Source organism: Erithacus rubecula (genome assembly GCF_903797595.1).
Source record: "Erithacus rubecula genome assembly, chromosome: 6".
NCBI classification, from domain to species: Eukaryota; Metazoa; Chordata; class Aves; order Passeriformes; family Muscicapidae; genus Erithacus; species Erithacus rubecula.
This window is the reverse complement of record NC_136688.1, coordinates 15,135,005-15,279,183: the sequence shown is the minus strand read 5'-3', so window position 1 is coordinate 15,279,183 and position 144,179 is coordinate 15,135,005. Positions and strand designations below refer to the sequence as shown.

General features: G+C 43.0%; 1 protein-coding gene across 4 annotated transcripts; it reads left to right on the top strand.

Moving 5' to 3' along the window:
* The first annotated feature begins 95,331 nt into the window (after positions 1-95,331).
* On the top strand, positions 95,332-134,215 carry BDNF (brain derived neurotrophic factor). Of its 4 annotated transcripts, none has more exons than XM_079310105.1 (2): positions 95,332-95,406; positions 131,080-134,215. In XM_079310105.1, exon 2 carries the CDS (start codon positions 131,101-131,103, stop codon positions 131,839-131,841), a length of 741 nt encoding a protein of 246 aa, XP_079166231.1. In that variant the 5' UTR covers positions 95,332-95,406; positions 131,080-131,100; the 3' UTR covers positions 131,842-134,215. The 4 variants fall into 4 exon arrangements, with proteins under 4 accessions (XP_079166231.1, XP_079166229.1, XP_079166230.1 ...); XM_079310103.1 differs by lacking the exon at positions 95,332-95,406 and adding an exon at positions 112,483-112,813; XM_079310104.1 differs by lacking the exon at positions 95,332-95,406 and adding an exon at positions 114,173-114,618.
* Positions 134,216-144,179: the final 9,964 nt, after the last annotated feature.

Below are 144,179 nucleotides of genomic sequence, written 5' to 3'. Positions count from 1 at the left end.
TGGGGAAAGGCATCCGTGCTACAGGAATGCACGCACATTCACATGGCACAGGCAGCCTTAAAATGTGATTTTGATTTGACAGTCAAACATTCTCTTAGCATAAAATTTAGCAAGTGCTGTTAATATGTGTTCAAGTATCTGAAACATATTTGTTTAACCATCCACTGAGAGAATCCTGTTAATGTGGTTTAAAAGCAGCCCTACACTTTTGGAAGCTCACACATCATATTTCAAGTACCTGTCAAAGAGCTTTACACAGCACACAGTGACTGCCAGGAATGAAGATTTCTAGAAACAACTTGGGAAGTGCATTGTAATTGCTGTCATGAACCTGAGGATCCCATTACATCAGATAATCTGGGGATTTGCAGATCAACAACCAAACTTCTGTGTTGCATTGAGTAAAAATAAACAAGCCACTCAGAATTGTTCAAACTATTCAGAGCTGTAAACGTTTAAGCAGAAATGAAAGATGAAATCAGAAGGCTGATAGAAATCTAGAAGTGGATGGAACTAAGCTACAAGGTTTCCATAACTTCATTCAGCATCTCCTTTAAATGTGTATATTCAAAGAGTGAAGAATGGAAGAGAACATTACAATGAGTGGAAGCTGGTAGGTGTTACTAATCCATGTGGTCAGCACATTGCTCAGCTAAAGGAGCTGATACTCAATCCAAACAAAAGCAGCCAAACAAGTAACATAAACAAATAAGCCAAAAAACCCCACCCAAAACAAAACAAAAAAATCTTTTGGCAATTATATATAGACGCTAAAACAGCCTTTCATATAGAAATTTGGGTTCATTTATTGAACTATTGGATTAGGCAATCTAGCCAATTAGATGCTCAAAACTGACTTGAGAATTTATGAAATAACTATTTGCTGAGCAAATTCTGGGAGGTTCAAGTTCTGCTGTGTGTTTGTGAGCCCTGCCAGCAGTCAGGAGGAAGATGCTCTGTTGTGGCAGAGCAAGTGGATTTTAATCTGTAATGCAGACACTAAGGATTGTGAAGAATGGTATTTGCACCCACCAATTTCACTAATAGAGATGACAAAAAATATGGGGGGAAGGAAAAGGAAAAATTTGAAATCAAGGGGGTTTTGTTGCAATATTTATTTCTCAATGATTCAGGTTTTGGGGTTTTTTTTGTGAATCTAAAATACTTGTTCCTTTGAATTGTACTCTCAACAAGAATAATAGCTTTATAATGCATTTGTGTCAAAAGATATCCCCAAATCCAGGACTTAAAGAGTCAAATTGAGAGTCCAAGTCTCCTAATTTAATTTTCTCTTTGGGGACTTCAGTTTTTATTTAAGTTTTACTAAATTATGTTATAAAAAGATTAGCCCACAAAAACCTTGAATTTCTCAGTTCCTAAGGGGAACCTGAAGCAGAAAAGGGAGCACACTTTCTAGACTCTGATCACTTTTAGGAAGAGAATTAGATCATTAGATACTACCCCTACAGATTCATCCACAATTAGTATTTTTGCTCTCAGTATCATCATTATTTTCTGAAAGTGTTTTAGTGTTTGTTTTTGCACACTAGACAATCTCAGTTACCCACAAAATATTTTTAGAAGTCCTTTACTTGGATTATGCAAAGTGTGTCACTCATTAATAAGTAAGTACCAAAATATAACACCAAATAAATAATTTTTTAGAGTTACTTAAACTGGTAGTAGAAGTTAACAAAGGGAGTATTAATTTCTATTCTTTATTGTGTGCAATAAATTAGTGGGCATTTGTGGTTAGGCATTTCTGTAAGTGTTTAGATATAATTTTAAGAGTAGCCTTGGAGCAATGACAATTTGCTTCTAAAATTTGTAGGTGAAAAAAGTGAATTTATCATTACTTGATTTCAATTATATCCACAAGGTAATGAAGCAAGAGATTAAAAAAAGGCTGCCAAAGTATCACAGAATTTTTTTTTCAATACACAGTGTTTAAGAAGCCCGTGTGATAAAACAAAGAACAAACACAAGCTGTTGGGCTGAACTTCTGGGGAGAATGAAGGTGACAAAATGCACAACTGCTCCTACAGCTGCACTTTACACTGCCCTGACAATGTTACTGCTGCTGACAGATAATACACTGAAAAGGTGTTGGTGCTTGCAGACATATGCTAAGCTATTAACCTGTGTTTCTTCTTCATCCTCTAGAAATCCATAGGAACCTGACATATTATGGCAACAAAACCTGCTTTCTTCTTTAATTAGACTGCAATTTTTTCTTCCTTGGAAGCATACAAATATGGATATACATATGTACATATAAATTGTTATAGGAGGAAAACATTAAATTCCTGCTCTCGCCGGGTACAAGAGGGTGCAAGGACACAACATCCAGTCTTCATTTTGGTTTTTGGGAGGCAGCTCCCTCCCAGAAGCCACAGGGAGTGCTGTCCTTGGTCTGTCTGCAGGCAGGAGCTGGCAGGGGTGAGCTCAGGCCACAGCTCAGCTTTTGCTGGTGGCCCTGGACCCCGAGCGGTGCTGTACTCCGATCTCTGCTGCGTCTAGACAGATATTCATAATGAAATAGATGTCTGGATAATGAAGCACACTCTCACAGCCCTAATGGGATTGATGCCTGCAGAGGCTGGAAAAAGAGCAACTTGCATTGCAGCCTCCTGGGCTGCTGGGTTTCACAGGTAAGATGAGCATGGGCAGTCAGGGTGGCTTTGCTTTTAACCTCGCCTGCTCCCCATGTGCTCAGCCTCACTTGACCTGGTTTGGGCTCTCAAGGCTCTGTGGATGTCGACTGAAACAATCAGGAGAACTCCATACAATACTTAATTTCATCCAAAATTCTTCAGAATATAGTTGGGGTTTTTTTCAGAATGGAATTTCAGCTTTAAATACTGTGTGCAGCATGATCTTCTAATGAATGGTGGAGCATGAGTTTACTTGCATATTTTTATGCTTGGCATGTGGAAATCCTCCCCAACTAAAGAGACTGTTGCTCCCTAAGGCCACCCTTCCATGCTTCAAGAGCTCCTTGAAACACTAGGTCAGGCTGGAGAATGTTTGTATGAGTGCTGGCAGTGGCAAGAAGCAGGAGGGAGAATGCAGGCACTCACTTTTTGTTCTTAACAGGATGGGACAGCAAAAGAGTGTCAGGAGCAAGCCAGAAGGATTCTCACAATCAGGGTGGCACAGAATTACAGCCAGACAGCAGAAGCCATGGTCATTTCATCCTCATTCTCACCCATATGCACTATGGTTCTTTGTATATTAAGAAAACCTGAAAAAATTAGGAGGAGGGAAATTTCTGAGATAATTATGGAAACCTTTGGGCATTTCTCTAGTGGTCTTTTTAGCACTGGAGTACTCTGGGCTCATTTTCACTGGCTGTTCTTGAGAGGAGCCCAGATGCCCAGTGGACCCAGCCCTGCCTGTGCTGGATGGGACTCCAGAGCCCTCCCAGGAACTCCCTGCAGCCCAACACTGTTTGTGCATCACTCGTGTCCTGAGTTTCCCTGCTGGCTGCTGCCAAAGAGGCACAGAGGCAGAGCTTGCAAATGTATTCAGTAGGCATACATTATGCAGTTTCCCTTGTAACTGATGACCTTTCATAACATACCTGTGTGTTGGGCATTCATCAGCTGTAATGTGATATAGAACTCATGTAAGTGTATCTCTACAAAACCCATTAAATAATATATGGGCCTATTGAAAAAAAGTATAATAAAAGGATGGACTATAGATTAATAGTCTCTGTTTCCATTTTTTTTATGAAGGTAAAATTATATAGAATTATTATATAATTTGTCCATATTTCAAATATTAATTTCTGAAATTATTTTTAAATTAAAATAAGTTTTAAATTCATTTGCCACGCCTGTTTATAAAAATATTTTGTAATATTCATAAACACACTCATTGATTTAAAAGATGCAAAATTAAGGCAACAGCAGAAGATAATACAAAAATTCCAGGTCTTTTGTATTTAAATAGTTTTTCAGAAACTAATTTAGGAGGGTTTTTTGATCAGCCCTTAGTGCACATGTGTAAAAGAAAATGCACTGTGCATTTCCCACAGCATTTACCATAATCACGTGCTTAAAGACAGGAACCTTTTTGAAATCTGCAACTGTACTAATAGCATTTCAGTCAATAGAGCTGTTCACACTGGATGAAATATCCCCTGTGATTAACAGGGCATCCATTGACATGCATTGCTGATAAGATACATCACTAAAAAACATAGGAAACAATATTTACATTTTGGAATGCTTTTAGAAGAAGGAAAATGTTTCATTTTGGGCAGGCAGGCTGAATAACATGATTTCAGTTTTGGGAAAGAATGCTGCAGCAATAGAAAAACCAGGATAAGCTAAGCTGGAGCATAAGCTATGGAAGAAGAGCAAATGTGAACTGCTGCACTGGGGACACCAAACTGAGCTGGACTAAGATCAGCTCCATCTGGATTGATGTCCCAGTGCCATAAAGGCAGAACTGCCTCTCTCTATGCTCACAACACCTCTGCACTGGTGTAAAGGGTTATATTCCTGAAAATTACCTGTTTGATAATATTTATTTGTGAGTCAATGGCTCATCTACTCCACAGAAACTTCTATGGCCTTTTTGTCTCATTTTAACTAGAGAAAACAGTATCCAGTCTCAGCTGGGGCAGTTATTTTGGTTGTGTGGAATAACTGCAGTGAGCAGAATTAGAGCAAACACTGAGAAGATTTCAGGAGTGCAACATGTGTATGGTCCCCTCTTGGGTTTGTTCACCTGGTTCTCTTTTAAAGAAAGTATTTTTCATTGTCATTAACAAAGCCATCACAAAACAGGTCTCTTATGTCTGTCATTTTTATGATGAAAATAAATGTTTCTTTCAAAATCTTCTTAAATGTCAAAATTAATATTTAATTAGTACTGCAATATCTTTATTTGGAAATTATAATTTCATTACAATGAAAAAATACTTTAAAAAACACCTAAATTGTTTTTAAATTTTTATGCAGCTGAATCTTTTCAATAAGGACTGCTTAACTTCTGTCATGTCCACTTACCTCATACTGGGAGTAATTTCAGAGGATGCTCCAATTTTCTAATCTTCATTCTCTGTATAAGCACAGTTTGTCTGGAATTTTACCATCTAATTATACCATATTTTTTTGGTTTCCTCTTAGAAAAGAAGAAGGGGCTGATTTCTCATCTTGGCTGCTAGTCTGGGACCTTGGCATACCTGTAAGTGGCCAAAACTCCTCAAGTATCATGTGCATTCTTTGTCTCCTTTAATCAGAATATTTGGTAATCATCAATAAACTCTTGATAATGTGTCAATAAGTCTAACACCTCCCTTTATCTGTGGTGTAATAAATACTCTTACAGATAAACACTAACTTTTAACAGTGGAATGGGTCAGCCCTTGTTATTTTAACATGGGTGTGGGATTCCAGAGTGAATTTAAGAATAAAAAGGGATATCTAGCTGGGATTGGGCAGTTGATGGCATTGATTTGACCCTTTGTTCCTGCAGAAGGATAGAGTTCCTTTTTTTTTTTTTTTACTCTTTCCTGAGTAATTCCCCTTGGTTGGAATAGGCACATCACAGACTGCTGGAATTTGTGAACTACTGGGATTATGCAAATAGTCCTATTTTGGAACTTGCTAAAAAAGCCAGTTTTCAAGTGTCAAAGTTTCTAATGGTTCAGTCTCTTTGGTCAACACCAGCTGTGATGTCACTTGATAGGTTTTCTCTTTCTGTCTCTTATTTGCCTGTGACTTTGGGACAAATATCACCACTTGCTTTTGCTGTACATTCCCTAGTGGCTCTCTGCATTTGTGTTTGGCTTTTTTATTTGGAGGAAGAGGAGGAGAGCATTGACTGCCTGTTTCTGAGGCTGATATATTCTACACCCCAAAATATATTCTATTCCATAAACTTCTTACTGAAATGAAGTGAGTTTTTGCTTTTCATGTGTGGAGACCTTATTAATGTAAGTGAAATTGTATATATGTATGTTATTTCTATCTATGTATGCTATGTATCTATGTATGTTATTTCTATTATATGTATGTTATTTCTATCTCTTGCTTGGCTAAGCTAGCAAGAGTCTGTAGAAGACCAGAAGTTTAATAGTGCCAAATATATAGAGAGTTTTATATTATCTTTTAGAAGGCCAAGGTAGGAATATGGGATGCATTAAGAGAAAACAGATACTTGATAGAAAGTGAAATGCATCAAGAATTCCTGTATTTCAAGAGATGTCATGATATCCTGGTAGGAGGATAAGGCTCTCCAGACAATGCTTTTACTGTGCCTTTTATCACAGTATTCACTTTACTGGCACTCAAATTTAATATGTATTCCAGAATACCAAATGAAAAAATTTGGATTTTAAACTATCTATTATCTGTAAATAGTGCCAACTGTAGTAGGCAGATACCTGAACAATTATATTTGCCATCTTTGCAATTTGGTGTTCATCAGAACTCAATTTTGCCTGTCCTATTTTTCATTTTTTTCCCCCCCTTATATTCTACACATACCTGTAATTCTTTTCAGAATAAAAGTTAAAATTACTGCTCTTTAAAACTGACAATTAAAAGGCAAGGATAAGAAACATCTGAGCTGAGGGAAATCTGTAGTTTTCTTTTTAGGATGCCTCTCTAATGCTGGGAAAGGTATATTTAGCTTTGATTTTGGCCATGAGAGATAAATTCAGTCTTTCTGACCTGTGTGAGACATTTAAAACAGGCCTGCTTACCCTCAAATTTGTCATGCATCACAGAGATGTGTAAACCCAAATCTTTGTCTCAAGCAATATGTGTGGGAACATAATACAGATGAGCCTTAATTTCCAGCATCCCCATTAATAATTAAGAAATTTGCTGAAGTACTAATGCAGTATATTACATGTTTACTGTTAACTTCAATTCAAGAGCCAAATAAAACTGTTGAAGGTGTCCTGGCTCTGTCATTTGGAGATTGGAATGCCAGGACATTCAATTTATCTGCTGCAACTAAATGGCCAAAGGAAGAACAATTGCAGCACTTGAAGGTGTTGGCTCACCAGCAGAATGACCAACAGAAATTCAAAATACTAACTGGCATGTGCCAGTTGAAATCATGCACAAGTAATTAACAGCCTGTGAAACAGAGAAAAACAGATGTGTAGCAATTAGTGAAACAGAGCTTTTGTGAGTTTCAATTACTGGATACACTCCTCCTGAACTTTAACCAATGCAAAGTGACCTGTTCAGCATTCCTAATCACAAGTGCTGTCTTTTGTTAAGCCATTTCCTTTCTTGGATTCTTTGTGTGAGATGATGTTATTCTGTAATGAACAGGCATTACTAAAGACTATTTTTTATTGTTGTTATTTTGCATTTTTAATGCTTAGACTGACCACGTGCTGTTGCCGAAATAACTGGTATTTATTTTCAAGAGTTGGTTTTTCCTAAGGCCACACCTTTCTGGTTGCTTCAGGAGGAGTGCAGATGATCACCACTCCTCTGGCTGATATCTAACACATTTGGTTACTTAAACTTAGTCAGAAGCTCAGATTTATGATGTTGCATGTATCAGGTCACTATGTACACCTGAATATCTGGCCATAATTATTTGTGTAGACATTAATCATTGCTTTTTCATACAATTAAGTCTAAGAAGTCTGATCCTTCCACAGGACACAGCCTGATATTGTTAGAGGGCATAATATTATGACTAAATTATGGCAATCTGTAAAAATACATAAAAAGATAAAACCATTATACTTATAGCAGTTGTTGATGTCTAAATGGTGTTTAGAGTGTTGAAATATTGCTTTTAGTTAATTTGTATTAAAAAATAATTGATCAGATTTAGTATCACTGAGTGAGGGCAGAGCCAAAGCAGAGGGCAGGGTATTTCTCAGCATTAGATTATTGTTTGCATGAGATACTCAGATCATTAAATACTTTCAGGTGGCCTGTAACCTGTCCATCTGCCACTGCCTCTCCTCCTCTCCCTGGCTCAGAGGGTCTGTGCCTGGAGCTTGGGGGTGTTTCCAGGCTGTGCTGCCCTTGGCAGTGGGTGCATGTCTGGCTGTACAATGGCTTTGCTCCCAGCTCTCAGATGTCCCTCCTGTCCAGAGAGGACAGGGAGCCAGGATCCCCATGGCTGGAAGGTTATCCTGCAATGGCAGGCATGCCTGCTTCCTGGGGTCCCATTTCAAACCAGAAAATGCTTTCTGCTGCTCTCAGCCTGCTGACAGCAGGGCTCCAAATGCTCCTGTGATGCCTTTTCTTTCCACCACACCATGACACAATCAATCCAAGAGACAGGAGTGTGTTTGTACTACACCTGTGCTCTGCTTGCTGGGCTGATGCTGAGGCTGCATTCCATTCTGCATTAACCTTCCCTGTGCAGTGAGAAAAGCCTACATTGTGCTGGGCTGCAGTCCTGCTGTCATTGGACCTTTTGCCATGCTTTACTTCAATGCAAAACAGGAACAATGAAATATTATCTTCCAGCATCTCTCTGTCTGCCTCCTAGAGAACTTTGTGGATGAGTGTGATGGGACAGAAGGATGAGACAGCCTAAGATTAGGTGCTGAACTCTTTCAGGTTCAGGCCCTGAATTCCTCAAATTTTATGTAGGGCTTTTTTTCCCCTGTAGGTTGAGCCTTTGTAAATAATGAAAGTGAGAGAAACCTGATCTGGTGAACTAATAATTGAATACTTTAGGTAATATAACAGGAAAGCAGCAGTACAGGACAAGATTCCTTGTGCAGCTCAATAATTAGGTGACTGTCTAGGGCAAATTATGCTGACAAACATCTGTTTCAAATTTGGAGTTTGCTGTCAAAAGTGTCATAACAGACTGCTTCAGTCTGGGCTGTGATGATGGGCCTGTGCTCAGTGGCACTGACTAAATTGCAAAATACTTTATCCTCTGACAAATGCTTAATGCCATCATATAGGAAATGAGAGAATATGACTTCACTAACACTTAGTCTAGTGAAGCAGAGTGTCTCTGCAATTCTCTTGTGCATGGAAGGAAAGGTTTCTGTGCAGTTAGAAGTGAGGCTGTTGAAGGGAAAGAGAATATGACAGGAGTAAGGTGTGGTCAAACACCTTCAGCAATGCCAGCACAATCTCTCTGGAAACAGAGATAAAAGACATGATTTGATCATTTGATCATTGATCAAGAGTAATGCCTTGCTCTTACTCCTGCCATTTACAGTGCAAAGCTGTAGACTAGATGGAACTGCACATAGATGCAGAGGTTGAGTATCTGCATATGTGCACTTATCTCTGCATACAGGGAAAGAGAGGATCAGAAGAGACATGAGGCACTCAAATGCCTTTATTTCTATTTCTGATAAATTGCTGAAAGCTGTGTTACATAGAGTATTCATTTCCAGAAATCCTTGCAGTTTTAGGGGAATGTAGCTCAATATTGTCTGCCTTCCTCAAAATATGAATGACTCTTGTTTTCCAGAGCTGTGGTCTTCCTCTGGCTTTCTGCCTCACATGCCTGAAGCCACCTAGGGCAGAATTGTGCTTTGTCTGATAGCAGGCAGGCCTGGCACACACTGTGACTTGTTTGCAGGGTATCCTCACTCTTGTGAAGTCAGCACCCTCTCCATCTCAAGCATTCAGCATTCCCACAAGCCCACACACTTCATTCTTCTGTCACCTTGCCTGCAAGCACAGCCTCCAACACCCCAATCTCACATCCACTAAGATTTTCCAAAATACCCTGTGCCACAGGCACTAATGAGTAGGAGAAGTGATTGGATGCAGACAGGCATGCACAGTGGCAATCCTGCTCCCTGCAGTGACAGGTGCTGTGGGCTCCTCACCTTACCCCAGCAGAGCATGCTCAATATCCTGCTTTCCAGCAAGGACAGTGCTGATTTTTTGCAGTGGACAATGGGGTTTGTCTGGACCCTAGTGTTATTTGGTGACACCCCACACCATTGCTGGGGACAAGGGACTCTTGGTGGTGTGAAGGGCAGGGATTCCAGCTGACCAAGGGTGGCAGCCAAAGCCATCTGCCACTTGTTCATTGTCACCTGGACTTCACAGTGACCATTTCTTCATCTGAGTCACCCTCTCTTTTGTATACTTCTGTTATTAATATTGCTGCTGTTACTGTTCTTTTTCTTATCTCATTGCTGTTTCCAGTAAATTGCTCTTGGCTCCTGATCCCTGCCTTCTGTGCCTCCTGTTGGGGAGTGGTGGAGAGGAGACATTTTTACTGATCTTTTTGCCAGGAGTACAAAATTGAGGAATGCCATTCCTAAACCATTCCTGTTTTACCTGATCCTGGGGAGGATACAGTGGCCAGTCCATGCATGCTCTGCACATCCATTCAAAGATCATACCACACATTTTTAACAGGTGCTTCATTTTCTGCTCAGTACCTTGAGCAAATCAATTGGCACAGCATCCCACACCTCTCTCTTTTCAGATTTAATTTACCCTAACTAGATTAAGTAAAGCTCCATCACAATACCATCATCACAGCATTGCTCAAGTTCCAATTTGACACAGCACAAGAAAGAAGCTCAACAAGAAGTTCCATCCTAGGAAAAATTAAACTCTGTGGTGAATGTGTTTCCAGAGGAAATAATTTTCAGCCTTAGACCCTGAATCTTAACTAACTCTGTAACCCCAGAGTTCAATCTCATAAATATGGTGAATGTTTAAAACATAAATGTAAGTTAAGAAACCAAAGATGAGCCTGAGTACTCAGTCTCAAGAACTTTGTAACTTCAGCTTCTGCTCTTTGTATCTTTGTTGTATGGTTTGCTTTTTTTTTTTTTTCCTTTTTTTAATGCACACTTAAAGTACTGGAGTCAATTTTATGAACTTCAGAGTATCAACAAAGGGTAAGGTGTTAGAGCAATTTAAAGTTATTTTCATCTCCTGGAAAGATAAGTACATTTAAGAACAAAGAATTTTGCTGCAATTAAAGCATTCAGTGCTTTGGTGACCACCAGCTTTGGTCTTGTCACAAAAATATGTGTTTCTTTATCAATGTACAAGATTTTTGGTTTTTTTTTTTCCCCCTATTAATGTTCATGAAAAGTCCTCTGAGGAAAAAGTATTGGATGAAACAGACAGACTTCAAGCTTTAGAGGATAAGCACTCAATATGCATTTAGATAATAATTTAATATCAAAATCTCATTATGGATTTGTAGCCACTATAATGATTTTTTAAGTACTATATTTGTGCATTTTGGAAAATAAGGATTTGCTGAACAGAAACAACAGCTGTGCAGAGTTTGGCTCTGTTTCAGGTACATGCCTTTCCCAGGGAGACAGCACACTCTGCAATCTGAATGGGTGGGTATTTCTGGCAGAAAACAAAAGCCATAAAACTAACTTCTTACTGCTACCTGTTCTTAAAAACACCAAGAATTTTGTGCTCTTACAGAATCCCCTGCAAGGATTTGAGAAGGTTTGCAGGCATTGCTGCATAAAATGTTTATGTTCTCCACTCTGGGTTGGAATTCTGGTGCAGTGCATTCTGCACTGGTGTCCAGCAAAGGATGGAACATTGCCTGCACCACTGCTATTCTGAAAGGCCTCAGTTAATGGGCAACTTTTGTTGTGTTATTACATCTTTTTCTGTGCTTAGGAGTTTTAACCTGGAGTCTAGGTTTGGTGCACTGGAGGCAAGAGGAGTGTCTGGCATAAACAACACCAAGGGGAAGCAACATGGGCAGATGAGTCAGAAAAACTCTCTTGGTGGAACATGCAGGGGGGAGATCTGTGCAGCAAGGCTGCATTTGTCAAGGTAGGAGGTTGCAATATTTGAGATAAAGAAAAGAGTTTGGATAAAAGCTTGGTGTGTTTGAATAAACTCCAGTTTCAGGGCTCTTGTACAGAATGAAATGAGAGTATGACATGAACTGGACATCAAAGTCAGAATGAGTCTTCCTTTCCTTTGTCAGGATGGATGATTAACCTCTAATTTGATTTTTTTTTCATATTTCTGGGTTAGTTTGTTTCATTTTCTAGTCTCAGGCTGGAATAGCACTATTCCACTGGGTTTGTGTTAAATATGTTGGTTTGACAAGAGTCAGTTTTATGGCAGAACTCAGAATACTGCTGTCTAAACTTTGCAATGAGGTGCCAGAAACAAGAAACTTCATACAAATATCAGCTATAATTTTCTTTAGAAGTTCTGGCAGGATTTCACTAAAAGCTGAAAAACACTGCTAAATTGTGCAGCAAATTAGAAGTGAATTAAGAATGGGCACTTATTTCTTGATGAAACTCTTGGATGTTTAAGTGACTTTTGTGACTTCTTTTGCCATCTCTTTAGAGATTTCTGAATACTTGAAACCAGCATTGCTTCTCAGTGTACATATTTGTTTTTATGGCCCTGTTATTTGCTAACATGCATTGTTGTAATGCCAGTTTTGGTTTTACACAGGTCAGCCTATGAATATCACTGCTTTCCAGCCAAGCTTTCCAATGTGACTCTATACTATTTTTTTGTAGATACAAACTCCTAAAAGAAGGTTTGGCAGTTTCATATTGTGCTTTACAGCTACAGATGGCATCACAGAATTTCAGAATATGCTGAGTTGGAAGGGACCCATCAGGATCATCAATAACTCCTGACCCTTCACAGGACACCCCAGGAATCCCATCATGTGTCCAAGAGCATTGTCCAAACACTCCTTGAGCTCTGGGACCACTTCCCTGGGGAGCTGTTCCAGTGCCCAGCCACCCTCTGGGTGAAGAATATTTTCCTAAAATCCACCCTAAACCTCTCCTGACTCACCTCCATGTCTTTCCTCGGGTCCTGTCACTGTCTCCCCTGAGCAGAGCTCAGTGCCTGCCCCTCTTCCCTCTCAAGAGAAAGCAGGGGACTGGCATTTAGTAGATCAGAGGCACATTCATCTCTAATGAACCTCAAGCTGTAAATTACTTGATCATCTCATTAATCTATTTATTAATTGCACACTGAACTAACAGCAAAGACAAAAGTAAAGCCTATGGTTTTATTCCAAAGCTAGGCTTATACAAAACTTACATATTTGTGTGGGCATTCACATCTGGCTAAGAATTTATGGTTTAATCTAGAGATTTTAGAAGTGAGACCGATTAATACTTATCTAGATCACTGCAAAAGTTGCCTGTTTGTCCTCCCCACAGAGCTCTATCTTCACTTTGAGAGAAGTTATGGGTTTTAACCTCAGCTAGACAACATATGGGCAATGAAGTATGATGTAATTTTTGTGTGATTTACCAGGTTGAGTCAAAAGCTTCACATCATGAGAAGCTTCACTTCTGCTCAGTGATTCACAGGGAAATTTTAGACTGCCTTGTCTTTGCCAGGATATTTACTCAGCTGACTCCAGTTAAGAGTTCACCTTTGTTGGGCAGTGTAGACATGGCCTGAGTTGTGCAAACTAACTTATTGACCTCTTGTGATTGCATGCATCAAAGGATATGCTTTTGCTTTATTAAACATTATTTTTTAATACACTTCACATCTCTTGCTCTAACCGCTGTCTAAAGAAACCCAATATAATCTGGATCCAGTGCCATTTCCATCTTCAATACTGTGTCTAACCCCTCATGACAGGGGCTGGAATTGCACTCCATTGGAATATCTTTTGAACTGCATTCTTGAACTCTCTTAACTGTGCTATCTGCCAAAATGTTTTTGAACACAACCTTCTTCTCTCCACCTTGAGAAAGACCCTTTAGAAACTATTTTACTCACCTCATTTAGAAAGGTAGTGGTAGCAGGGGTGCAAGAATTTTCTCACTTTCCAAGGGAACTGAATAGAAGCAATGTAGGTTTGCTCTCTTTTATATTCGACTTGCTTCAGTTTTCATCAGCCATGCTCATATTTAATTATTTGTGCTCCTATAATTCAAGATAAAGAAAGAATCCTAGAATCATAGAAAGATCATCCATTTCCAACCTCCTGCCTTGGGCAGATAAACCTTCCACTAGACCAGTGTGTGATTAAGCTAAAGCTTATGGAGGAGAGCTAGATTTAGTTCTTCACATGTAAATAATGGTGATTGATGTCTTGAAATAATGGAAACTAATTTAGCATTTCAACCTACCATCAACAGAGACCACCTGTGAGCTGAGCCTCATTTGGTATGTCAGAAATAAAGATGTTGTTCCTGTCCAGCACTGCTTGGCAGTAGAGACACCAACTTTTACAACCACTATAATGAGAGATTAATCAGTTTCTTATTTATAAAGCAGAAATGAACAGGACTCCCTCACCCTAGTAACAAGCTACAGTGGGAGGGAGCAAAAGGCAATGCAGAAAGGACAAAAGGATCTGAAAGGCAGAGGAAAACAGTCATTTAATATTTTATCTTTATGTTTTAAATTGTTGCTTTTGAATTTCCTGAATCTTAATTTAAGAAATCTCTTTGGCATTATTTTGGCTGTAAATTATTTATGTTTTCCCATCTTTCATGGTACTCTGTTTCTGGGCTTCCTGCAAGATCTCATCACCTTCTAGCAACATGCTGAGGCACTGCTGTAATCTGTCAAAAGGAAGGGAGATAGGGCTAACAAAGTGATGCTCTGGGATTTGTATTAGCATGAATTGTCTAAGATGAATAACTAATGATGTGTTTTCTCACTTCTGAAAAGCTGAGGAAAATCCCTGGTAATTTGGTTAGAATAATTAATTAACCAGCATCTTTGTCCTTTGTTGTTAAATCTTACATACCTCTCTTTTTTTCATCAAACTTAGTGAAGAACTCTTACATTTGTCCACCTTCCTGCTTGAAGAAATCTGCTTCCCAGAGCACTTTTGTTGGTATTTTTTTGCATTCAATTTAAAATATCTCCAGAGAGATACTATATCCTTCAGATCTGACTTAATTCTTCTCCCTCCGTTGCATTCCGCTTTCAGACACTCAGAGGTGTTATTTGGCACCTGTAATTTTGTGCAAACAGGATTTCTTCATTTCCCTGGCCACATTTCATTGTAAATTCCCATTCCACTAGCCCTCCATATTTCTCTTAGGTTTGGTTCAGTATTACTGCTTTCAAATTTCCCCCCAATCTTCTGAGAAAAATGTCAGTACTTTACTGTTTTGGATTTATTCATAGTAATAAAACCTGTGCTTCAGTTTCTGGATACATTCATTTTCAAATTAGGAGAACTAAGGCAGAAGAGCACTTTGTGTTTTATGACCAAGAGAATATAAAATGTCACTGATGGAGCTGGAAAGCCTCCTGCAGTTCACAGGAGAGTTGGATTTAGCTCCTCCAGTGCAAGGTATATATATCCAGAGCCACATGGATGTGAGTAACCCTATGGAAGTGCTTGGGAGTGTGTATTGAATGTAAATTGTTCTTCTCATGGACTTCTTTAGTCCCACAGCTGCATTCTGCACTGCTGTGGGAGATCCCAACCTGAGCATCAAATTTTCTTGATTGATTTTTAATCAGATTTATCAGCTATGGTAGGCTGAGTTTCAGAAAGGGGAATGGACAAAACAGGAACTGTGAGAATAAAAGGAATATTTTTTTCATTACTGGCAGCTTCCTTGCTTTGACACTTTGACCTCTTCCCAAGGTCAGTTACATGCCTCAGAGGAGCTGGAGTGTCTAAAATCAACTTTGCCATTGTCCATTGGGTGGATGGAGCACATTTCATAAAAATGAAAACAGGTTTCCAGGGAGACCTTCTCAGTACATGACTTGTCCATGAATGGAGGATCAGATCTTTTCACAGGGCAGTTCACTGCTTTGCTCAAGTGTTCTCACTCAGACTTGTGTCCCCAGATGTTTCTTTTGTGGCACAATGTCAAATCCACCATCAGCACACCCAGCTGGAGTCCTTCCCCTTCTGTGTCTCCCATCCTCTGGTCCAGCACAAAATCTGCTTAAGTACCTTGTTCACTCTGCACTGGAGAAACAAGTCATTACCAGGGAATAATTCCCTTTGCCTGTGGCTGATAGGAAAGGGAAAAAGCCACAGAAATGAGCACTAAATGAAGATCATCCTGTTGACTGCAAGAACTATCTTTGAAGAGTTCTAAACAATCAGAAACTTCAGTTTGTTTTCAGCATATGCTCCCAGGGGAAGGTCATCTGATTCATATCCGTCAAATGTTGAAAGGATGAGTCACAGTCAAACAAATCACACTTTTCTCACTGTCTTTACACATACGGGAAGGAATCATCTCTCTTCATTTAAAAGGACTTCTTCTTTTTCTTAGTAGACAACACTCAATAACTTAGCCCCATGTTATCTGTTTTCCTTGAATTATGAATATTTATTTCTCTCTATATCCATAAATAATACATAATCTACGGTTGCCTCATTTTTCTCTTATGACCTTTATACACATCCTGTACTTTAAATCAAATTCTCTCTTAGTTACAAAAAGCTCTAATTCCCACTTGAAACTTAATTCAACATCCACAAAAAAAAAAATTAAAAAAAAAGTCTTGTCTTCAAATAATAGCTAATACCAGGTCTTACATTCTTTGCTGCCAGTCAACCAACACTGGGCATGGGAAGAAATACATTACTGCAGAAGTGATCTGGAGTGTGGAATGGAACCCAGCAAAGCATCTCTCTTCAGACAAACCCCCTGGCTGGAGCTCAGCCACCTGCATGCTGCACTCCTCTGTGGGTACCTGAGAGAGGAGGAGTTCAGGGCATGCCTGGAACAGGTGAAAAGCTGTTAAAAAAAAAACCTTTCACTATGACCTGAATGTAAAATATATGTGTTTGCAAGGCATGCTCAGGAAATTAACATTTCTGTTTGTAGGGAACTGGAAACTTTTTGTCTCCTGATGTATATTAAAGAGTAAATCTGAACAAGACAATTATTTTATCAGCAATCATTTCACACTATTTAAAAGTGCATTATTGTAGATTTATCACTGTGCATCACAATCAACGCTCAGGGAATGTGCAAAGGTATTCCCTCAGCTTCTGCTCACTAACAGTTTGAGCTGCTGTCCAAAACCTGAACTATTCAGAGTTAGGTAACTATTCCCATTTTAGAGAAAAAGAACCTTGATACACAGAGAATGCATTCAGAGCAATTAATCACAGGATGTATCTGGCGCCAGAGCCAGATCTTCTGACTCACAGTGCTTCCTTTTCTGTTAAGAAAAAACACATACTTATTTTTCATAATTATGCCCTAGAATAAGTGTTAAAAAAAGAGTTTTAGAAAATGATATGGACTTTAGGGTATTCTAATTCCATTATGACAAGCAAGATTTGAAAAAGTATTCATATCACCTATTTATTTATTGAAAAATGCACTTCTTCAATTTTTGGTTTGGACATCCATATGAAATATTTCTAAATTATGTTTGAAAGTTCCTTGAAACTTTTCCTATGGGAGACACTGTCATTTCATATTTTATTCTTCATTCTAAGTGTTTGTATTTCCAGAAGATTGGACCTGCCTGTGAAGGGATGCCAATCTCTTTCCAGGTTCTCTCATTCCAAGTGGCCATTTACCAATACCAAAAGCAGTTGAAAGAGTTCCACTGAAGTGTAATTTGTAGTAATATAAAATATAAAGGGGAAAAAGGAGCCCCCTCAAAGCTGAATTTAACAATGAGGCTAATTTATCAGATACGCAAGATTTTTGGCCCTTTAATGCAAATAGGCAGGCTGTATCTTTCTAAGGTATTTACAGAGCAGTTTTCATGACTTCTTTCACTTAGACCCTTTGTTTAATTCATATGAAACAAATTAAGTGATTTAGGCACATCACTGACTTGGAAAGTGATTTTATCTAGGGGAAAAAAATGGATGTTTCACATCTGAACTCATTCTGTCCTATGTCCTGCCCCATTTCCCCACCTTCAACTTCAGTCTTAGAATTTGTATTATTTCCTATTTAAAAATGAATAGCTAAACATAACTGTTACTGCCCCAAGTTCATCTTTATCACAATTGTCTGATCCAAATGTATTTGTTACTGGGTATTATTCTCTTAAGTATTCAATATGCCAAATACACACCAAAAAAACACAGTACCATGGACCAGGGTTTTAAAACCTGTCTGAAAAAGGAGGGAGAGTAAAGAAGATAAACTCTGCACCCAAAGGGACAATAGAGCCCTTTTGAGAATTTAACCCCAGCTGTACATGCTGTGCTTTTGACAACATAGCTATTTGTTACATGATATAAAATATCACAATGCCATAAAAATCTTATTATTTGGTTGCAATATGCCATATGAATGTAAATTTCTCTGAAGTAGTTCTGTTTAAATTCTAGAAATACTTAAGCAAGTGATACTTCACCCAAAAAGGTAATGAAATCTATCCCAGTGTCACTGTAAAACAGACCAGAATGTAATGTGAGAACATGCAGAGAACTTTGGGGGTGTAATTCCTCCAGGCCAAGCTGGAATGATGTCCATTCAGAGAATAAGATCTTGTCTCCAGCTTGCTGTCTGACTGTATAAGTGATCTTGATTTAGCTTGAATTAGTGTCTTGTTATGTGAAAAATATCTCTATGATAAATTCTGAAAAACAGAGAAATTAGTAGCAAAAAAAAAAAAAATCTTTATTTTTGTTCTTTTAAGGTTCTGTTAAGTTCCATGTTGGAACAACATGAGGTGATGCAATAAGCAGAGTGAATGGGATGTCACACTGCTTTAAAACAATGGATGACTTGCCCTAATGTCTTAATACTGCTGCATCTGTAACAAACACTTCTGGAGCCCCACTTGACAGTTGCTTTAATTTCAAGTTAATTCACATTGATGTCTATTGCCTGTTAGTCACCACTTCCAACAGGAATGATAGTGACTGCATATTTAAAAAGAAACGCCACTGTTGATGATTTGCATAATGAAAAATGCCAGTGTCAGATCTATTTTGACATCCTTAAAAATGTGAGCTTTGAGGAAAGGACACACAGAGTTCAGCCCTGTGGTCAGCACTTGGGTTTTGGAAAGAGAGCCAGGAACTGCTCCCTGTATGGGGCTGGAGTTATGGGGTTTGCTCCTGCCCCTTTTGTCTCCCAGTATTCATTATTTGAGAGAAAAACTCAGCAAAGGGACTGGAGGGTGGGTGTGTGTTTCAGAACTGCAAGCTCATGCATGGTGCCTAAAGGGTGGAATTCATAGACTGAGTCTAGCAAATGTCTCACCCCATGCAATGATTGCTCTGCCAGTGCTGCTCATGGCCAGAGAAAAGGGCCAGAAAAGGGTCAGAAATGAGTTGGAAGGACAAAATCCTAATAGGGTAAGGACTGACAGAATAAAAAGGAACTTTTGAGAATTGTCATCAAGTGCAAAAATACTTAAGTAGAACTAAGATGCACAAGTCAACAATTTTTCCTTTTTATTTTTATTATCACCTCTTGGCATTATTACTGAACTTACTTTAGTGCAATGAATTATCATGGTAACTTTTTTTCCTTGGATCCCAAAAGTCACTGAAGAGTACAGATTACCATTTCTTCTAATGTATATGCAAATCCTAGATGTATATACATACTAATATATACACTAATGTATATACAAATATCTAAAATATTTCAAAATAGCAAACACCTATCAATGCCTTATTATAATATCAAAATATTAATTTCTTTTACCATCTGGTCTTCAGCAAAGGTTTCTCCTGGAATTTATTGAAACCTTTTCATAGGGCTAATAAGAAGCAGTGTACTGAATTAATCTATTTAAGGACTCTTACGTAGTAGTTGACCATATTTTCTAGTGAAATGAGGTGGGAAGATGATTTACTGCCCATCCATGTGAGTGCCATTTGGTTAGGAGGTAACACTTCACAAGGGAAATGGAATGATGTCAAGCAATGCAGGGGTTAATTTGAGAAGGTCTCGTGAAACTGGCTGGAAGAAAGGAGTTCACAGTAGGAGTTTAAGGTACCTGTTTAGACTCAACAGTTTCCTAAATTTAAAATAGAGTTTAAACTCACATTAATTCTATGACTCCACCAAAACCTGAGAAGATCAATAGGGCAGGAAAGTGTCTTTCAGGCAGCCAGGAGCCTTTCATGGAATTTGAGATATTAAATGGAACTGTAGTTTTCAAACATTTTAAAATATGTTACAGAAGTCATTCTGTCTCAGGGGATTGGCTGCTGATATGGGAGGGTTAATGAAGGAAGAAGTTTTGCAGAGGAAGATGTTTGCAATAATTTTGGGATGTAGTAAACAAAAATCTATTCCATTCTTCCATCATCTTGTCTTGGTTCTCTCTCACCAAACCCCTTTAAGCTCACATGACAGCTGCAAACATGTGCCTTCAATATTCAAAATTAATTTTGAATAGACAAATGAAAATATTACAGAGTCAAATTTTGGTATTAGTGCTGAAATATGCAAAGAGAGTCACACTGTTGTAAGCATGGCACTTCAGAAAAAAAATCTTGAGTCAAACCTTGCAGGATGCCGAGTGCTGCTGAGGAGGGAGTGAGCAAAGTGTCCCTCCTTCCCTTCAGAGCCACACACATTGTGCATTGATAAGAGAATCCATAAGCCACAGTGACATAAACAGCAATGAGAACAGACTCTAATTAATTCTCTTCTGGTTTTCACACTGATAACAAGATGTAGTAACTACTTTGTCACTGTTGTGCTTTCTGTAACACTTTCTTAGAGAACTCCCTTAGAGAATTTCCCCCCAGAAAAAAAAAAAAAAAGAAGTGTATTGTTCCTGCCCTTTGTGCATCAATTGTCAAATTCAAGGATGCCTGCCAATGCTGCTTAGCCTTTTGTAGTCTGAAATTCATTTTCAAACAATGCCTTCCAATTTCTAGCTAATCTGTTGTATGTTACTCAAACCTCTAATGTGTGTAATTTCTCAAGGATCAACATTGTCAAGCACACAGAAGCCTTGAGCTGGCGTGTCAAATAAAATGTTCTGTCTTGGAAATGAACACAATTGCACAGTGATTGAATAATTGGTGTTTGGAGTGTTTGCTTCTGAGGTTTTGCAATGCATTCCAAAGTCTAATTTTGTAAATGCATCCTAACACTTCCTGATCATGACTATGGAGCAGCTGTTTTGTGTAAATTAACAGCATGTGCTAAAGCCTAGCCCTGCCTTAAGTCAGCTGCACAAATCTCTTGTGCTGCTTCAGTTTGAGAATTTCTTGCCTGTCTTTCAGGGTACAGCAAGACTTCCATCAGTTCTAATAACAAAGCAGGTTTTAAACTTGCTGTCAGGCCAGTGGCTATGTAGGGACTCTTGGCATTTCCTTCCCTGCTAAATCTGGACCAATTTTTTGCAATTTTAGTGAAATCCAGCAGTCTTTCAAGAAAATATCCAACAAAAAATCTCATGACAGAGCTGGCTGTGGAGCCAGTAGCCTTCTTGTCTTACAGTAGCTGGTGAGTCAAAACAAGATCAGACAAATCAGTGTTATTCATTATTTGGTCTTGGAGCTGAAATTTCCAATTCCTTGTCAGCTGGACAATTTTTTTTTCAGGAAGCTTAGCAGCTCTAGGCACAAGCCTGATGTGACTATACTTGTGTGTATGTACTATATGTATATGTACTATGTGCTAGATGGCCCAAAGTATCAACAAAAATTATAAAAGTGGAGGCTGCATCTCTCTGTTTCTGTTTTGGGGAATGGCAGGCCTGAGAGAAGCAGGGAGGCACAAGACCCCTAAAATTAGCTTTAACATCATCACTGTATCCTCTCAACATTTCAGCCACTGACCTGCAAAAGCATAATTCCCTCATCAATCTCAGCTGGTATGTGTAGAGCCCAAGTTTGTCTCATTTTGGACAGTGAGGCTTCTCCAATGATGGAGGAAAGCAGGATTTGGTGTTGAGTCTGTGATCAGTTCAATTGGATTGTCCACCTTGGGAGAGTCTGATGAAAATTCATGAACTGGATATAGAAGCTCCTAACAAGGAATTTTTTTTCCTTTACCTCTTTAAAGTGATAGCTATTATGTTAATATATATACTGAAAAATATGGTGGTGTAAAAAGTAAAGCTTTCCCCATCAGTAAAAAGACAAAATTCCAGGGAGACAAGTGAAATGTCCTGTGCAGTGATAACACTGGTCCAGCAGCCAATTTGGGACATCCTGTAGCTGTACTGCATGTAACACAGTCTCTTGAACATGAAAACCATTTCTTAATTAAAGCAGTTTGAATACTGCATTACTTGAGGATCATTTAGCATCTTCAAATCCTCATTTGATTTAGCTTTATTTCAGTAATGTGCTTTTTGTTTCTTCTTGGTATCTTTCTTTGGATCTGCTTAGAAATCCATTTAGCCAGGGTAATTGCTCCTTCACAAGGCACTTCTCTGCAATGTTCAGCACAATGCTCTCATGTCAGAAGATGATGTTAAAATAAAGTGACTACCATGATAAAGCCTTGTTTAAAACAAATATATATATATATACATGTATAATAAAATGTCCTGCTGTTCCTGTTTCTGGTTTTCCTCCATTACAGGTAATGAAATAATGTGAATGAAAGTTGTAAGTATCATACCAAAGGGAGCTCAGACATATCCATAATTTCAAAAATTACAAGCCTCATCTTGTTTAGTTGCTGTAGTTGGAATTCAGTTGTCTGATTACAAAAAGTAAAAAAAAAAAAAAAAAAAAAAGGAAACATCAATATTGCAGTTAAAGTCTTAAAGCAATTTTATTTCCAAATTAACAACATTGATGATGTACCTGAATCTAAAATAATCCCTCTGCAGTGAACAGAAGGAATTTGAAGGTTCTGCTTCAGATTTTTTGTATTTACCTGTTTACATTGTCAAAAAACAAAAATAATACTAATTAGATGGATGGTTTCACACCTTCTCATTTGCAGAAAGTGGAGCCCTGCTTTACAGCCTCCCATGACAGTGATCCTGGAAAAAGATGTCTGGAAAAAAAGGGACACGGTCTGGTCAATATTATTTGTTTTGAGTGGCATTTGATTCATCCCAGGTTTCTGCACAGATATGTAGAAGTTTACATGGGGAGGAAAAAAATTAAAGCCATTATTCATGTGCCTTGCAAGATTTTGTTGACCAGTAGTTTAAACAAATTGCATTTCAACAAAACTTCTTCATCCCCACTTAGGAAAAAAAGTCTTATTTAAGCTCATCCATGGAACCAGGACTCTGTGACTGAGACAGGAAGGTCTTGCTCTGAACACAAGAATTATTTTGAAGGACTCTGGTTGCACTGAGATTAGCATAGCAATTTATTCTATCATTTGCTGCATGGCTGCACTTTGGAGATGTTTGTGATTCCTTTGCAGAAATGAGACAATGCAATATGTCACAGGAACCTCCAGGAGAGGCAGGGAGGGTGGGTAACACAGGTGTCTGTTTGCAATCCTCATGTCTCACCAGCTCCAACCCTCTCTAGCTGCAACTGCATGTCACATCTCTTCTTTTTGAGTCCTGTCACTGTGCAGCAGGGAAGGGTTGCAGTGTTTGGGTTGGACTCAAATCTCAATTGGCAGGGAGAGCTCAGGAGTGAAACAACAAGTTTATCCCTCAGCTGGCCACCGAGAAAACTCCTTGTTGCTGCTCTCAAGGCACCTCCCTCAACTCTGAGAAGGAAGGGAAAACAAAACCAATATTAACAGTCCCCACAAATATTATATTAAGTGGCACTGGCACAAACTTTTGGTCTACACTTGTGACAGTGCAACAGGGGGTGAGGAAGATTGTTTTTTCTCCAATTCCCCTTTTTAAATTTGTTGTTCTGGTTTGATTTGGGGTTTTTTGCTGTGGTATTACTAATGCTTCATTCTGGGGCAGCCTTAAATGAGAGAGATTTGCTGATGCAGCCATTACCTGATGCTAACAAGCCTGACAGGAATGTGTTCCCAGCTCCAGAGTCTGTCTGGATTTCCTGGGCTGTTGCCAGCTTTGTTTCAGGCCATTTTACAGTGAGAGCAAGGCAGATTTCAGTGCCTGTGGTCCAGGAGCTGCTTGTGAGACACAAAGTGCTACATGAGAGTTTCATGGGAAGATTGATGCTGCCTTTCCTGAGATGCTGCTGACTCACCCATGGCTTCTAATGGATGCACTTCCCTGAATTAATTCCTGCTTCCAGTTCCATAAATATGGCCAAAGTAAATGATACCTCTTAGGAAACATCCTGCCTTCATCCTAATGTACTTATTCCAATGGTTAATTACTCTTACTGTTAAGCATTTGCATCTTATTTCTGGCTGAAAATCGTCCACTGTCAGATTCCAGTTATAGTTTATTGCCTTTGTGTTGTTTTTTCAGCAGGCTGTATTTACTTTGGAGGTTTTGTAATTAAACATGCTTTATTTTTATTTTATCCTTCAGTCAGATTTTAGTGATAACATCACCAATCTTTTCTTTTTTTTCCCATTCAGTATGTTTCTTTTTACAATAAAGAAGCATTTTGGAATTGTTAAGCCATTTGAAAATATTGTAATTTTTAAAAGAGTAGTAATGATTTGGCTTTGCTAATCCAAAGATAAGAGACATAAGGATCATAGGGTATATTCATATGTATTATTAGACCAACTGATACAGGCTGAGGAGAAAGTGGAGCTATGGAATAAAAAATGTGAACCCATAAGTCTTCTCCAAGTTGCCAAGATGTTTTTGTGACAAGCTGTTAGGTAGTCAGTTTAATAAGAAATTACTTCTTACCTGCCTTCCTTTTTTTTTTTTTTTGTTTTTGCAATATTTCACAAAACAAGGGCAGAAAATTCTAAATAAATAATATTTAACTATCTTCTAGCAAAAAGAAAGCTTGTTTGATGAAAATAATCTATGAAAGAAGGTATTAACAGTTTTGTTCAGCTCAGAAATCAATAAAATTAAAAAAATAAAAAGAATATAAAATATGTTATATTATAAGGCTAAAAGTGTTGAGCTAGGGAAAATTCTGTTATGGTTTTCTCTCTTGTCTTTCATTGCCTCAAGGCCTATTAAGGGGAAATAAAAACACTAAATGTATTCAGTAATAAAGTCGTATAAAAAGGCATCTAAAAATTCAGTGATGGGAGAAGAAAATTAGTAGCCAGTCATTACAGTGCTCTTTACCCATTTTGAAAAGTGCTTTGCCCCCTCCCCTTTTGCCACCTCTGGCAATGTCAGAGGCAGAAAATTGGGCTGGGTGATTAAAAAAAAAAAAAAATTAAAAACCCTCACAAAACCAAAAAGCCCAAATGGTTTTGTTTAAAATAAGGCAAGAAGGTGTTGAGATTTTCTCATTCACAACATTTACTACATATCTGACATTTGAGCTGCTATAACTGGGAAGGGATGACTCCATCCTGAGGGGAAGGATGTTATTTCTTCAGCTAATTGGCTGGTTGATACTTTAATTCATAAATCCCCTGCGTGTTCTCATTTGCTGTGACTAAAGATCCCAACCATTTATAGCTGCAGTGAGGACAGAAGTACTCATATTTCCTGCTTTCTTTGAAGTTCATTCTTAAAAATCACTGAGATGTAAAATTCCTCTTTTTCCCAAACACAAGAACCATTTAAAATGTGTATAATATCAACCCTTCCCTAAGAAATCCATCACAGTGACTGATTCTATTCAATCCTCTTATTAAGTGAAGAAGTAATTTAAGTTCAAATTTCACCAGATGAGGTTAATGTAATCATACCAGGGATGTTCCAAAATCTGCAGCTCCCCATGGCCTTGGAATGACTTGCAAATTAGAGAAGGCAGCAAAGTTAATTCCCATTTCTCCTATGGATGTTTCACACAGAAATATATATGGGGGATGTTTCCAGAGGAGGTTACACCTCCTGAATGTTTTTTTCTCCTTCTTTGATGATAATAGCCATCCTCATTTTTATTTTTTCAAGTGCAATTTCCCTGCTCAGTTTGACCCTATTGTTAATGTTGAATGTTATGGCTTGAAAGGGTTTATACATTAAAAAAACCCCTAAATTATGATTACTAAACTGTAGATTAAAAATAAACAGAAAATTACAAAACAATCGATTATTACATTGCTTATGCACTGTAAGTTTTATCTCAGAGCACATTCCTTCTAGATAAAAAACTATAATTTAATAGAATGGTTCCACCCACATCTCATACAGCAACTACATTTCAAATTTATACAAACATTTTCTTAATCCTACATTTAAGAAGCCAAATGAAACTTGTACAAAAGTATTGCCTTTGATTAATGAAAAAGCCTCTGTCTAGCAGAAAAATAAGTTAGATATGAGTTATTCACAGTTTTGATGTCTAAGTGAAAAAACTGTTGTACCCTTTAGTGGTTAGAGCAAATCTACTGTGTCCAAGACTGCCTTGAAGATTAAACTGTATGGAAAATTTAAGCTTGGTCAATTGAAAAAATTCTCTTTAAAATTCTCCTCAATGCATCTGTAAAAAGTTTTGGGGCATATGTGCACTGGCAGTGTTCACAGAATTGTGTGTAAGATAGGTAGGAGAGTGTATAACTGGCCAAATGCTCTTTTCAGCCCATCTTCTGACAATGGCCCATTGGAATATTTAATATTATATATTGCATTTGTGAAAGTAGAAGAGAGAGAAAAAAAACATTAAAAAGTGTTTTGAATTTTTCAAGTGAATGGTGATGTAAGTATTGTTTTTATATTTACATGTTGTATTCAGAATAATTTTCTTCTAATCCATGGGTTATTGGCTGTATATTTTCTTCATAAGGAAGAATCTAGGTTGGATTTTAGAGGTCTATGAGCTGATTTTCTCCCTGATTTCCCTGATGCACCACAGAAGGAATTTTCTTAGTGATATTTTATTCATCTTTCCCCTTATAATTGTCTTTGATTTTTCTTTCTCTATCCCTCTTTCCATGCTCTGCCACAGAAAATGACTTTGTGGTGAGCAGAGGGGAATTCCTTCCACACATTTCAGGGAGCATGCAATTCAACCTGGGATTTTGCTGCCAAAGCTGGAGATGAAAAGTGCTAACTAACAAAATCTGCTTGGAGGGAAAACGTTTTCTCACTTTGATAATGAAATATTCATATGATAAGGCTTTCCCCCTCCCATGGCAATGGCATGTGAATTTCAGATGGAACTCCTGTGATCTCTCTGAATGGGACCCTGGCAATTTTCCTCCTCTCAGGATTACTCATCATATTCATGGATGTAGGGAGTGGTCAGCCTGTGGCTATAAACCCCTAAATGTGCTTTTTTTGGATTTTGTGACTGGGAGTGATGCACAAACATCCTTCTGCCACCAGCCTGATTTTCCAGGAGGCCTGGAACAGATTCCAACCCATGTGCATTAATCACTTTAACAATTCTATATAATGATCATGTAGAGCTTATGGGTGTCCTACACAGCACATCTTCCAGGTGCTGAACAGCACCTGGAATTGTCCAGCAGAACAGCAGGCAAGCCTGGAATTCACAACACTGGAATTCCTACCTTAGTCTCCTTTTCTTCAAATGTGAGATACTGAAACATAGGCACAGGGGTGGAATGCAGGTTTAGTAGCAAAAGGACACAAATTGTCTTCTCAATGTTTAAAAAATAGCAGAGCACATGAAATATGTATTTTTATATAATAATATATTTAATTGTATTCTAAGTATGAACATAGAAAATTATTAATAAGTCTTGCATAGTGTCCTGGTTTGAAAGGACAGGTGTCTGCCAGCAAGGGCAGAAGTCTCCCTTTGGAATAGAGACTTTGGTTCCACTCTCCCCCCCAAGTACTATAATTGTTTGAATCAAGGACTCTGAGGCAGAGATAAGGCGGTGGGAACAACAGTTCCTTTACCAATATATCTAACTGTACAAGCAGAAAACAACAACAGTTAAAATTGCTAACAGAACGGAATAGATAACACGGTGTCAGTCCCCCTAAATGCAAGCATGCTGTCTCTGTGCCTAGTCCACAGCCCGGATCTGCCGAGGGCAGACGGGAACGAAGGCAGGAAGGTGGCGGGGGGCGGGGGGGGGGGGGGGGGGGGCGGGCGGTGGGGCGGCAGCGGCCACGCCGGTCCCGGGCGGGAACGGGCTGCAGCGGCGGCTCCTCGCTCACCGTGTGTGTCCGGGGGATCAGCTGTGTCCGCAGAGGCAGGAGGCTGGAACGGGGCAGATGCAGGGCAGGTGATCGCAGAGGGTCTGGCTCTGCTGTGCTCGGCCGCGTGGCTGAAGATCCCGGGCATCCTCCTCCCAGCTCGCCGGAAACACGAGTGCCCTCCCGGAAGCCTCAGAGGCCCCTCCGGGAGCCGTTCCCACCCACCCCTTTGTCTGGACTCATCAGATATCCTGGGTGTAGCCCGGCCAGCTCCATTGGCATGATAATGGGAAAAATTCTTTCAATTGACACAGTAATAGAAAAAACACTCAACCCCCAACATTATCCACCCCGAATTTTTTCCATGCCAACATGCTGCACCATATTGAAACCTTTAAATTATATACATACATGTAGTTACAGGCACAGTATCATAGATAGTTCACCCTAGAACAAGGTCCCCTTGGGGTATGCATCGGGTCTCTCCATCCTTTTGCATCACCCACCAAGTGCAACCTGGTCTTTGAGCGAAAACCACACCACGAACAGGATTGTCTTTGCTGGAAGCAGAGTTCACCCAGACAGTTTTCCCTAACATGCCTCTCAGGTGTACCACTGGAACCTTATCTCCATCTGCTGCTCCCAAGGGCTCTGACTGGGCAGGGCCTGCTCGGTTAGTGGAACCTCGGGTATTCACTAACCATGTGGCCTTTGGTAGATTGATCTCCCAGTTCTTCAAAGTCCCCCCACCAAGTGCCTTTAAGGTGGTTTTAAGCAGACCATTGCACCGTTCGACTTTCCCAGCCACTGGTGCATGGTAGGGAATATGGTACACCCACTCGATGCCATGTTCTTTAGCCCAGGTGTTTATAAGGCTATTTTTGAAATGAGTCCCATTGTCTGACTCAATTCTTTCAGGGGTACCATGCCTCCAGAGGACTTGCTTTTCCAGGCCCAGGATGGTGTTCCGAGCAGTAGTGTGGGGCACAGCGTAGGTCTCCAACCATCCGGTGGTGGCTTCTACCATGGTCAGCACATAGCGCTTGCCCTGGCGGGTTTGAGGCAGTGTGATATAGTCAATCTGCCAGGCCTCTCCATACTTATATTTGGACCATCGCCCCCCATACCAGAGGGGCTTCACCCGCTTGGCCTGTTTGATGGCAGCGCACGTGTCACAGTCATGAATAACCTGAGAGATGCTGTCCATGGTTAGATCCACCCCTCGGTCTCGTGCCCACTTATAGGTGGCGTCTCTGCCCTGATGGCCTGAGGCATCGTGGGCCCATCGAGCCAGGAACAGTTCCCCCTTGTGTTCCCAATCTAAGTCTAGCTTTGAGACCTCTATCTGTGCAGCCTGATCTACCTGCTTGTTGTGCCTGTGTTCTTCATTAGCCCGACTCTTGGGAACATGGGCATCCACATGACGGACTTTCACGGGGAGCTTCTCTACCCGAGTGGCAATATCTTTCCACTCATCAGCAGCCCAGATTGGTTTTCCTCTACGTTGCCAGTCAGCCTTTTTCCACCTTTCCAGCCAACCCCACAGAGCATTGGCTACCATCCACGAATCAGTGTAAAGGTAGAGCTTTGGCCATTTCTCTCTCTCAGCAATGTCCAAGGCCAGCTGAACAGCTTTGAGTTCAGCAAGATAACTCGATCCACCTTCCCCTTCGGTAGCTTGTGCAACCTGTCGTGTGGGGCTCCATACGGCTGCTTTCCACTTCCGGTTCATCCCCACAATGCGGCAGGAACCGTCGGTGAAAAGGGCGTAGCGTGTTTCATTTGCTGGCAGCTGGTTGTACGGTGGAGCTTCTTCAGCCCGGGTCACTTGCTTCTGTTCCTCTTCATCAGCAAGACCAAAATCTTCACCTTCTGGCCAGTTCGTAATTATCTCCAAAATCCCAGGGCGATTTGGGTTGCCAATACGGGCACGCTGCGTGATGAGGGCAATCCACTTGCTCCATGTGGCGTCGGTGGCGTGGTGGGTAGAGGGAACCTTTCCTTTGAACATCCACCCCAGCACTGGCAGTCAGGGTGCCAGGAGAAGTTGTGCTTCTGTGCCAATCACCTCTGAGGCAGCTTGAACTCCCTCATAGGCAGCCAAGATTTCCTTCTCTGTGGGAGTGTAGTTGGCTTCAGATCTTTGTAGCTTCTGCTCCAGAATCCCAGGGGTCGGCCTCGGGTCTCACCAGGCACCTTCTGCCAAAGGCTCCAGGACAGACCAGCTCCTAGCTGCAGAGTAGAGCACATTCTTTACCTCTGGTCCTGTCCTGACTGGGCCAAGGGCCACTGCATGAGCGATTTCCTGTTTGATCTGGGCGAAGGCATGCTGTTGTCCAGGGCCCCAATGGAAATTGTTCTTCTTGCGCGTGACCTGGTAGAGAGGGCTCACAATCTGGCTGTACTCAGGGACGTGCATTCTCCAAAAGCCGATAGCACCTAGAAAAGCTTGTGTCTCCTTCTTGCTTGTTGGTGGGGACATTGCAGTGATCTTATTGATGGTCTCAGTGGGGATCTGGTGCCGTCCATCCTGCCACTTCACTCCCAGGAACTGGATCTCTCGGGCAGGTCCTTTGACTTTGCTCTTTTTAATGGCGAAACCGGCTCCCAGCAAAATCTGGATGATCTTCTCTCCTTTCTCAAACACCTCCATTGCTGTGTTCCCCCACACAATGATGTCATCGATGTACTGCAAATGTTCTGGAGCCTCACCCTTCTCCAGTGCAGCCTGGATCAGTCCGTGGCAGATGGTGGGGCTGTGCTTCCACCCCTGGGGTAGTCGGTTCCAGGTGTACTGCACGCCCCTCCAGGTGAAAGCAAACTGAGGCCTGCACTCTGCTGCCAAAGGAATGGAGAAGAATGCATTTGCAATGTCAATGGTGGCATACCACCTTGCTGCCTTGGACTCCAGCTCGTACTGGAGTTCCAGCATGTCTGGCACGGCAGCGCTCAGCGGTGGAGTCACTTCATTCAATGCCCGATAGTCCACAGTCAGTCTCCATTCTCCATCAGATTTCTGCACAGGCCAGATAGGACTGTTGAAGGGTGAGTGGCTCTTGCTGACCACCCCTTGGCTCTCGAGATCACGGATCATTTTGTGGATGGGGATCACAGCATCTCGATTTGTCCGGTACTGCCGGCGGTGCACTGTCATGGTGGCAATTGGCACCTGTTGCTCAGTCACTTTCAGGAGTCCTACTGCAGAGGAGTTTTCTGACAGTCCAGGCAAGGTGTTCAACTGCTTAATGCTCTCTGTCTCTACAGTAGCTATTCCAAAAGCCCACTTTAACCCCTTTGGGTCTTTGTAGTAGCCGTTCCTGAGGAAGTCTATGCCTAGAATGCACGGTGCCCCTGGGCCAGTTACAATTGGATGTTTCTGCCACCCCTTCCCTGTCAGGCTAATCTCAGCTTCCAGCAAAGTGAATTCCTGTGATCCCCCTGTCACCCCAACAATGGAAACAGGTACCTTCCCCACATGTTCTGATGGTATCAGGGTGCATTGTGAACCAGTATCCACTAACACTTTATGTTTCTGTGGCTTTGACGTGCCAGGCCATCGCACTCACACTATCCAATAGATCCTGTCATCCCATGTCTCTCCCTGGCTAGAGGCAGGGCCCCTCTAGCCCTGGTTATTATTTCTTTCCTGGGCATACATAGTGGAGGTTCCTTCCAGGGGATCTGACAGAACATCCTCCTTGCTGTAATACCCTGCACCTTGCTTGTGGGAGGTTGAGGCTACCTTCATTTTAGTGCGGCTCCCTCGGTTAGCATTTCCCTCCCTGAGCTGACGCACCCGTGCTGCCAGGACAGAAGTGGGTTTCCCATCCCATTTTCCCATGTCTTCCCCATGGTCTCGCAGGAAAAACCACAGGTCAGCTCGTGAGATGTACCCTCTCTCCCTAGCTGGAGGATGTGAAGCTCTGACTTGGGGACCTGTGACTCGTACTGCTGCTACGCTGATCTTCCTCACCTCCTCAATTCTCTCCATCATCTCCTCCCTCATATTCCTCATCCTATCTTCGACCTGTTGGAGGTCCCTGGCCACGGCAGAGACATTAGCCTGCATTGGGCCATTCATCATGCTCTCGAAATTTCTGAGTTTGTTGGCAACAGAACACACTGTCTCTGGATGGTTATCAGCATTAATCATTGCTATGTAGGTGGTATATTGAGATGGACCCAAGGTTGCCAGATTCCATAACATCTGCCCTATGCACTTGACCTTGTCAGGGTCATTGTCATGCTGTCCATCCCTCCCAAAGAGTACCTCTAATACTGCTGTCTCTCTCAGCTGCTGGATCCCTTCCTCAAAGGTCTTCCAGCGCCTTCTATGGTGGTGCTCCTGCATTCTCTCTCTGTGTACAAACTTCTCTCTCACACTCATTAAAAGCCGGTCCCAGAGGGAAAGGAGGCCTTGCTCCCTTACAAATATCTGGTCTACACCTGAATCCTGGGCCAAGGATCCCAAATTCCTGGCCTCAGTTCCATGCAGTTGTACACCTGTTCCTGTAAGGTCCCAGACCCGGAGTAACCAAGTTGTAAAAGGCTCACGGCCCCGCCGAGCAATGTCTTTACGCAGGTTATGGAGACTATCGTCTGAGAGGGACTCGGTGACAATCTCAACCTCTGGCTCCCTTGCTGGTTGTGAGGACCCTCCTTGCTGATCCCCATTATCTAAGTGCCTTGTTTTAATCTTAGATTTCCTAGTTTCCACAGGAGCAACTGCTGCTGGCTGTGGCTGCTCCTGTGATCCAGCTGGAACCTGGACAGATACAACATCTACGGGTTCCACTGCAGCACCATCTGACCCTCCCTCTTTAGGGCAGGGGGAGGGTTTCTCACCAGCTGGAGAAAAATACTCCTTCATCATCTGGCTATGCTCCTTCAACATCTGACTCTGCTCTTTCAGCATTTGGCCTATATCCTTCACTAGAGCCCCCACCCACTCTGAGTGGCTCATTTCTGCGGTGGGCTGTGGGGCAGGGTTAGGCTCTGGGGCATCATCCCTAGTCCCTGGGGCAGAGGCAGGTTCTGGGGCAACATCCCTAGTCCCTGGGGTAGGTATCAGAGTTGTTGTCCAAGCCAATATTCCCTTGTTTCTGAATGCTAAGTAAAACAGGTCTATCAGCAACACCAGCCACTGTATAATAACAGTGGCAATTAAAACAGATCTGAAATCCTTGAGAACCGATGGGGTAGCCTCAAAAAACTGGGTGATGGGTTGGGAGAAAATTTCCCTTGCACTCGTTATCTCACAGTAAGTACCATTACTGAAATAGCCCCAGAAACACGCAGTTAGAGTACGATAGCTCCGGATCCATGCAACCGCTTCCCAGAAAAAATTAAAAACCCATGAATTCCTGACATAATCAATCCACCAAACTAATCGGATAATAGCTACAGTAACTTTGGTGAGGGGGCCCAAATTCAAATAAGGGGTTGCAAATGGGAGGGAGATGGCTGTGACCACATGGAACACAAACCAGATTAAACCAGACAAGATATTGCCAGTTAAGAGAGCTGTTATTCCTGTCTTAACTCTCAACTCAGTGCCCTCTGTCCCACGTCTGGGCGCCAAAATCTGTCCTGGTTTGAAAGGACAGGTGTCTGCCAGCAAGGGCAGAAGTCTCCCTTTGGAATAGAGACTTTGGTTCCACTCCCCCCTCCAAGTACTATAATTGTTTGAATCAAGGACTCTGAGGCAGAGATAAGGCGGTGGGAACAACAGTTCCTTTACCAATATATCTAACTGTACAAGCAGAAAACAACAACAGTTAAAATTGCTAACAGAACGGAATAGATAACACGGTGTCAGTCCCTTTAGATGCAAGCACGCTGTCTCTGTGCTTAGTCCAGAGCCCGGATCTGCTGAAGGGCAGACGGGAACGGAGGCAGGAGGGGGTGGGGCGGCAGCGGCCACGCCGGTCTCGGTGGGAACGGGCTGCAGCGGTGGCTCCTCGCTCACCGTGTGTGTCCGGGGAATCAGCTGTGTCCGCAGAGGCAGGAGGCTGGAACGGGGCAGATGCAGGGCAGGTGATCGCAGAGGGTCTGGCTCTGCTGTGCTCGGCCGCGTGGCTGAAGATCCCGGGCGTCCTCCTCCCAGCTCGCCGGAAACCCGAGTGCACTTCCGAAATCCTCAGAGGCCCCTCCGGGAGCCGTTCCCACCCACCCCTTTTGTCTGGACTCATCAGACACCCTGGGTGTAGCCCGGCCAGCTCCATTGGCATGATAATGGGAAAAATTCTTTCAATTGACACAGTAATAGAAAAAACACTCAACCCCCAACACATAGAGTAAGAGGTTTTTTGGATTGTTACACAGAATACAATGTGTGACACTTGTTACATGCAAGCCACAAATGGTCAGAATGTTTAATCTGTCTCAAAGGGACAACATGAATATATTTATTAGCAAGCATCAAGCACCAAATAAATATATTAATCATAAAAATTATTTTTTTCAATTTACTAAATATATGTTTGTATATTTTTGTTTATGTGTGTGGGATGAAGGTGAACACACAAAATGTTTTCAGTTACTAGGAGGTGTAATGCAGTTCTGTGTTTCTGAGTGGAAAATTATACTACATGGAGAATCCCAGGCTTTGGCCAATAAATGGGAATATATAAAGCCAAAAATAATATATAAAGCTAAAAATCTGACCCATGCTTCATTGAATTCCACTTAAGCAATGAAAACAAAATGCACTTTGAGACTCCTCCTACCTCGCCTCGTGGAAATAAATCTGCTAATTTTTTGTGGCTGAATTGATGTGAGTGAAATTCCAGCTCTGTTGGAATCAATGGCACAGCCCCTGTGCTTTCAGCTGGATGTAATTCCACTTCCACTGTGACTGATGGTCTCTGCCCCACAAAGCTCCAGGAAATGTCATTTATATATATTTGGGCAGTGCCCTGCACAGTAAAAGTTTGGTTTGAAGTAGCTGAAGAGCTGGCAACACAATATAAATAATAAATTATACCTGCTAAAAATTTTGTATAGATGGTTGTGATTTTGTGGAAAGAAGATTTATGCAGCATGAAAAAAATGGTATTTAATGACTTCCCTTTAGTTATTCTTTAGCTTACTTGCAGATTAAACTGGCAGTTCAACATATAACATGACTAATTTTCTTGATTGTTCAAGGACCTTACAAGAGCTAGGCATAAATCATTTTGGTTTGGATGTTATTAATTTAACTGACAAAAAAAAATTGGCCTAAATATTTAAAATTATTTTATCCTGAAGGCTATGGCCTTGGGCTGGGTTGGCTTCTTGCTCCTGTGTGTGTCACTATTCATCTTTCCTGGAAGTGGCAGGTGGAATAAACTGCCTTTAGACAACATAATGACCTCGTAGTAGGAAGGGGTGAAATGTCTTGGTTTTATCTCAACCTCCTGATCCACCAATGGAGAAGAACCCCCAGCATGGTGCTGATAACTAAAGAAACATTTTCCTTTATATTGCACCAGAACAGAAAGAAAGAGACCAATCTCAGCTTTGCTCCTTGAATCAAACTGTCAAACTCCAAAGCAAACTGTGGAAATCACACCCAAAAAAAGTAATTATAAAACCCAAACACCAAACCAAAAAGCCTAAAGCTATTGCTTTGTCCAACACAATGGGACTATATACAAGGGGGGTAGTCCAGTTCAATTCTAGATCATTTTACATTGTTTCCCTTAAATTTAAATACTTACCAGGAAAGAGCCCCCAGTTGCAATGTAGGTAAAATCACCATTTGGAATTTGAGCAGGCAAAATGGAAGGAGGCATTCCAGGAAATGGCTTTGTGTTCATCAGTGATAAAGTGAGGTAACATCTGGGTGTACTTTATTTGATTTATTGGGAAACTAATTTACCTGAAGGAATTTACCCCTAAAATGTTTATTTTTATTATATAGCTGGGACACTGTTGTGTAAGCTTGCAGAAACAGAGGCTGGCTCAGAGATTCTCTATGCCTTGTAAAGAAATTAAATGATTATTAATGTTTATTGCTTTCAACTAATATAGGAAAAATTATCCTCTGAGCAGACTTGGCTCCTTAATGTTGTGATTAAATAGAGGTGAAGATACATTTTGTTATTGCCTTGCTGCTGTAACTATCTATGAGCCATGAGTGTCTTCATCACACACAAGATAGAAACTTCTCTTGGCACAATGATTTCAGCTTGATAAGGAGACAATGATCTTGGAATTTTTTTATTTTTTTTTTTTTTGCGACACAAGAGGCTGCATATGAAAAACCCACATAACAATGGGGAATCTGGTGAATGCCATTTTAAAATCCTGGTTTGAGAGCTCTTGCCCTCATACTTTCTTTTGCCTTGGGATTTACACAAATTTTTCTGAAAAGTTGTAAAACTTCTCCTAGGTATTATAAGCCTCGTGTATACTTGGATATTTGGTGCTAGAAGTATCATAAATTAACATTATTGGTTATATAAATTAGCATTATGTTTTTATTTTCTAGGAGAGGTTAAATCCATGCTTGTGTTACTCTCCAAGCACATTGCATTACCCTCAGATTTAGTGCCTTTCTCCTCTGCAGACAGAAAACCTGACATTGACATTTGCAAAAGGATGCTCAGGCCTCAGAAGCATGACTTGGAAATTAGATGAGTGCATCAGGAGCTGGGAGAGAGCTGTAGACACCTGGAAAAAAGCATTGCTAGCAGTATATTAATGTCCTTCCTCCAGGTATGCTATTGCTCCATCAAGCACACCTATTAGCTATTTGCAGCCTCCTGTTGTCACCTGTGGCAGCTTTAACCTCATTCTATAAAATGATACTGCTTTCAAATCAAACTGCCTGCTAATGTGGCTAGAAACCTTCCCTGCCTGGTTTCTAGCCAATTTTCTTGCATTTAAAGATTTGTCAGTTGAAACAACATCTCAAAATGATAGCATTTTGTTCCTGAAATTTAATATTGTCAGCATGTGGAGAGCCATTACTGTCTGACTAGTGGCACCCTCCATCTCTTATTCCCCTCAGAACTCTGTTTTCCATCTGCACTTTCCCTCAGTGAATATTTCTATTACTAGAGCAGCAGATTGCAGATTGTTTCCCCCCAGTCAAGAGCAACTTCCAGAGTCTAACCAGACAATAAGGAAGAAATAAATGTCCAATGCCCCAACCTGGAAAATCAGATTAAACAACTGAGCATATCCAGAGAAATTAAATGTAGCCCAATAACTCCTAATGGCTTGGAAAATTACAGATGGGGGGAAGCTTTAGGACCTGGAGTAAGTCATTGACATACTCATTCAGAAATGAGTTCTACATTAACTTGCTGACCTTAAGAGAGAAATTTGAGCAGTAAGAATGTCAGAATCAGGCTGACAGAATATAATCTCCCCCTCTATTTTAGTTTGTTTTCTGTGCTGCCACTGGTCACTTACAAATGTTCACCCCAACCCTCCCTGTTAGTGTTCATAGCTAAACTCAGAGGAAAAAAGCAAACCTGGCTGCAGGACACCACCAATTTTGGGCTCAGCTTTGTACTCAAGCCTCATAAATGAAGAATGAATCCCAGAACACTGCTCTGAGCTTGGATGTGGTGGGAATCAGAAGGGCTGGCCTCTGGCTGGGTGTTCATGCAGGGTCACTGTGCCCTGCCCCAGGACCATCAAACTCCCTGTGCCTGGGCTCACAAAGAGATTTTTGGAGCTGGCAAATCATCTTCTAATCTTCTTTCTATTCTTACTGGAGGCTCTTGGGTGGTGTATGCACACCTCTCATCCCCTCAGCACCTAAGGGGTTATTGACTCCTAACTGTGGGACATTTATTTGGCTTCAGATCTTTGAATGAGGATGAAGCCATGCATGGAAAGGTCTTCTGGCATTATTTCACCCCAGACATGATGATGTTATGAATTACCTACCTATTTCCTTTTTTTCTTTGTGAGTAACAGAGCAGCAGGAGTTAGAAAAACAGCCCTGGGGAGAAAATTATCTTTATATTAATTATTTTTTAATTGAAACAGGACAAAAATATTAAAAAAAAAAAAAAAACAAACAAAACACAAAAACCATCATCAGAGAATCCCATCTTTAGAAGCAGAGTGAAATATGTTTTTCCTTTACCATTTGTCATGTTTCCTACGTTAACTCTTAAGCAATTAAGTAGGAAATAGAAACAGTCCCCCATTAGAAATGGAAGCAGATAGAAAAACCAGGGGTTTCTTCAACTTATTTATTTATGAAAATAAATACTATAAATTCTGCAACATTCCATTTTTTTTCCTTTACTTCCTCTTGGATTGCTAGGTACATCACATTTATCCATTTGCAGCTAATCCATAAAACTTATGAGAATTCACTCCTTTGATGCCATTCCTTGACCTGCTGTGCTGTGGTGAAGGCAGAGGGGTTTGAGCTGTGTCAATAGTGAATTTCTGTGCACATTACAAATGTTTGACTTGAATCTGAGCTCTCCTGGGGAGCATCTATTTAGCCCAGTATCCTTAAAGTAGAAGTTCCCCAAATGAGCTCTAAGTGCCCAGTCTGGTCCATATCCTGGGCTCAGAGTGCACTGAGTGTCAGTGCAGGGCAGTTCTCACTCCAGCCATGGCTGATGGATCTGCATTTGGATTTCCAACAGCTGACGCAGACACACAGGCAATTTCTGCTCAGAAATGCAAAGTACTGGAAATTTCAGAGCAGACATTTTTTTCTTCAGGAAGAAAAAAGTGTAGTCTACATTTGTGGGTATAAATATTTTCATTTACTTTTATAGTTGATGGTAATGTTCCTGATTATTTGAATGTTAAATCCTATTAGCCCAATCTCTTTTTTTGTCCATTTAACTGTGATGGGAACAGATAGAGGATGTGAAAAGAACGTTAGCAAATGCGTTTTAGTGCTAAAAATGTTGCATTTAGCAATTTTACCTGAAACTAGATATGCTGGACCTGTCTCATCAGTGCATCTGTCTCTGTTTCTTTTGTGCAAATCTAATAGCTACCACTAATGAAATGAAGACCATGGTGATTGTAATTACTTTTTTTGGAAACAAATAAACCATAAATACTGATGGACCTAAGTTTCATTTTCTACAGATCCCTCCTTTTTAAAAAATTTTCTTGATCTCTTGATTGATGTAAGAAGGCAGAGAACTTCAGAACCACTGTACAATGGTGAATAAAGCAGCTCTTCTGGAAAGATGTAATAGCTGATTATATAACCAGTGTCTCAAACATCATATCAGGCTGCCATGACTTCACTTTGCTGATGTTTCTATGAATTATTTTACACATAATTTTAAAATTTTTAATTTTAAAATTCTCTAAGTTTTCTTTCTTCAGAAGCATTAGGAATCTATTTCTTTGGGAATTCAGGTGAGCATCCTATACTGGAGCAATCCTCTTCAGTTAATAAGTCACAGGTTGCAGGATCTGTGCACCTCTGGAAGCAGGGAAGGATTTGTTTGGGACCACATGGCAGAAGAACAGTGTTCTCAGAGCCCAGAGTGAGCTAAACCCCCAATAGCTGAGAGGCAATTTTGGTTTGTTATATAAACAGTGACAAGCATTAAATAATTTGCACCGTGGGTTTTCACACGCTCTAGGGAAATTGCTGGGATTATTTAAAAATATGGGAAAGCCTAGCAAGTAATCTCTCACCTTCCCAAATATTTTTCTCTTTGCACCTAATTCCATGCAGATGTGGGACAGGCTTAGAAAAAGCACTTACATTTGAATTTCTACTTAAAGGTGAGTTTATTTTTTTATTTATTTTTTAATATTCTGCCACCTATTGGTAATTGTAGGTGCTTCTGCATGGCACAGAGATATATAAATATATATACAACAGCCAACATAATCCATGTCCCCCTCCCTCTAATTAACACAATAATTTACTCTTCTTCCCATGCAATTTACTCTGCAAAACTTCTTATGGATCAAATTATGTCAGGACAAATTACTAAAGCATTAAAACAATTCCACTGGTTTCTGGTTGGCCTGAAAACAAATTAAATTTTCAGATTCTGGGCTGTCTTTCAACCTAGAATATATCTTAAATACCAGGGCCTCTTTTACCCAGTCTAATATGAACACTTCCTATAAATCTTATGTGGCAAAAACATTTAGGAGACCAACAGTGCTTCTGCCTTTATGTAACTGGAGACATTAATTTATTTTGTTTATGATGAACATTGAATAGAATTGGATACCATTATGTCTGGAACATATTTTGAGAACTCCCTAATTCTTTGGAAATCATATAGATTCATATCAGTCTTGATTATCTCTTTATTTTTAGAAGCAGAGAAAATTTTACTTCACCTTGAGCCAATCCTGGATGAGTGTTGGCTTCCAGTTTTTGAAGATAAATGAGAAAACTTTGGTGATTTTGATCTTTTTTTTGCAATATATCCCTTAACTTTATTCAGAAATCCACTCAATCAATCCATGCACTACATTATCCTTGTCTCATTCATGACTCCAAATGTGTAAGGTTAGCATAATTTTAAAGATTTCATTGCTATGGAGGGAGGAGACATCCCAGGCTGGGACTGGGTCCATTCCTCAGGGTTTGTTATAAGGTGTTAATCTCCCTTTCAAGATTCTTATCTGTGGATGTGAAACTTGAATGTCTAAGCAGCAGGTGTGGAAGTGTTTGAGCTACACAGTACACGTTGGATTTTGAGTATCTGCAGGAAACAGGAGGGGAGTAATCTGTGTGAAAAGAAAGAGAGTGTTGGGGCAGGCGCAAATAGGTGAATATTTCTATTTTTGAGTGTGAACCAGGAATTCCAGTCCAAAAATAACTGCAAACATCAGAAAGAAAGTCACAAAGAATGGGAAAGATGGAGAAAAATGAGAGAAGATGGGAGACTAAAGCAGAGTTATCAACACAAATGTTTAGCTTCTGATTGGCCCCCCCCCCAAAAAAAAAAAAAAAAAAAAAAAAAAAAAAAAAAAAAAAAAAAAAAAGACAAAACAACCATACTTAGCCTAACCAAAACTTCCTCATGGTTGAATAACAAAAGTACTTTGGGCCTGTCAAGCCACTAAAGAGTTCAAATTCTCACTGATAAGGACAGATTTGGGAAACAGGAGGTCAAAGTGTGAAAACAGACTAGGAACTCTTTGGAAGAGGAAAATAAATATTATATTGTGTCAAGTAGGTAACCAGAAAAAATAAAGGTGAGAGGCAATTAAAGAATATTGCTGAAGACCTCACAGATCCACATGTAGTAGATACATTTATAGGGAAATGAAAGGAGGGTTTTTCAGTGTCCTGTAAAAGGAGCCATGACCCCAATGAAGTAAAAGTTGTTGTTTGTTCCATCTAGGAATACCTGTAAAATCAATCATGTGCATGTTCAAAACATTTAGCAGGGAACATGAACTGAAAGGAAAACCAGCCTCTTCCTGAAGGCAAGATTTTTCTCTTGATTATATTGATTTTTTATATTCACAAATGATGGTTAAGGAAATAGAGAAAGCATGAAATGAGAGGTAAAGTGCTGTTAAGTTGAAGGAGGTTAGTGACTAAAAATTAGATGCTGCTCTAAATCTAAATCTAAATCTGAATCTGAATCTGAATCTAGATCTAAATCTAAATCTAAATCTGAATCTGAATCTGAATCTGAATCTAAATCTAAATCAAAATCTAAATCTAAATCTAAATCTAAACCTGGCAAGCTGTGACCAAAAGGGATGAGAAAAGCAAGCAGTATAAATCATGTTGGGGAAAAGTATAAATATATTATTTTATTTTAAAAATCAGTCAGTTCCTTTCATATTTTTTTGAAAGTGTCATTTTTATTTCTTGTCACCACACCAAATGTGAAAAAAGAGACAGCTGAAGTAGAAGTGATTTAGATATGAAAGAAGAAAATGATGGATTTACAGGCAAAACCAAATTAATCTAGAAGTGACAAAGCAACATCTTTCAGTACTTTACAGAGCACTTAGAATGGCAACCGGGCTCTCCTGGTGGTATGCAATTCTGAAGTTGGAAAAGGAGATAGCCAACAAAAACAAATAAACAAACAAGTGTAACAACATTCTTACCAACTTTCCATTAATTAGAATCTGAAAATTTAGCGAAAAAAAATGAAAGGAAGTGTGCCCTTCCAAATGACAGACATTGACCGATAAAAGGACCACAGACAAATAGAGCTGACTCCATCTGCAGCACCTGTGAAAAACCATTGTGTGGCTTTTAAGGTATTAATCCCAGTGAGCCCATACAGGTTTATACATTTATAATAGAGTGGAGAATGGTTTTATCAGCTGGCACCTTTTTATCAGCTGCCATTGTGCTTTTATATCCCTCAAGCAGCTACTAGACAAATTCCAGTGACACATGCAGTCCTGTGAACAAGTTATGCATGACAAAATCACTGTAGAACTGCCCTTGGTTTGGTACATGCATGACAATTTCAGGATCTGTAAAACTCCCAGTTCCCTGGGTTTTGGCAACTGAAAATACAACTGCAATTGTGATTCTGGCACTGGTATTTAGACTGCTGGGACAGAAGTTTGCTTAATGCATCATGATGCTCCAGTTGCCTGACATGGCCCAATAAGAACCATCTCTAGCTGCTTTTTAACTCTAGTAGAGTTTTGTTACTGAAAATGGTACTTTCCCTGCTGAAGATCATGTCTGTAAGAGAGAAATCAGAATAACCTTTGGAATAAAGACAGAGAGAAATATTTTGGCATAGTACTCAATTTTTGTTTTAGGAAAACTTGTTTCATTTATGGTGTCTTCCTGCTTGAAAACAGGGATTCAAAAATTGGCTAAGTGTCATTTGGTAAGTAAGTAGGTCTGTCAGCCTCATGTTGAAAATGTTCTTTTAGCCAGCCTCACGAAAATCTGCTGAAATTTGGCCAGCTTGTAAATCCCAGTGGGAAAATTCCATTTGCTGTGCTCAGTAGCATGTATGAGCAGTGGGGAAATTCTCTGCAGCAGCTGTAGCAGTGGGCAGGCAGGGCTGAGGTGGACTGTCCTCCAGTTTCCCCCATCAAGTTGCCCTTCTACTGAACCTTCAGAAGTAGCAGTAGTAGTAGCAGTAGTAGCAGTAGTAGTAGTAGTAGTAGTAGTAGAAGTGGTAGTAGTAGCTAGATTTTGACAGTATGGCAGTTAAAATATGGTCAAGAGACCATAATGCCAACATAAACTATGGGTGAATGTGTGACACAAACCTTTGTCTGAACCAGTATGACTTGCTAGCCAACAAGAGTTTTGGATTTTAAGCTCTCATCCTTTAATTGTTCACAAGAAAATGTCTTAAGATTTTGTTTTTTCTGTGCAGATGATTTTCATAAGGTAGCTAATATTTATTATTTGTTTTTCACAAAGAGCAGTTTAAGATTTATTGTCTTTACCATAAATTTTCAGAGGGATTAGTTTTTTAATAAAACTGAGGATTTAAAATCATGTCATCACCAATAAAAAATATTGCACTAATACCTTATATATACAAACTGTCAATGTGAAAAGACAACACTGTGGTCAGTTCAAATGCATAAGATGGCAAAGCCACTATAAAAAGAAAAGGAATTCTGAAACCCACTGAATAGAAGATATCTCATTCTTTTGTTTTCCATCACAAATAGCCAATGTGATTTGCAGGAGTTTCTGGTTGTGGGAGCTGGCAGGTGTGTGCAGTTTGCAATGAATTGATTATTGATTCTAATTGATTTGAAAAGTTTCACCACAAAAGTTCTCTCATCCACATTTTAAGTATGAAGAGTGTAGATCAACTCATCACTTCAGGAAAGGAAAATTGGAGAGTAGGGAGCAGAAACCCATTGGAATAATAGCACTCACCCTATAATACAATGCAATAATCCAGATAGTATTTGATACAAATATAACCATATATAAAATACAGAAAAATTCTGATTAGGTTTTTCACCTGCATGGTAAGAGATGGGCAGCCAAGGCCAAACCCTGGGTCATGGATCCAACCTCCCAAGTAAACTTGAGCTCCCAGCACTTACCTCAGAGCTACCAGTTAGCTTTTTGGTCAAGAAAATTAAGAGCTTTGAAGAGGCTCAGGGAGTCTAATTATGAATAAAAGGAGCAGGTTGCTTTTTAAGGAGAACCTACTGATTTTTAGAGTTATATCTGTGACACAGTTTAGACACAAGGGTGGCAGTTCCAGTTTTCTACCATGTCCCTTGCACTGGCAGCAGCTGCTCCTGGTGCCCAGCTGGGTGTGCTTGCCGCACAGCACAGTTTCCTTCAGTGCAGTGGGGATGAGAACAACCCCTGTCTGCTGCCACCTCATGTCTCAGCCTGTACTGGCCCTCACTGCAGGATCCCAGACCTGCCTGAGCCTCTAAGCAATTTGGTAGCACAAATAGAGATAGATTCAGCCATTATTTACTAAAGATAACAGGGACACAGCCACCTCACAGACATTTTAAATCCTCTTAATATTTGCATTTATTTGTTGTTAATCCTCAGTGCCATAGAATTCATGTAATACATGTGGGGCATAAAAGATGGGAAGTTTGGATCCTTTCAACTAAATGGGAGAAATCCAGAAAACCAAGATTTCTGCTCAGATTCCTACCACTTCCCTGCTGCTGTGCAATTTCCAAGGACACATGTTGTCCCCTAAGGTAAGGCTGTAGTTTGTTTGCTGAGCAGTGTTCAATAATATGTCAATATGGAGAAATCTAGGAGGGGGCCTGCTGCAGCTCACATCTTCTTTCCACCTTTTGAATTTGAGAAATTGGAGTAAGAGAGCTGATGGTTGAATCACAGGGATAAAATGGAATTTTGCAGTCTGGTCCTTATTGAATGGCCACTGCTGTCAGCATTGGGAGTTTTCTGCTCATTTCAGCTAATCCTGGAAGCTTCCAGGTCTTTTTTGAGTAACTCACTTTCAGGCATCTCTGCTGAAAAGCAACAGTTTCTTATTTTCAGCTTCTCAATTCTTTACAGGGAGCCTTTGTTGAAAGGAGAGCTTACTTATTTTATTTTCTTTTTTTTTCTTTCTTTTTTTGAGTAAAAATAAGAATGTGAAACAAAACCGATCTGCTACCTTGAATGAATGGGTAACTGTGCAGCATCTCAAAGTGTGAAGATTCTCAAGCCCCGAGGAATTATTGCTGTTGTGCTATTTCTTATATAAGACTACATCCTGCCTTCCTCATTAATTGGACACAACTGCTAAAACATCCTTTACAATAAGCACTTCTTCATACCAGACATATTTCCTGGATCTATAAAACAGCTTTTAGAAAGGGAGAACTGTATTTAAGACATTAATATAGTTCCACAAAATGATGCTTGCTGATATATGGAGCACTTTTTGAATAATTCACTTTGAAATTAACACTATAGTACCATTTACCTTTAAAGTCCTATTTACTGGAGCTGGAAAGAATTGTCCTCTGGAGATGAGGATATCGGCAAGCACCAGACTTTCAGAGCTCCTTTGGCTTGAGAAAAACAGGCAGATGATTTCATGCAGAGGAAATCAGCAGCAGTGAAGGAGGTAAAAACTGGAGGAGATGGATGCCAGCCTCTGCTTCACCATCAGGCTGTGCATGTTGGGTCTGGGAGCAGAGGAGGTTTTTGCAGGGATGCTGCCCAGATTATCCACACTCCTGTGCAAGAGCTGCTCCCCCTTGGCTGACCAGACTTGGCAGGGGACCATAAACCCCTCACTGGGGAGATCTGGGTTAACTATAATCCTTAGGAAAACAGGGATTATTTCAAGGGCAGGTCAGCTTCACTCTGTGATTTGCAGGGCCACCCTGCAGACAGGCAGACCAGCCCTGCTGCAGCTTGAGGTGGGCACAAGGCTGCCTGCAGCTGGCACCCACCATTCCTTCCACCAAAAACCACACCTAACCTCCTCCACCAGCAGTACTTGCGCAAAATTCATCTTTCTTCTCTTCTGCTTCTCCATTGCTGCCACACCTGGAGCTGATTATATCATTTAGGCAGAAGGAGCAAAGGGACTAATGCAACTTCTGCCCCTCAAAAGGAGCTGCAAGTCAAATATTCACAGCCATGTGTGGTCATAGCATCATAACTGCAACTTGATTTTTATGCAATTCGCTATTTACTTGCTCTTTAGCCAATTTTAGATATAAATAATGAGGGGAGAAGAGGGGATCTTGGTGGAGTTCTTTTCTATTGACTTCAAAATTACCTTTAATATGTTTCACTGATTGACAACAAGTCCTACAAATGTTGACTTTTGAGGTACAGTGCTATATGTTTTATTTATTGAACACCTGTTTAACACTACTGACAAAAATGATTTTGGTAATGTCATATGATGTTATTTGACTGAGCTGACTCTGTCAATAAGAACAGTCCAAGTTGCAACTGGCTATTTTTTTCTGATATAAGAGTACAGAGCACAAATTTATACACATTTCCCATTGCAGTTCATGTGGACATATTTTTATTTCCCATTTTGATTAGTTTCACTATTGCCAACCCCAAATATTCAAAAAATTGTGAGTCAGTTTATAAGAATAGTGGGATTAATTTAACTTTATATTCTTATGGGTTTCATTTTTTAAGTAAGCTCTAAGATATAAAAGTATTAGGCGTAAAAGTAATTTTTGCTTAGTCAGAATATTGCAGGAAGTGAGGCTTTACCACTCCCTGCCACAGTCAGCTGAGGCTGCTGATAAGCTGGGAAAACTGGTACTGCTGTACACTCAGCCTGGAATAACCTATACAGAGTGTCTTGTAATTTCATTTCACTGAAATGTAAGCCCATTTATCTGTGCTCCCTTTCAGGTATACCAGTCACAGAGTACCTTGGCCAGAGTAAGAAATTGTCTGTTTCAGATCACTAATGGGATTTTTTTTAAAAAAACACCCTCTGTCTTCAGTGGGAATCACAATTTCCGCATCCCAGTGTGAGTGGATAAATGAATAATAACATCTAGATTTGTCTGAATTCCATACATCCCAGAGGGATCCAGGTTGATTCCCTCCCTTATTTACAATGGTACAAGGAAAGCATTTCAATTCTCCAAATGCTCCCTCATGTGGCTTCTTAGTACTAATACTGAAACATTTATGTGTTCTCGGAGATTACAGCTCTGTGCCAGGAAATAGGCTGAGACAACATAAGAGGTATTTCATGTGAACTTTAACATCAGAAAATTATGGTTCCAGATCCTGTATGTAAAATGTTTGGGTGTTGTTGGGGTTTTTTTTGTTTGTTTTTAATGAGATGGAAGCAGTTATATTTGCTTCTGCCCTTGTGTTGGGGGAAGGGAAAAAACTGAGCTTTGATCAGGTTTGCCCACTGGATTATTTAATCAGATGTCACAGCAATAAGTAAGGGATACAAATCTGAAATTCACAGTCACAGAATCAACTAGGCTGGAAAAGACCCTTAAGATCATCAAGTCCATCCTGTAACCTAACACCACCTTGTCAGAGCTGGACACAGCACACAAGGTGCCAGGTGGGGAACAATGACCTCCCTCTGCTGCTAACCAAGAAAAACTGGCCACTTTGGTGCAATATCTGAAAAAGTGGAATTCTCTCTACACAACCAAGGGGATTTGCATAATGCACAATCTTGCTTCCACAACATTTGTGAATAAATACAGAAGTTGGGTACAGTTGAAATACAGAAGGTGAAATACAGGAAAGGAGATGGAGGAAGGTGAATATGCTGTTGCTTTGAAACTGCAGCACTGCTCTCTCCTTTACCACAATTTAGGGGATGTTTCTTTGAGCTCCGACACTTCCAGTTTGGTTACAGCATGGGAAGCCACTGCTGAACCTTGGTGAGCAGATTCTGTGAGCAATAACCTCATTTCCATTCCTCTGAATTATCTAATAACTTGGGCCACCATGCTTCTTTTTTATTTTTTAATGACAGCTCTGTGTCCTTGTCTCTGCTTTTTCCTGTGCTTCTGCTGGTTCTGTGTGATGAGCAGGGACTCCCACCTGTGGGCAGCTTGATCCTGTGAGGCAGGAGCAGATGCCACATGTACAGGGGACTTCTCATTTCCATGTGTTAGAAATTAATCAGGGCCAAAGCCTTTATTTAGAAACAGCTCTTTTATTAAATGGGAGTTTGGAGGGAAGGCCGCCGCCTGCCGCTGTAAGGGGTCAGGATCCGAGGTCGGGTTTCGGGGTGGAGAGTCCCAGCCTCACTGCAAGCACAAATCCTCCCGTTGGCTCACTCAGTCTAGGGGTGTCTATGCTGTCCGTCACCTCTCAGGTGGTGGTTACTGCAGGGAGGCTTTCCTTCAGTCGCTTAGGATGTTCCTCGTACTTGGAGGTCAGCTGTTCACCAGTTCACGACTTAGTTTTCTTGGTTATTCGATGTTTATCCTTGGCCGGGACTCCTATCCTCACAATGTCCTCCTGGGAGTGTCACTGTTTTGCATAGGGGGCATGGCTTTCCCAGCAGCAGCAGGCGGGCGGAAATGACAAGGGAGAGGGGCGGAAGTAGGAACCAGGAAGTACAAAACCATAAGGGAACTGAGGGGTACAAATATTGGGTACAGAACATGGGTTTCAATACAACAAGGTAAGTTAACAATCCTCAGAACATTAACTTAGCGGCTATAACCAACAGCTTCCTTCTCTATGAACTTTAGCTAAATATTCCCAACAATATCCCCCCTCTTAATCTTTGATCGGGACATAGTCCCGCATCAAGATGCTGTCTCAGGCTCTTCTGGGTAGAGCCTTCGAAGCTTTCGGAATTGTTGGTATAGGCTTCTTGCAGTTCGTACTTCTCCAGGGCTCACTACGGTTGTTTCGCTAGGCTCTTCTTCTGGAGTCTCTAACTTTAACATAGTTGCTTGTTTGGGGCTTCTGGCAGGGTCTATCTGGAGGGTAGACTGGACAGTTGATGTAATTAGCTTAACTAGGCAGGGGAGTAGGCACGGGAGGACCAGGAAACCGGCGAGGGATGTTAAGATTATAAACACTATCTTCTTCCACCAGGCTCCTTTGAATGACCAAAAATTATCACACCAATCAGTGTTTACAAGTGGGTTCCATTTTTGTTCTCCTACATAAGCAATTTTCCTGATTTCTTTCGAGATATTTCGGATTACCTGGCTTTTGTCATCGATCTCAAGACAGCATTCCGAAGTGTTAAATTTACCACAAATACCACCTTCATTTGCTAGGAGGTAGTCTACCGCTAGCCGAATTTGGTAGACTGCCGTTCTGGTCTGAGCCAATTGTTCACTGATACAATCCAGTGCCAAAGCCGTTTTGTTAGATATCACTTCTAGTACCGCCTGGAGCCGAATTATTCTATTCAACATGTATATGGGGGTGCGGTAACCCCAGGATCCATCTTGGGCCCAGGTGGCTGGCCCATAGGTTTTTATGATCCTTTCTGGCGTCCAAAGGTTACCTTTCCACTTCTGAGTGCCTCCAAGATCGATGACATGCTTCCGCTTACGGATGTTCTTTTTCATGTGGTCATACAAGGGAACCCCTAAATGATGTCCCGACTCCTTTTCTAGGAGGAAAAAGGCCGGTTTGATGATCCCCACCGTGCATATTCCTGTCCAGTCATCTGGGAGGAGGGTGTAGGCTTGGTCGCCGCATATCCAGAATAGATATGACGGGGCTTTCCAGTAACCTACCTGGGTTTCTAAGGGGTTTGCCCAGTATTAGGATATGGTTGGTATTCCTTGAAATGGATTCCACCCTCTATTGGGACACTCGTATAGATCGTATTCATCATGATACAAACAACTGCTTTCCTTCTTTTCACTTGCCCAATATGTTTCTGCTTCTTTGGGTATCCACCCTCTCTTTCCCCCTTTTATAAACATAGTTTGTTTGCATGGCATGGCCCCTACAAAGGTTTTGTATTTTCTTCCTTTCCTCTGTATGCATACCTCTCCAATAGCTTTTATTTTTAATTTCCATTTTTCGGCCCTACGCCTACCTTCCTGCGGAAGGTCTGGGTTCATTTGTAACCATCTTAAGATCTCTAAGGGGGTTAGGCTCATGCCTTCCCAGGGCCATACGTCTGCCATTTGGGTAGTGCCACAGACGAAGCAATTTGTTATATTTAATTCACGACTTATCTTCTCCATTAATTCTATAAACAGGTTTTCACTATGAGCCTCGTTCAATTCAATATCTCTTGGAGGTATGAACTTTTCTTTAATTAGATCTTCAGCCCCTGGGATATTATCTAGATTTTCAATGCAGAACCACTCCCTGATAGGACATTCTCCTGTCAGGCGCCGCCCAAAAGGGCCGATGTTCTTGGCTAGCCAATATTTTTGTCCACTCTCTTCACATACAGCCAATTGTGCCTTATTGAAACAAGAAGGGTGTATTTGAGTGTGGACTTGAAAGAGAGCTCGCAAGTCTTCCCCTTCATAGACTGGACTATAGCACCGTGGGCATCCTCCTTCTGCCAGGCTCGCGGCAATTAGGACTACCAGTAACCTGACCAAGAGTCCGGTGTGGATCCCTTTTCTTGATACCACCCAGGCTTGCCTCTTGGTAACTGGTCCTGTTTTTGGAGGGTTTGCACTCTCCTCTCTTCCTACTTCCCCTTCCTTTTTATCTAATAATTTAGTTGGCGCCTTACTGGGAAAATGTTCCATGAGGGGACAAATTAATTTTGGGTTCCGTATGAATGGTACTATGGGAGGAGTATTGCTTTTCGGCACCATTTCTTTCACGGGTTACTTCAACACAACAGGTTACGTATAACAACTTCCTTGTCCTATAGAGCCATACAACTGTAACTTTATAACCTAATAATATAACTGTAACCTTTTAACTTACTTATACTATAAAACACTACAACGGCAACTAGTAACCATGTTTAGCAACTGAACTTGCAACTTTGACCAGCTTCTCAGGCTTTTTAGTCTTCAGTTTCTTTTTGGTTCTTTTCTCAATGTCACTTTCAGGGTCTTAGGGTCACGTCTAGAAGTCCACTGGTGGGGAGTAGTTGCAGAGTCAGAAGGGGTGCACGGTGGGGGTAGGGGTCCTTTTATTCGAGATATGTGCGTCCACCCTTTTTCTTGAGTTTTGATGGCCGTGTGGGAGGTTAGGAGAACTTGATACGGTCCTTCAAATCTGGGAGACAGAGAGGTGTTGGCCCAGGTTTTTACTAGCACCCAATCCCCAGGTTTTATGTCATGAATGTTAGCATCTAAGGGAGAGGCTTGAGGGAGATACCCTTTCTTTCTCAACTCCTCTAAAGTATTGCCAATTGTCTCCAGATATTTTTGAGCAGCTGCTTCTCCTTCCAAATATCCTCCGGAACTAAAGGGGGATAAGAGGAAGGGGAGTCCAAACAACATTTCGTAGGGTGACGCTCCAATGTCTGATCTAGGTTTTGTTCTAATCCTTAACAATGCCAATGGGAGACATTTTAGCCAATTTAATCCTGTTTCCTGAATTAATTTTGTCAGTATATTCTTAAGGGATTTATTCGCCCTCTCAACTCTCCCTGAGCTCTGGGGGTGCTAGGGGGTATGTAATCTCCACTTGATGCCTAAGGCCTTTATTATATCTTGCAAGACTTTAGCGGTGAAGTGGGAGTCTCGATCTGAATCGATCGTGTTTATAATTCTGTATCGAGGGATTATTTGCTCGAGTAAGACTTTAGTCACCACATCTGCTGTTTCACGCTTAGTGGGGAAGGCCTCTACCCAACGTGTTAGATGGTCTATTATTACCAAAAGATATTTATACCCTTGGACTGAGGGCATTTCCGTGAAATCAATTTGTATGTTCTGAAAGGGCCGGAGAGCCAATTCCCTTCCCCCTAATATGGGCTTTTTCATTTGTTTTTGATTTGTCTTTTGGCATATAAGGCATCCATCTGTTACTGCCTTAGCCATTGCATGTATCTCTATGCAGAAATATTCCCTCAGAAAGTGATTAGCGATCGCGGGTGCCCCCCAATGAGTTAGCTCATGGATCTCTTTCAGCATTTTCTGCGCTAAAGCCCTGTTCAGGTATTTTCTTCCATCAGGTGTTAACCATTCGCCCTTATCCCCTTGATGTAATCCTATCTTTTTCATCTCTTCCCATTCCTGTTTACTATGAGCCTGCTCAAGTCCTTCTTCTGGGATGGGCGTAATGTTCCCTATTTTTAAGATCTTGGTAGGTTCTCCTGCTGTTCTTGCTGCTAATTTTGCTGCCTGGTCTGCCGCCTGGTTTCCCCTCTGTTCTACTGTACCACCTTTTTGGTGCCCCTTAATATGCACAATAGCTATTTCTTTTGGTTTCATCAGGGACTTTAATACCATTTTAATTAGATCTTTATGTATTAGTTCTTTTCCCTTTGAGTTAAGAAAACCTCTCTCTTCCCAAATTTTACCAAAGGTGTGGGCTATTCCATATGCATATCTCGAATTGGTATAGATTGTCCCTTCTTTTTCTAATAAATCCAATCCCCGTTTCAAAGCATAAACCTCACAGCATTGTGCAGACCAATGCTTAGGTAATTTTCCCTGTTCAATCACTTCTAGCTGATGTTCTCCTTTTTGTTCCACCACCGCATACCCTGACATTCGCGTCCCCTCAACTACCCTTGAGGAGCCATCGGTGTACAGTATTCGACCGTATGACAGAGGCCAGTCCTCGAGATCGTCTCTTACTTTGGTCTGTAGGCTAATGGTTTCTAAACACTCATGCTCCAATTCCCCTGGGGCTTCCCCCATTAGAAATTGGGCTGGATTGATGTTGGCTGTCTTTTCCCACTCTAGGTCATTATTCACTATCAATGTAGCCTCATACTTTAACATTTGAGAGTCCGACAACCATTGCTGAGCTTTTTGACTGAGGATGGTTCTGAGGTCGTGCGGTGTATGTATTTTGATTTTTCCATGGAAAGTTAATTTTTGGGTCTCTTCTAACAAGGTTGCCGCAGCAGCTACCGACTGGAGGCAGGTAGGCCACCCCCGGGCAACTGGATCAAGCCACTTGGAAAGGAACGCAATGGGTTTTCGATGTCCTCCCCATTTTTGAGTGATGACACCATAGGCCATTCCTTCATTTGCGTTGACAAATAGATCGAACTCCTTTCTTAGGTCGGGTAAGCCTAAAACTGGCGCAGATTTCAATTTGGATTTCAAATTGTCTAGGTGTTGGTCATCTTCATCTGTCCATTCAATTGGTTCAGGCCGGATTATTTTTTCATACAGGAACTTTATATTTTTTGTATATTCATCTATCCAGAATTTACAGTAGCCAAATAGTCCCAACAGTTTCCGAATATCTCTTTTTGTTTTAGGGGCTGGCAGAGCCAATATGCCAGACACCCTTTCTGGGCTTAACTTTTTGCATCCTTTTTCTAATATATGTCCTAAATATGTAACTTTTGGTTCAACAAATTGTAATTTATGTTTTGAAACTTTTAGACCTTTCCTTCCTAAGAAATTCAGAAGTTCGATACTGGTCTTTTTGACTTGCTCTTGATCCTCCCCTGACACTAATAAATCGTCAACATACTGCAAGATTTGTGTATTGGTCTCCAGTTGAAATGTTTGTAGTAATTTTTCTAACTCTTGCCCAAATAGGTTTGGTGATTCTGTAAAACCTTGAGGGAGCCGGGTCCATCTTAGCTGTTGTCTCCTCCTATTCTCTGGGTCTTCCCACTCAAATGCGAACCAGTCCCGGCTCTCCTCGGCTAGTGGGCAGGCCCAAAAGGCGTCTTTTAAGTCAATCACCGAGAATCATGCATGCTCCCTAGGCACCTTGCTCAGCAATGTATACGGATCGGTTACCACCGGGTGCCTGGCTCGAGTTCTTTTGTTGACCTCTCGGAGGTCTTGCACTGATCGGTATTTGTCCTCCGTCTTCCTTATTGCCAAGATTGGCGTATTGTGGGGAGACATGCATGGTTCTAATATCCCTGCGGTCAAGAGTTGGTTTATTATTTGGGCTAATCCTGTCCTGCTTTCTGCTGATATTGGATATTGTCGTACTCTTACTGGGGGGCCTTCTCCTTGCATATCTATTCGGATTGGAGGTATTTCTAGGTGTCCGTATTTCCCTTCCTCCGCCCATACCTCCGGTCTTATTTCCTCCAGATCTCGGGAGGATAAGACCATCATTCGGGCTACCATTCTGCCTTCTTTGGGGATTACTGCAATTCCCAATTCTACCTGCAGGTCCCTTCCTAGAAGATTTCCCCCCAGCCAGGGTAAGTAAATAAAATCGGCTGTTCGTTGCCTGAAATTGCCCCTGACGTTCACTTTTTCTACAATACTGGCTCTAAATGGTTTCCCACCAGCTCCTACTACTTCACAGGTTTTATTGTTTAAAGACGTTCCTTGTGGGAGTTTATAAAAACTGGATCGGTCTGCTCCAGTATGAACAACGAAGGTTACTTCAATATTATGGCGACCCACTGTTAAGTTTACTATGGGCTCCTCTAGGTGTTTCATGGGGTCCCCCATTGTGAAGAGCCCATGACACCCCTAGTCGTCAGGATCTTCTCCCCTCAAGATCTTCTCCAGTGTATCCTGCTCTCTCAACATTGCTTCATCAAAGGCAATTTGTCAACAGTCCCGTTTGAGATGCCCCTCCTTCTTACAATAATAGCACTTCGATGGTTCCCTGTTTCCCCAAGGACGGCCCCCAGCTGGCATACCTCCCTGTCTTTCCTCACTCACATTTACCCCCAATTGCTCCCTTCTCGGTGGTCTCAGTGCATCCGGTTTTATCATCCCTCTCACGCCTTCCCTTGCTACTGCTACCATCACTTTCGCTCTTGACCTATTCTTTTCCTCTTCTCTCCTTAGATAGACTCTCAAGGCTTCCCTTAATAACTCATTGACATCTTTATTCTGCCAGTCCTCAATTTTCTCCAGCTTCCTTCTGATATCTGGCCAAGACTTTGTCACAAATTGCATTTTCAGAAACGACTGCCCGTCAGGGGTGTCGGGGTCAATGCTAGAGTATTGTTGTAGATTTCTTCGTAACCGATTTAACCAAGTTGCTGGAGCCTCGTCCTTTTCTTGGGAATTGTCAAATGCTAGTTTTGCATTACTACACCTCGGCACTGATTCTCTTATGCCTTTCACCATTAAACTTCGATAATCCTCCATACACCTCCGGTCTCTCTCACAATTAGGTTGCCACCCAGGGTCAATTATCGGTAATTTATAGTCACCGGGTGGTCCTGTCCTATTCTCCCGTTCCCAAATCTTTATTCTGGCCGTCCTGATTAATCGTACCTCCTCTGGGGTGAATATTATGTTTAGAATAGAATTTAGCTCCCTCCACTATATATGCTGGCCCCTAAGAACTGATCAACCTGGTTTGCTACCCCGATCGGATCTTCCACAAGGTGTCCTAATTCTTTCTTGAAACTTCTCACCTCAGAGGCTGTGAGGGGAGCTTCTACAAAACCGATTCCTCCGCTTATCCCACCCATAGGGACCTCCCGTAATGGAAAAAGTTTTGTTTTGGACCTGGTGTAATAAGGATGGTTCGGGGGAGGTGAGTCTATTTTAGTATTTCCTAGCTCTGATTCCCAATGGGTAGGAGGTGGGGGAACTTCTGATGGTGCGGGAGAATAAGCTCCTGATGGTGTTGGGGGAGGTACTACCAAAGTAACAGGTGAATGCAGTAGCGGAGCCTGTGGTGTAGTAGAGTGTAAGCCCTGCGTGCCTGTAGGGGGGAGCAGAGGGGGTCCGGGCTCGTGTCCCAAGGCAGTATAGCCAGATAAGCCAGCGGAGACCTGGGAGTAAGGTTGCGAGAGACCTGCTACTGAAGAATCAGGCGAGGTCACTTGCGAAAGGGGAGGTCGGGCTGCATCAGCGACTTGGGATTTGAGGGATTTGAGGGGGAAGAGCAGAGGGCTGGGGCACCGAAAGAGGACTATAAGCCTGGGGTGCCAAGAGAGAGGTGGGGGCCTGAGGTGTTGGGAGAGGAGTAGAGGTCTGAGGTATCGAGAGAGGAGCAGGGGCCTGGGGTACCGGGAGAGGAGTAGAGGTCTGGGGTACAGGGAGAGGAGTAGGGGCCTGGGGTACCGGGAGAGGAGTAGAGGTCTGGGATACTGGGAGAGGAGTAGAGGGAGAAAATGGTGAAGAGGGAGTAGTGGCCACTACTGGATACTTCAGTGGGAGAGGAGGGGGTAAATGTTCTAAGGGGTCCCATCTATGCGCGCTACGTTCCTCATTTCTTCCTTCAATTTTCTCCTCCTTCTTTTCCAATTTACACACTTTAACCCTCTCAGTTCTTAACCCCTGTCTCTCCCAATAAGTGGCATATCGGAGCTGTTCCGAGTCTGAGCTCCCACGGGCCCGTAGATGTTGCACTAATTGTGTGCACAGCCATGGGTCACTGGTCCCCCATTTCGTCCACTTTTCAGAGAAATTTAAGGTGGGCCACACTTTCACACAATAGTGGATCATCATGATCTTATCTAACCCCTTCAGATCTTCTTCTACATCCCATCTTTGTAACAGTTGCCCTAACGGGCTGTCTAGGGGAATTGGGTCATTTTCCCCTTGGGTCTTCTTAACTCTTCCCATGCACTGTCCCATGCTTACACCTGGAGCGTTTTAAGGCTTACGCCTAAGGCTAACCCCACACCTGGAGCGTTTTAAGGCTTAGGCCTAAGAAGGCTTACGCCTAAGGCTAACCCTACACCTGGAACGTTTTAAGGCTTAGGCCTAAAAAGGCTTACGCCTAAGGCTAACCCCACACCTCGTGGATTTACAGGCTACCACGACACCTAGGAGGTTTGTGGGCCACTCCCACACCCCGTAGATTTAGGGCCACTACGACACCCAGGAGGTTTGTGGGCCACTCCCACACCCCGTAGATTTAGGGCCACTACGACACCCAGAAGGTTTGTGAGCCACTCCCACACTCACGGAGGTTTCTTACCACACTCTCTAGGTCCCAGTGGGGCCCTCCGCTACCCGGCCTAGCCTAGGGTGTGGGGAGTGTGCTGTGCTGCGTGAGAGGGGAGGGGCTTGGTTTACCCTGGGGGTGCCTCAATCACACAGGCTTCTTTTGCTTCCCCCTGTTCCCGGCCAGCCCCCTCGCGGGGGTGTGGAACCGCGGTACTAAGGGGCCCTCACTCGCTTCAGTTAGGCCGGCTACCGGCCCCCGTCTCACTCGCTCACCCCCGTGCCTGCCACCAGCTTGCTTACCTTCCTCCAAGCGTTGTCCTGGTCCCATGCTGTTCTGGGTCCGGGGTGGCTAGCTGACCCAGAGGGCTTCTTCGGGGTGGCGCCTTCCCCTCCGACGTCCTCTTCTGGGCATGGCCTTATCCCGGACAAGCCCCCAAAATTGTTAGAAATTAATCAGGGCCAAAGCCTTTATTTAGAAACAGCTCTTTTATTAAATGGGAGTTTGGAGGGAAGGCCGCCGCCTGCCGCTGTAAGGGGTCAGGATCCGAGGTCGGGTTTCGGGGTGGAGAGTCCCAGCCTCACTGCAAGCACAAATCCTCCCGTTGGCTCACTCAGTCTAGGGGTGTCTATGCTGTCCGTCACCTCTCAGGTGGTGGTTACTGCAGGGAGGCTTTCCTTCAGTCGCTTAGGATGTTCCTCGTACTTGGAGGTCAGCTGTTCACCAGTTCACGACTTAGTTTTCTTGGTTATTCGATGTTTATCCTTGGCCGGGACTCCTATCCTCACAATGTCCTCCTGGGAGTGTCACTGTTTTGCATAGGGGGCATGGCTTTCCCAGCAGCAGCAGGCGGGCGGAAATGACAAGGGAGAGGGGCGGAAGTAGGAACCAGGAGGTACAAAACCATAAGGGAACTGAGGGGTACAAATATTGGGTACAGAACATGGGTTTCAATACAACAAGGTAAGTTAACAATCCTCAGAACATTAACTTAGTGGCTATAACCAACAGCTTCCTTCTCTATGAACTTTAGCTAAATATTCCCAACACATGGTGAACTTCATGCTAAAGAGCAAGCAGTGACTAAGCCCAGACAGTCTTCTATTGTATAAAAATCTCTGTACTAACAAGCTAACTTCTACTCTTGAATAGAAGTTCCCCTATTCTTGAATATTCAAGGAGCATGGAAATTTATCTCATAAATTTATTTAGAGTTTATTTATCAGATTGCTCAAGAGGACTCCAGGTCCAGCAGCACCTCTCCCAATCACCTCCCCTCTCTGAGGGAAGCAGGAAGATAAATTGCATCAAAGATGAGGGCTTGGGGAAAATACTTTGTGTCCCTCTGGAGAGCCCTCACCTGACCCCAGAGTGTTTGCATGGCATGCAAAGGCACATATGCAGGTGTTTTGGTGTGTATTTTTGCATGAGGTAAAGGAAAATAATACTGCTGCTGGTCCCTTCAGCAGTCTGGGAACACTTGATTTGCTTCTCTGCCTCTCAAGTCCTTTTGGAAAGGGCAAGTTTTACCTTAAGGAGGTTGATTCTAGAGCTGCTGGCTCACTGACAAGAAAAAAAATCAAAAATCAAAGGACTGCAAAGTTAATAATTAATATGTCTCATACTGGACAAAATATTTCTCTCAACAAGAAAATTTTCATTTTTATTTTGAGCTTTCTAAAGCCTGTACAAATAAAATTCTCTGACCCTGGAATAGTTTCTTTTGAACTTGGATGACAAATCTGGCTGAAGTAAGAGTCATTTGCCAGCCTTGTGGGAGCACTGCTCTGCAATTTTTACCAATAGAGGTTCTAACCAGAAGTGTCACCCAGCTTCTTCCAGCACTGTGAGGAATATGGGGCTGTAGTCTGTACCCAGATGCTTGGAATTGCCAGTGACAAAAGAAATGCAACTGTTTGGGGGGCAGAAAAAAACTTGCATATTGGTGATTTTATTAACATATTTCCACCCCCCATGTTATTTAATATAGTATCCCTCAAAATACTTTTGATTTGATAACAAGAAAATATCACAGGATTTTTTTTTTTTTTCAGGAAATCTCAATGTCTTTGCTTTCATCCAGTATCCTGAATTGTTTTTTTGGTAACTGAAATGTTGTACTCATTGTTGAGGCATATATACAGCATATTTGGGGGAATCCATGAACCAGGGGAGGTTTATATATATTAGGTATATATTAGATTTCTGGAGTTATTGTTGAACATAAAGAATGGAGCTTTTCTCAAAGAAAAATATATGATGCCACATCTTTGTAGGTATGTCCTGCTCATTGTGACAAAACATTTGTACTGTCCTGAAGCAAATAAAAAGCAATGAGCCTGCCCCACCTTATTGGGAACTGCAGGCAAAGACCTAGAAGAGCATCTTCTCCTAAAGCTACAAGGCAAAACATTTTAGTGCTCACCTCACTTCTCATGACACCTCTCAGTTTTGCAAGGTAAAATACAAACAGGTCAATGCTTAATAACTAGGAGTGACCTTTTCCAGAGGTAGTACCAGATTGATTTACTATGGCAACTACACGTCTTTTGCTGGAGAAAACACAATAATGAGTGGTGCAGGGCGAAAGACAAGTTAGTCTGATAGACATTTCAGATATCTGCCAAGCAAAATGTGACAGGTATGGGATTTAAACACAAAATAGCAGTAAAACACTCCACTTGGGTTAGTTAACAGTGATATTTAATTTGAACCCAGTATTACATACAGCTGGATGTACCATTGCTGTATGTACCAAGTTCTTGCTCTTCCTCCTTTCTTGCCCATCCAAAAATCCTACTTTCAGTAACACTATGAGATTTTTGATTTATGTCAGGTTGAAACATTTAAATTATATTAAATATGGTATGCAGTGTAGTTCCCACCAAGCCAGGAGCATCAAGACTCTTCCCCAGGGCATTGTTCAATCACAGGAGGAGCCAAGCCAGAGTGCAGTGTTGTTCTTGGATTGCATGGACAGTTTAGCAAGGTGAGATGGTGTAAGAACCATGGTACATTATTCAGATTTTCATTTGCTAATGCCCTTACCCAGCCCTCAGAGGCTGCAGGAGGAGGGCACAGGGTCAGCCCACTGCCATCTCTTCAAAACACTGAATTTTGCCTTTTTTACATGAGTGGCCTCTTCCCTCTTCTTGTCCCTGCCACAGCAGCGTGGCAGTGCTGAAATGCAAATGGGTGGCCTGGCTCATGAGGACACACATCTGCCTGAAACTCACTTGGAGCTCCTGGTAAACAAAATGTAAATGAAATATTCAAAGCTCTCTCTGCAAACCAGCTAAAGCAAGCTACTCTACCTTTTTCTTTAATTGGTCTTACAAGCCAGTGTAGCATCCCCATAAATTCACTGTGCTCCACGACCTGAATTCAGACTACTTGCATGTGGAAATTATATGATTCACTGCTTTCTGTTTATTTGCGTATTATTCACATAAGGCCCTTAAAGCAACGTGAAAACGTATTTGCATTGCAAGAATATTGAAACAGGCAACAGGGGCTCTAACAATGGGAATTAAAAGGGATCAGGGACTCCTACTAAGGGCACCTAATACAATAGAAATTTTAATTACTGAAATGGTAGATCTAAGTCTCAATTTCTGTAATCTCACATCCAGTAATGTCAGCATGTGTATACATGATTTAGACTACTTGGGCACCCATCCAAAAAAGCAAATTCCACCAAATCTTCCATTATTCAGTGACCTATTCATGTTTTGCATGGCCCCTACACAAAAGAAAAAAATATATAATGTGGTTTTAAAATACTCACTTTATTTAAATTATATCTCTTGTCATGAATCCCAAAGACCATGCCTTTTGAAAAGCCTTCACCTGAATGTTTATTTACAGTAAACCTCATTTCACCTCCTTAGCAAAGGAAAGGGGCTTTACCATAGCTACAATTGCTATTTATACTTACCCAAAGACCTCTGGACCTGTGCAAAAGTGTGTTAAGTGACAACTGAGACCTCAAGGGCTGTGGCTGATAAACACAGATGACTCAATCCATGATGAATAATGATTTCTCAGGCACAGGTCCATGCTGCCCTTCTTCCCACACTTGCTATGGTGTTGTCTCATCTCTCCATGTGGCAGCTACTCACAGCCTGTAATTTGTGTTGAGGTGAAGTTGTACCACATCTAGATTTCTTTCATTGCAAATTGGTGACTGAGGCATCTCTGCAGAGATGCTCAAAGGACAACTGGAGACAGCAGCCACAAAAAGGATCATAAAATAAATCATCCCCTTTGGTCATCCAGACCCCTAAGCAAACTTCAGCAAGTGTTTGTTGTGTGGACAAACAATTCCACAAATACATCACAGTGCTGTAAGTACTATACCAAACATGTGAAAAGGGCTTTAGTTACATAAGGCCATTAAAATGGGTAGAAGTTATGTGGCTGGCATTCTGTGTATAGAAAAACTTTAAAAAGCAGCAATCACAGTCTCTTGACTTCTGGTGTTTCCTTTTTTGTTGTTACTGTTTTACTTGCTGGTTGGTCATCACCAAAAAGCCAGTGTAAAGTTGCATGATTTACTCTAATATCATCAGAACACAGCAAAAGCACCTATGAAAAAAGCCAGACTAATGAAAATAGCATTCAAATATTGTAAAGGCTGTTAGGATTGATCTGAAGCTATCATGAGTCAGATAAAGAGGGTTTATATAAAATCCAGCTTTTGGAAAGTGTTGGGAGTGTGAAACTAGTAGCAGTACACCAGTCAGTGTTCAATTCAATTTAGTCCATTATTAATGGTTAGTTTTGAGTACCTGTGTAAAGGCACTCAAAATTCACTCAAAAGAATTCTGTCACCATGCTCAAGCTCCATGACTAAAAGGAAGCTCCTGCAGGATGTATCATCCTGTTCTTCATCCTGATAAACACTGCAGGCATGAGCTGGAGGCACAGACTGACCCCTCTGTCTCACAGGAGCTCGTGGTCTCACTCCTCCACAAGAGTGGCCAGCTTGTACTTTTTCTCCAGCTGGCAAGTTCAAGCAAAGAAGTGTAGCAATTATGTCAAGGCAGACATGACTGGCATCATCACCAGCCCTTTATTAAAAGCTTCTCATGCCTTCTCTCAGGGAGCTCCACACAGCACTGGCTCCTTCCCTCTGCAAGTTTCCTCCTGCATGTCTGGTTAAACCCAAACCTGTCCCTTACCCAGCCCCCTAACCCTGTCTGTCCCTCACACATTTTACACTCGCTTGAGGTGTATCAATCTGAGTATTTGTTGCTCTGCTTGGTTTAATTTCAAAGCAAACAAGGAAAAATCTGCATGGCAGTCTGGCACTCCTGGTTGGGCTGCAGTGCAGTTGGTGTGTTCTTTCACTTGGCCACTGATCTCCTACAAAAGTGGAACAAACAGAAACTGCTCAGCCTAAAGCTGCTGCCATTCAGCTTGCCTTTATGTTAGCCATGCCCTTTTTTTCTCCTTATGTGCGTTTTATGTGCCTGGGGAAGGAAAAGCTGACTCTGAGGTCACTGTGTAAGTCAGAAATGTGTTTTTTATCAGGGACACTACAGTACATGCAAATAACAATGACATCTGTGGCACAGACATTTCTCTGGGGCTTTGAGTCTAGATTTTTCTCTGTTAGTGTGATGTAAATCTGGGATAACTGGGAGCTACTTGGTACCTTTGAATATTTGTTCTTATACTGAACTTTAGGACAAAAGATAATTAAACACAAGAGAAATCGTATCCCTAGAACAGGCAGAGTTAAAAGGTTCTGAAATAGTAGTTAAAAGAAAAAACTTTAAGTGGGAACACAAAACTCATATTCTTTATCTAACTTGGACAGAAATGCTGAGTGGGTTTGAGAATAAATGGTTACTTTTAATATTGGAGTTAGTCTCCTGATTGGATGGAAGGGAGGCAGGGGTGGAGAATGGAAAAGAAGAAAGGGGATATTTTAAGGTGAAGCATTGCTGCAGCCAGGGCTGGGCTTTTCAAAAGAACATGCTATGGGAGACAAAAAGTGCTGATACATGAGTGGTGCAGGGAGAAAAGGGCTGGAATCCCACCACTGACCACGAGACCAGAGGGTGGCTGACTCTGCTCTAAGGGAAGATTTGAAACAAGAAAATTAATATGCTCTTAAGGAAAAAGAAATACCAGCAGAAACAAATAAGTGATGGAAGAATGGGGAAAAGTGGCATGTTTGTAAGAACATCATCTTTTAACAAAGGTGAACTTGTGATGCAGGAAGTCTTGGATCCTCAAGAATGGTTGGCTGAAGTCTGCCAATTGCTGCTGATCTGAAACTGGTTGAAAAGTAGCACAGACATGAAAGGCTGTGCATTTTATGGCCAGTTCTCTGAATTGCCTGCAATGTGCATTTGTTGGATTTAACCAAAAACAGCCAATCTGTAAGAGATTTTTTTTCTTTCAGCCTGCTCTGAAGTTCCTTCCTGAAACCCATTCATCTCCAAGACAGAAAGAAAGCAGGAGGGAAAGACTGGCTAAGACAAGTCTAAGGAAGGAGAAATCATGACTAAGAAGAAAAAAAGGAGGATAATATTTTCAAGATGGAAAAGTAAAGTTACAGCTTTCAGTAAGACTTTTTTTTTCCTTTTAAAAGACTTTTTTTTTACTTAAAATTACCAAAATTCCCCCCAACAAAGTTAGTATAAGTGAGTGTATGCAGATGTGGGTGTGTGCAGTGATGATAACAACGTCCTCTGAAAAATCCTGGGTTATTTGGGGTTTCCACTTGGATCTGTATTCCTACAGGGTCCTGCCCCCTCTCTTGAATCAGGGGCTCATTTTTCAAATAGAAGATAGACATGCATAACTTCACAAGATTTATAGTTACATGCCTTTCTTAGTAACTTCATAGGGAAGCATGTTTTGCTTGGGTTTGCCCTGTAAGTGCCATATCTAACAGGGCTTTTAGGCATATCAGCAAACAGCTTTTACCCTGCTTAGCTCTCAGTGGTTCCCAATACCAGGTACAGAGATAAAACAATTTTTCATTATCCTTCTCTTGTGAAGTAATTTATAAGGCATGTTCTAATATGACAGAGCATTTTGGAAAGCATCTGCATTGATTGGGTCTTTAATGTGTCTGTTAATCTCTTTTGTCTGGAAATATTTGGTTTTAAACAGGATAAATAAAAACATATTAAAAGTTGAACATGGCTCTGTACATGAATGTCTGCATGGCTCAATGGGGAACTTTTTACCTAGAAGAGGTCCCAGTGAATAAAATTGCTGGTATTTCTTACAGAACATAATTTTGAATAAGGGCATATACATACATGAGTATATAAACATATATCTAAATAAATCTGTCCCATTATGCAAAACACAAGCCACACAAAATAGCTAAGAAAGAAATATCATCAAAATATAAGAAGGGGATTTTTGTCTTTTAGCACATTGTAGCTACATATAATTTTTTTCTATAATGCCACAAGGTTAGAGAGAGGATGTCTTGGTTTGACATTGGCCAAATGCCAGGCACCCAAAAAAGCCATTTGCTCACTCTCTCTTGTTCTCAGCTGGGCAGAGGAGAGGTCAAAAAATGAACAAAGGGCCCATGAGTTGAGATAAGGACTGGGAGAAAACACTCTAAGGGCAAAGCAGGTCCAAATTTAAAGGTGTAAAGTAAATTTATTATTAAGAGAGTCAGAGGAGGATGATGAGAAGTAAAATGAGCCTTTAGAACAGCTTTTTCAGAGCCACCAGAGCCTGGCTTCTCACAGAAGAAACCAGGCCATGCCAAATCAACACAAGCAAAAACCCAAAATGTGGTTACTACACCTGGGGGAAGATGTGGGGGTTGTGTTGTTTGATGGATTTTTAAAGATGTCATTTTATTTGTTGTTCTAGGCCAAAAACAGACAAGCCACGATGTTTTGTAACAGAGGAAGTTTAATGGGGCCAAATTTTGAGATGCATACAGGTGATTTAAGGTACAATATCAGCAAAAGTCTGGAGTTACTCACCAGTATTGTGATTTTAGTTCAAATCCTTCCATGCACAGAGGGAACATCCACTTTTTGAGTTATGCTTAAAATTCTGTTAGATTTTATCCCTCTAAAATATGATAATTATTCCAATATTAAAAGCTGACTTATTTTGCTGAATGGGTTATAAATTAGTATGTTGGCTCACATGACAGCATCCAGATCTACATATATAGCAGAATTCTAGTCCAGATGTATGAAAAACACAATACCTTCTCCTTTTTCTGTACTAGAAATATAAACTAAAAAGTTACTTGATTAGTAGCTTTTATTTCAAAGAACTACTGTATTTTGTTCATATCATATTGTATAAATATAATTTTATATCCATGTTTTACATCTCTTACCCAGAGTTTTATCAAGTTTTCCTTTTCAAATTTCAATTTTTACATTGTTTTTACCATTAAAGCTAATATAGTGTACCTTTGCTCTGTGTTTTACTATCAGCATATAAAAATCATTACTTTTGCCTTCAAAGAAGCAATAAGGATTAGGATTTTGTGATATTTTTAGTACATTCCATGACATTTTTAGTGTCCAGCAGCAAGTCATGTGAAGATTTATTCCCTTTCCTATACATACCAAAACCACCAGGTAGAGGAATATGTTGCTCTCCAAACTGTGGCAGAGATCCTAGAAAACCATCAAGCCAAAAATCTGCCCCTTTTTTTCATATAAAACCAGACCAGGATCTTAAGGGCTGATGGAACTGGGAATGTTGCTTGATTACAAGTGCCAGACCAGCCCATGAAAGGATTATTGAGCAAAAGCTTTCAAATAAAAGCCAATTGCATCTACTTCACCTCTGGCAAGACTTGTGTGTGTTAGTAGCAACTGTAGTATGACTCCTATCATCCATCATCACCATGTTTAATCAGAAAACCCCTGGAAAAAAAACACCAGGCAAAGAGCAAAAATACTGTACCAAGCATGTTTCCCCAGCAGAGAAATGTGCTGCTGAACACCACAATCTGTTTTTCAATTTTGACAGTAAGATGTTTCTTGAGAGTTTGCATCTGTAGAAAAAAAAAATAATAATAAAATAAAGGTTTACTGCTACTTTTATAACAGCCTTTTTCATGGACTTCCTTTGCAGTTTAATATTATATTTGTGGGTCTCATATATTCCAACTTCTCTGCAAAGGTTTCCATTGATATGCAAGGTGGGGGTTTGTGGGAAGGGATAATTCCTGGTTGGATATTTGGTTTCTCTTGGCTCTTAACAAAGAAGGGATGCTTGAAAACTTGTCATAAATAATATTTTAAAGGTGTATTCAACATTTGACATTCAGGTCTAGCCTTCCTTTTTTTTTTTTTTTTTTTTTTTTTTAAACCTGGTAGACTCTATAGATCACTGAAGAGCTATTAAGCTTATGACATCAAAGGTGCCATGGAAACAAAACCTGATTAAAAGTGATTTTGGTTAGTCTGTTTTAAGCTTTTTTTTTTTTTTTTTTTTTTTTTTTTTTTTTTTTTTTTTTTTTAATGTTAGCTGAAATGTTTGAATGAGCATCTGGAAGGAAAAAAACCTACAAGTGTTTCCTCCTCTTGTTGTGGATTCTGCTCTGTCTTCCTCATCAAGGGCTGCCAGCTCCATTCTTCTACACCTATAGAGGATTGCATCCAGAAACCAAAGAATGTTGTGTCCCCAGTGTTTCTCAAACAAGGGAGAACAGGCACACAAAATAGCACCATGGCACTTTTTCCAATTCAACTGTAAAAGAGCCAGTTTATCTTTTTGACTCCCTAGAAGTGATGGGGTGAATTGGCTTTAGGAAGAGTTTCCCCATTCATCACTGACATGAAAACCACATCCTCCTGTTTATGTGCAGTCTCAGTCTAGAACAAACAGCCTCAATGCCTGCTCCACTGAAACCACTGGATGCTATACAGCTACCTTCAGAGAAATACATTTATTTTGTGATAAAGCCTTCATGTGGCTTCTTGTTGCCTAAACATTTTCCTAATATTTTTATGCTTTGTGCAAACTCAATTGGAAGATCTGTAGCCTTTATTTTTGGTCTGAAAACCAGCTGTGTCTTCCTTCCTCGTGCCTTGGTTTCAGCCACTCCCTTGTTTTGCCCAAGCCCTGCTGGTTCTGGCCAGGATGGGGTTAATCTTTCTGCCAGCCAGAGGGTCACAGTCAGTGCCTGTAAGATGCCACCTCCCACCCTGCCAGCAGTGGGATCAGTGTTCTTTCAGGTTTTGCAGGGTGCTGGGTGCTGTGAGGTGAGTCCTCCACCTCCCTTGTAACTCTGCTATTACTGCTTTCTTACTGAGCATTTTCCTGCTTTGTTGCTGTTTCTGGCCAATTGCTCTTTTCTCCAACTGTGATCTTTACCTTTCTGTGCCTGTGATTCTCCCTTCCACCCCAATCTGTGTGGAGCAGCATGGTCTGGAGTGTTTCAGAGGGAAACATTAAATTGGGGAATACTCTTCCTAAACCATGGCACCTTCTTACAGTCATTGCATTTATTTTCAGGCCAGACATAGTACCCACATATCCACAACTGACTTTCCTCTTAGCTTCAGGGGAATTCATGACTCCCTCTTTCCTTTGTGACTACCCTTGCATATTTTATCTTCTTTTCTTTGTAATTTTCTGTATCACCCCATTGTCAGCTTCAGCTATCACTAAGATACTTCCTTTCAAATAAAATGCTTGAGTTGGCTGAATTCCAGTTTGTTGTTCAAATATTTACTTTAAGGTTGCACTCACAAAATCCACTGCCCTTATCCTGATGCTTCTCTCTTACCCTACACCTCCTCAGGAATCCTCCTTCAGGTTGTTTCAATGGTGGTTGGGAATTTGCATTTTTGTATGCATTTCTGAATTGCATGGTGTGAGACAGACAAACCCACTAACAAAGGTCCAGCCCAGTTCACTGTCACTGGGGTATAAGACAGAAGGAGCCACGCTGAGGTAAGAGGAGTTATACCCCCGCAAATTCTTTATTTGCCATTATTTCACTCTGTTTTCCTTCTGTCTGTAGCAGGAAGATCAGAAGGATAAAGAGCAGCTGTGGGAACACTCCATCCAAGAAAGAACCACCAAAAATCTGGTCTGAGAGATGTGAAATACAAAGACTGGAGATTTGTACAATTTTGTTACCTGTGCAAATGCCTTAAAGTGTAGTCCCATCCTGTTGCAGCAGCTACATTTTATTCCCTTCTAAATGTGTGAGAGCAGTTTGCTTCATCAGTTCTGCTGATTTGTTGAAGTTCACCCCAGTGCTTTGCTCACCTGATAAAGTCTGCAAAGATCTCACCACATCCTTCCAGTACTCACAGGAGGCCTGAGAGAAAGAGGAGGACAAACATTTTAGCATAGCCTGCTATGATAGGACAAGAGATAATGGTTTTAAATTAGGAGAGTTGAACTAGATCAGATAGGAGGAAGAAGTTTTACAGTGAGTGTGGTAAAAGCTGAAAAAGCAAAAGATTGCCCAGAGGAAGGGGGTAGATGCCCCATCCCTAGAAACATTCAAGCCCAGGTTGGATGGGGCTTTGAGCAGCCTGGTGTAGTTGATGTCCCTTTGTCAGTACCAGACTTTCTTAAGCACTGGTTTAATCAATGAGCCAAAACTTTCCAGCAGCCTTTCTTTCACTGCTGGAAGCCTTTTGCCTTGACTCTGCCCTATTTCCCCCACTCTGTTCTATATCCCTGGGCTTGATTTCTCTTTCCTTTTAAAAACATTTTCATTTCCTCTGCATTTTTGGGTTCACCTGCTGCATACGTGTGTGGAAAACCAGCCCTGGCTCTTCTAAAAGTTATCACTGCTGAAATGGCAGCAGCAGCATGAGCTGAGTGGTTGTGCTTCTCTCTGTGGAGGAGGATGAGAAGATATTCCTCTCTCTAAATTTCATTCAAGCTAATCCTTCCTCTGTCCATACTGATTATTCTAAGAAAGTCTGATTGTCTTATCACTTTGTTTTGATTTTTTGATAGGAAGGGAAAAATAAGAATTCCATCTTTTTTCTGTGTGTAGGGCCTTTTCCCTAACATGATGAGGAATTACCTGTCTTCTGCCCTGTAGTAATTATGTTGAGACAGACTGGACTGGCAAAAGAAAGGAGGAAGAAAGCCTTTGACAGCTATTGCTTAGGTCCCTAAAGAAGAAAAATAATGTGGAGAAGGGTGCTAAGAGACTGAGGCAGTACATGCTAAATCAGTGGCCAGACTCTGAAAAGTTTAGAGTCATGACACCAATGACAACTTCTGCATGTATGATTGCTATTCTGAAATCCCTCAACCTTTTGCCTCTGCACTTTTGTGATGATCTTTACAAGTCATGAGAAACAATGGAGCCATGCTGTTAATGCTCTAAAAAGTCTCCATGTGACTGAGCCATCAAGAGGGGAGCAGAGGAACAGAAGGAAAAGCAGCAGTTTCAGACTTAAGCTCACCCCCCAGCCACAGGTAGCCAGTGGAACTGCTTGAATTTCAAGGATATAGGGGCTGGCTTTGACTCCTCTTGCTCAGCTTTGCTCAAAAAGGCTTTCTGTGGTGATGGAGATGTTTTGCCAGACTCTCTGTTTTATAAACTGCTTGTGTAATCCACATTCAAAGTTTGTGAGGCTTTTTTGGGTGAAGCAGGAGTTGCTTTAAATGGCACTTAAACCCATCTGTTTCACTGGAAAAGGCCTTTCTTTTGTAGGTTACAAGATGCATAGGTTCATCTGTTTCTATTACCTTCAGCTAACTTGTTTCCCCTGAGAAGCAGGTGAGAGCCCTGCTGCCCTGCCTGCTCCCTGAGCAGGGCTGTCCCTGTCCAAGCTCTCCATCCCTGCAGGGTTTGGCTGCCTGCAGGTGGTTTGGTGTGCTCTGGCTGTCCTTGTGGAGCCAGAAAAGCTCAAAGTGGCAGAAGAGCCCTGCCCACATGTGCATCCTGAACACATGGACCCCTTAAGTTTGGCCCCAGACAGGCAAGGGATTGGGCAAGCTGTGTGCCAGCAGAGCCCTTCCCACACTACCAGCCCTGGGGAAGGGACTGCTGCAGACGTGCAGTGCAACTGAGATATTTGGCTTCGTGATTTGTGGTGGGAGAAAGAGCCTCAGCACAGTCACCTACTCATTTGGAGGCTCTAAAAACTGCCAGTCCTTATGCCCAAAAAGCATCTGCCCCCACACCCTCTGCTGCTGGTGTGACTGTTTTCTGCTGGGGGGACAAACAGCCTGCTTTTGGGGAGCCACATCTTGGGAGCTGAGGAGGGGAGAAAGGCACTTTGGTGACTGTAAAATGCAACAGGAACAGTAAAAATGAGGGGCTGGGTGATGATTCAGACAAAGGATAAGGGCACAACTCCTCTTCTGGATGCCAGCTTCCAGCTTGAGCTTGAGCCAGTTCCTCAAGCCTGGATCAACCCCTCTCCAGCACATCCCAGCCAGGAGGGTCATTGTATGTGGTTTGTCCATCTTGGTTTGGGGCACTGCTGGAGCTGCCTTGCCCTACTGACAGCAGAAGCTGGAGGCATTTAAATAAACTTAACCAAGGTTTTAACCTCCTGCACAGAGGAGTGCTCCTCCCAGTGCTGTGGCACATTTCTCTAGACACCTCCAGCAAAAATCCTCTGACATCAAAATTGACAAATACAGCACTGCCTTTTGGCTTATGGAAATGTGTAACAAACAAATAGGAAACAGGAATAAGGAAAATGTGTTATAGATTATGCCCACCAGGGTTCCCAGTGTGAGGTGGGTGCTACAGAAGCAGAGAGGCTGCTGAGGCTCAGGGTTTGCTCCATCCCTCCATGCACACCTCCCTGGGGTCTGTCTCACCACAGCCTTGCAAGATGCCCCTGGTTCCACCTGCTTTGTTGTGTGTGTGCCCCAAACAGGATAGGAAAAAACACTTTTTGTTTGTTGTTTGCTTGTTTTGTGTTTTGGTGGGGTGTGGTTTTTTGTTTGTTTGCTAAAGTACAATAATCTTGTGGGAAGTAAGCAACTCTTCTGCCTTCACTGGGGACTTTTTTTTCCCAACCAGGCTTCTGTTTTGAAATCCTTCCTAGCAAGAAGAACTCTCATATGTCCCTGGGGCACAGCAGCTCCTCAGTTTTGTGGGTTCAGGGGCCAGGGCACCAGGCTGGGAAGGCACCAGACCTGTCCTGGATCTATGTGCTAGCTCTGCACCCCTTTCTTGTTACTCACAGAAGATGTGGCAAGTTTTTAGCTGTGTCCTACCCTCTGAAAGCTGGAGACAATTGATTTTGCATGACTCCTCAAAGCTTCTCCTGTTTCCCAAATCCCTGGAGAAAAATGCAGGGCTAAGAGGAATTAGAAGGGAGATATATTCCTTTGGATTTCCTTGACATCAGTCATATATTTTCTGAATGAAAACTGCTGTTTGCACTCATGGCATTGGCATTGTGTCTGACATCCTGCAGGGTAGCAATTCCCCTAGAAAAGGCTTGTGTGTCTGGAAAGCATTCCCTGCCCTCAAGGTGTTTAACAGGCAGCAGTTGCTTGACACTGGGGTCAACACACTGAGTCCTTTATGTTGCCATCCACAAGGAAGCTCTCAGAGGCACCAAACAGGTGCCCCAAATTCACCAGGCATCACTTGGAGCTCCTGGCACCCCAGATCCTGTGTGCATTCCCACTCAATGATTATCAAAGTTCAAGCAGGGCTGTCTTTTCCCTAAAAGAATGGTGTTTTTGTTACTAGACAAACCAAATCTTTCTGAATCCGTGGATTTTGGTGTGTTGAAGGGGAAGCTGTGAGTCTGAGCTGTCTCTCTTTCCAGCAGAAGCTCTCCCTGGCTCAGCACGCCTCCTTCCATTGCATAATGATGGTAGACTAGTCTGGAGATGACTCCTCTGGCAAGCCTTGTCTCCACTCCTGTATGGGCAAAGGGAGACCTGGAGACTCAGCTCTAATTAGAAAAGCCTTAGCTTCACTCCTAAAGAGATTTGAGGAGGAATCTGGCAATTTCAGGGCAGGCAAAAAAAAAAAAATCTGAATTTTCAGGTGGTTGTCAAGCATAATGAGAGCTTGGCTTGTATTTTCAGGTGCCAAGGGGATGTGATTTGTGAGCAGGGGCAGCACTGGGAGGAGCAGATCAGCAGGAAGCTGCTCAGAGGAGGAGGGGTTTGCCAGGTCTTTGAAGTCCTGTCTGTGTCTAAATGTGATATGCAAACACTGAAAATGTTAATGGTGGAGTTTCTTAGTGAAAATCACCAGTCTAGAAAAAAATCCAAGTACCTGACAAATTCATAGGAATTTGCTGTCTGTGTCAGTTCATGAGCTTGCAAACTACAGAAAGAGTAAAAGCTCTAAATGTTTCATTCTGACAAAAAAATATGTCACGTTCATTTCAAAATAAATGTATCATTATTCTTGAATACTTTTTTTTTTTTTTTTAATTACAGTCACGTCTTAGCCAGCTGGAGCTTTTCTTGAGTTGAAGTATATGCTATAGGTCCATTTGAAACTATGTGGGTTAACCTGATCTGCAACCCATAATTTGGGCTACTCCTTGATTAAAAAAAAGAAAAAATAAAAAGCAAAACAAAACAAAAAAACACATTGTGTTGTGCACCACTTCAACTGGTTGTATATTTCTATTGGCTTCTGATAAGCAAATGTGTGAAATTCAAAACCAGAGTGTTGACAGCTATTGTAGCAGTCAAGGAATAGTGAAACACAGGCTCTGAAAATAACAATATCCCTCTTCCCTTGCTTAGGTGGAGGCTACCATGGACAGCCTGTGATCCAGATACAACCTTATGCTATTATATTGCTATATAAGATTATTTTTGTGCATAAAAGTATCAGGACATCCTGGCTGGCTTGGTTAGGAGTAAATCCAAACTACTGTACACTGCTGGGTATTGAAGTGGTTTTTGTAAGTATTGGAATATGTCAACACTTGCTGGCAAATGATGTATCCAACTGGAAGCTATTTTTGCAGTTGTGATTATAAAAAAACAAACCCTATTAATGCAGATGAAAACATAAAGCAAGAAAATATTGCTACTTTAAAAAAAAAAAAATCAGTCACTGCTTGATGAGGTGATGAGCTGTCCTGTGTTTCTCCCTGGCATTGCCCTGGCACAGCTATTTGGCAGAAAAGTGGTAGAGTGACTTTTTTGCTGGCTGGAATCTTTCCTGGGCAGCTCCCAGATATTCCAGAGCAGATTCTGCCCAGTGTTGTGCAAAGGGTAAAGGCCCAAAGAGAAAACTGTATTTCCTGGTTAAGGAAGGATGATCAAACAAGGGTTTTTTTCCCTTAGTTTAAAATATGCCTATGTCTAGAGTATCAGGCAGAAGTTCTGTTATGAAGAGCTTTTCCTGGTGCTTCAGGCAGGTTTGTGGCACAAGGTACTGGGATGCAAGCAAGCCTAGGATGTGGCTATCAGCTCTTTTGTGATCTTTGCTTGCAAAGTTCCTTCTCAGCCAGCAGAGAGAAAGAGACCAAGAAAGCTCCACAGAGTTTCTGCAGACTATTTATTTCTTCTGCAAAGGGGTCCAGGCAGCAGTCTGAATACTTGAGGTATTAAAGGGGCTTTTATAGGGTCAGGTGCCTTAGAAAATGAACCAATAATATCAAGGATTGAAAAGCTAAACAGCTACTTAAAGATTTTAGGTAAAAAGTGACCAATCACCCAAGGAATCAAAAAAAGACCAATTAACTCACAAAGAGGTAAAGCAGGGTGTGCAAGAGGGGCTAAGACATTCCTAGCATTAGTCATTCTGAGGAAGCAATTCCTTATCTAATGGATTATTTTCCAGGGCCTGCCAGGGTTTCTGCTCCTTCCACAGCCCTGCTCAAGCCCCTGCTGTGCCACTGTCTGCTCCAGGAGGACATGGCTTCAAATCCCCACTGCAGCCTGCAGCTCAGAACTTCTGGGAAACCTGGTTTCACTGAACTAAAACAATGCATCAGCAGTAACAAGGAGGAGACTCTGAAAATCCCAGATTTCCTGAGGAATAAAAGCTCTTTTAAGGGGTCTCGTGCATTAAAACTTGTATGGAACTGGGAGGAATTAAGTTATTCAGCTTCTTGGCTGGAAGAGGACTGACATGGCAGGAGATAAACTGATTTCCTCCAGCTAAGGGCTGGGAAATTCTGTGCAGAGGTGCAGTGGCCTTATCAAAGCCCTGTGCCCAAGGGCAGCCTCAGCAGCCAGCAGCCCTTCCCTCCCAAAATTCCTCACACCCTTAATTACCAGCAATTGGATCTCACACTACCAAGTGGTTAGAAGCAAACTTTGTAAATGTGCATTGTCATGGAGACAGTGCAGATCAGCTGAAGGACCATATGGTTCTTTACTCCTTCGAGCTATCACTGGAAGGAGTAGACTGAGGAATATATTTAGTGTTTTCTTTTCAACAAATGGCTAAAGATAAGGAAATAAAATTAGTTGGAGAAAACCCTCCTCCTTTCCTATGGGAAGTTGGCTGCTCTTTACTCTGCATTAGAAAAAATGTTACTGAGATCTCTTGTTTTAGTGCTGATCATTGGCAGGTGTTTTGGAAAGGTCATATCTGAGAGCCTCCCCTCCCAAGGAAAAATGTGATTACCTGTCTTTCTTTAAAATTGTACAAACCTGCCCCTCTTAAAAGCAGGGCTGTGTGATTTTTCACAGATAGATAATTCTTCCTTAGAAGAAGACTCCTTTGATCTTAAATATATGCTCACATCCACTTTAAGGCCACTTCTCCATCTCAGGGTGAGGGACAGCCTGGCTTCTGAGCCCTTCAGCAGCCACAGACTGTCTCATGCTGGCACTTCTGGGATGAGTAGTTCTCTGCAGTCCTGCTGGACATGCCTCTTCCCTGGCCTGGAAGAGCCCTTGGCTGCCCTCCTGGTCCTGTATCAAGAATGCCAATTGCTTTCACAGTGGGGTTTAATAGGGATGTGGTGGAAATAAGGAGACCCTTTGTCCCACAGGGCTGGAGAGAGGAGCACTGGGCTAAAAAAAGACAGTGAGACTGTTGATGAAACTACCATTTCTCAAGAAAAGCTTTGTTTTAGGGGGAGAAAAAATACATTTTAGTCCAAGAAACAAACAAAAGTGTCATGCAAAAATATTTGAGCAGCTTTATGAACCCTATTCACTGGCAAGTAGACCACTGCAATTCATGAGCTGGGCAGCAGATTTTACACTTGAGCAGCCAATCTTTAGCATAGCAGAGCATTAGTATAACTCACTCTCCAAACAACAGTTTAAGCAAGCAGTAGATTGTTCTATGCCTGTATGATGGAAAGGGCAGCCTGGCTGCAGTGCCTCAGCTGGAATTACTTCAGGGAAAATGTTCCCCTTGCCAGTCTGAGCTCCATGCCTCCTCCTGGAGTGCAGGGGGAAGCAGAATATCCTTTCCCTCTGCTTGTGGTCTGCTTGGGAATAGTTACAGTCTTCCCCATCATGTAATGGTTAGCATGATATCTCAGGAATTTCAGGGCTGAGGGTATTATGTGATCTCTCTGAAAGCAAGAGCTCAGGCAAATAAGAAAGGAGCATCAGCTGCATGAGCAGCTGATGGAAACACAGAAGGGATGGTGTTGTTGTGTCCCTTGATCCCTGGTGCCAAGGACAGGCTGGTTAAAAAGGATCTTGGTTCTGGGCTGACAGTTTCACCTTTTACCTTTTCCCATGCTTTTTACATTCCTCAAGACAGCAAGTCTCCTGTAAGGAGCAGCCTCAGTCAGGTGAGGGTAGGAGATTACATGAATATTTAAGAATAATTGGCAGCTGTGCCAGGCAGCATGAACAGGAAGATGTGTGAATAGGAAGATATTTCAGATATTGGGAGGTTTTGCTTCTGATGTTTCTGCTGTTTTACTGGCAGCTGTATGGCTAGGTGTCCAGAGGAAAGGGACCAGGACAAAGCTGCTCAGACCTCCTTTCCTCTTCCCTCCTCTAGGTACATGGTCCTGAGTGAGCTACTTTCTGGACAAGATCCTGATTCCCTGAGTCTGTCAGACTGGAGGGGGAAGAAAAGAAGACACTCATTTAGTCATGATTAAACAAATACAAATTTGACTTTACTTGTAACAAAAAAGTTGTGACAATCTTCTACCTTCTGCCTCAAATCATTTTGCACTTAGAGGTTTGGGGTTTTTAACACTAAACTATCTATTTTGGTTTAAATTGTGCCATGGAGTGCTAAACCAGAAGACTAAATAGGACATCCATAAGTCTGCCAAGTTGAACCAAAAGAGAGGAGATTCTTGAATTAACACAGCCAAAGGGTTGAAGTTTAGCAAAATTTCTAGCTCCTAAAATTCAGTGTTTTTAATGTTATAAAGAAGTTTAAATTGCTTTATAACAGGGTGATGCTGTATTCACAAAAAAAAAAAAATGCACATCTTATTTGACATATAACACAAGTTGACAGTTTTAACCATGTGTATAATTAGTGATATTGTCTCAGTAACAGTGAGAATGACTTTTTGTTGGCACTTCATCCCATTAAATTGAATCTTTCCCAAGGAGGAAAATCTAGGAGGCACTAGTCAGTCACTGACTCACTATCAGCTGCCTCCTTGCTAAAGCCTGAATGCATTCCATAGTAAGTTATTTGTCACAGTGACTCAGCATTGTAGGCTCCTTTTAAATTTCTCTCTCACCACAGAGCCAAGAAAATCTCCCACCTCCCCATGCCGTATGCTGGGAGATGGCAGTTTTTCTCATCCCCAAAGGATAACACATTCAAATGTATGCACAGAGCCTTATAGGGGCATTGCCACTTGCTGCAGGTGGGACGTCAGTGAGGGGAGCAGGCTAGAGCACCAATAATAGGATGATTGGACCAATAATAGGATGATTGGCACCAATAACAGGATGATTAGCACCAATAATAGGATGATTGGCACCAATAATAGCTGCTGTGCCTGCACATGCACAGGGCTGTTTGTGCTGGGGGCGAGGCGCACGCCAGACGGACAGGAGGCTCATTGGGCTGGGCCAGCCTGCAGCAGACTGCTCCTGAAAGGGCAGCCAGCACAGCCTGCCAGCCTGGGGGCTGCCTGTGGGAGGGGGACTGGGAAACAGCCCTCTCCCTCCAGCAGGTAGATATCCTTCAGCCCAGGAAAGTCAATATTGGATGATAGAGACTCCCAGCTGAGGATTGTGTCTGCTTCAGGTTGAACATCTCCACCTGTCCTGGTTTGGAGGACCAGTGTCTGCCAATAAAGGCAGGAGCTTCTCTTTGAAATGGAGAATGTAAACCCACTCCCTCTAAATTGTTATAATTTTGCAATCAAGGGGCTCTCAGATAAAAATATAGGAATTAGGAGTAACAGTTCTTTACTAGGAAAATTAAAATAGCAATGCAGTATTACACAGAACAATCCCAAACCCTGCCAGAGTCAGAATCCAAGCTGACACCCGTCAGTCAGTCAGGGTGTTGGCAGCAGTCCCATTCAATGGTGCTGCATCCTCCTGCAGTGGCAGATGTGGCTCAGCTGGAGCAGTGCTGCTGGAGAAGGTGCAGCTTCCTCTGAAGCTCCAGGGATGATGTGGAAGGGTCTGGCTTTCCTCTGGAATCCAGTGGAAAGAAGGTGCCTTGGTGTCCAAAATCTCAGTTTTTATCTGGGTGGGAAAGGCTTGGCTCCTGCCCTGGCTGGAGCATCTCCCAATGGGATTATGGAATTTTATCAGCCATGCACTGGGACTCACTGGCCATGAACAGGAGATATCTCCTGGAGGGAGGATGGGTTGTGGGAAGATAAAGATGATTACCCAGCTGGTTTAAAGATGGCCCATTAGCAGATAATATGTGCCACATAGATAAAGATCACTGCCACACCCAGTTTTTAACAATGGCCCATTAACAGGAGATATCTCCCACAGAGATAAGAATTCCTGCCACACCCAGTTTTTAACAATGGCCCATTAACAGGTGATAGCTCCTGGATGAAGGGTGGGTCATGGGAAAGATAGAGATGATTGCCCAGCTGGTTTAAAGATGGCCCATTAGCAGATAATGTGTGCCAGGAGATCAGGGGTTTAACAGATGGGGACAGAATCCACATTGCTGGCCATATCCTGTATTGCAACCCAAGCCACCACCTTGGTTGCCCCCATGCAAATTGAGGATGATGAGATGTACCACCTTCTGTCAACTGCCCTGTGTTATCTATTCTGAAATACTGGCCCTATTAATCACAGGTGTTCCCCAGCTGGTGCCTCAAACCAATGGGAGAAAATAGCTGTTGGGATCAGATTCCAGCTTGGATTGTATCACTCCTGAAAGCAGAGCTTCAGTCGTGGGGGATGAGGGAAGGCAGCTGTGTGGTGTGAAAAATGGGCAGTGGTGCCCAGCCTGATGAAGAAGTGCAGAGAAGCAGAGTGATGCTGCTGGTTCTCTCTGCCACCTGCTGAGCCAAATACTTGCTCATGGCATCATCTCCTGTTTACCCAAGTAATGACCTGCTCTCACATTGCTTTATCCCTCAGGCCATATTGGCCACAGGTGTAACCTGTGGAGAATTGACAATTCAGGAAAAGAAGTCACATGCTTTTGTACCGACTGAGAAACAGAAATTAGTCTGCATTAAGCCAGAATGAGCAGTATGGGAGCCAGACCAAGTAACCAAGAGCTGCAGGGGGAAAAGCTGGGAAAATCTGCAAAACTCCCCAAACATTTCAAAGAGGGAATGCATTACATAGACCATTTTTTTTTTCTTTTTTAGTCTAAATTAATATAAATTTCTCGAAGCTCAGTCAAAGGACTGAAGTTCAAATCCATTTCATCTGTTTTTTGGTGCAAGAACATGGCTTTCAATTGAAAATTAAGGCTGCTGAGATGCAAATGAAGGCAGATAAAAATAATTTCTACTCTGCACACAATGTGATGAGTGAAAATCAAAAGGAAAAAAAAGTATTAATTGGGTTACAATAGGATTTTAATGCCTACAAATGGAAGTTTGAACGACAGCAATCTCATTTCCAAGGTGTTTTATTAAATAAGTTCTCATGTGTAAGAGTGTGCTGCATTGCTATGGCTGAGTGACCCCAGCACAAGCAGCAGAATCTTCCCCCTGCCCAGTTTGCTGCCAGGGGGGAGAAGCTCTGCACACAGGGAGTTTTGGAGCCCCTGTGTATTTGTCAGCACAAACAGGAGTGTGCACACAGTAACCAAGGCATTGCTTGTGAACCCATGGCCAATGAGTTCTGCACAAACAAAATTACTGTGACTTGTGCTTGCCACTTGGGCTCCTGTGCTGGCCAGGGGGAGCTGGATGTCTGTGCTGTCTCCTGATGGATTGCAGGGCTGTAGCTGCTGGAATTTTAAGGACCTCTTTCTGTGCTGACAGCTACAGACAGAGCTCTTGCCAATGGCATGCCATCCATCACAGAATCTCCCTAACCACCCTCCTGTAAGGAGGCAGTGACCAACAGCTCAATTGAGCTCTGCATATGCCATTTTCCTCCTCAATTCTTCCTCATTTTCTCCTCCCTTGTTACTCAAGAACTTATTTAGGAGGGTATTTGCAGTGGTTACAGAAGGTCAAGTTCAATTCCCTAGGGATTAAAAGCAGTGTTTACTTTACATCACCTGGGATGGGAGATGAGGTGGGAGCCTTGCAGGAAACCCACAGAAGGTCCATTCTCCAGGTGCAGGCTTGACAGAAGAGAGCAGGTTATGAGCTCTGGGAAAAAACCTTCCACAGTTGAGAGAAGAGTAAACAATGTCAGCCTGGATAATTCAGGCTGCCTGAGCTTACCTGGGTGGTGACAAGTGTGCTTGTAGCCATAGGTGTGTCACTGCTGCTTTTTCCTCTACATGCAGCACTCTTCATGCCTGCCTGTGATAATATGTGTTGCAAGTATCTGGCTAAGCTGTACCATGTTGGAGGTCAAGGAGTGAAGGAAAACATATGAGGCATATTACTGAAATACTAACCAAACACCCCCGTTAAAAAAAAAGTAAAAGAAAAAAAAAAAGTTGGCTCACAAAAAAGTGTTGTCTTTAAAAAATTAGAAATACTCTAATGGCAGGTCTGGAATCTGTTGTTTTCTAAGCCTGCTTATTCATCCTTTGGACAGCAGGAAAACAGTCATAATTCAAATTTTCTCCAGAGCAGAAGTGCTAAGCAGATAGATGGTTTGCAACACCACAGATCACAATATCAGTATTTGTTGTATCTTTGCAAAACTCTGCTCAAGTCACCAGGAATACGTTGACAATATCACCTTTTTCTCTCTTTCAGACACTCCATCATCTTATCCCATGAACCACTGTTGTTACTAAGAATCTCCTGTGACTGTCACTGAGGTGACATTCTCAAACTTGCCCATCTTTTCTGATCTTTCAGCTGGAAATGTGTAGTTTAGGAACTAGACATATAAACACTTGCCTTGCATATATAGAGGCAACTTCACAGAAAATCCTTTTCAAAATAAATGGTAGAATCATGTTTCACATTATTATAGGAATTTCAAATGTGCTGCTGAGCTGTTATTTTTACTTTCTCTTAATTTTGAAGAAGTTGTTTAATACTGTTCAATTCTATATGTGTCAAAATATTTTTAATGTTTTTTGTTGATAACTGAGTATAGACACAGTAATGACTTGAAAATAGTTCTCATGTCTCCCATCAATGGTGGAAAAAGTCACATCCTCAGAAATAACAGTTGATCTTACATGTGTGGTGGGTAGAGTGACCTATTGCAGAAGAGAAAGGAGAAGTAGGAAAATGCTATGCCAACATTTTGGTATAACATTTTGAAAGTTTCAGGTGAGGAGACTTCTGTACAGAGACTTGAATGGTGATTTGGCTACCTCTCTAATGGATCGGAAAAAAATAAGATTAGTTTTATGTCTCCTCCCAACTGAGACTAAAATCCACTTTGGGAAAAACCCCTCCAGAAAGGCAGCTTTTCCATCAGAGATGGAGAAACCAAATAACAAAGACAACAAAATTATTCAAGTGCACATGTGAGTGTTGTAAGGAACAGTAGAGCCCAGGTCTCTTAATTTCTAGCTGCAAGTTTTGAGGTAAGCTTTCCTTTTTCCATGACCTGTAGGGATTGCTGCTTGCAGACAGGACACAGTTGATTGTGGTAGAGGGGAGTTGGTAGGTGCAGCTGTGAGGTCTTTTGCAAACCATGATACAGACACTGAACATCATCTAGAACAGCAGACAGGGTAGAAAGGTCTCTTTTTTTTTTGAAAGTGGAGCAGTTAAGGGCAGTGGCCATGGAGGGATGCTCCATGATCAATTGCTGCTTACAAGGTCCTAGCACTAAACTTAATCCTTCTTTGGTCGGTGACAAAACAGGCAAACCAACACTAGGAAAGGCAAGATTACCTTAGCTAGGAGGAATCCTACAGGTGGATCCTTCAGCCTTTGGAAGGCTTTAATTTCAGATTGATTTTTCTGTGGGTCAGGCAGGGTTGCTCTTTCACATGGCAGTTTTGTCCTGGAGGATGTTTGGTTGCTCAACCCATCACTGTCGCTTTCTAATAAAAGCCTTGATTTGTAGTTTTGGGTTGAAATTTCTAGGACAGCTGTCACTCTGCCCCAAAGTCATAAATCCTCATGGCTTTCTTCATCTGGCAGCCCTCTGTGATTAAAGCAAGAGCTCCTTGGAAGGATGAATCACCAAGGCTCATAGGTATTCACTCACTGTCTCAGCTCTGCAGCCCACTCTGTGCTGTCCAGCCTCTGTTTGCCTGGCATAAACAATAGATTAGATGTCAAACATGCAGAATTGCTCTGAAAAGAAACAGCAATGATTTCTAGAGCTCCAGATTTCTTGTTTCCTTTTAAGTTTGGAAATTAAATGTGGGGGGTTCTCTAAAACTAACGAAAACACTGGAGCAGGTAGCAGTTTCATTTATTTGTGCATATAAACATTATTTTGGAGCAGTAGGGAGAGAGATGCCATTGATACCTAATAACAAGCACACAAATTACTAGTTCTTTTGTGTAAGTAATTTAGGTACTCTTGGGGTTTTTTCCCACAGCATTCTCTTCTATTTATCAATTTCTTCCCTGTTTCTCCCAGTTTGCCTGCATCTTCATTCATCATTCATTTACAAAGCCATTCCAAGCATCAGAAACCAATTTCCTCCCTAACTCCTGTAACAAAGCAATACTACCCTGCATGCAAGAAATATTATGAAGATGTGGGGTGTTCTGAACAGAGGAATGTGTAGCAGACAGTGAATTAAGATTACAAAGCCAAACTGTGTTTTGTGAATTGTCTCATCTTCAGCTCAGCATCCCTCCACAACACAAAAATAGATGTTTTCCACTTTGTTCTTATGCATAGACCTGTAAGCTGCCATAAAATTACACATCAAGCTAATGGACACTGCACTTTGACCTGCATTTTTGCTCTCTCCTCAGTCCTGAGTCTTTTATTCCTTCCTCCAGCCCAAGCCCACCCAACAAGTGCCTGTCTAGCAGCTCCTCAGCTGCAGGTGCTGCTCTGGCTGTGAGTCACTGCCTTGACAGGGCTCCAAGGGCTCTGCTCTGTTCCCCCCCCCCGGGGGTGTGCACGTAGGGACATGCACCCACACTGCAGAGAGCAGATGGAATCACCTGGGCTCTTACACAACTGCGGCTCACAGCTGTGCACATCTGCTGCTCATTGGGGTGCTGAGAGCAGATCCCCATGCTGCTGGGACCCCTGTGCCCTGCTGACAGCAGATTGCATCCTCCCACATCTCCAGCAGGTAAGGAGCTCACACAGCCCTTGGTACCAAGGTGTCACAGCCCTTGATACCTTCTCAGAGGTATGCTGCTCCAGGAAGGTGTGGGGGAGCATTGTAGTAGGTAGGGTTTAGAGCTCTCAGCCTCATTTCTATCTCACCAATACCTCTAGAGACCATGCATGAGCTGGAGGGAAGGTAGAGGAGCCTGAGACTGCACAGCTACAATGGTTTCTACAATGGTTTTTACACCCTGAACTGCTCTGTCACTTCTTAGCACTGAGCCCTTGAGCTGTGCATTATATGGGAGGGTGGTTAAGTAAGAATGTTTTTACCAATCTAGCCATAATTTATGTGCGGGAAATAAAGATAATGGGTTAAAATCAAATTTTCAACATCAGTTTTTGAGGGTGGTTTGGATGCTGGCAGTGGTCCTTCAGTGTTCCTCCAAGGAAAAGGCTTCAGACAGCTCATTTCAACCTACAGGGATCAGGAGCTGAGAAGGAACACTTCTTGTGTCATTGCTCTCAGTCATTCTCCAAACTCTAATTTTTATTCTCTAAATTGCCATATTTCTATTCTGTTTTATAGTCAGTCCTGGTCTGTATGTAAAAACATACAAGTGCAAATTTTACATTACTTATCTATGCATCTGTGTCCAAGTAGACTAGGAAGCAGTGTGATGCCCACCCTTTCCCTCTGGGGTCTGGCACTCCTTCACAGAGCCACATTCCTCAGCCTTTTCCCTGCTCAGAGCCTCCTGCCCCTCTGACTGATGTTATCCATGCCCTCCTCTGCCTGGCATCCTGACAGGGATGCACAGAGGGGTGTCCTGCCTGCCTGCATCCCCTCCTGTTGGAGTCAGTGGGTTAGGGGTCTCTCTGAATCCTTCAAGGGGGAATCAAGGTGCAGGGATTGAACTGAAGCCTTTGGATGGATTGAATTCTATTAAGCCACTCACACATAAAGGAAATGTTTAAGTAGAAGGAAGTTAGTAAGTTTTAGTAGGAACTCTAATGCTTTTAGTAAGTAAAAGGTCTGGATTCCACAGTAGTAGCTTGAGTTCTAGTGAAGATATCTTCAGCAAGAGGCTCCAGGCCCACAGTAGACAGAACTGAGACATAATAGAGCTATAGTGAGAATATTGCTGACATTTCTTAGATAGAACAAGACAGGTTGTATGTGCAGTTCTGTATGTAACCTGATGAGTTAAGAAACTGGAATTCTAACAGGTTAAGGAGTGGTGGGCTGAGTTTGTGTCTTGGCTTGTTGGAAATCCTATATAAGAGTTTGTATTGGGAGAGTTGGTGCTTTAGCCATTGGCTTTTGCCATTCACTTATTGCCACTGCATTTGCCATTGCCTGCTGAGACTGATGTGCTTTGTAATAAATAACCTTATTAACTATCAGCTGCTTTGCTGATTTAAGATAACCTAAGGAAGTAGGAGGCAAGAGCTCAGAGTTGGTGCCTTAGAGCAGTGGAAGTCTAAAGACCTGGCAAAGGGACCACCTGCCAGGGCTTGGAGTGCACTCTGACACCAGCACAGCAGGTGCTTTTCCTGCTCTTGATGGTGCTAATGGAGCTTCAATGGAAAGAATAACTCAAGGCACCAAATTTTTGAGATGGCACCTATAAAAATGGGTAATGTTGGTTTTTTTTTACCTCACCTGGCTGTGAGCACTGGCCTCTCCATACTGATGAGTTTCAGAGCCTGTGACTTATTTATCAGCACTGTTTGCCTATCTATATTAGTAAATACAAGTGACAGAGAATAAGTTCTACTAGTCAGTTTTCAAAATAAAAGGTCTTTATCATAATAAAGAATTAGGTGGGGAAAAAGGTTTTTAATTTTCATTTCATAATCAATATAGTCAAGCTATCACTGGACTGATTTGAAGAGTTTTTGTTTGATTTTCTTCTTGACTTGTTTCTTTAAGAGGTTCTAGGTACATCAGAGAGATGCAAGGCTGCAAGATGGTTTGTGTAAGGGGGATGAGCTTCACAAAGCTGTGGTGCTACATCAGTTTAAGCAGCTGAGAATGCAGGCTGCACTTTTCAAATTACATTATTACAAATTACAGGCTCTTTATGTTGTAATTTAACTATATAATTTTTATATATATTTAATCTTGCTATTGTTTTAGCTTGTGTTGCTCTGCTGTCTAAGACTGTTCTTTAGACCAATAACCAAAATACATTTTTTTAGAGAGACTCAGTAGCACAGAAAGGAATCATGTTTAGATACAGTGATTTATATGCTCCTAATTACTATTCCATTACACTCTTCTTATCAACTTGCAGTTAATCATTTGTTTTCCACCTTATGGTTTATCTCCTAGATTTTAGTCACAGATTGTTTCCTTCGAAGTATTGCCACATAACTTGCCACAGGTTTATTGGGGATTACTCCTGAGCAAGGAATGTCAAAATGCTTGTGAGAAACACAAGAAAAAAGATAAATATGAGATTATGAGAGACAGCAACTTCACAGGAACTGTATATTTAAGCAAATAATGCAAGCAAACTCAGGCCAAGTTTCATTTTGGTCTCACATAACTGTGCAGAGCTGAGATTGTTAATAACGATAGACATCTTGAGTAAACCCAACAAATATTCTGGAATTATATTTATTGTAGTTATCTGAACCTGCCCATCTTCCTTCCCTGGTAGTATCTGGGTTGCCTTCTCCTCCTCATGGAAGGCAGGCTGCCCAAAAAAATGATTCACTCATGAAAGATCAGAAGATGCTGGCGTGCATTACCTGCTCTGTGCTCTGACCCAAGAGCAGATTGATAAAAAGCCTGATTAAAGAGAGAAGCTGGTGGCACAACATGGGCTGGCTGCTGTGACACAGAGGGCCCCCAGCACTGCAGGGCTCCCCAGGTGAGGTGAGCTGCCAGTACCTGAGCAGGCATGTGTGCTTCCAGCCACCCAGCACAGCCTGCCTGCTCCAGGCTCTGGGCTGTGCCCTGTGCCCATCCTGCTCCACAGGCTCTGAGTTCAGCCCTGTGCCCATCCTGCTCTGGCTCTGGGCTCAGCCCTGTGCCCATCCTGCTCTGGCTCTGGGCTTCAGCCCTGTGTCTATCCTGCTCCACAGGCTCTGGGCTGTGCCCTGTGCCCATCATGCTCCACAGGCTCTGAGTTCAGCCCTGTGCCCATCCTGCTCAGGCTCTGGGCTCAGCCCTGTGCCCATCCTGCTCTGGGCTCAGCCCTGTGCCCATCCTGCTCTGGCTCTGGGCTAAATCCTGTGCCCATCCTGCTCTGTGCTCAGCTCTGTGCCCATCCTGCTCTGGCTCTGGGCTGTGCCCTGTGCCCATCCTGCTCCACAGGCTCTGGGCTGTGCCCTGTGCCCATCCTGCTCCAGGCTCTGTGCTGTGCCCTGTGCCCATCCTGCTCTGGCTCTGGGCTGTACCCATCCTACTCTGGCTCTGGGCTGTGCCCTGTGCTCATCCTGCTCTGGCTCTGTGCTCAGCCCTGTGCCCATCCTGCTCTGGCTCTGGGCTGTGCCCTGTGCCCATCCTGCTCTGTGCTGTGCCCTGTGCCCATCCTGCTCTGGCTCTGCGCTCAGCCCTGTGCCCATCCTGCTCTGTGCTCAGCCCTGTGCCCATCCTGCTCTGGCTCTGGGCTGTGCCCTGTGCCCATCCTGCTCTGTGCTCAGCCTTGTGCCCATCCTGCTCTGGCTCTGTGCTCAGCCCTGTGCCCATCCTGCAAGGCTAGCAGCCTTGGAGGTGTTTAAAAGACAGGTCAATGGGGCATTGCAGATGTGCTTTAGTGCTGGGCTTAGTAGTGCTGGGTTAAGAGCTGGACCCAGTGACCCTAAAAGTCCTTCCCAACCCAAACAACTCTAGGATTCTATTCTATGGTTTCAAAGCTCTTCCATAAAACTTTCAAATTCACAAGTTTTCTACTTTTTCTTCTAATTTATGTACACTTCAAAAGACCAAAGTAATTTTGCCTCATAATAATAATTACTCTTCGCCAGTGTTTTGCTGTTAGGCCATATGAATGATATGGCATATCCTTGAATATTATGCTAGAAATATTTTTGCATGGATCTTTTCCCAGTGTCCAAGTAATATACTCAGCAGGCACAGGAGAAGAGTCATTACATATTTCTTAGAAAAAAGTGTTGGGACTGCCAAATCTTGACGGGCATTATTGTTGTGGGTAAACTGCTTAGGGACCAAGCTGCACTATCAGAGTCATTTACTGGCAGTTCCAATGCTCTCTGCCTCAGTTTGTCTTTTTGTAAAATGGACACAAAAATGTCCCTCAAAGCCCTAAAGAATTATTCAGGTTTCAGAGAGATTTGCAGACTGTGCCTGAAACAAAATAATCAAATGTGATGTAGCCACTGATGAGGGATATGTGCTGTAGGGGTTCAGGAATAAGTTATATGCATATTTCTGTAGAATTATGTTCAGGGGTGTTATTACCCACCAGTTATCAGACTGATAACCTTTAATAGGATGTCATCTAATTCATACCAAGAGTGACAGGCTCACAAAATCAAGCAGACTTGGTTTCTGTTTCTCCCATAACTCTGTAGTAATACCACTTTAATTGAAAAAAAAATTTTTAAATTGTTGTTGTGCCTCAAAATATTTATTCTTAACTGTAGGAGGACTTCTACTCTTCTGTGTTTTATCTTTGTTTCTTTGAGAAAGCTGGTATATGGTACTTTGTGACATTTTCATTGTGAAAGATGCTTAACATTAACCAGTTATTTAGAACCAAAAGCCTTTGCCCTAAGATACATATGGTTGCACTTAAGCTGAAATCACCACTTTATGTTAGAAAATACAGGTTTCATCATAAAAGGTAAGTGTTCCCAGAAGTGTATTTAAATGCACACAGATACAAAAGAGAAATATTGGCATTCAGTCTTGGGTACCAATGTAAAAATATTTAAATATGCTATAAATTGCACAGATCCAGTATGGTTCACTGAAGAATCTTTCATGTTATTAAAATATTTTAGTTCAGTAAGAGACACTAAAAGTAATCATGCAACAATTTGTGTGCTGTTCAGTGTTAGGAACACTCCTATATATACTCAACAAGGTTCCCAAAGTCACAAACAAAAGTTACTTTGGCTGCTATGAAAAGCAGTTAGAGACCACATCAGAAAAGAAAATGGAAGGGAAAATGTATAGGTTATATCTGGCTCAATTCCAATGGAGGTGTGAAAGGTAAAAACATTTTGGCTGAAGTGGATTAATTGATAGTGACTTGTGTGCATCCAAAGTCTCCATATGTGCATTGCACTTCAGGAAGGTTGTGACTCACAGAGCCCATGAACAGCATGGACACCATTAGAAGGGGCACTAAATGACAATAGTGGCCCCTGTTTGCCATTCTAGCTTCAGTCCTTGGGGAAAAAAAAAAAGTCATTTTTTTCATCTGTGCTGGAACAGAAGATTTGTTAATTGCTGCACAGTGAGGTCTTGCTAATGGCCCACCTTTTTGAGAGGTTATCAGGAGAGCAAAGGAAAGGATGCTGCAGCAGCATATGGGCTGCAAATGGAAAATACACCTCTGCAAACCATGATGCAAATATGAAGTAGGAGTAGCAACAATATTTTTACCAACAACCCCTAACACTGCTGCATTTGATGAGTTTACCATGAAATCCTAAACAAACCTCCACAAAATTTTCATCTAGACTTGCCCCTATCTTTGCAAAGCTCAGTTCTGGAAACAGATCTTAACTCTACAGCTTCAGATTGAATAAGGACAACAGATCCAGCTCATCCCAATCAGCAATGGATCTAAAGAGATCTGTTTGTGTAAGTGGGTAATTGCTCTCTTCAGCAGTAATGAATGACCCTATCAAAAAGTTCAGATGCAGTAATCACAGCACATGAGACAGAAAGCATCATGCAAATTGTCATAAGACACAGCTGAAGTTTCATGTGCACCTTAGCTCAAAAACATACATACAACTCCACAAAATAATATTTTTTTTTATTTTAAATTCTTTTTGTGCCCTAACTGGAAGGTGTACCTTGTGTTTTGGCATCAGAAATCTTACCCTAGGCACCCCTGTTTTCTTCAGCAATGCATTTATAAAGCTCTCAAGCTTGTTTGCCAAGCTGGGATAGTGAGACCATAGTGTCTAGCAGGCTCTCTGTCCCCCAGGGTTTCATATGCATTTTGCAGCAAATGTTTTTAAGTATCCTGTTTTAAAGGATCCTTGCAGGAATTCTTACATAGGAGCAGCTTTATTTATTTAGGTCAACATTAGCACTATTTCCTGGTTGTTGTGAATACTATCTCAGGGGAGAATTTGTCATTTTAGTCTGAAAATGACAGGATAAAAATAGACAGGACAATTTCATACATAGCTGGTATGGATGGAGGAGTTTTTAGCTAACTTGTTCCAAGAGCCTGGATGGAGGTTATTATTTTACTAAGTGCCCCCAGTTCAGTGGTAGCCCTGTAAGAGTTTCTCTGCATTTCTACTTTCCTTCATAACTATTTCCCTGCTCCTCTCTTCTGTTGTCATCTCATCCTCTTTTACAGAGGGACCTTGCAGAAAATACAATTATATTTGAGAGAGTTCATCATATAAATGCAGAGACAAAGTCAAGGATCACTCTCACTCAGAGCTTGCCAGCATCTCTTCATAATCTTTTATGATAGGTTCCTCTTGCCCTCTGCTAACCCAGTGTATAATTTTCCCAACAGACATTTTGTTCTCAACAATAACACGTTTCTATCATGCTCCATGAGGTTCAAACATCCAGCTATTACTGTGAGCTCCCATGGAAGCTGAGAGGGTGTTTGACTGTTGAGAAGTAGATTAATATGGTTTGGAAGGTGGTTTCCTTATAAACATTAACTTTAGAAAGGAATTAAGGTTTGTGTTTACTTTTCACCTGTAAGTACAATTGAGGCTAATCCCACTGGAAGTGCTGGTTTTCTTTACTATCGGTCTGCACATAACAGCATTTAAAAACATGATGAGGTGGTGGTGTAATTTATTTTGTTCATGGTCATGCTGCATGTTTTCTCTTTAAAGAGGAGTGAAGAAAGAATGTCTTTTAAAGGCTGACATGCCTGGAGATACTTTCTTGTGGTTACATGAAGCAAGGTGTAGACTTTAATGCCAAAAGAAAGGGTCCCCCACCTTGTCAATGAATCCTATAATCAGGTTGCAATAGTAACAGATTACAGCTGTCATGTTTCTTTTTCTCCAGGTTCTGATTTCTCTCCCTATCTCTGGTTTTCTCCTAGTAAGAGATACCCAGTGTCTCATTTTGCTCAGGTCAGGCAGGAGAACTTACATGGGCCAATAGTTTCCATTACATTTATCTAATCTCCTGTCTTTTTCAGCTAACCTAAATGAGTGCCATACAAGCACTGAGCTACATTTGCATGTGTGGTAGAGGAAAAACAAATCCTTAATTCTAGAAGTTCTCCTGGAACATGCCTTTCTCATAAATGACAGAAACAGTTTAAGCAAAACTCTTTTACAATACTGCTTTTATACTATAAATTAATGGCAAATAATTAATGCAAAGCTCTCAGACCCTGAAGTTCTTGAAGTCTTGCTACAGTTCCACTCCACTGTGAGAGGGATGTGGAGGTGCCTACAGAGAGCTGGGAGTGCAGAACAGAGGATTTCCCCTGGACCAGCAAGTTGGTGGCTGGCTCAATGCTGACAGAGCCTCTGTTAGCCCAGATGCATGTCATCCCTCTGTGACCTTGCTATTGCCTCTGCAGAGTAGGAATGCTGGCCAAGCATCTGTCCGAAGGTGTTTGCTTCAGACAATATGGGTGATGGAAACCCTGATTTATCCTGACTTGCAGCAGGGCTGGGTTTCCTTAAGCAGACTGAGCTCTCCTGGTTTTACCAAATGTGAATATGAGCTTGGCACCATTTGTGATCTTAAAAGTGATCAGTGTGCCAATGGCTCCCATTGATGGTGGCACTGTAGCCCTTCTGCTGTAACAGGGATGGGCTGGAGGCTAAGCTCTGTGCTGGCTGTGGACCCACCACTCTCCATGGGAGTCTCACCCTCTCCTCCCTGCAAACGTGCAAGTGAGTCCCTGCCAAGCTGAGGTGCAGACACAACAAGGCCATGTGCTGCTGCTTGTCTGCTCCAGAGGATTTCCTGCTGCTTTCAGGAGACTGAAAGCGAGCTGAGATGTTCCAGCACTTCAAAGAAGGACAAGGCATTGGTGGGAGGCTTGTTTGGTGTCTGAGTGGGATCATGACTACGATGTTCATCTGCATGTCACCAGCATGGAATGCAGGCAGGCTCAGGAAGAAAGGAAAACTTCCAGGGAGGGAGGAGGCAGGGTGAAAGACTGCTAACACTTGCAGCGTGAAGATCAGGGGAAAGATGGAGATACCGGAGCAAGATAATTGCGGGAGGAGGAAAGCAGGCACAGAAAATCAACACTCGATGGGAGGCGACCCTAAATACCTACTGGGAGGCTGGTATTTACCTCCAGGCAGCAGCAGGGCAGGTGCCAAACCCTCCTGTTGGAGAGGCAGGAGGTTACCAAAACCAGCCCAGCATGACCCCGGGGGACCTTTCCTGCCAACACTGGCACGGAGAGAAGCTGCCAGCCCGCTCCAAGCTGCAGTGATGTCACACAGCTCCTGTTTCAGAACATTTCTGTGAAGTTTACAGCTCCTGCTATCGCCTGATTCTGCTCAGATTGCTAAGTCTGGTGTCTGGGTTCCAGTGGTCTCTGCAGGAGCAGCTGTGCATAATTAATGGGAGGCGCCTGCTGCACGTGCTCAGCCACATATTTTGGTAGTTTTTCAACTACGTGAAAAAGGCAACCAGCGACAGCTCGTAGTTTGCTAAGGAATTTTAAGGCAGGGAAAGAACATTTGCAGCTTGCTTGGGGTTTGGGGGTGTTTCAAAGGTTGATTTAAGGCACTGTGACTTTCTAGCAATGCTCCTGCAGTATTCTTCACATTGTTTTGTCTAAGAGAGGGAAAATGTATGGCTGATTCCCGCTTAATTAGGCCTCATCTGCTAAACAGTTATGTCACTATTTACATATGAGTAGTCCCCACTGAAGTCAAGTCCTGCAGCTGTATACTTCATCTGGTAACAATGTGATTCCAAGATAAACAGACTTGGAACAAGAGCCGTACATTGCCTTATATGTATGAACTACCTGCCTACAGCAAATGCTGTGCCGTGTCATTCTGGCAAATGCTAGCAGCTATTCTGTTTCAACGCCCTGTAAATGGACCGCCTGATTATCAGTCTTAAATCATGGCCTAAACTCTACTCTCTAGTCCCAGCTTTTACTGAAGTGTATGACTTGTCAGGTGAGTAACTTTGAGTCACTTGTGCCCCTCTACGGTAGTAAGGAAAAAAACCCTCCACACCAACTCACATCAAGTGATTTTTTTCATGGCTGGGTCTCCCATGGCCTGGGGATAAGCTTTTCTAGAGACGGAAAAAAAATAGATGTAAACAAGACATATGGAAAGGAAATGTCTAGAAACTAAACAGGCATTCAGGTTGAATTCTAGCCCATCCCCCTTCTGCCCTTCTTGCAGGAATCCCTGGCAGAGGAGTGACTCTCCTCTGCCATTTTTTGTGCATTGGCTGGTGTCTCATCTTCAGCTCTGGTCCATCAGAATGGCTTGGGCTGCTCTCTCACCTGTGAATGTCACTACAAGGAAAGAATTCTGCTTGTTTTATACTACCTCCTCCTACTCATCTTCTGCCAGATAATTCCCATTCTCCATAGCACCCCCTATTACTCTACCAATGGCCTTTAGCATTTCCATACACTCTTGTACCATTCCCTTCATTACAGTGCCTACTTATTCCATTAATTACATAAAAACAATCCAAAGCAATCTCTTCAGCAAACATGTGCTTAATTTGGTCTATTGAGAATGAGATCTGTTATCAATATCCCCAGTGAGGTGGGTGGAGTCCTGTTCTTAGGCAGAAATACTGACCAGGAGCTCTTCAAGTCAGCTCTCTAAAGAAGTATCTTTGCATGTGTTTCAGTCAGCATGACCCTGCCTTATTACTGCTGGGAAACCCCATAGTTTCCTGTAGAAAATGCATCTGGACAGGGCTGAAATGACACCACGCTGCTTCCTGCTGCGAATCGCCTGGGAAGTTTTGTGGAAGGATTTTTTTGTTGTAAAATTCAACATTATTACATCAATATAGTACTGTGACCCACCAAAGGTTTCTCCTGGGCATCTCTAACAATTGAGACCTTCACCAGAAAATGAAGATACCTAGAAGTTAATGATATGAGAAGTAGGGGAGGAACAGTGCTGCAAAGTACTTTCTTACAAGTGCTACAGAGGGAATTGCTTTCTCAGTGAAAGACTATGTTTCTTGAGCTATACAATAAGTATGTAGAAATATGTCTTAAATTATATTGCACCTTTGTACAGTTCCCTCTACAAAACACTGAGGAAGAGGCAGGAGCAGATTGCTTAGAAGAATGGGAGAAAGCAGAACTCATTGCAAGTCCACTTGTTGAACTGCTTAGTCTTTTTTAAAATTATTATTGTTATTTTTAATTTTAGTGTCACTTAAACCCGGTCCTCCTGACCAATATTAGCACTAAGCATGAGTACTTCCAGCTGTTGGAGGAAAACTTCGGCTCGCTGAGTGAAGCTGAGTGCTTGGGACGTGTCTCGGGTGACACCCTGTCAGTGATAGGGTGATGTGTCGGGTGCAGTGTTACATCAGCGATAGGCTCTGCCTGCACATGGCACGCAGGCAGGATGTGATGCAGGTGAAGGGCTTCAGTGGCTCTCCTCGGGGCAGCTCTGCTGGGTACCACTTGACTTTTCTTCTAACACCTTGTCCCCAGGACAGCCAAGGCAGGAAAGTACCAGCTGTACCAGTCTTAGGGCAGCATCTGCTGGTTATTGCATGGATCAACATAGATGGTTGTCATGGAAGAGGCTGCTTGCCTTGGCTCTCAGGCAGAGGTACCTGGGACTCGGGGGGCGGGAGAAAAGGGCACTTCGGCGAGAAATGACCCGTAAATACAATTCCGACAGTTAGTCAGGAGAGAACGGGAGTGGACAAGGAGCGTCTCGGTCTTGGTCTCATTCATTCCTTACGAGAGGCAGCACCCACAAACTTTGGCAAGTCCAGGTTCAGTTGACTGCAGTTCGCCTCCAAAGGCAGAGAAAGCCGCCCCAGCAGCTCCCGCAGCCCTTCCCGCACCCGCTCCCGCTCCCGCGGGGCTCTCGGGCCGGGCAGGCGGCGCGGGCACTGGGGACAAACCCGAAACACGAACCAGGATGGGGACGGGGACTCGGTGAGCCTCGCAGGAGCCCCAGTGCTGGGGCTGGGGAAAGAGGCTGCAGCTGCGCCCAGGTGTGCGGCTGCTCTCACAGCGCAAGCAGACCCGAATGGACCGAGCCACAGGAACCACGGGCGGAATCGGGGGCTGCTGGGGCCCCGAGGGGAGGGAGGGAAGGGGAAAGAAGGGAGATGGGAAAGCAAAGGCAGGTCCCGGGGATAGGCTCCTTGTCGGGGGCAGGGGCTGGAGCGGCCCCCGGGATGCGCCTCCCGGGAGGGCGGAGGGAGGAGCGGGCGGAGAAGTGCGCGGGGAAGTGGCAGCTCGGGAAAGGCAGGGGGAGGCAGGGGTCTCGGACAGGAACGCGCCTTGGCAACTGTGCCACGCTCCTCTTGTGGCAGCACCTAGTATGCAACAAGTGCCTGGAGCGCTCCCCGCGAGAGCGCGGTGAACGTGGCATTAGCACAAGAAGCCGACAAGCCCCGAATGTTCACTCACCTGTCCCGAGCGCCAGGTCCGGAGCCAGATCCCGTCCTGCACGGCCCCAGGCGCCGGCCGGGCCGTGGAAGGAGGGCGGTGGGAGTCAGGGCACGCTGCGAAGCGCGCCCGGCCGGCCAGGACTTTCCTCGGGAACTTATTGTCCCGCTCCGGTTTCCTGGGAGGCGGCTGCCATCACGTTTTATACTGTATTGGTTGGTAACCCCTCTCATTCATTAAGATCACGTAAGAACTCAGAGGGAAACGTGACTCTGAGCTAAGGCGTTTGCGTAAATCTATAGGTTTTTAAAACTCCCTGCCAGTTGCTTTCTGTCTTCTGTAGGCACCAAGGTGGTGGAGAGTTTAAGCTTGCGGATATTGCAAAGGGTTATTAGATTCATAAGTCACACCAAGTGGTGGGCGATCCACTGAGCAAAGCAGAAGTTCTCACATGATGACTTCAAACAAGACACATTACCTTCCAGCATCTGTTGGAGAGACTGGATTTTAAACCACTTCTGTCTCCAGGACAGCAAAGAAACAATGGTGAGTACCTACAAAAAAGAAAAAAAAAAAGCTTATTTTTAATACCTGGAGAGAAGAACAAAACAACTACATCAAAAAGCTTGAGATGTTGCTTAACGACAGTATCTAATATCACGGGCTCGGCTTTCTAGTACTTAATACGCCGAAGAGCGTAACCCGCGGGGGGCGGCAGAATTGTGCTTTAGACGGTGTAACTTTAATTGCGACGCTCTTTGATTTAGGGCTGCGATGGAAACGGCGCGTCTGAGGCGCAAACTTGGAGCAGTGGCGGGCTGGCTGCCGCCGGGCTGCTCGCCCATCCGCCGGCTCGCTCTGCCCTCTCTCCCCGGCGGGCACGGGAGGCGCTGGCGCCGCCCGGGGGGGCACGGAGGGTCGGGGTGCCCCGGAGGAGGGGGGACAGCCACACGTGATGGCGAGGGGAGCGGGAGGCGGCGGCAGCACCCTGGACAGCGGCGGGGCCCGGCGGAGGCGGCCGCGCATCGCCCCGCATCGCCGTGCATCGCCCCGGACCCTGCGGGCTCGGGAGCCGCCGGCACCGGTACCGGCTTCCCTCCCTCCTCCCTCCCTCCCCGCCAACCCCCCGGTCCTTCCCCTCCCCTCCCCTCCCCGCCCGCCGCCCTCTCGCCCCGCTGGAGCTGGGCGAAGTTGAATTCCTAGCGGTGCGGACTGGAATAGGAGCAAGAGAGGAGGGATAAAAAAAAAAAAAAAAAAAAAAAAAAAAAAAAAAAAGTCTTGCAAGCTCCGGGGGTTGGTTTGACGGTGTCAACTTTGGGAAATGCCAGTATTTATCTCCGCGATCTAGCCACTGCTGGTGGTGTTAGCTGTAACCAAGGTAAGCGGAGGGGGGACACCCCCGGCGCCCCTCCGGCTCTGCCTCTCCCTCTCTGTGCTGCGGGGATGGGTGCCTGCTCTTTGCCTAGTTTTGTTACCTTGCTGGCTGCTTCATGTGTGCGAGGGCTGGAGAAGGAAGGAAAAGCTGGATGAGGTTTAACTACGAGTTAAGTTGTGCCTGATTTAACCTGGGAATCTCGTCTATGTGTGTGTGCATGCTTTGGGCAGAGATGCAACTGATCTTCACCTAGAGAAGCAGATGCGACGGATTTTTTTTTTTTTTTTTTTCCTGGCTAAGGATGCAAGTGGATTTTGCATAGCTAAAGAGATGCAGCTGAGCTCTAGCTGGCACTGTGCAGGACTGATCTTTCACGGATAAAGGGACGCAGCTGATCTTTACCTACACGGAGATTAGCCGACCCCTCTGTATACGCAACCTAGGGCTCAAAGGGAGAGCCGTGCATGTATTGCTGATGATCCAATATCCGCATCTACTTTGCTATAATTAATGGTGTGTGTGCGTGTGTGTATGTGTGTTTGGCAAGCCTGAAACCCAAACGCAGCCCCCCCAACTGGAGATCATTCGGATAAGCTTTCTGCTCATCTCCCTCCCTATCTCTAGTGCCTCCCCCCACCCCTCCCCGCGCTTCCGATTCTTCCTACGTAGAAATGTAGCTAATAATATTTAGTCTCCGGGCTAAAAATAAGCTCTGGAAAGTCAGCAGTTTGACGGAGCAGCGGCGGTAGCAGGTAGAGAGGCTCTGGGGGTCTCCGGCTCCGCACGCAGGCTGTGCATCACCCCCTCCCCCGCTCCCTTCTGCCGAGGACAGCCCGCACCGGGGGAGCCACGCTGGTCCCGCCGCCCCGTTCCACCTGGGAATCCCGGCCGCCCCCAGCACCCCTCCGGCGGATGCCGGGGGCGGCAGAGCCCCCCAGCGCATCCCCGGCGGGTCCCGGGGGCGGCCGAGCCACCCATCGCATCCCCGATGGATCTGAGGGGCGGCCGAGCCCCACAGCGCATCCTCGGTGGATCCGGGGTGGGGCTGAGACCCCCAGCGCATCCCCGGCGGGTCCCGGGGGCGGCCGAGCCCCCCATCGCATCCCCGGTGGATCCCGGGGGGCGGCCGGCCGAGTCCCCCAGCTCATCCCCGGCGGGTCCCGGGGGCGGCCGAGCCCCCCAGCGCATCCCCGGTGGATCCGGGGGGCGGCCGAGTCCCCCAAGTCCCCCATCCCATCCCCGGTGGATCCGGGGGGCGGCCGAGCCCCCCATCCCATCCCCGGTGGATCCGGGGGGCGGCCGGCCGAGCCCCCTATCGCATCCCCGGCGCTGCGGCAGAGCGGGCGGCCCCGCCGGCAGGCAGAGCGGGAGGGAGGGCGGGTCCCGCCGTCGCCTCCTCCCGCCGGGCTCCCGCTCCGGCTCTCACGTAGCTCCGCCGAGCAGGGAACCCCCCGGCAGGCGGGGGAGGGGGCGGCGTCCCCACCGCGCAGCAGGGCGGAGACGCCGAGCAGGGCAGCGAGCCGGGCCGGGCTACCCCCGCCGGCGTCCCCCCGGGGTTCTCTCCCCCTACTCCCCATCGTGGTTGCTACGGCGACCGCCTCCATCCATCCCTCCATCCCTGCATCCCTGCATCCATCCCTCCATCCCTGCATCCCTGCATCCTTCCATCCCTCCATCCCTCCATCCCTCCATCCCTCCATCCCTCCATCCTTCCATCCCTCCATCCCTCCATCCCTCCATCCCTCCATCCCTGCATCCCTCCATCTCCCCGGGAGGCACGAGTGCCGCGGGGATGGGGGCCGGGGCTGCCGCCCCTCTCTCTCCCCGCGCTGCGCTGCCCGGAGCGGCTCCTCGGCACAGCCCCTGGACGGCACCGCCCGCAGCGGGACCGGACCGGACCGGAGCCCGCAGCGGGACCGGAGCCCGCAGGCGGGCAGTGCAGCCATAGTGGAGGAGGTGCAGGACAGCACCGGAGGGATCTGTCCCCTCTGCCGCGGCTGGCTTTGGGGTTTTTATCACTAAGGCGAGGTGCTTTATCATCTCCTCTCCGCCAGATGCGCTACCGGCGGCCGTCCTCCTTCACCCCCTAAAGCCGGCCGGGCAGGATCCCGCCGGGGATTTTTCCGTTTCCGCTCGGAGAACTTGCGTGTGCTGGGGATACCTGTCAGGGTGCCATGCAGGACAGTTCTTAGCAGCTAGAAGGCGAGGAGGAGCCCAGAGGAGCAGGAGCCGTGGGCAGCAGGCTGGGTGACATTCAGACACTCACGATTTGCAGTATCAGTTTCATTAAATTCATAATGAAACGTCCTCTGACCTTTTTTCACTTAGAAAAAAGTAATGTGGTAGAGCTAATATTTCAATACATCCACTGTGAACTAGGGGTTCATGCGCCCTACTAAAAATCTATCCACTTCCCAAAATATTTTTTTCTGTTATTTAGGAGGTTGTCAAGGAGCTTCTAGTTATATGAATTTTCCACTCCATGCATAATTCTGTGTATCTTCCTGTATTTTAAGTTTGCACTCATTACCTTCTTGCCAGCTCTCAAAAAACTCCAACATTTCCCTTTCTGCTTCTGTAGCAATGTTTCTCTTGAATTCTAATCATTCTCTGCAGAGATGCATGGGATGGACGGCTGCTAACAAATGACATGGGCCATATTTGGTCCCATTGTGGTGACTCACACCTTAATCTGCAAGTAGCTTTATTGATTTTAGTATCTTCTGTTTCTCCACGAGCTGTCACTGCTTTGGTGGTGGTTCATCACCACCTTTCATCTCTTACAGTTATGATACTGTAAAATGGCCAATCTTCCCAGAATGTGTCTTCATCCTCCAAAGTTTTGATGTGTCAGTCTTTTTTGCCTTTATTTTCAGGTTTTATTTTACCTGGTACCACGAGTGCTGTCTTCAGTGGTTTGGTGTCTGTCAGGAGTCTGTGTCCAGCATGAGATGGTTTTTATATGGTATTTGACACAGGCATTATCTCTATGCAAGTTTGCCATTCTCAGCAGCTCACCTTTTGGATAACCTTTTGATTTTCAGGATTGCAATCTCCTATCTCAAATGGTATGATATTTCTCACTATTTATTTTTAGTGGCCAGCATTCACAGGCATGTATGCCAGTGGATTAATGTCTAGCATTTCATTAATCTGAGGTGGCTGGATGCATACATTTGGCTTTGTACAGCAAGACCTTTTTTTTTTTTCCCCTCTATCACATCAATGCTGTTGAGCTCTAAGAAATGCACTAAGAAAATACAGACTGGCTGCCATTCAGTAACTATAAGTTGCTCCCTAAATACAGTGGCATATGGTTGCCCTGCCATGAGAAATTCTGGAAAGGTGGATAAATCCTGAGGGACAGATTTTCCTCGGAGCTGTAAGTCTTACCATGAATCATTGTAGTAAATCACCACTAAGCACTTGAAGATGTAGCTGCCAGAGTTTTTTTAATCAGACACGCAAACAAAGAGAGCATCCATAAGATTTCAGGAGAACTAGTTCATTCCTCTGGCAAAAAATAGTAACGTCAAGTGCAGTAAACAACATCTGCAAGAAACAGTACCTATCAAAGTTGTTGAAAATCAGTGGATTCTCTAGACCTCGGGGATGAGACAGGTAGTGCAAGGTAAAATATGCACTGAAAGACACTTTCACAGCTCCCTCCCCTTTGAGCTAACATTAGACTGGGGCTAAGAAACTGGGGCTAGCAAAAACAGGCTTGTGAAAATGGTCCTTTAAATGGATTCGATGGCTTTTGGGGCATGAAAAGCTAGAAAGAAAGAATGGATCTTTTGTAGGACTGGTTTCGTAATGGACATTTCCACTTGTGGTCAGCAAATCCAGCTAATAATAAGGACTACAGAATGTGGGCAGATGAAATGTAAAAGAAAAGGTAATGCTTGTATGCCTGGAAGTAACATTTTGAAACAAGTGTGAATATTCCATGTTTCCTTCATGTCCGGTTTTCCAAATACTTTTACACTTCCTTTCTGCATCTCTCCCACCACGTTGTTAGGAATAGTAAAGTGCCCTGGCAGGGAAATGTCAGGGGACATCCTGCAGCCTGCAGGCCACGTGCTGAGCAGGTTCACTCGCAGGCTGCTCACCACCTTTGGTGAATTCCTACACCCACGTGCCAGCAAGGTGTAGGGCAGGGCACCGACTTCTCCATGAACTGAAAATATCTCTGAGACACACTTTTGCAAGATTATAGCCAGGAAAACATACCAACTGACATGGAGTTCATGTAACAACTGCCCACCCATTTCATTATTTCACAAATGTGTGATTCTTGCTTGTGAGCTGTCACCATTAACATTTCCATCTGTCTCAATATTGCTTCTATTCTTAGCTGCTTTGTGATAGATGTAGGTGTATGAAAAAGATTTTTCCCCCCTCCTCGTGTCGTGAAACAGAAAAAATGAAAGACACATATATGAATCCACACATGCAGGCAGCAAGGAATCCAGGCACTTCCATGCCACTCCCATTACTAGATGTAGAGGTGAAGTAAGCAGCACATGCCTGTGGCCTCTTGGTGCTTCTGGAACAAGTACAGAATGGGGAAAAGCATAAATAAGTCAAAATTTAACTGCAAATGAACAATATAGCTTTGATCTCCTTTTGAATATGCAGTTGGAGAGACCTATTTTCCCAACCATGTAAGTATGGGAATAATTTTACTTATCATGTAACCCTAATTGGTCTTGTCCTGAGGCAATCTCAAAGGGAAAATAGGTGTGACACACTTTGGTGTTCAAAGGATCAGGTCCTCAGCTGTGTAGGTATTTCTAAACTTAGACCTTTCAAGCTACTCATTGCTTGGACAAACAGAAAACTCTCTGCATTATAGGCAAAACCTGCTTTTCCCAGTAAGTCTATGCCAAAGTGGAATCAGTGGGATACCTGTGGAAATGATCAGACATTTCACAGGAGTCTCCAGCAAAATCACATCTGGTTCCAGTCATGTTATTCCTGTTTCCATTAGAACTTCTTGGCAGAGTGAAAATTCATAGTCCCCTGGTGGAAAAGGTCTTTTGGAATTGCTAATGGATGTGATGCACTTGCACCCCTGGTACAGGGAGGCAGGGATTAGCCATGTCTGGTCTGGGGAATAAACTGGGGCTTGGCCCCTGCCCCTCCTTGGCTGTGGAGAGCCCTGGGGCTGTCCCACTGTCACAGCTGTTGTACTGTCTCTCATGGGGACCAATACTGGTCCATAATGGACCAAGGTCTTGCCATAAGTGGCCAAGTGTATCCTTCCTCTTCTGCCTTTGCTGGTCTTTTTTTTTTTTTCCATCCTTCCCAAAATAGCACACAACCCCCCAATTTAACAAGCATAAACCATACACTCTGGCCTCCAATTTATTTTGACATTTGGCAAGAATGATTTTGCAACATGTTCATTAAGTCATAACATTTTCACTGCTTTCCCATTCCAGATCCTTATTGACTATAGCACATGTGAAAATAATGAAGTTATTTATTCTCCAAATGGACAGTAGACCCCAAAGCTCCCAAGAAAATGCATTGTTTATGGATGCAATGTATGCAGAAACTTTTAAGGCTCTAGGTCTTCCCTGACTTTTAAAAAATAGTTTATTTCTGAAAGGGGTGAAGAGGGGTTTATCATGCACTAAAATGTTAATAGGGTTGTTCAGTTAAGGAAGTCTCATCAGACCAGTTTTCTCTTTTTTCTGAAACAGAGCCTTTGTGGGATTTGGGAATAATGCAGTAAAAAGTTATGGTAGTAGATAATTAGATGGACCAGCTAAAAGCAATATGAAAGGGGGCTGGTAGCACAAGGATTACAGAAGGTGTGTGGGCATTTTGACATCCAGAAAACATTATAGATCTGGTCTCAGCTACCTCAGTCTCATGATGATAATTAAGAAATGTGGGCGTAGAAAAGCTCTTTCCATGGTTTGGTTGGATTATTGCTGCAGTTCAAAACACAATTGACAGAGACACCCACATTGGACATGATTGCCCTTTGATGAGGCAGATACTGACTTTTTAAAGCTGACACAGTTAAAATTATGTCCAAAATTTATGGGGCCACAAGCTTCTCACCAGACTCCATTATTATAACAAATGTTAAAATACAAATTGAAGCAGTTTAAAAAAAAGGGTGAGGTATGCTGAGGTGAAAGAGACCCTGGCAGTGGGAAGGCTTGAGGATTAACTTTTCTCTCACTGTTTGGCAAGAAGCACACAGGCAGTGTCTGGGGGTTCACTGTGTGTGTGTGTGCTCTTTGAAGGCAAAGGGGAGGACCAGCAATGGTTTTGTTGATAACTCACAGTAAAGCCAAGTTCCCATGCAGCTTGTGTGTTGTGTGGCAGATCTTTGCAGCTCTTTTACCTCCTTTTGCTCATCGACAGCACAGAGGTGTTACCAAGCCATTTGGGAATGGAAAGAGAATGATGGAGGCTGTTCAGATGCTTATGCTCAAATCTATGACAGGACATACCAGTGTAGCTCAACATACTAACTCTTGCAGGGTATTATTCTGATATTACAGACACTAAACCTGCACAGCTATGGAAATGTCAAAAGATTTACTTCAGCTCTGATCCTGCATTCAGGTTTCTTTATCCTTCTATGTGTTTTACCCCTTGAAACAACAGCAATAGAAGGAGGTTGTGTGGTGGCCCACAAGTAATTCTGTATCTGTCTCTTAGCTCCCATTCAGATTTTCCCTCAGGAATCAGAAAAAGCCACACATTGTCAAGGCATACAGAGGTGGGAAAATATCTGACATTTCAAAATTAATTTTTTCCCAGTATTTTCAGCACAAACTAAGTTCTATATTATTTAACAGTATTCGAAGAGGCTTTCAGTATTTCTATCTAAAGCTATCATCAATAATCTGACAATGGCATTTGATAAAATACTCAGAATCAAACCCAAACAATATAATGAAAAGACAACGGATTTAATGGATTTCAGATAAATAGGTGGCTATGAAAGGAAAAAAAAATGCAGCTGAATTCTGACAGTGAATACCTTGTGAAACCCAACCAACTCTACTGAGAATGGGATGAAGCAAGAGACATGAGCAGAGGTCAAGAGACTGGAGTTGCTCATGTGTTGGTTTGCTCTGTAAAATACATGTTTACTCACACCTGCCAAAAGTCTATAAAACCATCTGAGAGAATTTTTGGTTGAATTTTGTCAACAGATAGCTGATAATATATTATTAACCAGGAAAATAAAACTACTTAGCAGTTTTTAAATTAGGCTAAATTCTATGTTTTTAATTTTCTACAGGATGATGATACATCTCAAATGTCTTTTGCTACTGTACAAATCTCTCGCTGTAGCCTGAAGTGTGATACCCTTTATTATATTGCTGAAAATTTATTGCATCAGAGAGAAAAAAACCAAACCTACTGCATCTATTGGTCATAGAGTCATCCACAGGAGGAGTGAATTGTACAGTATTTTCTACCTGAATCTCAAATTTGCTTTACTTACTAGGATATTTTCAAGTCCTTGCACCACACTCATCATTCATCACTGTTTTTGAACACCTAAGTGATATGAATAACCTCTGCACATGCTTTGTTCTCATCCTCTTCTGAGGTAACAGGTACTTCAGTCTAGGATTTTCCCCTAGTTTTGGTTTTTGAAGGGTTTAGTTGGTGTGCCTAAGTCTTTCAGAAAGGTCTTGGTGGTAGCAAGAGGTAAAAGTTTAATCCTGGATCCCCTCCTTTTTCTCTGTGTGGCATTTGCTCCTACATCAGCCATCAGTCACTCTATCCTCTGCTATTCCCCAGGCAGATCTGATTCTCGTGCTTTTTCTGCCCACCACCTGTTGTTTTCCTCTTCCCAAATCCTTCACCTGGACTCAGTCACTAGACCATGGTCACAGCCCTGCATCCCCACTGCTTTGCTCACCTCTTTTCCTGAGCCCTTCTAAAGACACAAATGCCTCTGACTTAAGAAGAGCTTTTAATTCCCAGTCTACTGCCTGTGGCACCTAATAGTTATTTTTATCATCTCCTTTCCCATCAAAGTATTTCTGCAGCAGTCCCTAAAGAAATTTCTGCTGGCTCCTAGATTTTAAGGAAGCCAAAACATCTGACAAGAAAGTAATTTTGGCAGTCCCTCAGCCATCTGTAGGAGTGTCCTGCCTGGCTTTATCTGAAGCCCTGATGGGGGAAGCTGCCCACTGCCTTCCGAGGCTTTTCTGTGGGGTGCTAGTAAAGATTAATGGTTAGTTAAAAATCAATCAGCTAAATTTAGATGGAGGTCTGGTACCAGTTTGTCAGACAATGAGAATGTGTATTTCATCTGCTTGTCTTTCATTTGTGTTATCACTCAGGCTAAGCCTTTTTTCCTGAGCCTCTAAGCCCAGCAGTTCATGGAATTAACACAATGTTCCTTTACTGTGAGGGTGAGGGTCTGACAAAAGCACAGCAAACCCAAACTGCAAAATAAACTGTGTGGACAGTTACATTTCCCCAGCTCTGGTAGTTGGTGCCATTTTCTGGCAGTTAATAGGGTCCGAATCATGAAACTAATCAGAAACAGGCCTGAAAATAGTACCAGCTCTTATTTACTTTCTTTTATCTTGATACAACTTCTTAAAAGAATATTTTAACAGATCTTTAAACATTTGTAGTAAGAGGCAACAGATAAAATGTCATAATTTCCATATGAAGGAGTGCAATTCCTATACAAAAAAGCCATTTTATCCTAATATGGTCTCAGAGTCTAAGTAACGTATTCTGTCACAAGAACTTTTGCATCAAAACAATTTTTCTGTTTCATATCCAAGAAGAAATGTTGAATATTTAAATCCCACATTCTTTTTGATCTTAATTCCCTTCACAGAAGAGCTCTTTAGGTCTCATCAATGTGCTCTAGGTGCAATATCTGAGTATATTTTTTATATTATGGGATCTAACCCAAATTAAGAAACCAAAGGGGAAGAAGCTAACATGCCTGTAAGGGAAAATGATTCTGCTCAGAGCACGTAGCAGGGTAAAGCATCAAACAGAAACATAACAAAAGTCCAAAAGAAGGGGTTTCATGCCTTGGTGCAAAGTGCTTGCTGAAAATCTAGCATTTGGCTCCCTTCTGATTTAAAAACTTTGCATTCCTGCTGACTTCCGTGGTGTTTATGTTCAAATAAGTAAAGGCACCATGAGGCCATGCAGTACAACTGCAATTTGCAATAAATTATAGCAGGTTAAACAGCCAGCTAATGAAATACAAAGAGGTGTTTAAAATTCTCCCTTGTAAGCATTCATGTTTCAGATGTATTAACCACATGAAAAATAAACATTGTCCAGAAAATAAATGTATATTATGTTGTTTATGAATCTATACTCTAATGCCACAAGTCCTGAACCACCAAGGCCTCACTAAATGTCTTGCCAAAGCCAGGGGTAGATATTACTTGGGTGTTCTCTGAGTCATATCCAACCCTTAAAATACAGGGCTTTGAGCATCAAAGTGCAGGATTGCTTTGCTCCTGCTTAGGATTATGTTCAAATGGGTTTTGTGGTGGTGGCCATGTCTCCACTGCTGGGTGAGCCTGGCCCAACCACCCCTGAGCCCTCAAAAGCCACCCTGACCTTGTGCAGGCTGGCCCAGAGAAATCAATATGTTTCCTGTTTGAGAAATGGTGTAGAATGTGAGGAAAGTTATTTTAAAATAGCTTAAAATTTGTATTGATTTTCTGGATCAATATTTCAGGATTTCTGAATTCCCAAGTAGCCATACATCCACCCTATGTTTTGTTCCCATCTCTCTGCATCTATAAATGATAGTCTGAGCACATTTCATGCTGCAGAGACAGAACCAGCTATGCACCCCACAACCCCCATACTCTACTGGTGAGGAGGAAAATAATATTTTAATAGTAGTCCCAAAATCCAGCTGTACTGGCACTAGCTACTATTTAAAGCAATTCTGCCATGCAAGTCAATGAAATCATTTCAATGCAGAGTAATAATGGCTCCTGTGCAATTCCCACTCTTTGGAGCTGGGTGTCAGAGTGGAAGGAAAGAGGAAGTGAGGACTGCACCTTCTTTGTTGGCATCTTTTGTGTATTAGCACGCCCTGAGGAATGGGTGAGCACATAACCCAAAAGGGACTCTTGCTGCTGTCAGTGCTCACATGCCACCTGAGCACCCATCTGCCATGGATGAACAGACCATAGCTTTTATTTGGACAAATGAAAACTCAAACATGAAAATGAAAATGAAAATGAAAATGAAAAATGAAAACTCCATAGACATGGCTGCCTATAAATCTCCAAAGTGGAATGTAGTAACATTTACACCCAACATGGTTCCAGTTATTAAATTACTGAAGGATTAACAATCCCAAGTATTCAATAAACAGAAATGACACCATACAAAAGAAATGTTTTAGTCAAAGGAAATTTTTGCTTTAATGTGACTAATCCAGTTACTTGTTTCTTGAGACACAAGTCACAGTAACTGGAGGACAAGAACCTAATGGGGTCTGAGTTTCATTTTGAGGACCCTTTTTAATATTTATTGCTGCACTGATAATTTTAGTTTGCAATTAATAAAAATATCTACTGCTTCACAGATACTTCTCCCTTAATGCTTTGGGTAGTTAACATAAAAAATGTTTTGAACCCTTGTGTTTTGTTTCTTAGGTGAAATAGCTCAATATGCTATTAAAAAAAAAATCCTGAATTTATCTTTAAACTTGTTTAAAGCATTGCTGTGGCTGTGCTTTGGAAAGGGATGGAGCCCAAGCACTCTAACCTCTTTGGGAAGATGAAGACAGCTATCTAAGTGCAGCATAAAATACGTGAACATGAGAGTGCTGAAGGGCAGGAGAGCCAGAGAACTATTTAATGTTTACACATGCTTTGCATTCCCAAGGATTTCTGTGTACCCAAGGAGGATCCCTCCTGCCAGCTCCTGGCCAGAGTGGGACCCTGTGGGTGGTGGGCACCCTGGAGCAGCTACTGGCCCTGGTGCCAAGCACCATCTTCAGTCTCCCAGCCCCAACTGTTTGCTTTAGATCTCTTATCACCCATCACCCCCAGGCAATATCACTGAGCTGCTGCACCTGGCAAATGGAGTGCTTCAGCTTGATGTCAGAGGGGATTCTAGTTGCTTAAATAGAAATAAACTACAAAAGAGCATCCACAGGGTCTGGGAATGGGGGCTTGGACCTGGGATTTTGGGGCTTGCTTACTTTAGCACACACTCAAAATAAGTTCTCCAAAGTTATGCACTGAGGAGGGTTTGCTAAGGCAAACCTATTCTGATAAAATGCCTGGCTAAGTTTATAAACCCCCTGGAATCTGATCCCTTTAAATATTAAAAATAATCCACTATATTGCATCTAATTGAAACCCACTGAATACTTAGAGGAAAGGAGAGATGAGTCAATCCCAACACCTTTCACCCACAAGTGCACCACCAGTTTTCTGATCTTCTTTAATCATAGAGCTCCAATGGCCTGACTCGTCACAGGAGTGCATCTCCAGCCATCTATTCTTTCCACACTTGGCTCAGGTTTCCACCATCCAAGGAATCACACACAACCTCTTTGGGGAAGAGGGGATTTTCTTTTCTGTCCCCATGCCTGCTGCTCCCTCAGAGCCTGCATTTTGCTGGTGCTGTACCATGCCCTTCTCTGTCTGCTGTGCTCAGCCTTGGCTGAGCTGTTAGCAGGAAGGTCAGGGGTGAGTGTGGAAGGCTCAGGCTCCATATGCCAGACACCTGGTACACTGGATACCCCCAGACACAACCCAGATACTTTCCTCTCTGCTCTGTGCTCAGGTGATGGGTGTTTAATGCCTCCAAAACAACAGCAGTAAGGCAGAGACACTCGGGAGATGGATTGCCAGTTTGAGTGAATGTCAAAGCATCAGGAAATGACAAACCAAACTTTTAATGCTTCTGCTGGGTTGGATTCATTCTCTCCTTACTTTTTTTTTCCTCATTCTCACCTTCTTTTCTGTGTCATCATCCTCAACAGCTGCCCTGCACCCCACAGTGTGGGGCAAACCACATGGCTGGACACTGGCCATGGGACCAGGTGTCAAAATGAAGGGTGAATTATCCTCCTGGCCTCCCCCAGCCCTTCAGCACATGTGTGGTTTAGGAGACCCCCTGTCCAAGCAGTGCATGCAAACCCCAAAAGAAAAGCCTAGAGATTTGGATGGGAAGGATTTTGTGTGAGTGTTTGTGCGTGTGTACATCATTGCATGTGGCAATTGCCACATATCACACGTTCTATTTCTACAACACTTGATGCCAGTAGAAACAACTGTATGAGTGGTGGCAAGGAGCAAACCCAGAATTGGTGTGCTCAGCAAAAAGTATGGAAAGTACATTCATGAGCAGCTTAATAGATTGATGTGTAACAGGCATGCATTTCCTTGTTTGCAAAAGGCTAATCTGCACCTCCCATAGAACTGTCAGAGAAGCAGTTCCATGCACATTAACTGTGCTGAAATCCCTGATTAGAAGGCATGGGACAAGACTTGAGGGTACAAACCCTGCCATGTGGTGGAAAGCTGGCATACCTCTAGCAGACATCAGAAGAGAACAATTATTTTAATTGTTTGTTAGAGTTTTCAAATCACTTTTGCTGTAGCTGCAGGGTGACAATTCTGAGCTATTAAGTGGTGTTTCCTTCAGGAAAAAATGCTGTGGTTTTGGTGCCTGTGATTCAAAGAGTAGGTTTTCCTGCTTTATCCTGTGTACATGCAGCCTACAAACCATGTCTAATGAAAGACCCTTGGGTTTGTATTCCCATCTTTGCTATTTCACTTCATACTTTCCCTGCTAAAATGAGGCTGGAAGGCCTCTCAAAAAACGTTGTGAAATTATGCTTGAAATTAGGAGCAACTACACTATTGAAGGCACAGGGTCTGTTCTAGTCACCCAGCAAGCTGCTTGCAGACCAGGACAGCCACTGAGCAGGCTGAAGGCAATGTAAGCTCGAGGCTGTGAGACCCAGGAGCCACCAACACTCTGATGGCTGGGAGGGGCTGTGGCCAGCTCCTGAAGGGAAGGGGCAAGCTGGGGAAGTGATCACCACCACCTTTCTGTCATCACCTCCAGCTCAAAGCCTCTGCAATACAGAGATTTTACAAAGTTAAGCAGAATTTGGCTTTGGTCATCAAAGATGCTGAAGTTTTTCTAGTGCACTGGTGTTAGTGTGGAGCACGAGGGTCTCTCCTGTGTGTGCTGCAGACAGTGAATCATTGTAGAGTTGGAAAAGTTTATTTCCATGATTTTTCCGTCCCTTTAATGGGAAAAAAGTAGCAAATAAAGGTAACTAGGAAACATGAATAAACATAAGTAAACATAAAATGCTTGTAATGATAGAAGAAATTATTTCAGCCAATTAAAATTTTTAACAGAAAAAACACTGTAGCATCAAAACCTGAGCATATCAATAGCACTGTCCTTTTTATAATCAGGATTAGTTTATATTTCCAGACAGCCAAGTGAGAAGAATTCCAAATTGTAGCTTCTTGACCTTTTTCTCATTCAAAAACAGGTCAAGATACTACATGAATAAAATGGGGAATGTAAAGACACAGTTTGGGGGAGGGGAGACTCAATCACCCGTTACCTTTTGTCTAATTATGTACCTTTTAAGAATGTTACTCTTTTCAAATATTGACAGTTTTATTGCTTCTCCTAAAATTGCAATGGGGGAATTTAAGAGCACCACAAACTGCTTTATCATATAATTAGTTTATCAGTAAATTTGGACCTCGTACATCAATCACTATAATGCATAATCTCCACTGAGACAGAAACCAGGTGTGCGTGCTTCTGCTTTCTTCTTTATACTATCTACAGCATCATTAGTGCCTATGCTACAGTTTAAATTGAATTCAGCAAAAAGCAATGACCTTACCTTCCTGCAAGCAATATTACTGCAGGGATAAATCAACATTTTGCTGATTGACAACTCATACTCTTTCCCTGTTGCTGTTTGGAAAATTGTAAAGCACGATTTGTGTATGCAAAAAATTAATTTGTCATGAATAGAAAAAACACCTGGTTTCAAGGTAAATGCTGTAAAGTGGGCATAGTGTGACAACACCAAGAGGCTTGATACACTGAATTATCTGAAACCTCCAGACAAGGGTTTGCCTGCCCTTTTCTTCTCCATGCAATTGTGGCATGACTTTCTTTTCAAGTCCCTCTTGCTTGTGACATCTGCACAATCCAAATAGGGGAAACATAGCTGATCCTGAGATGGGCTGGAAAGCATCTTCTTTCAGACACAACAAGAGAGAACTCCTTTGGGCTCTACCAAGAGAATATCAGACACCTGATCTTTGAATCCTATGTATCCCACAAATCTCAAAAGTGATGTTTATGTAACCTCCAGATTTATAGTGCATCTTGTGGACAAAGGAATGGAGGTCCAACCAGAGCAGTGTCCCCATGTCAGGACATGTTTTCTTCACAAACTAATACCTTGAAGACCCAATTTCTGGGGAGGTCATTCATAAAAATTCTCTTGGAAGTCAGAGTCTGACTGAAAAATATGGAACCCAGCCTTCATGTGCACTAAAAATCCAAACAAGTAATTTTTACAAAACTTTTTCATTTTCTGAGTAATCAAGCACTGGTTGGTAATAATGCTGAAAGGGCTGATTATACCAGCAAGAGACAGCAGCTCCTCTGACCACACCTCTTCCCCAGGAAAATCTCTACACTCATGCAAAAGGCAGCATGTTTGTAGCAGAGAAAAATGGGAATTTCGTGGTTGCATGCTATTAATGGTTCTAATGTTCCTAGCAGTGGTGAGCTGAAGCACTTACTACAGAGTGAGGACTTGTCAGGCTGGCTGTAACATGCTTCCTTTCCAAAATTTAAAAAAAAAAATGTTCTGATTGCAAGCAGATTTTTTTCACAGTATATCCCTTCTCCTTCACTCCTGAGAAAGAGCCAGCAGTGTTTCTAAAGCATGATACTTGCTGCTGCTCATCTGCATGTCTAGTGTGCTAGCAGAAGAGTCTTTCCTCCAGGAATAACAAGTGTGTAATGTATTACATTACTGCTGATTAAAGTAACCTCTCCTGCTACTGTTTAACTTGCCTGGTGGATCATCCAAATACTTGCAGGCACCATCTTATAAACACAGAATATTGAAACTGTGCTGTTTTATGACTGTGCAAAAAGGCTGCTGAAAATATGCTGCCTTAGTGAAATCAGGTATGCACACTAATACTGGAAAGTTAAACGGTGTTGTGAAGTCTAAAACAGATAAATAAAATGCACACATTAACTTAGCAAATTCCAGGTACAATCATGTGCTTGAAATACCTCTGGAACACCCACCTGGCATTATTGCTGAGAGATATAAGCTTATATTGGTGTATCAGAGTGGGAAGAGGAATGGTTGATATATCCTTAATAGCAGAATTTGAATAATACAGAAATAGCAGAGCAGGACTTGGCCTGAGGAGTTACCTGTTATTAGTGACTTAATGAGTGTATTATCTATCAGCCAACAGCAGCTGGACATGATTCCTCAGGCCAGACTGTTAGTGAAGGCTTTGAAGATGTCTCCTTTCTCATAAATTGGATAGATTTGGACTGGAAAACACTGACACAAAAGAGGTTGAACTGTCTTCATGCTCACTGACATTTTTAGTTCAAACATGTGAAACCAAACCCACAAGTGCAACAAAGATGGTGATGTGGCACTTAAAAATGATTTTTTAAAAAGTTCTTAAAGCTGCAAAGGTTATTAACAACCAGGAATCTTTCCTTTAATATATATTAAAAGCTTATTTATATGAAAGGCCGTAGGTGTACTCAGACTCCAAACACCTGGGTTATTTTCTTTACTTTATTGATCAATGCAGGTGTTTCACAGCAAAAGTACACAGGCAATCAGACTGAGGGCAGCAATGAGTTGCACACATTTCCCCTAATATAATTACATTTTCACAAGTGCGTGGAGTGAACAGGCCTTTGGCATTAATCGAAATTAGATGGCAGTCAGGCTTTGAGGTGTAGAAAATACGTGTTCCAGCCAATTCATAAATGAATAAACATAAACCTGTTTCCAGTTCTGCCTGCAAGGAGGAGCGGAGGGCACGGCAGGCAGGGGTGAGCGGCTGTCCCGGCGCTCGCCGTGCCGTGGGATGGGCACGGGCGTGCCAGCCCAGCCAGGGAGCGCGCCACCCCTCCGTCTGTACCGAGATCAAATGCTGCTAGTCAATCAGGGGACACCATTATTGCCTCCACCATTCAATTTCCACTATCAATAATTTACTGGATTTGCTGCACGTGCAAGGAAGGAGGAGGAGATGGAAAAGCAGATTTTTTTGTCGGGGGGTACAGAATCCGCCCGCGGGCAGAGCCGAGCAGGGCGTTTCGATGCCCGGACTCCGCGGCCGGGCCCATCTCCGCTGATGGACGGGCGGTGCCGGTGCAGCCGCCTCGGGACCGCTGGAACTGAGCTCCCGCTGGGCGCCTGCAGAAAGTCACCGGTGTAACGTTACCTGGGGCGCTCATTAATAAGCAATGCCCGATGATATTATCTTGATTGCATTCTTAATAGGCGGACTACGGAGAGGTCAGCGCGGGAGCGATATTTAAATGGATTGGGCTTGCTTAATACCTGGTGGAGTAAACCAATATCCCGCCGCGGGCGGACTGGCACCCCCCTGGGGAAGCGCCGGGGGAGCGGAGCGGAGCTGAGGGGAGCGGGGCTGAGCGGAGCTGAGTGGGGCTTAGGGAGCGGAGCAGAGCGGGGCTTGCGGAGCGGAGCTGAGAGGAGAGGAGCGGAGTGGGGCTGAGAGGAGCGGAGCGGAGGAACGGAGCAGGGCTTAAGGAGCGGAGCGGAGCTGAGAGGAGCGAAGGAGCGGAGCAGAGCGGAGGAGCTGAGGGCAGCGGGGCTTAGGGAGCGGAGCTGAGGGGAGCGGAGCGGGGCGGAGGAGCGGAGCAGGGCTTAGGGAGCGGAGCGGAGCTGAGGGGAGCGGAGCGGGGCGGAGGAGCGGAGCAGGGCTTAGGGAGCGGAGCGGAGCTGAGGGGAGCGGGGCTTAGGGAGCAGAGCGGAGCTGAGGGGAGCGGAGCGGGGCCGGGCAGGCGGGCGGGGCGGGGGCGGTGGCGGGGCCGGGAGGCGGTGCGGAGACTCGAAGCGGGGCAGCGCGGTGCCTACGGCCGCCGCAGCCGCTGCCCGGGGGCGAAGCCGCTCGGCGAGGAGAAGGCGGAGGGGCTGGGCCGGGAGGCTCCGGTTGAGCGGCGGGAGTGTGGGATCCGGCTCCGCTGCCCTCCCGCCCCTCATAAAGCTTTGATGAGACACTTGAGACGCCGACTGTGTTGTCGAGGCGGCGGGAGGCGGTCGGTGGGACTGGGCGCCCGGGAGAGGATGTGACTTCCCGGAGGGGACCCGGACAGGCTTTGTGTGGACGATAAGGTACGCGGCGCCCCGCCGGAAAACTTGAAGGGCCGGGGGTGCGGGTGGCCGCGGAGCTGGGCGGGCGCTGGCCGGCGAGAGGCGTCGGGGAGCGGTGAGCGTGGGGGAGGGCCGGGGCAGCCCCGCGCCGCTTTGTTCCCGCACCTGTCGGTCCGGCCGGTGCCCGGCGCGGCTTTTGCCGGGGCCGGCGGCAGCGGGAGCGCGCTCCCGGCGGAGCGCGGGGCAGCGGAGCGCGGGAGCCGGCGGCGCTTCCCCGACGGCGGCGCGGGCGCGCCTGCGCGGGGCGCGGCGGGGCGGGCGCGGAGGCGGGCGGCGCCCCCTGGCGGCGGGCGCGCGGCGGGGCCCGGCCCGGCCTCCTCCTCCCCGAGGGGCGGCGGCGGAGCCCGGCCCGGCCCGGCCGTGAGAGGGAGCGGGAGCGGCGGCGGAGCCCGGCCCGGGAGCGGGAGCGGCGGCAGCGGGGCCGGGGTGCGGGGAGGGCCGGGCGCCGTCAGGGTGGGGCGCGATGCACTTGTTGAAGCTGGACGGTCGCTGGAATGTGAAGCATGCCGGGCACCGTCACCGCGATCCGGTGCCACGGGCGCTTCTCCTCCGCCTGTCCCGCTTCCAGCGGCCGCCGGTGCCGCCGGCAGGGAAGCGAAGGGAAGGCGGCGCAAGGAAGGTGTCGGTGCTCGGGAAGAGCCCTCGACCCACCGGCCCTGGATTCATATCGGGGGGTCAGACACGTCTTCACCCAGAAAAAAAATCCTGAGGTTAAATGGTAATTTTTTTTTTAGCAGAGGTTTAATTAATACTGTGGAAACCGTGTGCTGTCCCACCGATTTTTTTTTTTTTTCCTAGGATTAAAAGCATGAGGTGTTACGGCTGTGGGCCATGCTTCCTTTGCTTGGTTGTTTTTAAGAGGTGCTGTTGGTGTCTTGGTTTGTACATTTCAGTTAAGATGTGTCCTTTTCCGCTCAGTTTATTGTAGTTTGCTGTTCTGAGGTTATGCAAGATCAATAGTCATTACTTATTTATGTTTCTAGTAACACAGTTCTAATGAATGCAAAGAATCTATCCTGGCAATATATTTTTCTTCAGCCAGTATTTCTGTAATCTTTAATTCATGGTGATAAATAGATAAAATGAATTTCCGTGGTTGTCTGTAGATACGAGCAAAGGTCTGGATAATGAGCCTCCTGCTTGTGGGCAGGAAGAACTTTCACAGCCCCAAGTTTTCATGGCTTTTTGGTCACAAAAGTGAAGACTTTGCTTTGTTTACACGAGTGGCTGTCCCAAGTGAGAAGATCATCATATTGTCTGCTTTGGTGTTGAGTAGTGCATTTGTGTAAATCCCAGGCTCAAGTGAGAGCTCAGCCCAGTGATGGCCCAGAGCTGGTGTGGGTATAGAAGAACGTAAGCAGAGGGGATGCTCTTGGCTTCACGCATGCTGCAAGTGCTGTAGTTTGGCATGTGAGAGGAGGGAGCAGCTGTTAAGGGGATGCTGTGGCTTCCTGTGTGCAGAGTTCCAGGGCACTGGCTGTGTAAACAGAGCCGGGAAAAGAGAGGAGACTGATAGTGATGTTCTGCAGGAATGAGTGCCGTCCCTCACCTGGGTCTCAGAGCAAAGCAGCAACTCTGTTTCAGCTCTAAAATATCTGTTTTCTGCTGTAGTAATACCACTAACGTTCAGCTTCACTGAACCTTGTCTGGGAAAACCCATTTGTAAGCAGCAGCGTGCCTTCTGTTCATGTTTCAAGTGCTCGCTGCTTGCAGGAACTGCAGGGTAGATCCTGTTGTTATATGGCTGTGAAATCAGGGTAAACCAGGTCAGAAGGATGAAAAAATTTTATCTGAATAATCCAGATATAATGGTGGAAGAAGATGAGAAAGGACTTTTATCTTGGATGGAGTAACACTTAGTCCAGTTTAGTGTAACTTCAAGCAGCATGCTGTTAAGCACCAAGGCATTATGTTGTAGCAGTAGTGTTTGGGAAGTGCTGCAATGTACTGGAATACTACAAAATGTAGTGCACAGATACAAAGGTTTTTAAAGGCTCATTAATGTGAAAAAAATATAGGGGAAAATAAGGTTCTGTGCCTTTGCTTAAAAGCTTTGTATATGTGATGGTGCTGAGCTGGAAGTGGCTGCACTTAAGTCTGTGCAGTAGCTGTAGTGTTTGTGCAACTCTTACTGTGCTGTTGCTGTAAGGAAAACACAAAAGCTGCACATTTTGCTCAGGTAATAATTCTCTTGGGGAGTGCACATATAAAAGCAGGTCACAAGCAACTTGGAAGTAGGAGACCCTCTCAGCCCTTCTACTGGTAAGCACTGCATGAAAAGGAGAAACAAGTCACTCTACTGAGTGATTTGTGTAATAAGTATGGTCCCATTAAAGAAAAAAAAAAAAGGTATTTCTCATACCTGCCTTCCTGGTTTGTATATATAAAAGGCTGAAAAGTTCTTCTAACCATGTGCCCCATGCCTACACTTAGAAACCTCACTTTAGGCATTGTGTGAATTGTTGGAGGCTCCACTAGAGAAGGATATGTGCTTTTAATAGGCTAATTGCTAACTTGTCTTGACCTGTCAAGCATATGTTGTGAGCACTTGGTTTCTGCTAAATAGCTGAAATGCTGCTTAATTGGGAAAGGCTCCATCATTTCTTAGATCAGTTCATACACTGGCATTCTTGGTAATCCTTAGTTGTAAACACTCTTTAAAAGGAAGCTTTTAAAGGCACTGAAGCTGAGGCTATTTTTGTGTATTGCTGAAATGAAGTGTTAACCAATAACCTGCTGTCTTGAAGCTAGAAAGGTTCTGTCACAGCTCTTGTCTGCTGTGATACACCATTAGGAAGCAGCACAGGTGTGTGCTGAGTGAGCTGCCTGATAAATGAGTTGTGACGGGGCTGGCAGGCTGTGTCCCCTGTCTGTCAACTCACAAATCTTGCTGCTTCCTTACCCATCTATTATTCAGTCTTATCTCTGACTGCAGGTTCTTTAGGGCACAGATAGTCTTGCCTGTCTTCTCTTTCTGGTACCCAGCAAGAAATTACCAATTCTCTTGTAACATGAGCAGTAAATAATAGAATTTGCAGTGCAGTGCATACAGGCAGCTCTGCCATGGTACCTTAAACTTGCATGCTCAATTCCAGGGGTTGAGCAGCCCAGTGCAGAGCAGGGCAAACAGCCTTATGTGTGAAGTGTAAGTGATCTGCAGGGACAGCTCAGCCTTTCCTTCTCAACATTCAGGACATACCAGGCAGCTGTAGACTGGTGGGGTTCAACTGCAATACCCAACAGCAACAATGAACATGAAACAGTCTGAAACACTGGAAATGTCATGGACATGGACTAGGAGACAATCTTACAAAAAAAAAAAAAAAAACCAAAAAACCCCCACAACCTCATCTTGGGTACAATGTCTGCCCTTTACTACTAGTGAACAGAGGGTTGGCTGGGATGGTGCTGACCTGATGTGACTGTAATTCTTGGTAACAATGGCACCAGTGGTAGTGGAATGTCCCCTTACAGCATAATTTAGGCACCATGAATAGATACAGCTGTCTAAAGATGAGTACCATGCACAACCAGAGGAAGCAAAAGGAAACTTCATTTAGTGATTTTTCATGCCCTGCTGACTGCTGCCATAAGGCTGTAGCAGTTAGATACTTTCCTTGGTAAGAATATTGTATTTTTCAGGGAAGTCAGTTTCTGAAACCAGTTAATTAGGACAGTTATTTCTGGCCCTGGCATTTGTAGAGAACAGAAGGCATGATTGTTCTTATATTTGTTTCTCTGAGTCCTTTGATCGACTAGAAGCTCTCAATGTTTTACGCTATAAATTACCTCAATCCTCTGGCAGTTCATTCCTTTTCTTGTGTACTTGGTTAGGAAAACGCAGAAATCCTTGTGAGTCAGCTACAGACTACTATAAATTATGAAGAAATGGGGGAGGGGGTCACATTTCACGTTAGGGAAGTCAGTTCTAGGAGGATGGAAGGATTCTGGTTGCTGAATTTGAGATAAGCATCTCAGAGTATCTCAAAATCTGAGCAGCTGCTGCCACCTAGAGATGCACAAACCACACAGGGCTGTCTCCAGCAAGGGAGCCTGCACCTTTAAAATGAGTTAATCCCAGTCCTTACTCCACAGTATCAATTTACTGTAGGAGTACAGACTTTTTTTAGCCCTGTAATTGATGATTACCTGTGAATCCTGTTCTAGTGATGCAGGTAACTAAATTTTATAGAGTCTTTATGTGGCTTAAATTGGTAAGCAAAGAAGCATCACTTTCAGTGATCATTTGCTGATTTAATTTAGACTACCCTTGAAGAAGTATTGCAAGTCAGATTTATAAGGGTTTGGTACAGCTGTTGCTGAGGCCTCATAGCCTTTGTAAAGCTACACCAATAATACAATGTAGATTTAGTCCCTTAAGTATTTGTGTTCATTTGAAGGATGATTTCTTCCCTATCCCATCTTTGAAGTCTACTTGTTGGGTACTGTCCTTTAGTATATATTTGCTGGAATAGAAAAAAATCTGATTTTCCCAAATGTATCAACTCAGCAGCCTTTAGAGTGGTTTCACTAGATTCACAATTTTCTCAATTTAAAAATGAATTATCAAGTATAAGGTGAATATGTAGCTATCTGTTGCTACCTTAAATCTAACAACTTGGAATACACTAGTATCTGCTCCTTTTTTGTGTTTGTTTTGTGCATCAACCTACTATAGCAGTTTCTTACTCTGCATTTGAGAGAAAAGCAGTTTTTATAGTACATAATTTTGTTTCCTGATTACAGAGGGGAAACAATGAGCCTTTTTTGCCTCCTGAACTCATAATCTCATGTTCAGTTACTTCTTTTTGATTCTTAGAGACACAGTATGTTTTAGGGCTTTATAATAACTGCTAGCTCTCTGCTATCAAATGCCTACTGGAATAATCAAACTAACACAACTGAACCTGGAGTTGGTAATACCATCTCACAGAGCCCTGAAAAATGCAATCCTTAGTAAATTGCATGAACTGTATAACTTTCCAGGTGGTGGGTTTTGAAATTTCTTATGATATTTGAAGTCTGACAGTGTAAATTATATTGTGGTAAGAGCTTAATCCAAAACTTTTGAGGGAACAGTGTTTTCCTGTGGGGAAATTGAGATATTGTGATACAGGGATATTTGCCACAAGTCAGGAGGCAACTGCAAGCTGCTTATGCCATATCAGGGTGCATGAGAGTTGTAATACCAAACCAGAGTTTTAAAAACTATCCTTGGCTCACTGGAGCTCCACATCAGCCTCAACCTTTCTGGTATGTGCACTGAGGTACAAGTAGGCTTTGCATGAATGCAGGAGGAATCTGGGAAAAAAAAAAAAAAAAAAAAAAAAAAAGAACTAGGCAAGACCTTGAGCAAAATGCTGTTATATGCTCTTTATTAATTCAGCATGTAAAGGACTCAACCCAGAATCCTGTACTATATGTATTTTAAAATTGAGTTAAGCTTAATCTTGTGGCAGTTCTAGTGCATACTGTGCCTTATCTAATGTGATCTGAATATTGCTTTTTTTAAACACTGCTCCTGGAGAAATGGTGTTTCATCAAGATCAAGAAATTAAAGGTTAAGGTCTCTGGATTCCTTAGTCTGTTATGCCATTTTCTTTTTAATCGTGGTGTAACATCTAGTATCCATATGGTTTAGTTTATCCATCTTTACACTAGCCATGGTGCTCTTGTTGAGTTTTTAGTACATGATACACTGAGAAGAAAAGAAATGAAATGTGAACTTTATTGAAAGGCTAGATTAGTAAAGCCAACCTCTCCCCTTAGTCCTAGCAGTCACTGTACCACAGAAGTGTATGGATACTGTTGGGATGAGTGACAGGACTTGCTTTGTAGTATTTCTAGGTAATTCTGCCTGCTGGCTGCCTCCATTAAGGCTTGGATCTTCACTTGCTATTTACATTCCTTCTGAGTTGATTATCCAGTTTGACTGAGCCGTAAATGCTGAGAGACAAATGCTTTTTGATAGAATTTGTACTGAGAGCCAGTGTGAGAAGGAAGCAAATTCAATAACAAGTTCAAGCTGGCAAGAGTGGTTTAACCAGAGCCCTTGCCAGGAAACTGTGGTGAGCTATGAATGTCCTTCTGAACATCATGACCACCCTTTATCATTGTAATGGGCTGAACCAAAACTAGAAATAAACACATCTGAAGTTCTGCCTTTTTGCTTTTCCAGATATAAACGCTACTGTTTATGTCAATGTCATGATTTTTTTCTTGTTGTCAGCTTGTGCCTTGTAGATTGGTGGAAGGACTATTCTTATTTTATGAGGAAGGGAAGGATGCTTCACATGTCATTACAGCAGCAGAGTATTTACTGGTGTGGCATTGGCAAATTGATGAAATGGTGCAAAGATAAGAAGCATGTGCTTCTTTACGTCTTAGCACAGATGTACAGATTTTTTGACTAGCAAGAGATGTCTGAAAATGAGTTTTGCCCTTAAAAGCTAATGATGGGCACATGAATTTAAAACAAGGAATAAAGCTGCCTTCCTTGAAAGACTCATTTAAATCCTCTTCTCTCTTGGCTTTGCACTAAGGATAAATTTCTATCCCCTGTGCAAAGCTTTTTTGCCATTGTGACTGCAAAGGTAGGAAGAATGTCACCAATGAACAAGGTTGTTGCAAAATAATAAGTGAGTCAATTCCACATACCTCCATTTAAAAAAAAAAGGCAAAAATAATGTTTAAGTTAGTTAGAAGTCTAAGCCTCCAAAGAAGTCTGCCTTTGAGAATGACAAGCCTGTAGGCAACATCTTGAAGTTCCATAAACTTCAAGCATGAAGTCATATCACCTTGTTCTTAATCAGTTTGGTTCAACATGGAAGAAGTGGCTGTATATTTTTTAACCTGCTCTGATTCCTGTAACTTATGAAACTTACAGACTCTCATGCTTGGAAATACTATCAATCATTTCCCCAATGGAAGGACAGGTATGCAGTGAGACCTAGAAAACAATAAATAACTTCCATGTCTGCTTTAAATTAAACACTTTGGAACAAGTCTTCAGTTGCAAAGCAGCACCAGACCTTTTAGTATTCAAATTGTGCTCACTAAAGAACTACAGGGGAGCTGCTGATACTCTGCATATCTTGTCATTTATCATGTTCAGGCATATGTCAAAACATGACCCATAGTTTTTTTAAGGAGTCTTGAGCCATTGGTATTTTAACATAAGGATTGATCTGTGGATGTGCATTGGGGAAAAAAAAAAAAAAAAAAGAGATGACTGGAACTCAGTAATCTTTTTTCCTTTTATTGTTTTGATGGTGATTGTGCTGCTACCCATATCACAAGTAGGCATAGCCTTGCTCTTCTCCATTTTGTCCAAATTAAGGATGACCCTTGGTACCTTGAAAGCTGCCTGGTTTGTGTTTGTAGGGTTGGCAAATACCTGCTTGGGCAATAATACTTCTTTATGGGAATAGGTCTTTCCTGAGTTTCATAACAAGTTTGCTGCAGGTAAAAGCAGTCTCTGGTCTGGATGAGATAGGAACTTGTGTTGCATTTCAAATCAAACTTAAAGATTTTAGTGGTGAAGAATATTTATATTTTAAAACTAGTTTTGTTTTCCTTGTTACCCTTTGTTATGTAGTGGTTGAGCCCCCAAATTGGAGTGTGAGGCTAAAAGCTGGAAAATGAAAGAGGAAACAAAATGCCATATGGCAATAGCAGGAGTTTCTGCCACCTCACCTCAGGCTGGTGACAACATGCCCTATAGTTAACCTACAGTCAGGAACTAATAATGACACAGATGGAAGTGAGCTAGCATATGTATTCACAGTAATACCCTGAAGGTTTCAATCAGCATCTTTCTGTGTTAGCCATCTAAATTGCCATGGGGAGATTAGCAAAGTATGCATGTGGTACACATGGTAAAGGCATGTGTAGTGGCTGGACTGAGGGATTTTGAGCAAGAACTCCCCTGTCCTCTGGTTCAGCAGTGACTTGCTGTGCAATCTGGGGTAAAATGTTTAAAATACATGTGGACTTTACATGGTTTCTGATGTGGTTCCTTCTCACCTAAGTATGTTGAGATTCAATGCTTGCAATGCTCTTTGGAGGATTTGATAGCATGTTCTCCAAAAAATGTTCTACAATTGGAGAGTCACAACAGCTTAAGTACCAGATTTCTTAGCTTTTGCAACCTCTTTTCCTCTCTATAACTACTAATAATCTCTGGTCTGACATTTTTGCTTTTGATTCTGAATAGGATGGTGACTTCTATAGCTAGTCTATTATGTTGTGGCGATATAAAGGGAGAATACTTAGCTGTTTCCAGGAGTAATTGTGTAATTTAATGTTTCTCTCTCTAACTTTCTCTTCCCCCACGGCCATCCCCAGCTATTAGAAGAGCAGCTGTCCTTCCCTGCAGCATAGTGGGATCTGCTTACATGAAGGGACAGGTATTGAAGTTTTTTCTAGAGACGTGTTTATTTAATGACTGCAGTCTCATATACAAACCTACCCTTTGGAGCTTAAGGGCTCTTAGGGTGAGAACAGTGCTTTGCTGGCAGCAAAGCCACTTTCTTCAGTGGGGGGTTGTGCATGAAACAGGACACCCAAGTGAGGATCATTAGGTGGTGTTGGGCTGGATTTTGCATACCTCTCTTTATAGGCATGTCTAGGCTATTTATCTGCTTAAATCAGTGAGGGAAGAGAAGAGCTAGGCTGCACACCTAGAAAGGCTTTTTCCTTTCTCTTTAAGTTGTATTACCAAATATGTGTGTATCCCTCAGGAGGAAGCTGCTTTGCTGAAACCAGTCACATTTTGTTCTGATACAGCTGTTAGCTGTAGTTTAGGTTGTGACCATCAGATTTTCTAAGCACATAAATACTGGGCCACCTTTGCAGCTGATATAAATCTATGAATGGAACACTGTGGAATTATACCAGGCAGGGACTGTGTCCACCAGAATTAGATCCAGTGGAATTTATCACTGCAAGGAATTCCGAGAATTTTTGTGGAAATAATTCCCCACGATGCCACAATCGGTTATATCTGGTGGCAAGTATGAATAGTCAGGAACCATGTAACTTAATTTTTAATTAGGGAAGTCCCAATGTCCATGTAATTCACAGAAATCACAGTTCCTTGGTGAAAGAAATTGCACCATTACACAATTGGGAGATGGCAGTAGCTGGATAAATTAATTTTTCCTGTAAGACTGCAGGGGCTTTTTTTCCCCTATGTGTTCCATTAAACGTTTGTACCTTGAGCAGTACAACTAATGAAGCTTGTTTTCAAACCCTTGCATCTTTGCCTGATGTACCTCCTCACCCCTTCTAGTGATTCCAAACCCTTTCCCTCTATGGAGCTTGTGAAATGAAAAATACAGTGTTGTAAGTCCGTAAGCCTATACACTGGTGTTTGCTTAAGGATGGAGGAGGAGAAGAACTTATGTGGGTCAGTCTCAGGTGCTGGCATACTGGTTATACAATGTGACCCTGTGTATCCCTCTATTGAATCTGGTGGAAGTTGGCCCCCAGATTTTTAACATAGATTAGGGAGAGAGTACCAGCCATAGCAAGTGCAAAAGCCTTGTTTCAACGTGCAGCCACTTAGAAGGTGGGGAAAAAAAACCAAAAAGCTGAAAACTATAATGCTTTGAAATCTGTGGTAAGTTGCCTTGTCATTGTAAAATATCATTGGTGAAAGAGCACTTCTTGCCAAAGTGCTCTCAATACAGTTATGTTAACATACTGACATAATTTTCCAATAGTGTTATCTCCAAAGATAAAGCTGTTGTCACAGCAAGACTTGCAGGGCTGGCTGCCCAGTGAAGTGGATCAGATTCCCAATAAGCATATCCCTATATTGTTATACAAGTCCTTGTTATTCTGTTAACATTGATTGAGGTGACTTTGCAAACCTGCGCATTTCTGCTTCTGCTCTGGTCCTGCTCCCATGGAACTCTGGGCTTGAACTCTCCCAGAAACTGCTCTGGTACCTCAGTGTAAGCTTTCATTCCTTGCCCTGTGTACGGAAATGATTTCCATAGAGATGCTGTGCTGGCAGCTGGACTGGGCATGTGTCAAGAAAGATCCACATAAAGGGCAGACAGCCAAAAGATGACTGAAACACCACTAGCAAATGCAGGAGTACTGTTAATACCTGTCAGGGCTCTCACAGCAAGCTGTTCTGGTTCATGCCCATCACAGTGTCCTGATCAGCTGCATTTCAATAGTGGCTGTGGCTAGGAGTAAGGTGTTCTCTTACAGCAATGCCACACGCCTCAGAGCCTTGCAGCAAGCAGGTATAGCCCTTGTTCTCCTCCCCTCAGCCCAGGGAAAGCACTGCCTTCCCAAACCACTGCTAACTGCACCATCTGATGATTATGCTTCTTAACAGTTTCTTTTCCTTGGCAAATCTTCCCTTATGCTCCTGCTGGTTGCATGTTGTTCTGTAGGTCCTAGGAAGCTTCAATTGCAGATAGCTGCTGCGTGTGTGGGGTGCTTTGCATGCTGTTCAGTCATTTACAGGCACTGTGTGAATCCAACCTCACTGGTGCAGGAACTTCTGGGTTGTTCCAGGGCTGCTGGACACATGTCACTGTTCAAGGGATCCAGCTCACGCTAGATTGCATGCAACAACCCGTTCTGTTCCTGCTTTGGGGTGCCAATTATCCTTGACTTCTGTCTGAGCCTCATGTGTGTACTTGGCAGAACAGCTTAGTCCTGTGATGATTCAGTGCACTGTTTCATACCAAAGAACCATACTGAAATAGAAGACAAACTGCAGATGCTGCTCAAAGGTCTGAGCTTCTGCCTTAATGTTGTTTTGCACACAGGTTGAATTAGCATTGTATAAAGCTCTAGTGGCTATTGAAGCAAATTATTTCAGAGAACTGTAATTATCTGCCTACATGGAGGAACCAGATAGTATCTTGGCATGGAGTAATTACTTAATGGATTGGTTTCATGGAGGGGGGGGGGTCTGTACTGTATTCTATAGGTGAACCTTCCTTTCACAGAAATTGCTTTAATGTTACTTCTGAATGACCACAGTAATGGCATGAACATACTTTTATGTATACTCTGAAGAGATAAATGCAGTTTTCTGAAGTCAGTTTTGAAATTGGAATTTGCTCATGCACAAGTTTTGGGCTTAGAAGTATCATTCCTACTGTACAGTTTGTGTGACATAGTAATAGAAGTGCAGCATGTTACTATACTCATGATCCTCTCAAAAGCAGAAATAAAGCTGTTGGTAGTGCTTTTAGTTGTGGAGTACATTCATTGCATGCCTTGGGATCTCAACATGAAATTTTGGCAAAAAATGTTGTGGTGAACCATATTGTGTTTGATATGAATAAGGGCACACAGATTCCCTTGGAGGTAAGTTTCTTTGTGTACAGCTGGAATCACAACTTCCTGTGCAGTCTGAGTGCTCCAAATATGATATGTTGTACAAACAGCTGGAAAGGCTGTAAATGTGTTGTTGGCCCATAATCAGTCCCCATTATCAAAGTATAAAAAAAGTGCTCATCTCTTCTAAAGATGTCATCTCTCTGAAAACCTATGATAACATCTGTGCATCTGGTCTGCTGCTTCTCCACTTGTACATGCTGTCAAAATTAATCCTTCCTGTTTACTGGTATGGGCAGACTGGGTCTGATACCTGTCTGATAGAGATCCTGCTGGCAAGACCTTGCAGTCCTGCACTTAGCCAGTTTAAGTATAATTAACTGTTAGCAATGATTCTGCACTCATTAAAACAACAGAATTCTCACTCAGAGCTTTGAAGCGAATTGTTTGAGTGTCTAGAACTGTGAGCAGAGTTTGTAGCTACTCTGGTACATGGCTCTGTGAAAGATCAGGACTGTGATGTCATGGCATTATTACTTTGGCTTTATTTTCTTTGGGTTCTTTCTTACCTCTGGTTGTCTGAAGTTGTGATTTCTGTGTGTACTGAGGAGAGAGTCCAATAAAACCTTGGAACTCCACAAAAAATGCCTTGTAGTGCTTTAGACAGACAGATGCTTTTCCAGGGCCAATTAGACATTGCTGGAGTTTCTTTGCTCTCAGAATCTGTATTTAGCAACATGAGATAAAAGCAAATTTCTCATTCTAAAAGTTGTACTTACAGTTAACACTACTTGTAAATTTACTTGCTGTATATCTTGGACTTCAAAATAGTTCATAGTCTCTGCTATCTCTGGCATTAAGACTAAGTAGATATCATTACCTCAGGGAAAACCAACATGAGAATAAAAATAAAATAGGTTTATTCTTCCTGGTGAGAAGCACCAACTTACAAGAATACAAATTGGATATGGGTGTGCGTGTTTATGTATTGGGGGGTGAGTGCTTTATTTGCAGTAATAAAATGTAATTATATAGTTTGCTGCCTAAATAACCTCAAGGATAAGTAGAGTGTGTCAGACATCCAGTTATGCATGTGATAAAGGTTAATACTATTTGTTCTCAGTACATTTAGTCTTTGCAAATCATGTGCTGACATGCATCCCATTTTGATATCTGTTCACACACTGTGGTAATGATGCATAAAGCAGAAACTCATGCCTGTGGCATTCTGTAGGACTTAGTAAACTGAACTTTTGTGTAAAGATCTTAGAAAATGGCAAGGCACAAAATGAATGTCACTTGCTGCTAATTTTATCTTCCTCCCCACACTCCTTTCTGGAGATGAAAGCATGGATCTATTCACTACTGAAAGTTATTTCAACTCACATGGCACGTATTGGGATGCAGAAAAGCAAGTACATGTTCACATTTCTTCCTGAGGTCTCCCTGCTGGAAATATAACCTGTTAAACTACTGGATTTTTGCTTAAAGTAACTAAAAATAATGAAATAAAACAATTGACTGGTGTCTTCATTAAATGCAAATACCGAAATAAATCGTACAGCAAGGTAATTGACTGCATATGTAAAGTAGCTGCAGATAATTGACATGACCTTCATCTAATGAGCTGCTTGCCATTAGTGAGATGACTGGCACAAGTGCAAGTCCTCGCTCCAGCTGCAGTTGTATGGAGTGTGTTGGGGTGTGCAGTAGGTCCCACCTTCCCGGGAGGGGTGAGCTCTGCCGCTGCTGCTCTGCAGGGAGGCAGGAGAGTGTTCCATGGCCCTGAGGATGGATGTGGTCACAAAGAGGGTCTCAAATGTGCCTTCTGATGGACATGCCTCGTGTCCTGAGGGAGCACTTGAAGGCTTGCTCTCAGGGAGGCTGTTTGTATCTATGTTGTACAGGTTAGTGGGGGGTACAGTGTATGGGACAGCACTTGGAGCAAGACCTCTCCTAGAGAGGTCTCCCATCCTTTATGTGGTTGAACAGGAGTGCAAAAGGGTTGCAGCCTTTACTTGTTGTTCCTAGAAGGTGTGGAGTAGAGACTTGAACCTCCTACACCTGAGATGGGAGGCAAAATGAGTGTATTGCAGAACTAGAGCGATGTTGTAACACCAGTAATTTTTTTTATTGTATGTTTCTGGGCGCACATCTTGCAACAAGTAGTCATGGCTACACTGTTTGTCTGGCGTCCAGTTGTCCTGATGCCCTCAGAACATGCATTACCAGGCATGTTGCTCCTGTTGAGAACAGCTCAGCTCTGGTGAGCCTCGTGGGAAACAGCTGCTCAGTCTCCCAGCACAGCCTCAGGCATGGCTGCACACAGAAATGCTGGGGCAGCTCCATGCAGGGCCTCATACTGGTGGATAACCTAACACAGAAAGGATCAATACCTTGCTTGGAAGGAGCAGGCTGGGAAAATAGGAAAAGTTTTCTCCCCTGTTCCCAGGCCAGCTCCCCTTGTACTCAGGGTGGCACACTGACTGGCTCATAATCAGGAGGATGTACACAATATGTTAATGTTTGGTCTTTGCAAGGCACTTACTGTGACAGGACAGGCAGTGTCTTTAATCCTTGCAATATAATGAAGGTTTGGTGGTTGGGGAACAGAGAGGAAAAGGACTGGGAGCTGCCATCCAAAGTGTTTTCAGTGACTTTATTGGTGTTACACATTTATTGTTATATGGTGTTACATGTTTATTGGGATGTTAGTCCTGCCTCATTAAAAAAGAGAGGAACCATGCTGTCATGGCTTGATGCTGAATGTCAGGCACCCACAAAAAAACTCTTCACCTGTTCTCCTCTGCTGTAGTGGAGCAGAGGAGGGGGAAAGAAAACCCAAAGAGGCTCATGAGTTGAGGTAAGGATTGGGAATAAACACTTCAAGGGCAAAATAGGCTCAAAACTTAAAAGGTACCAAAATATTTTATTAACAGAATTAAAAGAGGATAATGAGAATTAAAATAAACCTTTAGAGCACTTTTTTCCTGCCCCACCCTCCCAGCCCTTCTTTCCTTCCCACTGACAGCGCAGGGAGATGTGGGGGTTTTAGTTTATCTAAAAATCTTTCTTCAGTTTGCCTAGGGAGAAGAGTCTTCTGTTATGTGGTGGGGTCCTTCCCATGGGAGGCAGTTCTTTGTGAACTTTTCCAAAGTGGTTCTAATTTTCACAAGTAACAGTCCTGCCTGGTCCCTTCCACGGGCAAAACAGTCTTCCCAGACTACATGGTGTGGGTCATTTCAGTTCCTGGGGTGTCGTGTTCTCAAGGATGGTGGGTTCTGGTTTGGAAGCAAAGGTTCTCTGCCTTCTTTCTCTCTGTTTGAGTTTATCACTCAATTACAGCTTTGCAGCATGAGCACCTTTTTCTCACGGGCTGTGAATGGGCCTGTGCATCCCCCCCATGCACTTCATGAATTAAGTTAATGAATTAAGCAGTTTGTTGTGTTACAGTCCCAACCACGCCTTGCAGAGGAATCTCAGCTCTGACGCCCAGAGCACCTCCTCTCCCTCCCTCCTTTCACCAGCCTTGGTGTCACCATCCTTCTCCTCACGTCTTCAGCTTTTCCTTTTCTCTGACTCGGGAGAGAACTGGTGTCTGGAGGTTCCTCTGTTCTCAAGTTCTGTCAGTTTAAAGGTTTTTATAGAGTCCTGCAATGCTGAAAGGTTGATGCCGTCCAGGCTCCTCCTCAGGGAATTGCTCATCGTGCCCCTTGCTGTCAGCCACATGGTCCCAGCCCCTCGGAGGAGGAAAGAGGAATTGCATGCATTTTTTTCCTTCTTACATATGTCATCATAGAGGCATTACCAACCACATCAGTTGGCTTAGTAGATGTCTGTTTTCAGAGCCAGCCCACGACTGGCTTTGCCAGGCATGGAGGAAGCTTCTAGCAGCTTCACACACACACGAAAAATCATTTCTGTGCCTGGCTCTTCCCTCCTCACCAAAAAGTCAAGCTAGGCAAAACCAGCACACATGCATTCGTGTGACAGTTCAATAGCTGGAAGGTTGTGTGATTCTACCCATTAAGTGAGATATCTTACTCTGTTAAACTAGCTGATTTTTAGCAACTGCTAATACAAATTGCTATGGTCTCTAAAATGAATATATTTCCCCGGTGATAAAATATTACTCCTGGGTGATATTATGCCCTTGCATTAATTAAACCATTTGATATAATTTTACTATAAGGTAAGAACTCTGTATAGTGCTCAAGTCACTGTCAAGATAGAAGGATATTTTTACATTCTGCTTCTGGAGTTCAGCTTAGTCTGGGACTCACTTGCAGAGTAGTAGATGTTTGATCTGCTGTTGCTTGCTGATTATATTCCCTGTATCTGTGCTGCTAAAGCTTACTTTGACATCTTCTACAGTTTTAAATGGGAGGAAGAGGATTGGCTTTTAAGCAGATGTGTTTTCTGTGTATCATCAGTGTGTTAACTGGGCAATGTCTCTCTAAAAGCTGTTGGTTTTCAGAATCTAGCTGTACACAATTTCTGGCCATCCCAGATAATAGTGATGGTTGTGTCATTGGATGGGATGTAAATTGATCAAACTTGACACCAGTTTTTTTTTGCTAAATGGAAGGCATAATTGATTAAGGGAAATGACTTGAAAAGCAACTGATCATCTCTGGCTGGTGTGCTTACCTGATGAATTTCCTTCTGCTCTGTGCTTGGCTTGCTGCGTGTTGTGCCCTCTCTTTTGTGCTCTGGAAGGCTTTTTGGGTGCCCTAGTTCTCAGAGACATCTGTCCTAGAGAGTCAGGAACTGGCCAGGACCTCTGGGCACTGCTTTGATAAAAACACAGGAACATGGTTAGGAGCCAGAAGATCTGTTTTCTGTTCATTGCTCTGGTGGTCACAAAGTGTGATGTGAGTGTTTGGGGTTCTTTTAATTTTTGGTTTTATATTAGACAATTCTCTGAAGAGAGATTGTATAAATATTATTTTTTTTGTTCCACTGCCTTTGCATGTGTATGTTAGCTGAGCCACTCATTTTCAAGACAAGAAGAATTGTCTTGTCTCTCATTTGATAAAGACTAGCAATCTTTGTCCTTCTTCTGTGAGTTACCTTTGTAAGGTCTCTTCCCCTTTGAGGAAGAAATATGCTACTACCTGTAGAATGTTTTAAAAGTTCCAACATGAAAAAAACTGCAAAATATTAATGTTCTGCATGTTCCTGTGAGTCACAGATGTCAGGTTTGTTTAATCTTAATAAATCTATGCCACAACAACACAGGAAGAGAGATGGAGGGATGAAGGAAGAGTTGTGCTGGGCTAGAAAGGATTCTTGGCCAAAATCTTGTTTAGTGGGGCCTGGAGATGAGGTGGCATGGAGATAAACCTGAACATTTCCCACCCTGCCTTCCTTAAGTACTTTAGGACCTACGTTTTGGGCATTGCATTTCTAGTGCACATTTAGTTTGTATGTTTTATGATAAATTCCCTTTCCATTTTAAGTCATAAGAGTACTCATTTCCCACAGCATATTTGCTGGAGATAAAGTGAGTCTTGTTACATAGCACCCTGTTGGCAAACAGAAATAGCATTTACTCCAATGAGTGTTGCCAAGTATGAGGTACTTCCAAATGAACTTCAAAAGCTCTGAAACATGCATTAGCTGCTTTTTCAAAAATGTGAACAATGCCATTGCTTTCTAGCAAACAGAACTGGTGAGAAGAGGGACCAGAAGGGAAAAAAAGAACAACTGGATATGATAGATGTTGTAGTAGTGCTTGGGATCAGACAGAAGGCATAGCTCTCTGTCACTGCTGGATTTGGGGGTTTCTTGTAACAGGACCTGAGGTATCTACTCTGCACTTGAGGAGGAAAGCACTTATACCCTAAGGGGCCTTAGCAAAGCACTTGGGAAGGGTTCATATGAGCCTCAAGCAGCTGGGAGTCCTGATAGGAGTGGGTTGTGCTGACTCCAAGCCTGGTGAGGACACAGATGAGCATAACATAAACATCAAAGCACGACCCTTAACGTGTGCCAGACTTTGAGGCAGAGAGTGAGACAAACAGGCAGACTGCTGTGCTTCAGTATGGCACTAGGGCTGGCTATGCTGGGTTTCATTATGGCCTCTGGGCTCTAACTAGGCATAAATAAATGCTTTGCCCACCTGAGAACAGGCTCTGGAAAAGTACAGAGCAGTGATTCTGCTACTGTCACTTCAGCCAGCTCTTGCCAGCTCTGCAGTCCAGCATGCCCTTGCTGTGCTGTTCACATGATGGAAGCTGTCTGTCCAGCTCAAGCCTGGTGTACTGCTCCACACCATTTTCTTGTTCTATATTTATGTATATGTGTACCTTCTACATTTAGATGAGAAACTGACCTGCTGAGACCTCAGAACTCTGGCTTTTTCCTGTGTTTTGGAGAATTCTTTCAAAACACAAATGCTGTATATCCTGGTGCTGCTCAGTTGTTGGTGCTTTTTTTGTTTTTGGTGGGCAGAATGATGAACTATTTTCTGCCACAGAGTGATCCTCAAAATCAAGTGTTTATATTTGTGCTTGGAATGGAAGTCTTGCCTTTCACAGCTGTGAAGCTATATTTTATTGCTGAAATGTTGCATTGCTAGATAGCATTCTGCTTTTGCAGAATGTTACTTGAAATGGGTATAATTGGTCAGTAAATAAGGAGTCTGCATAGTATCTAATCTAATACTTGCCACAGAGAGATTTTAGCATGTAAGAACCAAGTTGCTGGGCTCAGTATTGCCCGTGATGCAGCATCCACTGTTTCTGAAACTCTAAATTAAAGAACACTTTTACAAGAGTATGTTCTGTCACTGGTAATGAGTTGCAATGGCAAGGAGAACATCTCTGTGGAAAGTGTGTGGTCCTGTAACTACTTGGGTGAATTTTTATTACTCCAAACCTTGTAAGTTAATTTCTTTTTCTTGGTTTTAACAGTTCCACCAAGTGAGAAGAGTGATGACCATCCTTTTCTTTACTATGGTTATCTCCTACTTCACTTGCATGAAAGCTGCCCCAATGAAAGAAGCTGGTCTGAGAGGACAAGGCAGCCTGGCTTACCCAGCTCTCCGGCCCCACGGGACCCTGGAGAGCGCGGACGGGCCCGGCGCCGCTTCCAGGGGACTGACGTCGCTGGCAGACACCTTTGAGCACGTGCTGGAGGAGCTGCTGGACGAGGACCAGGACATCCAGCCCAGCCAGGGCAGCAAGGACGCAGACTTGTACACTTCCCGGGTGATGCTGAGCAGCCAAGTGCCTTTGGAACCCCCGCTGCTGTTCCTGCTCGAGGAGTACAAAAACTACCTGGACGCCGCCAACATGTCGATGCGGGTGCGGCGGCACTCGGACCCGGCGCGGCGCGGCGAGCTGAGCGTGTGCGACAGCACCAGCGAGTGGGTGACGGCCGCCGAGAAAAAGACTGCGGTGGACATGTCCGGGGCCACCGTCACCGTGCTGGAAAAAGTGCCCGTGCCCAAAGGGCAGCTGAAGCAATACTTCTATGAGACCAAATGCAACCCCAAGGGGTACACAAAGGAGGGCTGCAGGGGCATTGACAAGAGGCACTGGAACTCTCAGTGCCGAACTACCCAGTCTTACGTGAGAGCTCTCACCATGGATAACAAAAAGAGAGTCGGCTGGCGCTTCATAAGGATAGACACTTCCTGTGTATGTACATTGACCATTAAAAGGGGAAGATAGTGGATTCGTGTTGTATAGATTATATTGAGACAAAATTATCTATTTGTATATATACATAACAGGGTAAATTATTCGGTAAAAAAATAATTTTATGGACTGCATGTATGACTGAAGTTTATACAGTACAGTGGTTACACAATCTATTTATTGAACGTATCCATGACCTGAAGGGGAACAATAGTCACTTGCGCACAAGTTTAAACGAACAGAAAAAAAAGGTAAAAAAAATAAAAATTAAAAAAAAAAAGAGAAAAGCAAACAAAAAAGTCTGCATTACATTCCTCCATAACGTTGTGGTTTGTTGCCGTTGCCAAGAATTGAAAATATGAAAAATTTTTTAAAAAAAGATTAAAATTGCATGCTGCTTCAATTGTGAATTAATGATAAACGGTCCTCTTTCAGAAAAATAAATTGAACCAAAACATTCTGTTTACATTTTAGACAGTAAGTATCTTTAGTCTGTTAGTATATATGTTTACTGCTTCTAACTTCTGATAGCGTTGAAATTAAAACAATGTCAAGGTGCTGTTGTCATAGTTTTACTGTTTCTCTTTTATTTTTCAATTCCCATCAGATTGAAAAAGAAAGAAATCATTACCTTATTCTGGATTAGAAAAAAATTTGGTTTTTGTATGTTGTGAAGGTGTTTGAAATAGCAGTCCGACTACTGACAAAAAATAATAAAAAGAGGCAACTGAAAAAGAATGGTGATTTTCCACTTCACATTGTTGAACTTCAGGCTTAAAGACAACACTTACTTAACTGTATGGCAACATACTTTTTTGGTTGTTGGGGGGGTGGTTTGTTGTTGTTGGGGTTTTTTTGTTGTTTGTTTTTCTTTTTCAATTTTCAGTCTGTAGAGACATGCATTTGCTTATACCATGTTTGCTTGTGTTTGAGAATTTTTTCCCCCCTTTCCTCCCTCTGGAGGGACATTAGTTGTGATCTTTAAGTATTTCACTTACCATAGAACTGGAGCTTGTCATATAGAGAATATTCTATAGTGCTCAGAGCAATTATTTTCATATAATAAAAGACTGTGCTTGGATCAAATGTCTTGGTGAAGCACGGTGGGAGTGTCACTAGGAAAAGGGTCTAGAAAAGATGATGGTGGATCTGAAATCAGGTCGATTGTGGGACTTCATAGCTCAAATAACAGGGATTTGGGTTGGCTATCCCACTTGCAGTCACTGCTGAATGTGGCCTGTGCATTGTGGTAGAGAGCAAGAGCTTGGCCATGCTCATGGATGCCAGCAGCCCCAGGCTGTAAAGCTGCTGGGCACACTGCCTGAAGGAGCTGGGAATTAGCTTGGGAATGAGACAGGAAGGAGGGCTGCTGCTAGTAGAAAGCAGTTAGCATTGTGTTGCTGTGGCTCTACCTCTGCTGTCAGACTTCTTTTATGAAACAAATATTGGCACTAAAAACCCCTCTGAAGTAAATGAAGAGCCAGTGCTGGAGGAGTTAGGTTAACTCGCTCAGAGTTACCATCTCTGAGAGATGTGTTCAGCTCTGCTTTTCCCCTCTCTGACAGAAGTGCTGCTAAAAAGGTGGGTTGTAAGGCTGAGAGCTGTGCATACCACTTGCACTGCCTTACAGTGGGCTGAGAACAGAAATAGCTTGTTAGTAAGCTCACTGAAGGCTGATGCTATATTTGTAATTCCTGTAGATTAAAAAAAAAAAAAATAGCTGAACAAGTAGGAAAATACTGCAAAATATAATCTGCTCCTGAATGCTGTAGAATCTGTGTGTATTAAAACTTTGCCTGGGCAAAGCTTATGGAAATACTTTGGCCCCAGTAATGCTCTTTGAAGAGCACATGTAACACTGATTTTATGTCATCCCTGGTAGAAACCCATGCCAAAAGCTAACAGACCCTTTCACATCAGTGATTTTTTCTTCTTCAGGTAGAAGGGCAGCCCCTTCCTGAGGAGAACTGGCTGTCCAAGTGCCATTGCATTGGCCATGTGCACAGCAGACTGAGTGAGAAGAGAGGGTTGTGTGACCCACCTGAACTTCAAACTTCAGCCTTCCCCACCAGTTGCTGATGGGGATTAAAAAAAAAAAAAAACAACCCAAAACCTTACTGAAATTCTCAAAACTTCATCAAAGATATTCTTCATGCAAATTAAATCATAGAATCAAAGAATGTTTTGTGTTGGAGGGGACCTTAAAGATCATTTCTGTCATGGACAAGTACACCTTCCACTGGACCATTTCATTCCCTGGGACCAGTACCTGTGTGCATACTGTAATTTGCGTTTAGTGAGCCCAACATCACTCAGGAGCTATTCTCAGCACAGAAGTGGTGTCATGTTAGCTTCTCTCAAAACAAGGGTTGGTTGCTTTTAAGGAAAGGGTGATGCTGATATGTGATTTCCAAAAGAGAAGAGTGAATGCATAAATTGTGCTAGAAATAAAGTTCCTTAGTTCCCCAAGTTAACTGTGGCCATGTCCTTCACTTGCAAACCCTCACCTGGCACAGGGGAGGTGGTGCAGGTGTGGCAGGATGAGAGGAGCAGTTCAGAGGGTAAAGGACCAGCCTGGGCAGTTCTAGCTAACACAGACAGAGAGGGGAGCGTTGGTTTTTCTTTAGATCACTTTAAACTCTTGCTGTGGTCTGTTTGTGACAGAATATAATCATGCATGTCAGCAGGCCTAGTGCTGTGTTAAAGACTCTTGCAACTGTAAGTTCATGTCTGTGGCCTTGTTCTCTATTATTCATCTTGTGTAACATAAATATTTATTGTATATTTATATAATTTTATGGTTTTTTGGGAAAATACTGAAATTGGCATTAAAATTTAAAAGCAACTGCGTCATATTGTAAATATAATTAAGCTATATTTAAGTGTACTGATTAACATAATATATGTTTAACTAGAGTTTTTTACATTTTTAAATATATTTTCGAAATACATATATATATATATATATAAAAATGGAGGTTTTGGGGGGACCATGTGACTTTTCTCTAATTGTAAAACAAACTTGAGTTTTACTATAAATATGCGTGTTCTTTGTTTTAAAACCTTTTTTACTCTATTTTAGCAATAAAATCTCACTCAGAGGGCAGGTAGCCCCTGTTTCATAGCTGGACAGTTAGCATCTGGAGGGGAGGGATAGCAAGAATTTCCTGCACATAAAAGCTGGGGATACTTGCAGAATGATGTATTTCCATTTAATTCTAGCACTAAAGTCCTCATGAACTAAAAGCCCATGAATGACATATGTATGGTTTTACTCCAGTATAAAATAAAGGGTAAAATGGATGTGAGGGGGTGGGAATTTCTACCCTTAGTAACTAAGGGATAAGAGAGACATAAAACCAATAGCTGCAGTCATGTACCTGATTTTTAAATGGTGTCATTTATATTTGTATCCCCTGCACTGATTTATGACCCTGTGGAGTACTAGGAGTGGAATTCCTTGGATTTAACATCTTGTTAACATTTCTAAAATAGTATCCTCCACTACAACTGCCAAACCTGTATATTTAATTATCCCATAGACCTATAATAATCAATAAATCCTGATGATGAGTAGAAAACTTTCATATAACTTAAGGAGGGAGGTGGGGGGACAAGCACAAACCCAAACTCTTACACAAAAGAATATTGCTGCAGATTTCTCAAGAGCCCAGTACCAGCAGTATCTCACAAAAACTGAGGAAATTACACTTCTGCAGATTTTCATTTATATGAAACACACCTGCATGCACATTGCTTTCTTTATTGTCATCCTCACATAATCTAACAGAAGTCATAATGGAGACTAAAATCTTTGGGATGTAGCTGACTCCTTCCTGAAGCAGGATAGAAAAGTTGCTTTAGCTTATTAAATATGTTGATTATGTGACATGGGGGCCTAGGGAATGGAATGCCCACACTCAAAACACATATTTGAGCTACAGAGGAAGATACAGATGCATCCAGCCAGCCACTCTGCTCAGTCCTAGCTCTGAAGGGGAAAACAAAGGTATTTTCATGGCTTTTCTCACTTGGAGAAAAAAAAAATAAAAACCCATAGCTGGATTTCAAAATTACTCAGCAAAAAAATAGTAGAAAGCAGCAAAAGATTTTTGAAGAGGGCTACACTGAAGTGTAATGAGAGAGGGATGTTTATTCCAGTTTGTCCCAGATGATCTAACACAGCTTCCACAGGCTCCTTCCCCTAATTAGGTCCTCATTGAGAAGACACCTTTTGATTAAAATGAAAAAGTAATTAATGCACTTGTTTAGAGTAAGTATAAAGAGCACTGATGTCTGACATGGAGGAATTGGAATTCTAAAGTCAGGAAGTTTCTGCAGGGGGTGTTTTGGAAGAGGAGGAGTTCTTTTATTTTCCTGAACTTTTTTAATAGGTAGAGTTTGGTTTTTTAAAACAACGTGCTGCCATTTTGGGTTGTAAGAAACTGTGGTATTGCTATAAATGAGAGAATTTAAAGTGCTGGCTTTACTTTGATGCCTGTGGGAGATGGACTGGAGGTAGCACGAGTGATCCTGCTTTTGCACACAACATCTGGATCCATCTGGAATTTGAAATGCTGCTGGAAATCCTTTCTTAACTGCTGTCAGACAGTGGCAGAAAGCACTTTGGAGGTGAGCTGCTCTCTGCTCCAGCAGCCCTCTGCAGTGAGACAAATGGCACACAGCTGCTGGCTTTGCTTTGCTGTGCAGGGGTGTCTGGAAGCTGCCTGTGGCCAGCTCCATTCAGTCACCCCGTGTATCTGTGTTTATTTACTGCAGAGTCCCTGCTGCTGCTGCTGCCTGCTCAGGCTGCTGCTGTGCTCTTGGCTCATGCATTATTGCAGCCACCCCACCTTGCTGGAGGATCAGTGTGCTGAGGGAACAAGGAGTGGCAGTTCCCAGGAATTGCCAGGGCCTGGGAGGACCTTGCAGCAGCAAGGGCTTCCCTGCTGCTGAGAGTCCCCCTGCCTCAGCCTGCAGCAGACACTGCTGATCTCATCTCAACAGCAGCTGCCAGCTTGCTCACGCAGGGATTTCTGAGATGAGGAGGAGGATCTGGCACAGAGCTAGGAGGCTTCTTGCCTAAATCCTCTTTCCAGCCTCTGCCAGCAAAGGGATGGGTTACAAGGAAGGATATGTCCTGCTGGGAGTGCAGAGTTTTGCACTTCCAGAAACGACATATCATGAGTCTACACTCTGAAAACATTTGCCTTTACCAGAAGAATCCTTTCTTTATACTGTCCCTTCCTGCCCTTTAGTAAAAAAGTAGGGTAGCATAAGCCCATAAAGTTCAAACTGCAGTTCATGTGTGTAAACCAAGCTCTCTTCTCCTTTGCTATGTTAATTATAACAGCCTTTGGAACTGCTCAGGCTCTAAACAGGGGTGCAGGTGCCTGGTGGACTAACTATTCCTTCAACTGTCATCCACACTGGGGGTTTTAAATTATCTTAAGAAGGTTTCCACTTATAGTTTATTTGACCTTTGAAGACCATTCTGCTGGGAGACTCATTTTTTCTCCAACCCCAACATGGTCCTTCATAGAAGTTCTACTATATTTGGACTCCAACCTTGGGAATCTGTGATTTCAAGGCAGTATAAAATATGTGTGACCATGTTTCTGTTACAAAAATAGTGCTGCCAGTGTCACCATTTGCTTCCATGAAGCAGCCCAATGAGGCCCTTTGCCTCATTGTACACTCTGCTCTTACACAGGCATGGTACAGCTGTAAAATTGAATGGCAAAAGGTACCCAAAAAAACCTTTGAGAAATATAAAAAGAACAGATCTGGTGAGCTTCGCTGAGAGCAAAGTGCAGGTGATGTGCTGCTGTTCAGAGCAGGCTGGACATCCCCACCTTTGCCATTCACCAACAAATGCATACCTAAAGTCCTTTTTAGCTACAAGAAACTCAAACTGTGAACCTTTCCTGGTTTTTTTAGTCCTTCTGGTTTGCTTTATTCTTGGGCTAAGCAAAACTCTGTCCTTGATGTCCCTGTGCAACACAAGCCACCTAGTGAACAAGAACAGCCTCAGCAACACAAGAATTTATTAAAAAAATAAAATCACTGCGACACCTTGTGAATTAATACATTTTTCTGTCTCCTGGGAGCTACTGCTGCTGAGGGTAGAGCCGAAAGGATGTGCTGATACAGGAGCAGATCTGCTAACAGGGAATTGACAGTGCTGGGCTGCAGCAACAAGGTGACCTGTGGTTGTGTCACCTAATGTCAAATCACCTCCCAGCTTGCTACAGATTGTCACCACTATTCCCTTGTGAGTAAATCAGTCTCGGAGGTGCTGCCATCTGGCTATTCAATTCTGAAGGCTACAAAGTCTCACCAGCTTCAGCTGAGCTACTGAAAACAGCCACACTATGTTTCCCTTCCTCTGAGCCCCCCCCTCGCTGGCAGCTGTGCTGGTGTGGATCCCACCTCCCTTTTCAGGGCACATGGGTTCAGACATGCCCATTCCCCCTGGCTGGGAGCTGCTGGTGCATCCCCCCGAGCTGCCAGCTCGGCAGGCAGAGGCTGCTGCTGCCATGCCCTGTGTGCAGGAGTAGCTGCCAAACTGCTTCTTGTTGGCTGGCTGCAGGACATGGCCCAGGGCAGGTGACCCTGAGCTTGAACACTGCCCGTGGCAGCTCAGGGCTCCAGCAGGGAAGAGCCATGCCCCTGTTTGCAGGAGGCTTGTTGCAAACAAGCTGTCTAGTGAAACAGAAATTCATCACCTGATGTGCCAAACAGCAGCTTTGTTCTCCCAGGGGAAAATAGGGCAAGAGCTTGGAAGAGGCTAAGGGAAGAAAAGCATCAGTTTTGTGTTCCCTTAAAACATGCATTGCCCCTAGGTTCCCAAAAAGACAGCAATCTTCATATGACTACATTGAGGCCTTGGCAGTCAGGTATTTCATTTCAGTGAGCCTGGCAAGCCCAGGGACCACACAACTCTTTTTGCCAGCTGCTAAATTCAGCTTGCACAGTGTGGGGCACAAAAAGGCAGACAAACCCTTGAAATCCCCCTGTGCATCTGCCAGGTTATCCTGCAGTTAGCAGGAGCAGTGCTGCTCTGCTCTGTGCCTTCTCTAATTAAAGCAGAGATTCCAGGCACAATTCTGCACACTCTTACAGCTTTGTAATTGTTGCCTGCATGGGAAGTCAGAGGAACAATGAAGATAAAAGACTGCAAACCATAGTTGTATGAGCTAATTAGCCCTGGCTGTCACTGAAAATAGTCAATGGACTATTCAAGCATTGCTTGAACTTCCAAGGCAATATGTTACTATGAAGGGATCCTGAAATCAAGGGTTCCTGTAGCCTGAGATGACATTAGGGGTCTGCAATCCACTACCTGTGCAATGGTCACTTCATAAATTCCCTTTAAGAAACACAATACTCTGTTCTGTGCTTCATAACACCACAGATACCTCTGGTTTCCAAGAACTGGTGCAATATCTCTAATAAAGTATGTATCAGGTCCTGAACAGGGCTGTAATTATGGTGTGATTCACAGTTTGGTGCAAGGCTAATGAAATTACCACCTATGCAGTAAGCTGGGGCATTGCAGAACAAAGCTGCAAGCCCAGAGACCTCTGCAAATGTTCTTCCATGAAGCTTTTGTTTTTCTCTCCTTTAAACAGGACAATTTCCCCTTAATCACAGAGCCTAATTCTGCCTTTGAAAAGCACAGTGTCTACTGAATTTAGTTGGAGGATTATAGAGCACTCAATAAATCAATAGAGAATAAATCTAGCAGAAGCCATTCTGGACATAATCAGTTTTAGCTCAGGAAAAACTTGGGATGAAGACTGGCAGAGGAGTAGTCTGGGGGGCAATTCCCATAAAACTGCCCCATTTTCTGGGACTTGGGAAAACTGAGGACTTGGCCACCACTGGAGATTTACCTTTAGGGTCCTGCAGTGTTTTGCAATGTGTTCTTGTTGAACTCTGTTGAACACATATATTTAAAAACATAACAATACCCAAAAAAAGCACGAACAGGAAAGATTGCTGCGAGTAGTAACTAGGAAATTACAAGAATTTGTATTCAAAATACAAAGTTTAAGCTGCAGGGATAAAACTCTGCCTCTGCTCACATGGCAGGCACAGTGATCTCTCTTCTTGGCCAGCTTGGTCTGCAAAGCAGCAAACACTGTTATTGCTCAGGCCTATTTAGAAATAAAAAGTGTACCTGGAAGAAGAGTTTGGGCAAATGGCACCCTTTGGGTTAGGATTTGAATAAACACTATATTAATTAGGAAAAGTGTTTCTTTCAACTATTACCACCATATTTCCGGCCTACAATGTTCTGTCTTTTGAGATGAGCAATATATATTGTGCCAAAAATTGTTAGTTTTGAGAGATGTATTTATGAAGTCTGCAGCACATCACAGGATGCAAAACTATTACTCTTTAATAAATTACATATTGCAAAATACCTGCTCATTGATGTTAAATAGCTACAATGTAAATATTTGGTAATATAAATGTGACTTACATGAAATAACTGAACAAAGCCTGTGTGAGTCACTAATGCAAATAAATGCTGTATTGATTACCAATGCAAAGGTCCACACTGTAGGCTGATTTTATTTATCAGAATACATGCACCAGTCCAAAACTGGAAATACTCCTACCCACAAAGTATTTAAAGGATGTTCAAAATAAAATCCCCCTCTGCAAGTATAAAACCCTGTCAAACACTTCAGACTTCTCAAGTGCACTGCATACTTGAAATGATGGAAAATATGGGCTCCAGACTTGTTTTTTGGGGATTTTTTGGGCCTGGCAAGCAACTGTGACATCCCTGCACAGAGCTGGGTGCACAAGGCAAATTAGTTCATGCTCTCTGTGTTTGGGCAGGTCCAGCTCTGTCAGGATCCAGAGCTGCATGTGCTCACTTCCCACAGACACTCTAATCCAAAGCTGTGTGACCAGATGGGTACATCAGGATCCAAGGGTCTGACTCCCATCAGCAGCTAACTGGGGACTTGGCAAAAACATGGGGAGCTGATATTACCTGTCCAAAACTCCCTGTGGATAATTAACCAGTGGTCACACCATCACTGGTCTCATTCTCTCTGTTCTGCTTCTCTCCTCTTGTTCCTCAAGCTCCTCACTTGGAGGAGAGCCCAGGGCTGGAACAGGTTTGCTTCACAGCCAGAGCCACCACAGAAAGATGCAAAGATGCTCTCCCTCCACAAGAAACCTTCTGCATGGATGAAGCAGTTTGCAGGACTTCTGAGGGAGGCAGGGAGCTGTAGGTGTGTGCTTCACCAAGGAATTACAGCTGGTTAACAGCTCCCCACAAATTTAAAAAGGGGACACAGCCATTTCTGGCAGAGAGGACAGGGTTTGCCCCAGAAAGGAGCAACAGGGGAAGTGGATAAAAATCACCTTCCTTTGGCCTTGGGAAGAAAAGGCTAAGTGGAATATGTTGAAAGTCAGAGAAATTGGGCAAGATGCTGTTAGCTGGGTGTGTTTGCAAGAAGAAGAAGAAATGTGAGCAGTGCAGCCAGGCAGGGGCAAGGATGGGATGCTGCATTGGGTGCCAGAGCAGGGGATGCTGCTGAGGGCAGAGGACAGGCAGAGGCAGGGGTGAGCAGCCCCTGCTGAGGCTGGGCACAGGATTTGGATGAGCCTGCTCTGCTCAGGGCCTGCTGGTGCGTGCGTGCTCCTGTCTGGGGCAGAGCAGCTTTGCTAAGGAGCAGATGTTCTCTGGGTTACAACATCTGCCAGGGCTCTGCTGGGGATGTGCAGCCAGCCCCTCTCACCCACGCACCAGCTCCAAGCTGTAACACACCATTATGCAAAGGCATTAGCTTCATGCTGCTCCTGACAGCCCAACATATGGACAGAAATGAGATTTGAAAATAAGAAATAATCCTGCTACCCCCGCAGCAATCTGCCTCACCAGAAACTCAGATCTGGGGTTCCAAAGTTCCAGATGCAGTTACCTGGCTCTGGATCTGTGGGGAGGGTCACCAGGACTGAGAACAGGACCCTTGGGGTACCAGAGCTGCAGCCTGGCCAGGGCTCAGCATCACACTCTAGCTAGCTCAGCTGGAAGATGAAAAGGGTGTAAAACCAGTGGGTCAGTGTAGAGGAACACTGAAATGCTGGTTGTGTCAGCCACCAGCACTTGCTGCTCTCATCAGCACTGTATGAGACATCAAAAACTTTCCAGAGGAACCCCCCAGCCACCTGCATGCAGACAATCAATTAAAACCACTGCCAGAAACACACAAGGGATGTTGTTTATGCTGCATCCAGCTGTAAAGCAAAAACCCCAAACTTGTGGGGTTTAGATAGTGCAGACTATAATTGTTGGTTTGATTGCAGCATAACTGTCCCATCTCTTCCATATTTCTGGAGAAGTCTCATTCCTTTTATCATTTATCACCTGAGAATTAATGTCTCACACAGACACCAAAGAAGGTGGAAGAATAAGTGTTAAACACATTTTCATGAAAATGAACAAATAATAAGTTTGGGTTTTTTTTTTTTTTTTTGTCCTAGTGGATTAGGTGATCTTTTAAGAAATATTCCCTTTTTTTACCAACTGTGCCTCTCATCTTTCTTTCCATGTTTGATTCCTGAACCTCCCTAATTGCTGCCAACTTTTGTGCCTGAGCAGGGACAGGTGAGGATGAAAATTCTGCTTTGATTTAGGCAGATGTGTTTGCATATTGTCTAGGTTACCATTTGCATGGAAGGAAGAAAGATCACAACTGGGGTGTCTTCTGTCTTTTCTAGCTGAACCATGGCCTGTGGAAAATGTTAAATGCTGAAGAAATCATCAATAAATCACAATGCTCTGCCCTATTTGAGCAGTTTACCCTGGAGAATTTGCAATTGCAGTTCTTCTCAGAACACTTCATGTGTTTTATGGCTGGGTAAACTCAGTGTAGAGTGTTTAGGGAATTCACCAGAGATGTCAGAGCAGCAGAATTGCCACACCTCCTTTCCTTAACAAACTGGCCCATTATCTTCCACTGGAAAGAAAATGAGAAAACCCCTGTGTCTGCCTTGCCGGCAGTGCAATGAGTGCTGTTTGAATGAGGAGGCAGCTGGCTGTGCTGGGAAGAGGTGAAGCAGGGAACCCTGCAGGGCTGGGGCATGGTTACCTGCCAAGGACCTGTGGGAGCCCCAGGGCTGCCAGTGCCCTCCTTTCCTTCACTCAAGGAAAATCACTCTTGTGCTGCCCTTGGGTTGCACCTCCATCCCTGCATCAGCTCAGCTGCAGCGTGGCAGCCTCAATTATCTGATGCTACAGGACCCATTTCCCTGTGCCTGCCCAGGACTGTGTGTTGGCACTTTGAGCTGTGACTGCACAAGCCCTCCTTCCTCAGCTGCTTTCTCAGTCATCTTTCTCCTGATGTCAACTTGCAGTTCTCACACAAAATGTTCAAAAAATATTGTCCCTTATGCAAAGTAAAGCATTTGCAAAGCTTGCCTCCATGGGATTTCTGTTGGCATTATCTTCCCAGCAGCTAAAGTTCAAGTGAGAAACAAACTGACTTGGAGCTGGGGTGGGTGAGGACCAGGACAGTGATAAACAGGGGGGGATGAGGGTGCACAAGGAAGCCAATAAATAAAATAAAATAAACATGTGCCACCACATGAGGGAGTTAAATTAATCTTGGCTCATAGAGCTGGATTCCTCCCATGGGCTTCAGCAGCACTGTTGAATGGCCATGTAATGGAAGCTGGAAAAGACACCCCCAGTTTGGGCAGGCTTCTCAAAGGCTGGCTGCTCAGGGGCAAAGGCCTGACCTGACTCATTTTCCCTCATTCTGGGTGTAGTAGTGTGTTTTGTTTTCCCACACAGCTGCACTGTGTGTAATGCTCATTGTTATAGATGCACAAGGTACAGGACTGAAGATTTGTTACTTTTTCTTAACCATAGTTGCTGAGATTCCCCATACTTGCTTTAAGACCTGTTGAAATGAATATTTTCTCTGTAGCCCTCAGGAAACCATTAAAATCTGAGATTTTCACAAAACAACATGATTTGATTAAGTAGAACTTAAAGAATAATGTCAGATAATGTGACACTTGAAATAAAAGCTGAAGAGATGACAAAGCCATATTTAGTGCATTTCCCACCTAAATGGGGAGTTGCCATTATGCATTCAGTTTAAGGAATACTCACATTTATTCCAGGAATGCTCTAATGCAACCTTTTCCTATTAGCTAAATAAAAGATTAAGTTAATGCTGCCACTTACTTTAAAAATTACAGGAATCATTATCATGGGGGGGGGGGGGGGGGGGAAGAAGGCCAAGATTTTGAGATGAATTGCTACAGAAATAAGCAATGTTGGTAAACTTTGCTTGGCACCATTTATTAATATTCACCATAGGTTTGGCCAATAC